Source organism: Arvicanthis niloticus, chromosome 12, assembly GCF_011762505.2.
Source record: "Arvicanthis niloticus isolate mArvNil1 chromosome 12, mArvNil1.pat.X, whole genome shotgun sequence".
Taxonomy (NCBI): domain Eukaryota; kingdom Metazoa; phylum Chordata; class Mammalia; order Rodentia; family Muridae; genus Arvicanthis; species Arvicanthis niloticus.
In genome coordinates, this window is record NC_047669.1 from 23,071,498 (window position 1) to 23,193,393 (window position 121,896).

General features: G+C 42.5%; 2 protein-coding genes across 3 annotated transcripts; one reads left to right on the forward strand and one right to left on the reverse strand.

Moving 5' to 3' along the window:
• The first annotated feature begins 42,233 nt into the window (after positions 1 to 42,233).
• On the forward strand, positions 42,234 to 42,803 carry LOC117718129 (large ribosomal subunit protein eL29). The gene has a single exon (XM_034515644.2). It carries the CDS (start codon positions 42,291 to 42,293, stop codon positions 42,759 to 42,761), a length of 471 nt encoding a protein of 156 aa, XP_034371535.1. The 5' UTR covers positions 42,234 to 42,290; the 3' UTR covers positions 42,762 to 42,803.
• A 16,502-nt stretch (positions 42,804 to 59,305) lies between these two features.
• On the reverse strand, positions 59,306 to 121,263 carry Cd86 (CD86 molecule). 2 transcript variants are annotated; one of them, XM_076942893.1, is made up of 9 exons: positions 121,122 to 121,252; positions 97,237 to 97,341; positions 83,984 to 84,054; positions 75,756 to 76,091; positions 73,409 to 73,705; positions 70,365 to 70,509; positions 62,636 to 62,738; positions 62,116 to 62,156; positions 60,754 to 60,889 (listed from the first exon to the last, which is right to left on the reverse strand). In XM_076942893.1, exons 2-8 carry the CDS (start codon positions 97,263 to 97,265, stop codon positions 62,139 to 62,141), a joined length of 999 nt encoding a protein of 332 aa, XP_076799008.1. In that variant the 5' UTR covers positions 97,266 to 97,341; positions 121,122 to 121,252; the 3' UTR covers positions 60,754 to 60,889; positions 62,116 to 62,138. The 2 variants fall into 2 exon arrangements, with proteins under 2 accessions (XP_034371484.2, XP_076799008.1); XM_034515593.2 differs by lacking the exon at positions 97,237 to 97,341 and having other exon boundaries at positions 59,306 to 60,889; positions 121,122 to 121,263.
• Between the last annotated feature and the right edge of the window lie 633 nt (positions 121,264 to 121,896).

Genomic DNA, 121,896 nt, shown 5'->3' on the forward strand with positions numbered 1-121,896 from the left:
CTCACAGAAACACTGTCCCTAGTTTTAAATGAATGAACTTGGGGGAGACTCAGAGAGGTGAAGAGACTCAGGCTGGGCACACTAATGACGCTAGAGAAAGGGTTTTAAACCAGATGCTGCTGCACTCAGGAGTCTTGACAGGCACAGTGGAGAGTTTTGCGAATATCATTTTTATCACTTTCTTTCCTGGCAGTAGATCCTCAAGATTCTGCATCTTTAATACTAAAAGACCATTGAGTTTGGATTTTCAAGTCTGAGGAATTCTGAACCTTCTGAGCCTCTGTAGGTCTCCCCTTCACCCCATTGTGAACCATCCAAGTGAAGACTATGGGCAGTGAGGACTGGGAAGCTGGGCTATGGGGGCCTGAACTGAGATGTGCGAGGATATGACCTTAAGGGGGTCGGGGTAGGAAGGATTGTCCATCTTGTCCATGATCGAATCCTCATTACAGGTCTAGAATTTAGGAGGGCGTCAATAAATAGTCACTGAGTGAATAAACTGATTCTTCACATTTCTGGCTCTTTTTAAAAAAGTTTTTTTTAAAAAATTACATTTATTTATTGTGTGTACACGCATGGGTATATGTGTTACAAAGTACGTGTAGAGGTCAGGGGACAACTTGCTAGAGTTATTCTCTCCTCTTCTACTGTGTGAGTCCTGGGGGTTGAACTGAGGTCATCAGTCTTAGCAGCTAGTGCCTCTTCCCATGGAACCACAGCCCCAGCTCCCCCCTCCCCCACCAACGCTTACTTCTGACAGATCCTGTAGGTGGAGTCTCTTAAGTAACCCATGAGTCTTTGCACTTCTTTCTAGTGTCACCATAGCACGTAGGTTAAAGCACCATCAGCCCATGAGTCCCGCCTTGGCACTGGTAGCCTCAAGGTAGCCTCGTACAGCCATACAGCCACCACCTGCTCCCCTCCTCAGTTCCCCTCAACCCATTCTTCTCACAGTGGTACCGCTTTTGAATACAGGCAGCTGTATTCAAATCACCGCAATGGTTTCCTTCTGCTCTAAGGGTTCAGAGCCCAGCAGTAGTAGAGATCCTTACACTTCTGGCTGGCTGAGTTCCCCGCGCCCAGCCTCCTCTCTTTGCCTCCTCCCCTCATTCTGCTTCAGATGCTACTATGTCTCACTTCTGTTACTATGTCTCAAGGGCTTGGTACTGGTTCTTCTATTTAGAATCTGCTTTACCTCGCTCTTTGCTCATTCTTTGAATCAATGAACTAAGAAAACCTGCCCAAGTCCTCCATGTCTTTTCTCCATCCACCCACACAAAATTGGTCTGTACAACTACATGTCCTTACAGGATGGTAATATCCCTTCATTAGCTCAGAGGAAGTTCTGTTTGCACACAGAATTTTTCTCTATGGTTCTGTATCCTTCATTAGACAGGATTCTCTATAGGATGAGGTAAAGTCTTTTTGACTGTTCTATTTATAATTCATGACAGAATCCTTGGCATATATATATATATATATATATATATATATATATATATATATCAATAAATATATGGCCAACAAGTGGATAACATCAAGACAGCCTGAAGACTGAGACTGATGGCTCAACAAGGCAGGGCATAGGTGGGGAGGAAGTGAATGACAACTTTGGGTCAAGCACATACACCAACACATATTAAATAAATTTTAATGTATCAGATTTTCTTTTTCTTTGAGACAGGGTTTATTGCAACCTAGACTGGCCTCGGGTTCACTCTGCAGCTGAAGATAACCCCAAACTTCTGATTCTCATTCTTTCAAATACCAGGATTCCAGTCATGTGGCACCATGCTTGGTTTATGCAGGCTGGAGATTGAAGCCAGGCTTTCAGTCGTGTGTGCTAGGTAACTCTACCAACTGAGCTGGATCCCCCAGCTCCTTCGTCAGAGTCTTCAACAGTCTAGTGTATATTGTAAAATCTCCAAGGGACTCTAGCAAGCAGAGCAGAGAGTTAACAAGAAAAGCAAGTGCCATCCTGTTATGCCCTCCCTCCCCCCTTTTTCGTATTCTTCTCAAAGAGCTCTTTCCATGTGCCAGGTTGTACCAAGTCCCTGAAACTTAATTCTTTCAACCATCATTAGAATGGTTCTGTTACTACCACCATTTTAAATAACTATGTGTATAGATGTGTTGTATACATGTGTCAGTGCATATATGTACATATGTATGCAGAAGCCAGAGGTCAATGTCAGTATCTTCTTCAAATGGTTTCCAGATTATTATTATTATTATTATTATTATTATTATTATTATTATTATTATTATTTTATCGAGACGGGTTCTCTGAGTGAACTGGAGCTCACTGATTTGGCTAGACCAAAGTTCTCAACCTGTGGGTCGTGACCCCTTTGGGGGTTGAATGACCCTTTCACAGGGGGTCACCTAAGACTTTCAGAAAACAGTAGCAAAATTACATTTATAGTAGCAACAAAATATTATTTATGGTTGGGGGTCAGCACAACATGAGGAACTGTACTGAAGTTTGCAGCATCAGAAAGGCTGAGAACCACCATGCTAAATTGCACTGGCTGGCCAGGGAGCCCCATGGAGCCTCCTGTCTCTGCCTCTCTGGCACGAGGATGACAGCTACATGCTGCTATGCCTGGCTTTTTAAAAATGAAAATTCTGGGCATCTAAGTGCAGTTCCTCATGTTTTCAAGGTAAGCACTTTACCAACTGAGCCATTGCCTCACGCCCAGAATTGCTAAGGTTGTTAATCCTTCATCCCTTTATTAAACATTTTGGAAATAACACAACTTCCATGTTTCAGATTCTACTCTCCTGTGATATCTATATCTATAACTAGATATCATTTTAATATATATTAATATATATTTTAATATATTAATATATATACTTTAATATATTAATATATATACTTTAAACATTGAATTAAACATATATAATTTTAAAAATTGAAGACAAAAACACAAGCATGCAAATCAGTTCTTCCTACACAGCCCAAGTGAAACTTAGACCCCTAATCTGCCTGCTGTTGCCTCCTGAGTGGCTGGTACGGGCACTTGCCACCAAGCCAGGCTCAGGATCAATGTCTGGATGAATTTCTAATCCTCAAAGATCTCCCAGGAAAAATAGGAAACTGACTCAGTCCTTCCAACATCCCAAAGCGGACACTCCAGGTGGGACCCATTCACTTAGAAGGCTGTAGAGAGCCAGAAATGGTAGGTGGTCCTTCCTACTCACACTGTATTTACCAGCCTATTCTTACCCCTTCCTGTCCACACTTCAGTACTGGGAGTACACTGGATAAACCAATGGTCAGGTCAAGGGCAAAGCAACCCGCACAGAACAGAAAGGGAGAGGACAGCCCCACCCAGCCAGGCTTCAACGACCCACCGACTGATTGTGTCTGTGGACTGTGTGCCCATAAAGAAACAAGATTAATTTGACAAATATGCTTAAAAAATGGAACCTGGCATTTGTATAGTGCGTGACAGTTTGCAAAAGAGCTTTCATGCCCTGACCTAATTTGACTCTCATAACAGGTTATGAAAAGCGGACATTATGAACATCCCATTAGCGATGTGTAAACAGCAGGGGCTCTGTGGGAGGGAGGGGCCTGACAGAAGCCACAGCCCTCAAGTAACTCAGCTCTGGCTCGATTCCAGAGGTTGTGGACCCCAAGGCTTCTAACACATGTCCTTCACAAAGAGTCTCTCTGAGGGCAGTGCTCATTGGTCACTTCCGACATGGGTCCCCTCATGACAGTGTCTGAGCTATCCAAGAAAACCAATTATGCCTGACTTGGCACTAAAAGCTTGGGCCAAGCTTAATCATTACCCATCCACCAGACCTAAATGCCTCCCGGCAACCCTGGACTATTTCGAAAATTCAAATCCTCTCCACAGAGTAAAAGCTTTGCCCAGAGCAATTATTTGAAAAAAAAAAAGGGGGGGGGATGTATAGAATAACATCCAGCAAATATTAGCGATGGGTCTCACCTGCTTCAAAAAAAAAAAAAAAAAAAAAAAAAAAAAAAAAAAAAAGCCTTTGAGTTTTGTTCTTTTCTTCATGATTGTATGCTTTATTCAGCCTGAGTTATTTCAATAGAAAGTTTTTTCTTTTTCTTTCTTTTTTTGTTGTTTTTTGTTTGTTTGGGGTTTTTTTTTTTTGAGACAGGGTCTTACGTTGTTGCTCTGGCTAGCCTAGAATTCACTATGTAGACCAGACTGGCCTCCATCACACAAAGATCCATCTGCCTCTGCATCCTGAGTGCTGGAATTAAAGGTGTGCTCTGACACACCCAGAAGAAAGATTACTTAAAGGAAAATGTTGAAACCAGAAGCACCAGAGTACTAAGAGCAGACAATTGTGAGTGGAGGACATAGATGACAGTCGCTTTCTTTTTTCTTTGCTCGGACACCGGAAGATCTTTTGAACTCTGTCCATGCGACATAGGGTAAGGGAGAAACTCAAGGGCTCTCTCTGCAAAGGAAGCTGCACTCATTTGTCATGTTGGCTTAAAGCAGCTCTCATCCACCTATGCTCCTGGCTCACTCCTGAAGTCAGAGAGTGCACACAGGGCGTCACTTCCCCAACTGTGCAGGTGCCATCTCATTATTAACCTGTTGTAGCTTAAATCTTGAGTGTCTCCCAAAGGCCCATAGGAAAAGATTGTCTGTGGCACTATCAGGAAATGGTGGAGCATGAAGGTGCCTTTAGGTCATTGGAGATGTATCTTACCCCAGGCCTTTCTTTCTCTTTGTTGCTTCCTAGTGGTTTGTTCTGTCACATATTCCTACCACTGAGTGCTGCCTCTCACTGGGTCTAAAGTGTCAGGGTCAGTTTATTATGAATGAGAACCTCCAAAGTCATGAGCAAAAGAACCAAAACACCAGGCACATCATTCTTTAGACACTGAGATATGCCATGCCATGTATAAAGTTTATACTCAAGAACCATCCAGTCAGGTCTCTCTCTCTCTCTCTCTTTCTCTCTCTCTCTCTCTCTCTCTCTCTCTCTCTCTCTCTCTCTCTCTGTGTGTGTGTGTGTCTGTTTCTCTCACTCCCTCACTCACATGTACAATCATACATGCACATACACAGTCTCACACATACAAAGACACTCACACATACGAACACTCACACTCAGGCAATGCATTCTCAGACACATACACACACTCATACACACACTTGTCAGGAAAGATATAGATTTTGCAGGAGGGGGAGGAAATAAGAAGGAAGATGCCATCGAAGTACATTAAATGAATGTGTAATTAATGTTGTAAGAGAATAAATTTCTTTAAATAAAAACATCCAGCATTTCAAGTAAGTTTATGATGTTGTGTTGGACCTCACTCTTAGCTATCTTCAGATGTTTGAGGCCTATGGGCCATAGGTTGGGTATGCCTGCACCATGGAAGCAGATGGAGGACCATTTGAGCATATGGTAGATCCAAGAAAGGGCATTATTTGGGAGGGTGATGGGGGCAAATACAAGGGAGCTAAGGAAGCTCACTGGCTTCTATGACTAATTAAAAAATAATAAATATTAGCACCCGATATAGACATAAACTCTACCTCTTTGTAAACTGATGTTCCCCGGTGTGTTGTCATAGTTACCAAAAGCTGATTAATAGGCCATCCAAGATGCTTGAGTCGGCCAGATAATAGCAACGAAGACAAAGATAAACCTATTCTCCCACATACCAGTCCAGAAAACTCTAGTTATAGCTTAAGCCTATTACTTTTCTTCCATCCCCTGAAGTACCAGTCCAGAAAACTCTAGCTGTCGAGTGTGTGGCTTTAGTCTCTTGGTGAGCCATTTCACACAAGTTAATAAATGACCAGAGAAAGCAAGTCATTTATCATGGACTTTGTGTGACCCTAAGTCCAGTCAATGAAAAACAATACTGTGTTCTGTGAGCTTTCAAACAGGAATTTGCTTCACTATTACACCGCCACGTGTCCAGTCAGAGGACACAAACTATTCTTAGTAGCTTTATCCCATGGTCTTCTTTGCAGAACCTCAAGATTTATTTGACTGAATTCTTGTTATTAGAGCTTCTACATGGGCTGTGTATAAAGTGAGCAGTAACAGAATCCATCTGTATGGTAGTGATACTTTTCCCTGGGGTCAGAGTTGGGACTTAGTTACATTCAATTTGGATGTTACATCCACCACAGATTCCACCAGCTCCCTGAACCTTGTTAACATTTGCATTAAGAGAGGCTGTGATTCTTTTTGTCTTTATCCTCTTGTCTAAGCCCTGAGCCATACAAATATATGTTTGCATGTGTGTTATGTATATGAATATGAATTTGTATATGATATCTATTTATTATCTATTTATCATCTATCTATTATCATCTACTTATCTATCTATCTATTCATCTAGCTAATCTGTGTGCTTGTTCTGATGAAAGCTTTTTATTATTGCTGATAAAAGGTATCACAGATAAGAAGCTTTAATAATAAATTAAGCGTCTCCATTAATAAATCTTTAAATGGATACGGGAAACAGAGTCATAAAGTAGAATCAAACCTAAGTGGACAGAGCATTAGAGTCTGGTACATGGAGCAGAATGAAGGGCCAGAAAAGCAGAATAAAACAATAACAAAAATCCCAGCCCTTTCCAAGAAAACAGGCCTCAGGACCAAGTGTTGAGCTCATGGTTCAGAACAAGGCATTGATGGGAGCTCCAGAAATAGGCCAGCCCTGGTCAGGGAAGAAACAAGAAGGACTTTGCTTCTTAGAACCAACCCTAGGGTGGAGCCAGCCTGCATCTGAGCAGTTATTCCAGGTTACCCATCACTCCTTCCTGCTGTGATCACAAAAATATCTGATAGAAATGAGCTCTTATTTCAGCATTCCAAGCACGTTTAATCAACTGTAGCTAAATTGCAAGAAAATAGATAGTAAGGCCTGGAATGGTTATAGGTCTTATGTGAGCCACTGGGTCAGGGGACCACAGAAGAAGTGTGTTATTCCAAAAGACCTGGAGGACCAAGATCTACAGCATGGTCAGGCTTAGCCCAGATTGCATGTGAGGATTTGTAACACTTAAGTATTGTCTTCGAGAGAGGAGTCGGGCAAACAGGACAAAGAAAGCTCAGAAATGACATCAGCAGAAGAGATCCATTGTAGAGCCAACCTACCCATTTGCCTGGAGAAAAGAGCTGTGCTATTGCATCCCTGGAGGCTTCAGGATGCTGGCGGAGGCTTTGGTTCTTTTCTAGGTGAGTATGGACAGCATTGCCAACTAGAAGCCGGCTGTGGTGATGCAGGCCTGGAATCATGGCTACCCAACAGGAGGGCTCAGAAGAATTAGGAATTTGAGACCAGTTCAGGCTGCCTGGGTCTGCATAGTAAGACCCTGTCAAAAGCAGCAACAGAAACAAAAGGCAGAACTTTCAGGATGATAGATTCTGTTGTGGTGGGAAGAGAACTCTTCCAACCATCAACACTGTCCAAGAGTGCCCATATGTACATGTACAGATGCAACAGTAATAATTTTAGAAGGAGAGGTCATGAATTTGAAAGGGGGTTGGGATCATGGGAGGAGTTGAAGCCGGGAAAACAAGAGATAGAAGTGATATAAATACAGGAACTACATATCAAATTCTCAAAAGAATTGTTTGAAATGTCCATTAATGCACAAGGTTTCAAATACAGCATGAGAGAAATTCCTAGGACAATCATTAAGAGCAGGCACACGGGGATGTAGTCATGTTCACACGGAGGCTGGGTGATTGGGTGTGAGGGCGGTTGGAGGCAGCTGCCTGGGTAAAGTATAAATTTACCTGTCCCAGAGAAGAATCTGCAGCTCCAAGGATTCTACTGAATCTGCGTTATACTTTTCTTTATTAAAATTAAAGCATTTTTACCTCTAGTGGGTCAGTGCATCAGAGAACAATAAAACAACTTGTTTAAGAACTGTCTGTATTAAATATGGGATCAGATTCTTCCTATAGCTGTTATTTTAATTGGTTTCTACATCTTTATGTATGAAGACACTTGAATCTTTCCAGTGACAGACCAACCTAAATGAAGGGCAAATGCCTCAAATTTTCTAAGTGGGCAGATTTAAATGTCTTCATATAAGGTCACAAACACAAGCTGTCCTAATGACAAATACATAGAAAGAGAAATGAACATCGTTATTTTGTCAAGTCCCCGATGCTTGCTGTTTTGGCATAGCTGGTACCTGTGCAGGTCACCTGTATAGTTCTCTCCAGCCCTGGCATGTGTGCTAACTGCCAAAGCCAGAGGTAGCATTCAGGTATTCAGATCTCTGAGAGTGAGGCAGCCCTCGTCAGAGAGAGCTCCCTCTGGTAGGTATTAAGGGAGAGTGGAGAATAGCATGCCCTTCCTATGTTCTACTATTGTTTGCTCACTTTACTGCTGGATGAAAGACCCTTGTCCCATCTGTAGAGTCAGGCTTTGGCTCTCCTTGGTGCAGGGGGTGCTGCTCTCCATGTACTGTGGCAATGGTTCCTTTCCCCTATGACCTTCCCTAAGCCTTAACCCAACTCCCTGACTCCACATCAAAGTGTCTCTGGCAAGCACTGTGGCTCCTGGAATAAGTGACTTTAGGCCCCTTGTCTTAGTCAGGGTTTCTAGTCCTGCACAAAACATCATGACCAAGAAGCAAGTTGGGGAGGAAAGGGTTTACTCAGCTTATACTTCCACATTGCTGTTCATCACCAAAGGAAATCAGGATTGGAACTCAAGCAGGTTAGGAAGCAGGAGCTGATGCAGAGGCCAAGGAGGGATGCTACTTACTGGCTTGCTTTTCCTGGCTTGCTCAGCTTGCTTCCTTATAGAACCCAAGACTACCAGCCCAGGGATGGCACCACCCACAATGGGCTCTCCCACCCTTGACCACTAGTTGAGAAAATGCTGGATCTCATGGAGGCATTTCCTCAACTGAGGCTCCTTTCTTTGTGATAACTGCAGCTTGTGTCACGTTGATACACAAAACCAGCCAGTACACCCCTCTAGTTCACAGTACCTCTCTTTAAGAACTTGAAGAACAAATCTAGTCAATCCCCTTAAGGGGGAGCTTGTCTTTGACTTGCTGGGGTGTATGTGTCTGGCACGCCCAGCACTTCGTGTTTTTCTTAACAGAGGACCATCTCTGTATGGGAGGAATCCTTACAGTATTACTTCATCCCACCCTCCCCTTCCCAGGGGTCACACAGGTCCCCCTGGCATTCTTCTCTTGCGGACTGTGGTGGAACGTAGACTGGATAGTCAGCCCTCCTGATGCCTTGGCTTCTCCAGGTTGCCTTTATATTTCTCATGTGTTTATTCCACTATCCTACCTTCTTCTCCTGGAGTTTATTGGCCCCTTCTTTCCTCTACCATACTAGATGGTCACCTGTCATCCTGCAAGGGCAGGACTTATGGTCACTCTGTGTAACACTCCCCTTCTTTCTCAGTCACTGGAATAATTTTGGTTCCTTGACTCTAAACCACACACCTCAGCAATTCTCTAAGGAGAAAGCAACTGGACAATGTCTTTCAAAGGGTGGTACCAAAGTCTCACAGCATGGGAATCATCTGGAACTTCTCTTTAAAAATATTTATCTGAGCATGTCTGTGCACCATGTTCACAGTGTCTGCAGAGTCCAGAAGAGGGCTTGGATCCTTAAGAACTGCAGTTACAGACAGTCGTGAGCTACCCTACATGGGTTCTGGGAACTGAACCTGAGTCTTCTAGAAGGGCTGCCAGTGATTTAACTATTAAACTATCTAGCTCCTGGAACTCACTAGAAACAACGGTTTTCTTCAGATTTTCTAAATCAAACTCTAGGGCAAGGCTTAACAACACAAACTTTGACAACTCCCTGAACTGAAATACTACATCATTAGGAGGTGTTTGGAGCTACTGAGAACTACCAAGTCCTGCTCTTAGAGTTTTTGAGGAAAATGCATTTACCGAGAGTATTAACTGGCTTCCAAACCAAAATGCCAAACTCTAGTGACAGAAAGCCCTTTCTCTCCACTATTTTAGCCTAGTCCGTTTAGAGGTCATACATAATGTAGTCCCCCTTTCCCAAGGTTAATTTGAGGTTCCCTCTTTCCAATCAAGCATGAGAAAGGCATGCTCCCAGTTTCCTGTTCCTCAGCACTAGAAGCAGAGGAGCAGAGAGAATGAACTCTGCACATGTTCTAGGCCTTTCTGTTGTCTAAGATACCTGCTCTCAGGGCAGAAACCCATTTTGACAACATTTTAAGTCCACTCATGGTAGCACTTTTGCAAGCTAGGAGCTTAGCAGGCTATCTTAATGTCTGTGAAGTGTCTATGCTAAACAATGTTGAACTTTCAAAAGCCTTCCCTTTAAAATCAGGAACAAGAAAAGCGTGCTCACAGCTCTTTAATATTTGCCCTCTGAGGTTTTAGTCAGTTTAGTAATATACCAGTGATCTCAGAAGTGCCATGTAGAAAAAAAGTGATCATTATTATAGACAAAAAAATAGTCTTAGAATTAAATAAGTAGAATTAATAAGAGAATTCAGATAAGTTGCTAGGTATATAGAATATTTAAAAATCACCTAAATTTTTATTAATCACCAGTAACAAAAATATGTTCTTCGAAAGATACTGTTTATAATAGTAACAAAAGTAAATATCCCTGGGTACGAGAGAAATGAAAGAACTGTAAGAATTTAATGGAGAAAAATTCAGGTGTGGACAGATAGGACAGAAGTCTAAATAAATGGAGTGATTACCTGGGTTGAGGAACCATTAGAATCAACATGGATAGGGTCCCAGCTCCCCACAATTCAGCTATAATGTATCTAATTTCTAATAAGAAATCTTGACAGGTGTGTGTGTTATGTGTTCCTCTCTGTGTGTAAGCGTACAACTTAACTACTTGAGTTTTAAATCAACATGGATAGGGTCCCAGCTCCCCACAATTCAGCTATAATGTATATAATTTCTAATAAGAAATCTTGACAGGTGTGTGTGTTATGTGTGCCTCTCTGTGTGTAAGCGTACAACTTAACTACTTGAGTTTTAAGTTATTTTTAAAATTATGGTATGTGCATCCATGTTAGAAAAATACAGGTGGCCTCAAAGGCTGGAGAATTTGGTTTCTCTAAAACTGTGAGCAACTGTGAGCTACCCAATATGGGTGCTGGGAACTGAACTCAGGTCTTCTACAAGAAGAGCAGATGCTCTTTACTGCTCAGCCATCTCCCAGAGCCAACTACTTGATTTTCAAAAGCTATATGAACGAGCAGAGGGCTGAGAATAGTCAATATTCCTGGAGAAAAGGCTTGCCCTCCCTGTTTCCAAAATTTAGCTCTTAGGTGGAATAACTGAGATGGTAATAATGACAGAGGAAACAAACAGCACAGACAGGCAGATAGCATAGACAGACAGGCAGACAGCACAGATAGACAGGCAGGCACAGACAGGCAGGCAGCACAGACAGACAGGCAGGCAGCACAGACAGACAGGCAGGCAGGCAACACAGACAGACAGACAGGCAGCACAGACAGGCAGGCAGCACAGATAGACAGGCAGGCAGCACAGACAGACAGGCAGGCAGCACAGATGGGCAGACAGCACAGGCAGTCTGTTTGCATACACAGAATCTTAGCATTTGACAGATGATGCTTAGTGCTGGTGGCACATGCAAAATAAAGTATTTCCTGAAGAGCTATATTTGTATCTCAAAAGATAACTTCTTAGAAGTTTCTAGAAGGTTGAGGAAGCTGCCTCCAGGATGAAGTGATGGAAGAACAAGACAGATTATATGCTAAAAGCACCTTCAGAACAGAACCATGGTGAGAAGCTAAAGGGATGGGCTTCTCTACTGAGAGGACGGCTTGCTTGCGAGTCTCAGCTGTGTGCCTGCACCAGCTGCACTTCCTTCTCGGTGGCTCAGCACATTTATGTGCTGAAAAACATCTCTAACAACAGTGGCGTCTATGTGTGTCAACCAAGCCCCTCCTTTGCCAATTGCGTATGAATTAATGTTCATAACAGTAGCATAAGCTGTGGCCTATGGAACACAACACGTAGATGTCACATGACTCCAAAAAACCGGGGGGGGGGGGGTGAGAAATTCAGGAGGGGCTGGCTACCTCTTCCTAGGAAGAAACAGGAAGACTTGATTGAGAAACCCAAATGTCCAATTTTGTTGTTTTTCTTTAGAGTAGACAGATAGACGACAGAAATAAATAGCTTATTTCATGGTAAAAACTCAAGCAAAGTGAGTATTTTCACAGCAAAAAAGTTAAGAAGATATAAAAGGATGATTGAAAATTAAACTTAGCTAAGTAATTTACTGAGAAAGAAAACTAGGATATTTTGAATTAAAAATGATCTTAAGAGAAAAATATACAATAGTGCAGAAATAAAGAGAGAGGTCAAAAGGTCAAATCTTAAAAGATTATCATGAAGAGACCTTATTTCGATGACTCTACTTGCACACATGACCATACAGAGCTTGGATCATATTATGCATCCCAGACAATAAAAATTTTTCATTTCACAATTAATGTGTATTTATTATTACTGCATAATGGTCATATTTAATGACTCCACAGTGGGTCCCAGTAGGCATGACTAGAAATCCAACAAGCATTTGTCTACTTGGGGAATTTAAATTTTCATTGTTACAGTTATACAGACATTTCAGTCAGCCTATATTCAAATTTGTCTTTGAGACCATCTCACTGTGCAGCTCAGGATGATCTCAAACTCCCAATCCTCCTGCTTCAGCCTCTCAAGTGCCAGGAGTACAGGCATGCACTACAATTCTGGCTTCAAATACGTCTCTAATGCTAGGATTCACTCTAAGAGTTGAAAAAACTGTGTCATAAATTCATTGAGGGTTGGGGGTGGTGGTGTTAGAGACAACATATAACTCTCATAGAAATAATGTTTCTTTTAAACCACACTTTGTTTTGTGAAGAACTACTGATCTGTTTCTTGTTTTCCGAGGCTAGCCCACTCTTCCTGAGGTTAGCCCACCCCTCCTGTGACTGATTGCACTCTAAAGAAGATTATCTTCAAACATTCTACCCCACCCTCGGGGGACTGAGTGGTGAGGCTTGTTATAAAGAGATGGGGGGTGGGGTGCACTTTAGGAAAGTATCAATCAACGGCTTAAATGGCTGGGCAGAGGATTGCTGAGGGAGAATCAGAGAGGAGGCACAGGAGTGGGCTTTCTAGATACAGACATGGGAGAAGTGAGATCAATGAAGGAAGCCATCATAGACAGGTTCAAAGTGAAGAGAGAAGAAGGTAAAGCTGGAGAAAGAGTGGAGGACGGGGTACTTCCCAAAGACCTCCCTAGAGCTGGAGGAAAAAGAGCTGGTACGTTGGTGGAGATTCAGAGTCAAGGACATGAGGTGGCTGGAAAGTGACAGAGCACAGGGACAACAGGGCAAAACTAATACAAGCCTTTATTAGGAAAACAAGGGCTCTAAGGACACAGAGGAACTGGCATCCGATGTCTAGGTATGAGCTTGGTTGGCTGTGGGAGCATCATGGGTGTAAAATGGGAGGCCAGGTGAATAGGAACAGTGTACGAAGACCTACATGAGCTGTGCTCTCTCCCTGCTCTCCCTGCTCTCCCTCCTTCCCTCCCTCCCTCCTTTCTTCCCTCCCTCTCTCCCTCCCTCTCTTCCTTCCTTTCTTTCTTTCAGTGTCTTTTGTTGTTTGTTGTTACAAGCTCTTGATGTATATCCTGGGCTGGCCCGGAGCTTATTTTCATCGTAGCCCAGGCTGGCTGTAAACTAAGCTCTCACTTCAGCCTCCTGACTGTATGCTACCATGACTGTTTTAAAATTTGTAATTAAGAGCGTGGAATGTTCCCCCCCACCCACCCCCACTGGGAATAGAAAAATAGCCACTGCTCGAGAGAAAAGATGAGGCCTCCTGGGCCAAATCACATCAGGGGGAGGAGGTAGAGCGGACTGTTTAGATCATGAAAAGGATTTTGATCTAGCCAGTGAAGAGCCGCGCAAGGACACACTGCCAGATAAGAGCTTAGCTTTGTGCAAATACTTTCAGCATAAATTATTATTTCCCAAACTCAGCCTGCCAGAACAGCAGCAAAGAGAACCTACAAGGCGGTAGAATTGATGTTTCAAAATGATTATGAGAATGACCAAGAAGGAGTTCCATATCCAGAAGGAAGGGTACTGCATTACACACTTCCGGTGTAAGATGGGGATTGAAAGAAAGGAAGAGTTCTCCCCGTGACGCGGTGGAACAACAGGGCACATACCAACCAACAAAACAGGGCTGGACGCAGGGAGGGGCTAACCAAGGACAAACTTGGGGTTTTTTTCTGTCTTGTTTGCACCAAGATAGGGGTGGATGGGAGGAAAGGAGGGAGAAGAGCGAGTGAGGGCTGAGGGTGAAGGGAGAATCGAGAAGCCCCCCCCCCATGGCTCCTCCAAGGGGACCTGCAGATGCTGGAGTTGTAGATGAACCCTGCCTCGGAGCAGCCTGAATCCAGTTATGAAAACAGAGTCCCTCATCATGAAAAACACACGCGTGATGAATTGCCATGTAGGAAAAACAGTGCAGCTGGAGCAGGGTGTGCAGGTGTTGCTCCAACAACTTCCTGGTGGAAGGTGGTCTGTGAGGCCTCTGGACAAATGGTGCTGTGAGCCGAGGTTCCAGACAGTGAATGAGGTAGGAGGGGAGGAGCCAGGTTGGGAAGGCTTGCAGAGTGCAGATGTGGAGACATGGCCACCCCTGAAACAGGAAGGACAGAAGAGCAGGAGCTTGGGCTCTGGGGCCAGGAGGACATGTGACCTTTGAAACCGCACAGGGGATGCACCAGAATCCCAGCCTCTCACCTTAACTCCTCTCCTTCAAGGCAGTTCAGGGGATGAACAGAATAAACTGAAAAACAGTACCCAATATGTCATAAGTGCCTGGAACCTAAGTTATTATATTATTATATTATTATATATTATTATAGCACTCCTACTCTTAGTTCTGAAGGCACTGGCTAGAAATTGGAGGACAAAAAAAATGAGAACCCCGAAAAATTTAAAATGTCAGGGATGAAAATATTAAAATAAACAAGGGACAGTGTTAGAACCACTAAAAGACAAGACAGAGCAAGATTGTGAGTGGGTGGTAGACGGACCAGCGTCACCAGCTGTGAGCCATAGGAACGACAGACATGTGACCCTACCCAGGCTGCTTCAATCAGCGTTTCTAGGTGTAGAAACCAGCAGTCTACTTGTTATAATAACCCCGCCCATGTCACCTAAAAATTAGAAAGTACTGGGGGAGAGGATTCATAAAGTTTCTTGGTACAGAGATTAATCTCAAATAGATAATCTCCACGAATCTGTGACTGCAAAATCCGCCTTCACACCTGTGCGAGAAGAGTCGTCGATTTACGAAAGCTTTGGGGATTCTCCATGTAACAGCACGAGAAAGAATCACAGTTGATTCCAGATCCGGAGTCTAGCCACAGGGAGTGGAATCCGTACATTTGTGCAAGTCCCATCGATTCGGGGGGGGGGGGGGGGGGCCTAAGTCACAAAACATTCTTTACGTTTTTAGAGCTTTGAGAATTTGAAGTTGTGGGCTTAGGTTGATCCATTAAGCTTAAATAGCAACCCCACACAATGAATATGCTTGGCATGCCCATGTTATAAGGAAAATGGAGTCTATAGAGAGAGATCGCCATGGCTACAGGGTAATTCGAGTCAGAGGCTGACACCAGAATCGATGACGTCAGTTGCTTGTTAATGCTCTTTTGTACCCACTATAACATAGCCATAGCATCATCTGGGGGAGCATAGGTTACCGGCAGTGTTTCCCTTTCAGATAACACCCTGTGGGGAGAACTTCCAGTCATAAGTCGAAGGAAAATTCTGATAATTTCTCTGTGATAGAGGCTCAGAAATGAAAGCCTTGGTCAAAAGTGATGAATAGTTTTGAGATTTTTGTTACTATATCTTGACTATACATAATAATGGATTTCATTATAATTCCATACATGTGCATCATGTATTTTGATTATACCCACCCTTTATTTCTTTTTTTGTTACCCTCCCTATTGCTGATACCCTATCCAATTAAAAAAATGTATATGAGAGGACGTTTACCTGCATGTCTGGTTTATGTGGTACTGGAGATCAAACCCAGGGCTTTGTGCATGGAGGCAAGTCCTCTGTCAACTGAGCTACATCCTCAGCCCACACATTACAAAAGTTTAATCTTATTTTCCCTTAAAAAAAAAAACAACTTACTATTTGTAAGTAGTTAAAATATTTATGTAATATTTAGTTTACTTGATAAGCTGAAATATATCAATATTTCCCTTCAAAATTCTGTGATTTCCTTCTGGGAACTTCATCTTGATACAGTGTCTGTTGTTCTTCTCTCTAGAAGGTAGTAACTTTCCAAACAATCAAATTCTCTTTTTAATTTAGATCAGCAACTTGGGTATATTTACAGCAGGAAGCTTATGTCTTCAATGCTGCAGAAATACCCTTCTTGAACGTGAATATTCTTTGTGTTCTGCCAAATTTGTAAAAGATGAAGAGGCAACCGGGTGTGAGGAGGCAGACACTAGGATGGCATGGAGCTAGGTTTTGGCATGCTATCCCACCTCCCAGAGCCCTGGTGTAAAATGTAAAATGAAGATGATGGTATCTTTTTTATCAGTCTCCCAGAACGCTGATGTTCTGTTGCTCAGTGAGTTGACAGAACACTATTGTCACCGTCCTGACATCTCAACATAAAAGTCTACATATCTAGATTTAGTCATCCACAAGTTAGACATCCACTTGCTCTCTGATTAACTGATTCCTCTGGCTCCTCCAGCTAGAGCTTCAGTGCCGAGTAAGAGTCTTAAGAACCAATGTCCTGGGTAAAAACTAATAAACTTGGTTTAGAGGAGAGAAAAATGGGCGCAGAGAAAAACAAGTACTGTGGAGCTTGCTAGGATCCCAGGCAGTCTTGTTCCAGAGTCCAGGGGTTTTACCTGCTCTAGGACACTGCCTTTTAAAAGAGGACAAAACTGGCTGCTTGCATGAAACAGAAAAAGTTTTGGAATGCAGGTGACTTTTAGAAAGAAAGCCACCTGGGTCGGCTTGTCACCACTTTTTCTCTCATCCACAAATAGCACCAAATAGCTTCCAGGGCAGTGGTCTGGGGTGTAGGCAGCCCTAGTCCCAGACACTGATTGGGAAGAGTTCTCAATCTTGCGGACTTGGGGTGGAGAACCTAACGCTGTGACTCTGGACCACGGAACGGGGTTTCCTTACCCTGCCCTTGCTTTTCCAGAGCCGCAAGTCTCTGCCTCTGTGCAGGCAGCGCCAACTCTGTGTCTGACGCAAAGAAAAGATGAACTAAGCTACGAGCTTATGTTACAGAGCATTAAGGAGAACCATGTGACAAGTCAAAATCCTTCCAACCACTAGGTTTCAGTAAGAAGAGGAAAATGCTTTCCTAAGGGCAAATAGGTCACTGAGGCGGGGTGGGGCACTACAATCTCCTTGCATCTGAGTGCTTTTTCTCTTTGTGTGAGAAACACTAAAAGCACCAGGGAACATGGGTCGCACCAAGAGTTACGAGCAGACAACATGGAAGCAAGAAGTCAAATGACTTTATTTTCCTCTTTGGTGGCGATTTTGCTTAGTGTGTGAAAGACATGTTGACAGAAGAGTAGCTAAAATTAGTCTCCTCTCTGCAGGTATCGGGTTGCCTTTGCTTCCATCATTCCTGATAAGGACTGGAGGAAAACAGGTTTCTACCCAGGTTCCCGGGAGTGAGGATGGGGGTCAATTGTAGATTTGAGACACATAAGGGAAAGTTAATTCAGGTTATTTAACTTAGAAATCTTCACTCACTCTACTTTTTCAATGAAAAGAAAGTCATGAATGAAAAGCCCAGGTGAGGCTAAGGGGATGGGCCAGGTAAGCACTTAGCCATAGGTAGTGCTTCGAGCCCTTTCTGTGTGTATAGCTTACTACAGTCTCAGGGCCAGGAAGACGGCCTCATGGGTGAAAGAGCTTATAGCATAAACCTGGGGACCCAAGTTCCATCCCAGAGTGCGCGTCAAAAGCTGGATGTTGTAGTACCTCCTTCATTCCAGAGTTTCTATAGTAAGATGGGAGTCAGAAGTGGAAGACAGGGAATTTCCTGAAGTTAGCAGACCAGCTGACCTGAAGCACGCAGAGCAGCAGCAGCTGAGACAGATTCTGCTGTAGCTATGTAGAAGTTGAGATTGAACCCCAGAAAGTGAAAACCTTCATACATGTGCTGTGATACACATATGACCAATCTCCCTCCCCACCTCTTTCTCTCTCTCTCTCTCTCTCTCTCTCTCTCTCTCTCTCTCTCTCTCTCTCTCTCACACACACACACACACACACACACACACACACACAGAGTAAAGTACATATTTTTAAAAATTTATAAAATCATATATCTAGCCTTTGAAGACAACATTAACCTGGCACTTTAGATACCAAAAGGATGTCACCAGTACAGACAGGGTCAGTTAGGTTAATATTTTACCAAGGTAAAAGCATGTCACTACACATCCCAGGCTGGCATTGAACTCATGATCTACTACACCCCATAAAATAGATTTTCTGGGGAGTGATGCTACACTGGGAACAGAACCCAGCATACCATAAGAACTCTACTACTGAGTTCCACCTCCAGCCTGGAAAGTCTACTTTTATCCTAGAACATCCATAGCAGAGGCTGGCTGGGGTTTTTTGTTGTTGTTTGGGGTTTTGTTTTTGTTTTTTCTTATTTCCATTTAACCTCCTCCCTCAGTTGGCTCTGCCTGATTGCAATGTTTACTCATTTCTGAGGCTCTATCTATCTATCTATCTATCTATCTATCTATCTATCTATCTATCATCTTTCACTGAAGCCCAGATTGGCTTCTGACAAGTGACAATCCTTTTGTTGCGGCTTCCCAAGTGCTGGGATTGCAGGTGAGAGCACCACACTCAGCTTCTCACTGGCTTAAACAAGCTCATGTCAATATCTCAGCCGGTGCTTGTCAGATTGTGGGGTCACTTAAGAAAAAAGGGGGTTGGGGATGTGGCGCACACCTTTAATCCCAGCACTCAGGAAGCAGAGGTAGGCACAGCTCTATGAGTCTGAGGCCAGCCTGGTCTGCATGCACAGTGAGTTCCAGGATAATCGGCGCTATGTAGAGAGACCCTGTCTCATTAAAATAAAAATAATTAATTAAAAATAAGGAAAGAAGACAAAAAGGAGAAGAAAAGTCAGTCAGATTGTTGGGTGAGTGTGAGAACACTTTAGAACACTGAGGGCTATGTGTGCTTCATGGCAATGAGCAGTCAGTGAACTCAAATGTTCACTCACCTGAGCTAAAGCCAGGGGTGAGGGAGGGGAGGAGATTATATTTATTAGGGATCAGAAGGCCTTCTTGATCTTATTTTATTTAAGATTCACTTTCATCTTATGTATATGTATGAGTGCCTATCTGTGTAACATGTGCATGTCTGCTGCCTCAGGGGCCAGGAGAGAGCACTGGATGCCCCGGAAGTGGAGTTACAGGCAGTTGTGAGCCTCTGTGTGGATGCTAGGGATGGAATTCTGGTCCTCTGCAAGAGCAGCAAGTACTCTTAACTACCGAGCTATCTCTCCAGCCCTGCAATACGTTGGCACAGACATTGTCACATCTTCTGAGTTAGACAGGCAGCTTTTGGGGACCCAGCCAAGGAATTCTCTGATATAAGCACTGCCCAGATTCCTGACTTCCAGTCCTTCCTGATGACTGCATCCCCTTTGTTTAAGGCAAGATCACTTGGATGGCAGAGCAGGGTGGGAGTTATCCTCTCTCCCTCAGCTTCCCCTTGCAATGAGTCACTGAGTACTGAGCCTAAGTCTGCATGGAAGAGGCATTTGCCTATTTATTTCTCAACGCTACTGCCACAGCCCCTATAGTTTGGGATATGGTGATTATGATCAGAGTGGCTTTGATATCTTTAAACGAAATCATCTAAATCCCTATGTAAGCATCTCACTTAGAACCATTTACAAATCATAGAGTTTGACACGCCATTGCAGACCGCGGGCTTTGTAAACAATGGGTTTTGTTTTCCCGAAGGACTCTCACCCTCTAATACCTTCTCCTCTTTCTTTAACTGGTAGCCTACCTCATCCTTCAAGATTCAACTCAAGTGGAGCCTCTTTACGAAGTGAACCTTCTTTCTTGGTTGGTAGAACTAACCACGTTCTTCCCTTGTGCCTGCTCATGATCCCTCCACCTGGCAAAGAGAATACTCTCTGTGTTCTGTCCCTAAGAGGAGGGATGGACTTCTTACAGGCTGAAACTGTGGCTTTCTAATTCATCTAGCCCACAATGGTTAGCATAGTCCTGTGCACTTAGAAAGTTTACTGCAGACAATGTTCAACGAATGAAAATCAGTGTTTGACTACCATGAAGCACATTGCTTTCTAGAGTATCTGCGCTGTGACCTTACATTGTGAGATTTTTATTCATTTACAGCACCACTGAAATTGTTAATATATTACAATATATTTGTCTTTACTAAAAGTCTGATGATGAAAATTTATCATAACTAAAACACTAAATCTTTAAATACCCCCACTCTTCTGAAAAAAAAAAAAATACAAGCAGGGGTTGTGGCTCAGGGCAGAGTTGGAGCTTTGAGTGTACAAGGCTAGGAATTAGTTTCCAGGGTGTGTGTGTGTGTGTGTGTGTGTGTGTGTGTGTGTGTGTAGAGGAGATACATCCTTCCAATGAAAGCAATAGCTAGGGATAGAGGGTCGATATTTGCAAGTCCACCTGCCACAGCTATGTTTACCTGGGATGCTATTCGGTGATAACACCAAACTGTCACCACAGAAGCAGCATAAGCCTCATCTCCGTATTTACCTTCTCAGCGAGAAAGTGGATGATTCACAGTTATACGGTGGTATACATTTTATGGTACATAATAAAATGAAATCATAAGAATTAAGTTAATCTGGACATTTAATTTAAAAGCAAGGATTATAGCAGTGGAAAACCACGGCCAACAGACAACACATCCAGCCTATGATGACAAGACACTCTTTCCCCGCATGCCGGTAACACCAACAGCACGTGGGCACACGTCAAGTGACAAAGGCTCCACAACAGACAGTCTGTTTGGTGACCAGCAGCCAAATAGTATTCCTAACTGAAACAGTCTGACTTCTCCTCAAAAATCAAATTTCTTCAACATCCTGATCACCCTAGAACCTGAGTAGTGGTGACCTTTGTTTGAGAAAGCCTTCCCAGGTCTCACAGTCTCGTTTATGTACACCTGCAGAGGACTTTGTGTCCTTCCCTCAGAGGGTTTATTTTAGCTTGCAATTACATAGTCAATAATCATTTTACTGACAGCTGCCCTCCCCCAAGCATCTGTAAACACCAGGAGGGCAGGGGCCTTGTCTGGTCTTATTTACCACCTTGCTCCCAGGAAGTAGTGTGTAGCTAGGCTCTACAAACACGTTAAGTGAATACTGATGTTTTCACATTTTTATCCACCCGTGTTTCTGTCTGTAAGTCATGCACTACACCTCATCAGCCTTGCCCTTGCACCCAGCCCGATGCATTCTCTAGTTACAACATCATCCTTAGGTCTGTAGACGAGGGAACAGCTGAACTTTGAGGAATCCAGTTCAAGATGGCGGCGCAAGAAGAAAAAAAATGAAGAAAACAAGGGATGCTGGTGTAGATTGAGATTACTTTAAACAGTTTACACAGTTTTTAAAGAACCTCTCAAATCAGTGAAAAATAAGACCAATTACTCTGTATTAGCCTACAAAAATGGTTTGATTTGTTGATCCCGGAAAAGAGTTGGTGACGTGAGTTGTCAGCATGAAGACCACATGTGCATGGTTCCCTTAGCAAACTCCTCAGGGTCAGCTCCTGAATAACAGGGACTGGCCCGGGATCCCTCTGCTCTCAAAGAGGTTGATCAGCTGCTCCCTCACTGTTTCCTGATCTCCTTGATTTCTTCCTTTGTGTCTTCTCTTTCCCCTGCCTACCACAAAGCCTTGTTCTTGCCTATTCACAAGGCCAATTTAGAGCTTTCTTTTTGAGGTCCTCCAGAGAAAAAAAACCCCAAGCATGCACATTTTGGAGGCCTGGAGTCCAGATGAGATGGGGAATGAATTCTGGGCTGCAGAGAGTTTGGGGAGACACCTCTCTTTAGCTTTCCTCAACAGTGTACTGCCCTGCTTTACTGCACTGAGAAATCCCTGGGTGGGAAATTGTTAGGGGCTCTTCCCCAACATGACTCTTTCCCAGTCTCATGAAGACAAGGAAATCAGTCTTCCCCTGAGCTGGCTCCCTTTGCCTCAGTATTCTGAGGAAGAATACTAAAGATGGAAGAAGGTGGGGGATGGGGAAACTGAGGGAGGCAGGTGGACATCATGCTTTTCTGCTATGTCTCTTGGGCAGGAAGGACGGAAATTAAAGAATCAGGATGGAACAGAGCAAGCACAATGAGTAAGCTCATGTTAGAAAGGAAACTGGTCTCTAGACATGCATTGGTGTTATTATTTTCTAGTTTAAAGTACATATTATCAATTGAAAACTACGTCAAAGTAATAATTCCATCAATGTACTCTTTTATTTTTACCTCCAAGGAATATGAAGGGTGGTAACCAGACACCCTAATTTGGTGCCACTGAGGTAAGCACCTTGGTAGGGCAGTTGGTAGATAGCTGATATCACACACACACACACACACACACACACACACACACACACACACACACCAGAAAGCTACCTCTCTCCTTTACTCTGGGAAAAGTTCTCTTTGACTGTCACAGGGATAAATGAAACGGAGGCACAAGACACACCCCACAACCTTGTTTTAGTGTAAACTCTATTCATCCTTGCAGGCATCGGATCCCGTTGTCCCTGAAGACCAGCATTCAGAGCTCCCAGGTCTGAGCTACTACTGCTCGCTGCCACACACACCCCCCACCCCCCCAGACCTCACCAAAGCCCCCTCTGCTACCCGTTGTGGCTGCCCTTCTGGTGTCCCCAAGTCCTACCTGGAGATCTTGTCCTGGTTCCTTCCACAGGAACACCTGCTGGCCCTGTCTCCCCAGGACCAGCTGGATGCTGAGCTCAGGACCAGTCCGCCCCGACTTGCTTGCGGCTTGCGACGTCAAGTTAAATTGTTTGAGTGGCGTGCTACCATCTGAAGTTCCCTGCTCGCCTTGGGTCAAGCCACTGTCACCTAGCAGACCCTCTGCCGGCCACCGTGGTCCGGCCTGGGGCCCCGCCCCTTGTCTGCTCCGGCCTGCGTGCTTCCTGGGGTCTCCGGCCCCCAAATCCCTCCAAATACACTTATGTCCGTGCCCTAGCCTGCCTGGAGCCTCCCAGGCTCCCTCGATCTCTCAAGTCAGCCTTTGAGCTGCGCGCTCCAGAGCTGGGCGCTGCGGGCGCGACGTCCCTCCCCCTAGGCCACCCGTCGGGTTTGGTACCTGGAAGTCTGAGGTCCAACGCTGGAGTTCTTTCTGCGATGAGGCTCTAGCCATTCCCAGGCTTCTGCTTCTGCTCCTGCTGTTGATCGGGAAGACGACCCCCCTCCCCACCCCACACACACACTTCCCGCTCCTCCCTAAAGATGGAAAGGGAATCACAAGGCAACTGTGCCAAAGGATGGGGCACTTTTTCCTAATAAAGATCCAGAACTCACAGTATAATAAACACTCTTAGGTGTTCTGCTAGACTCCAGCGTTGCTTCAGCGGGCTATGTACAAACGGCTCCCTCCCTCCACTGTCCCAGAGATCTGGTAAGCCTTGCCCCAGCATCAGGGTGTGCTTCTTGAAGGCAAGAGAGCCCAGCCTGGCTCAGAGTTGTTCTCAGGCTCTGACACAGCGCCTGCCACTCATCATGATACTTGAATGAAGTGGAAAATCAATTCATTTGGTAGAAACCCAGCATTTGCTTTTCAGCCCTAAAGCCTATTAACTCCTTACTGTAGGCAATTTGATAGCCAACACACACACACACACACACACACACGAACACAACTAACTAAACAAACAGCCAAAACAATTTTTTGCAGTTATTTGTAGTAACTCCCAGAATACAATAACACTTAGATGCAAACAACACCAAACCTACCAATAGGAAATAGGTTAAAGAAGTTAAGGTAGTGTAGCTTAATGGTATACTACACAACCATTATAACACAGACATGGAGACTTTGGTGCCCACCAGTCTTAGAACAGATAGTGTTTATTCCTATGAACCACAACAATGAGTGTCTCAGCAAGGCATCCACAGTGGTGCAATAATGGTACTTTTATCATGGGGGATAAACATCAATTGTCTAAGTGAACTTAAGACTCCCTTGATAGGGATGAATTAACGCCTGGCACTGTAAATCTAACTACGGGTGCTTAGAGAGTTCATAGACTTGAGAGGAGAACTCATGGCTGACATGTTTCTACAGATGAGTGTAGTTCTAAAAAAAAGAAGAAGAAAATGAAGAAGAAGAAGAAGAAGAAGAAGAAGAAGAAGAAGAAGAAGAAGAAGAAGAAGAAGAAGAAAGAAAGAAAGAAAGAAGAAGAAGAAGACGGGTTTTTTTGGTTTTTGTTTTCAACAGATAGAGACTATTTATTACAAGACACAGAAAGATAAGGGACTATGGGGCACCCTACCCCTAACTGATACATCTGCAACCCAACCACTGCACCTAAGCCACATGGGAAGTCATGAAAGTTGGGGAAGGAAGAGTCAGGGGCCCGTGATGCTTGGTATGAAATAGTGTTTCCTAGACACGAAAGGAAAAAATCGCCCACGGAATCTCAACAATATGGTTGCTTGAACCAGACAGCATAATTCAACCTAGTGGCCGAGAGAGACCCAACGATCAGGTTGTACCAATATTCTTCAATAATGTTTGAATTGGGGTTTGGCCTTTAAGTGTCACCCCCAGGAGCAATTGCTATTCCCACTTTACGGGTGAGACTGGAGCATGTGGAGGTGACCGTACAGAGTATGGAAGAGCTAGGAAGCTGTAGATTGAGGCTTATCCTCAGTCAGTGAGAACATGTGTGGGGCGTGGCCACCTGCATGAATGAATATGCATCTTCCACAGGGCTTGGATTTTGAGTAGCTCGTGGACTGTGAGGCAAGGAACAGTGTCTTTCTTACCAGTAAGAGAAGCTGCGTCTTTTCTAATTCTCCTGTTTCTGTGGACTAGGTGGAGGAGGGAGGATGCTTTCTGTGTTATTTATCTTTGCACCTCCTTAACATTTGCTAATCTTTTGTTTTAACAACAGAGCTTGCCTTCGCTAGGCAACAGCTCCTAAGTAAAATTTAATATCAGCACTTTTTCTTCCATCTTATTTCTTAGGTGGTTAATTTTGAGCTAAATTTACATAAGTAGGAGAAGGAGTCATTGAAATGGCCTATGGAAAGGACCACTGATACTGGAAATTTGGAAAAAATTAAGCCCAGTATACAGAAGCTACACAGTATACTGAGTATACTGAAGCTGCCATAATGAATGGTATTTTCTAACAATCAGAATTGCCAGGAAGATGCTGAAGGGCACAGGTGCACAGGAGCTTGTGCACGTGCATGTTCGTTCTCTCTCTCTCTCTCTCTCTCTCTCTCTCTCTCTCTCTCTCTCTCTCTCTCTTCCAGTTGACTTTTGTTAGTTGTTTTATTATTTTTTTTATTTTTTTTTCTGAGACAGAGTTTCCCTGGCTGTCCTGGAACTCACTCGCCCTGTAGACCAGGCTGGCCTCAAACTAACAGAAATCCACCTGCCTCTGCCTCCTGAGATGCTGGGATTAAAGGCGTGCACGACCACCACTTGGCTGTACCACATACTCTTTACTCCAGAAGATTTGAAGCAGAGATTTCCAACGCTGCCCAATAATGCTCTGTGGGGAGAATTTACATGACAGGTAGAGGTTTTAGGTTCCTGCCAGCCAGGAGAACCTGAGACTTAGCAGTAGGGCTATCCAGGAACCTGGCTCTAGAAAGATAGACTTCAGAGTCACTTATGTTAGCTCCCTTCAAGGACAAAGCTGTAAGGAAGTTCCCAGAAATCTGAGTGCCTGCAGCTGCAGTAGCACACAGTGTGACCGCTGCATAGAAAACAGAGTGCCCGCAGGTGCTTTCCAAGGTAATTGTTTGGAAAGAACATTTGGCAGGACTTAGAAATCTTGGGGTGCTTGGTTGTATTCCAATCATTTAGCCCCTAATTATACCCTGTTCTATGCACTCCTATTTACAACCACCTCATAGGAAACCCAGGACTGGCATCTCCTTCCTTTCACACAGTCACATCTGTGGTCTTCAGGCTGCACTTTGGGAGGCTTCTGTTGTCTCTAAGGTAGCTGCCTCTGCTGTTCTGTTAATCTTTGGATCCTCTATGTGCAATTTATAAAATAAAAAAAAAAAAAAGGTGCATAGGATTTTCAGCACTCTAAGTAGGTATAAGATATTTCCAGTACAACAGATGGGTTTGAAAACTCATGAGGTACACTGTAATTGCCCGTTGGTTCTGTGTGCTTTGATGCCTGGGCAGCCTGAACATCACCTGGCCTCTTATTTAGGATCTATTTCTGCTTTGCAACCACAATTCCTGGCTTGTAATTCCTTCCTCAAGTCAGGTCATAAAAAATTCTAATATTTTCCTAGCTTTAACTGACTACAAGGAAACTTTCTAACTTCTTTTCTTTCATCTGAAAATAAGAATCTGGACAGGCCTTGCTGGTCCCCACCCAGTCAGTTAGCAATCCCGCTAACTCCATGGGAAGCTGAAATGTCAGAGTTCAGAGACCCGCTGGGTAAAGGTTTCTCAATGGAAGAGACTGTATACCTAGAAAGGACATAGGAAGAAAGAGGCCCTTCTCTCACAACTCACCCACACATCTGCCACAGCTCACCCATGTATCTCTTTGTCTGGAATCTGTAATAGCCTTTGTTACACACTGGTAAACATAATTCTTCCTTGAGTTCGTGAGCTGCTCTGGCAAGTTAATTGAATGAAGGGAGCAGATTATAAACCTTGATTTATAACAGTGCCGTCAGCAGTGAAAGGAAGACTACCTAGGATGTAAGACTGACACCTAAAGTGAGGTTAAACTTTGGGGACATAGTCCTGTGGGGTCCGATGTTATCTCTGTGTAGATTGAACCTGTGCTGGTTAGTTTTGGTCAACTTAACACAAACCATGGGAAGAGAGAATCTTTTTTTGGTTTTTTTTTGTTTGTTTGGCTGGTTGGTTTTTGTTTATTTTATTTATTTTTATTTTTTTTAAATTTTTTTGTGGGGAAGAGAGAATCTTAACTGAGGAATTGCTTCTATCTGATTGGTCTGTAGGCATCTCGGTAGAGGACATTTACTTAATTGCCCCAGCGCACTGTGGGTGGTGGCATCTCAGGGCAGGTTAGCCTGAGCTGTATAAGAACGGAGAAAGCCAGTAAGCAGCATCCCTCCATAACCTTGCTTTAGTTCCTGCCTCAGTTTCCCTCAATGATAGATGGTTAAACCTTTAAGCCAAATTAACTCTTTCCTCCTCAAGTTACTCTTTTGGTCAGTGTTTTATCACTACAGAGAACTAGAACCATATCAGAACTGAATTGAGTTAGAGGATGCCCAGCTGGAATCTGTCGAAGAATGCTTGCTTACTAAGGAGAGAGATCCTCACACCTTTTGGAGTCAGAGAAATTTCTTTGTGGATTATTTCTTTGAGGAGGGCAAAAGAGAAAGAGACTTTATTTTTGCTAAACACATCTACCAACTGCCAAAAATTGTTCCCGTAGGAGCTTATTTGGCAGGTGAGTGGACAGAACATTTCCACAGCCCATGGAAGGGCTTGCAGCTTCCTTCCACTGGCAGGGATTAGCTCCATCCAAGGAAAATGTGCCCAGCTGTCAGGAAACTCTCCCGGTTAGAAATGCCTTTCCAGAGTCAGGCTGTGGAGATGACTCAGTGGACAAAGTTGCTTGGCACACAAGCATGACAATCTGAGTTTAAATTTCTAGAGCCCGTGTAAAGCTGAGCATAGCAGCACCTCTGGAACGAACACCAGTGTCTCTACTGTGGGATAGGATGTAAGACAGAAGAATTCCCTGAAGCTTGTGGACCAGCTAACCTGATGTGTGAGGTAGAAAAGCAAGTGACCGCATCTCAACCAAGGTTGAGGGTTGGGGGGTGAGGACCGACACCCGAAGTTGTCTCTGAGTCCCACAGACCTTGGCACATTCATACACGAACATGTACACACATGTATACTCCTCATACACCAAGTTAGCTATTCCTTCCCCAAGACCGGTTATAGCTGACCTTCTGAGTGCTCTACAGACGACTCGGAGGCCAGTGCCAATGAGTATAAATGTAAGAAACAGTCAATATTTTATCCTTTATCCCAGTGTATCCAGGTCCCGGAGGATGATGGGACACTTCTAAAAGGATCCTACAGTTCCCCCATTCTCTTGATTAGAGAGGCCATGCAACCTAAGAAGCTGCCCTTCAACCAATGTGCATTCTTCAAAGAGGAAAATGTCCTCAGCTATTCCAGAGGAAGCCATGCATCTACAAGATACTGACCCATCTCTACAGATAGCACATCTGGTAAAGGAAAATCCAGAGGCACCATGGGCCTGGGCCTCCTAAGTCAGTAAGTCTCCCCTAGGGTGTGTCTCAACTGACCTTAACAGCAAAACTATAGGGTTAGATTTGGTCACCTGCATGGTCTTCAACACCCAGCAGGAAGGTATAGAAAAGAGTAAAACAATGAAATGAGTAGACGAGAATGAGACACAACAAAATGGCTGGACTATGGTTTTTAAAAAGGACAAAATCGGTTCAGTTCTTACATGTATCCCTACTAACCTCCATTAACGGACATGCCAGGCAGGCCAGTCTTAGCTGGTCTGGCTACAATCCGGTTAAAAACTTTTCCTAACCATGAACAATGATTTCGCCTCAGAGAGCCATTAGTCCTTAATCTGTAAATTCTTCTGTAATGGTCGTTTTAATTCCTTGCTGTCACCTTGGCCTCCCAAGATCTCTTTAAAATGATAATGGCCCTTCTTTCATTTCCTGAATCGCTCAATCTATATTTAAATCCCTGGGAATTAGATGTCATCTTGAGGCCCAGGCCTCAAGAATGTTAAAACTTACTGTAACCAGACCCTAAAATTTTCCACTAAAAGCTTAACCAGGAGGCTCATTTCACCCGAAAGGCAATGTTACCAGTAGCCTCCCTTAGGTCACAAGGTCCCCCCTCAGTAGGTCAGTCTCAGACTCAAACATAGTCCTCACACCTTGGGCCCATCACCTCAGACTTGGGCACACTCTCAATACCCTGTCATGAGCAGAAGTTACCATTTCTACTGTAGCTCGATTTATCCACCTTTTCTTCGATGCTCACTCTGTTTTTCTGCTTAAGAAACCTTTGCCTTTGTAAGTCAGGAATATTTTCTCTTTTATCGTATCCCAGGAACCTGTTGTTTTGCCTTTAAGATCTGTGATACACCTGAAATTGATTTTTGAAGGAGCAACTTCCATTTTTTTTTTTCCCACAAGAGAATATCCAATGGACTCAGTACCAGTTCCGGAGGATGCTGTTTCCCTACTGTTCTGTGTCACTTCTCTTATGAAACACCCATAGCCACGTGTTTTCTATTGGTTTTTGGTCTATTGCCTGTTTGTTTGGTTTTTTTTTTTAACAACAATATCATACTCTTCTCTCTTTTCTTCTTTTTGTTTTGTTTTGTGGTTTTATAGTGAATCTTGAAATCTAATGTAACAAATTTTCTTATTTTATTCTTCTTTGGGATCATCTTGGATTCCCTTGGCCAGGCTCATACCCACAGGCATGCCCAGAGGTTCTTCTCCCAGGTAACTCTTGATCTCATCAAATTGGCAATTGAGAGTAACTGCCACAGTGACATTATCATCCCAAAGCTCAAATTTGCATACTTTTTATTTAATAACCTCTAAGAATGTCTAAAATACTTCAACCATAGGAACATCTTTCTGTGAGGTATTTTATAGAGAACTTTTCTTGAACAGAGAGAAATGGGGCTCCTATTCCTGCCAATAGCAGTAGAAACCCATTGATTAATATTTATCAAAGATTCAAAACTTCCATACCTTTTGACATAGTAGATGCCTTGCTGCTGATCTATTGTGTTAAAAATACCCTAATGATGATAAAAAGGCTTCTTACCTAGAAATGTTCTGCGGTCGTTCTCCTTATTAGCAAAACACATGAATTTTTCAAAGAGTCTAATGTAAATGTCTACTAAACAGTGGGAAATCTGTCCAATAGACGGTCACCATAACACAGAGGCTGTATTTAGGAAGATAATGCATCATTCTTTGGGGCTCATTCTTTGAAATGTCACCGAGTGGATTACCACCGATGGGTATTGTCACATATCTAGTGAGAAAATGCTTGTTGAACTCAAATGGCCACCACTTGGAAAGCCCCTGTCCATAAAAAGACACCAAGGCTGCCTGTTCAGATCTGCTTGTTCCCCATTCTCTGTCTCCTGGTGTAGGGTGTGGGGCCACCCTGCTCACTGGTCAGCTCCTCTCAGTCAGCCTGTGCTGCAGACCCCTTCTCTGTTCATCCCTGGCTTCTGCTATTTCTCTCAGCATCTGCAGATGGTTCTGCCTTCTTCTCTATCTCTCTTCACAGAGACCATCATTCTTGCCTCTTCTCTAAGATGTAAGGAACACAAGATGGTCACGCCCATAATCCCATGAGGCATAGCAACATTTTACTGAAGAACATACCACATATATGTCTGTGAACCCATAAGATTATAACAGAGCTGAAAAATTCCCGTCACCAATGGTTTTTGCTGTGCATTTCCTATGTTTGGATACACAAATAGTTATTACTGCTTTACAATTGCCTATGCCCAGGACAATATCATCTACATAGATCTGCAGCCTGGAGCAACAGGTTATGAGCCTAAGGGTATGTGTAGCAGGCTATACTGTCTAGGTTTGTGTAAACATAATATACTCTGCTTTATTTACACATTGACAAAATCATCCATTCACATGCTTCCCAGACCATCGGCCATCATTGATCATGTGACTGTACTAAATTCTTATGGTGCATTTAGGAGGGTGCAGGGCACCGGGGAGTGGAGGATTAAAAGGGCCTTGAAATGAAGGTATGCTACTGTTGATCAAACTGTTGCCTTCTCTCAGTGGGATGCTGGTGCCAACTGTGAAGAAAGTAAGGTGGTGTTCCTATTTCAGTGAAAAAAAGCATATCCATCTTCAGACTGAAGAAATGAATTAGCCATTTAAGTCTCTGTCCACCATCATGGGAGGTACTGCCAAGAGCTTTGGTCTTTGAGGTTAGGCCTAGTTTTAGGGGATAGATTCCTGCTGTCTGCTGTGTCCAGAAGAGTCTCAGGTTGAGCCATCTTAGTCAGATCAGAGTTAACATTGTGCAGCTGATTGGTGGCTGTGTGTTGAGTCCATTGCCACAGGTAAGACAGGAAATCAGACCCCCCAGCCTCAACTTCACTCTGTCTGTGTCCACATTAGGAGAGATGAAATAGAACTGTGTGCTTTCCTGAGACATAGTTGCCCTCACATCCAGATGGTGGAAGAAGAATGACTCATGTGGCTCTGTGCCCTGGTCAGCCATGTCCACAGGCTGTAGCCAGCACTCAGGAGAGGGCAGGAAGTGACCCCAAGCTGCCCACCACCGTTGGCTTTGGAGGAAGAGCAGCAATGTCTCCAGGGTATCTGAGGGTGCAATCTTATTAAGCCTCTGTTAATAAGCACAGCTTCCTTATTTATCAGAGTAATGTATTCTGGGTTTAGAGAGAGAAAGTGGCTCTTATTTTCCAGGACTATTTTTATAAACTATGCTTTTCCATCTGGCCTCACAGCTGTGAACCCAGGATTAACCACCTTACTGTCACACGCCTGACCTTGACTGAGTAATGAGCTCCTATCCGGGTGGGCATTGGACCCAGCCCTTGGTTTTTAAAGTTGTTTCTGAATGATTGCTAAGAAAATTGTAATTGGAAATAGCAGACTCCCTTCCTAAACAACCGCCAAGATACTCTGGAAAAGAAACATTTCAACTTTGTCTTCATTTCTGAGCAACTCTCCTTGGGTTTTATAGATGAACTGTTAATTGAAGCCACCAAAACATTTTATTTCATTTTTTTTTTTTTCTAGAATGAACTTTATCCCTCTCAGGTAGAAAAGCATGTAGGATTTACTTGTCTAAGAATCCCTTGTTATTCTGCTCCCTGGCCTGTTGAGGGGTGAGTGTATGTAGCTCAGGCAGAGTCCCTCTCTAACACTGGTGCCAGTCTTCCCTAGCAGTGTGCTACATCATTTTAGCATCGATACTAAGGTCACCACTGAATACCCAGGGAAGGGTTCAGGGGTGGTGCCACACACATCAAACAGTTCCTAGTTTGGTGTTTTGTACCTAGGGGAGAGAAAGCAGACTGGCAAATAGAGAAGAGTCAAACTATTAGAGTGAACTCACATCCTCCAGTTCGCAGGACAGATCCCTGGGTTTGAGTGTGAAGTCTGGCCATGTTGGGGGAAAACCTGAGCCAGGTAATCTTCCGTGTCCAGAGCTGGGTGATGAAATATCAGCAGCCTAATGGCCGGGTTGAGCTTTTCTTCTCTTTTTCCGAAGCCTGACTGAGGAGGCAGACGTTCAAATCTTACCATTGCTTTATATTTAGTTAGTTTAATTATCAATATTCTGTTTTCTCATTACTTAGAAGGTGGAAGATGAGATTTCCTTTCCACTCAGGTTCCTGCAAGTTCAAGACTGAAGACTGTGGAACATATCTCAGGCTTCTGGGAGCCTCTGTGAGGTTGCAGAGAGCAGCTACATATGCACTGGGGAGTTGTGCCCTCAGTACTTGAGGAAGCCCCCAGTAACAAACGCATAGCTAATCAAAGAATCAAGCCTTTACTGGCCATTTACACTTGTGCCAGGCAATAAGCCAGGTGCCAAAAGTTAGTACAATAACACATATAGTGTGTTAAGCTGTCAAACAGAGTCAAGACCATGGTATTACCTCTGTCTCATGTGGAGAAACAGGTAGAGCAAGTGAGGTTAAACAGCCTCTCAAGGCAGCATGAGGAAAATGTGGGAGAGCCTGCACTTGAACTTTAGACTTGCTTCTAGGGTCATGAATCTTGTAGCAGATGATGACTTGCCCTTCGTAAAACAGAAGGGAAAGTGTGGATTCATAGATTCTGTGTTTGGCTTCTCTGAGAACTCAGACATTTAGGTTTTGTTTTGTAACAAGGTCACCATTACTACTATAAGGAGTTTCTGAAGGCATTTTCATGTCACTGTTCCTTGCTGCAGTCAAAATGCACTTTTATTTACTTCGTTATCTGTTTGTTCATCTGGCGCCCAGTGTTTTATCTGGATCAGGTTCATCTGACAAGTCCGGAGTGCTTTTTTTTCCACCCCTACGTGTTCCAAATCCCTTACGCCAGGAGTTTGCTGTTTCTGTCATCTGGTCCTCGGCTTAGTTTCTCAGAACTTGGTTTCTCTCTGCAAAAGTGACTCACGCTGTGCTTAGTCAGCAAGCCACCCTGGGAGAAAGGAGTGCAGTCAAGCCTGGAGAGCCTATCCTGTCAGGCATGATGGCTCTGAAGACAAGCAGTATGTTGGTGGCTACCATTTCAAAGCAAAAGAGCTCAGTCTAGGAGGAAAATGTAGAACAGAGAGCGTTCTCACAGAGGTAGCCATTCGTCAGTCTCTCAGATGGTACTCTGGCCTTTCTCATGCTTGTTGCAGAGTCAGGGATATACACGCTTGTGTTGGGAATACACATGTTTGATGTATTTCAGTAGACTCATTTCAATAGACTCCATGAGTCCAGGAACACAGGGCCTGGTCTCTTTCACAGGCTACTGTGTCTCCACAAATGCACACAGTACTGGGTCTCACACAGAAACGTGTACAATAAATGTTAATTGAATAAATAAACAAATGCCAACTATTTCTTCCTGGAAGGAATCAAGGATTGCATTTTACAAGCTGTGGGAGAGAGATTCAGCTTGAGAATTATAGGCAAAGGCAGCCCTTGGATGACTTGTGAACACAGTATAGCGCATTCATGACTTTTAGAGAAAACCTTTTCCAATTAGATACTGAAAGAATGCACCTTAATTACTTTTCTATTCCAGGCATAAGATATAATGACCAAAGAAACTTATAAATGGAAGAGTTTATTATGGCTGTGGTTTCAGAGATCTAGAGTCCATGACCATAATGGCAGCAGGCCAGCAGGCATGGCACTGGAGCAGGAGCTTAGAGTTCACATCCTGAGACACAACCATGAAACAGAGAGAAAGACAGAGACACAGAGAGAAGCAGGGGAGGAGGCAGAGAAGGAAGAAGAGAGGGAGACTGAGAATATGAGTCTTTTGAAACTTCAAAGCCCATACTTAGTAACACACCTCCTCCAACAAGACCACACATCTTTTTAAAACTTTATTCTCTCACACATTGCATCCTGACCACAGTTTCCCCTCCCTCTATTCCTCCCAGTCCCTCTCTCTACCTCCCCTCTCTTCTTTAGTTCCCTTAGAAAAAAAGAAAATGAAAAAAAAAAAAAAAAAGGAAGGAAGGGAGGGAGGAAGAGAGCAGGTCTCCTAGGGATATCCATCAAACACGGCATAACAAGATACAATAAGACTAGGCACAAATTCTCATATCAGCTGGACATGGCAACCTAGTGGGAGAAAAAGAGTCCCAAACACAGGCAGAAGAATCAAAAACATCCCCCACTCCCATTGTTGGGTGTCCTGCCAGAACACCAAGCTGTTGTACAAAACTATCAGGTGTATGCAGAGGACCTAGGTCAGACCCGTGCACGGTCCACCATGTTTGTCGATTCAGTTGCTGTGAAGGCCTCTGAGCCCTGCTTAGTGATTCTGTGGCCCATGTTCTCAGGGTGTCCTCTGCCCCTCTTGCTCCTACAATCTTTCCTTTCCTCTTCTGTGGGGTTTCCCTAAAGCCACACCTCTTAATCCTTCCTAAACAGTTCTACTAACTAGGGACCAAGTAAGTGTTCAAACACATGAGCCTATGGGAGCCATTCTCACTCAAACCACCACACTAGGTAAGAGAAACATGGATAAATTTGACAACGTTAGAAATGGAAACTTAAAATCTCTACATGCAACTTTTTTCCTCCAGTAATTGGCTCCTTTTCCTTTTTAAAGTTTGTTTTTTAGGAGTGGAAACACAGCTGCTGGATACAAGCTGTTTCCTTGGGGGCCAAGACCATGTCAACAGCATTGGCACTGTTCTGTGGTCTACATCATGCTATTGTAGATAAAATCTCTACATTTCATTAAAGATTTAAAAAAAATGAGAGGATGTTACACAGTTCCATAAACACAGCTAAAAGGCAACCATGTGAAAGCACGTGTAACCGGCAGATGATTTACAGCATATATGAATAAGAATAATTCTTACAAGTCAGTAAGGGAATTGACTGGGGAAAATGGGAGGTAGAAGGAACATCTGGGTTCTCTGACATGAGAATGGAGCTGGAATTCACCAGCTATCAGGGACACTCACGGTCAGACAACATCGATTTCCATCCAGTGCGCTGTAAATGGTGGATAGTGGCTAGCTGCTGGGGGCCTGAGAGGAGCGCTGCTGTCATATACTACTCAGAGGAGTGTTAGTTGGACTCGCCAAAGGCCTACATGGGGAGATGGAGGCTTTAAGAGGTGAGGCGTAGTTGGAGGCTTGTGATCACGGTGGGGATGTTCCTAAAGGCGTTAGTGGGACTCCACGCCCTCCTCCGACTCTCTGTTTCATTTCCTGGCCATGAGGGGAGCAGTGTGGCTCCTCCACATTTTCTTATGCTATCCTGACTCACCACAGGCCCGGCATCATAGGGACAAGCAGCTGTGGACTGAATCTCTGAAAACATGATCTTGGAATAAACATTTCTTCTCCTTAGGTTGACTATTTCAGGTATTTTGTTACAAGTATACACAGCTGACTAACATAGAAGGTAATCTGGCAATGCTCATTAAAAACCCTATTAAGTCTCATCTAGTAATTCTCCTTGTCAACAGGGTAGAGAAAAACAGGTAGAGAAAAACTTGCATGTGTGCCAGAGAGGCATACAATGACAGCCATTAACAGTATTTTCAATGTATTTCAATAATTTGTTTCAAGTCTTTGTGTATTTTTAATATGGAAATATAAAATGAATAGTAAAATCAAATTTATCTCATCATTTGGACCATACGATAGAAAATAGGAATGCTTCTGTAGACCAATGAACAATGTGGATGCCTAAGGCATGCCTTGGCCTCTATGGAAACACTGGTTTTCAACAAGTGTCTTTCCATTCCTCAAAACCATACTTTAAAAGGTAGGTTGAGGTGACTTCTAAAAATATGTGGGAGAGTCTAATCCCCAAAATGTGTTGACTCAGCCCAATCCAGAAAATGATGCTTGTAAGCATAATTAAGGGGTGAAATCTTCAGGAGAAGAGATAATTCTGCATTATTGTGGGTAACATAAGACCAACAACAAGAGTCTTAGCAAGTGACAGAAGGGAAGAAGTCAGATGTAGTAAGGGTTTGGTTTCTTTAAAAACTCAGTTATGTTAAGTGAATATGTTTCTGTTTTAATCCCAGGTATGAGATAAGAGGCTGCTTCACAGAAGGTGACTATGATTTGCCTCAGGCACTAGCAGGGGCATGATTTTCCTCCCCAGCTGCAGATAGTTTAGTTTCAAGGACTCTGGAGAGGGTATAAATGAGAGAGCCTCAGAGGGCCTGTGGCGGCTGCCGCTCCCACTCCTGCTGGTGGTTCATCTTGCTGCTGTGTTTGCTGTTGCTGGTTTGTTGGTTTGCTGGTTTTGTTGGCATTCTGACAACAAAGATTGGACTTTCCCCTAGAAACACGACATTTCTAATCAGCAGGACATCATCTATAGAGGTCTATGCCCCCTTTACTCTCTAACCTTCTTTCTCTCTAGTGTTGGGGGGTTAGAAGGGATTAGGGTGGAATAAGGCTTGGAAGGGAGGTGGAGGTATAAGAACCCAATTATATATATATATATATATTATATTATATATATATAATATTATATATTATATATATTATATATAATATATAATATTATATATTATAATATATAATTATATATATTATATATTATATTATATATATAATTATATATACAATTATATATATATATATATATATATATATATATATATACTCTATCAAACACTGTCCCGGAGACATTACCTTTTAAGAGACAGATAGTCTGGTGGATGAGAATACTTAGTTACTTCTTCAGTTTACTTAAATTTTAACAGAAAGACAAACAATAACTCAGGGGGAAATGTGCTGGTAAAAATTTGAGTATTATCTCCACGTAGAAAAGAAGACCCAGAAATAACTCAGCCCAGTGGCGCTAAAGCTGGAGTTCCCATCCCCGTGTCAGCCATGTACGTCTATACTGAATCTTGATCTGGGTGTAGATGCTCTCCACTCCAGAAGAAGGAATTTTCATTCTAAACTATAAGTATTTCAAAATGATGGGCCCACAAAGTCAAAGACAGCCATGTGCAAAGAGGAAGTAAGATTCACAGACTTATTTACCTGGATTTTGGACATCTGTCACTGTCTTATAAAGCAGCTATGTGTGAACACTTTGACTTTTGTGCCGTTCCCATTCATAAATTGAGAATCTATCTCTAGTGCAGCAATATTTAAAGGGGACTTTGGAAGGTGACTGTGTTATGGAGAAAGAGCCCACATGAGGAAGATTTCATGTCCTTACAAATGGAAGCTTAGAGAAATCTCTTGTTCCTCCCTCTGTGGTGACTGAGAAGTTGGTCATCTATGAACCAGGAGGAGGCTGACATCAAATGTTGAATGGAGACCTTGCTCTTGGGTCTCCTAGGTTCCAGAAATGTGAAGGATATACCTCTGTTGTTTGTCAGTCATCTTGTTTATAGCTGTCTTAGTTAGGATTTCTATTACTGTGTAGAGACACCATGACCAAGGCAATTCTCATAAAGGCTAACATTTAATTGGGGGCCAGCTTACAGTTTCAGAGGTTTAGTCTATTATCATCATGGTGGGAAGCATGGCAGTGTGCAGACAGACATGATGCTGGAGAAGGAGCTGAGGGTTCTGCATCTTAATCTGAAGACAGCAGAAGGAGACTGTGTGCCACACTGGGCATAGCTTGAGCATAGGAGACCTCAAAGCCTGCTTCTACAGTGACACACTTCCTCCAACAAGGCCACACCCATCCCAACAAAGCCACACTCATTCCAACAAGGCCACACCTCCTAATAATGCCACTCTCAATGGGCCAAGCATTCAAACACATGAATCTATGGGGGGCAAACCTATTCAAACTACCACAATGGCATTTTGTTATAGTATATTAAATGGACTAAGAAACATCAACAGGAACAGGAAGCACACACGCATGCATCCGTGCATGCATGCACACACAACAGATACATCTTTAAAATTTATAAAGGAAGATAACATGGAAAGTTCTAAATCATTTTAAACTGCTTTAGTATAAAGAGAAATAATATCCAAGAGACACAGAAAATTTCTTACTGAAAAATAAAAAAAATAAAAAAGTGATACTATATATTGACTCAAGAAGATGAATAAACTGTGTATATAATAAAAAAGGGAAATCTACACAGAGATATATAATATTGAAAAGTTTAGGACTCTAAAGACGAAGAAGAGATTTGAAATGAAGCCAGAGAGAAACAGCAATGATCTGTCAGTTGAGTTCCAGATTCACGGGAAGCTGGAAGACAGTGGAATGTCTTTAATACAGGGAAAATAATTACCAGCATGAACTTTTATTATCTACAGACAAGGTTAAATGCATTAAAATAGAGGGTATTTTCCTATAGCTGGACTTCATCAAACAGAATTCTCCTGCTTATGTTTCAGACAAAAGTGACATCAGAGAAAAGCTTACAGTACAGAAAGGAATAGAGTGGCTAAGTCCAAAGGTGAGGACAGTCTAAAATAATAACATTCATGTGTTAAAAACTGAAATATATGGCAAAAGGAGAGAATGGTGTAAATAGTATTAAACTGTTCTTTGGGCTGTGAGCTTTATTAAAAAGACATAGTCGTTAACTGAAGATATTTAAAGCTTAACTTTGCATGTTTTAATGTGCACAGCAGCCTTTAATAGAGACAGAATGTCTTATTTTACACATAATAAAGGACAAAAAAAAATCTGGAAGCCTGGAAAGCAATCTAAAAGAAGGCAAGAAGGAAAAGAAAAATATGTGTATAACAGGTGGGACAAAAAGTTCTAAATAAAATGATAGATTTAACCAGAAATACACTAGTAATTACAATGATTATAGTAAAATTGATCATTAAATTTATAAAAACCAAGATTAAGTGTTAGACCTATCTAAAACATACAGATACTGTAAGTTAAAGTAAAAATCTAAAAAATAAAAAGGACACAGCATCCAAATGCTTTTTAATTAAAAAACAAATTTACATAATATATTTTGATCACATTATTTCCCCTCTTCCAGATCCTCTCTACCTCAGTATCCACCCAACTTCATGTTCACTCACTCTCTCCTCCCTGAAACAAAACTAAAATCCAAACAAGAAAAAACACCAAAAAACAATCCCCCAAACAAGAAATCAAACAAGAAATAAAAATCAAAACAAAAAACAATATGACAAAAAAAAAGTTTATGAAACTGTTTTGTGTTGGTCAAGTACTTCTGGACAGGGACCGGCCCTGGAGTGTGATAGATATGCCCAGAGACACTCCCTTGAAGACAAGTAATTTTCCTTTGCTCAGAAGGTATCAATTGCTGATAGCTTCTTGATCAAGGGTGGGATTTTGTTTCCTCTTCCCCTACTTGGTGCTGGTATTTTTGTCTACAGCATACAAACACTATCCAATTAAAGATGTAGCATTAATTAGCATCACAAAGTAAGATTAAAGGCACAAGATTACTGGTTGTACTGAGGATTACTCCATAACAGCAAAAGGCTCAATTCACCAGGAAAGTATAAGTCAGAATTTAAATGTACCTAGTTGCATTTTCTCAATATATACAAAGCCAGAAATTGATGTAATTGCAATGATGAAGAGATCCATAGTTTAGGACCACAATTTATAGTAGATTAAAAAACTTCTCTCAGAGAAATAAAAATGGTTAAAAAATATTTCCAAAAAAAATGTTCATTGTTCTAGCATTTAGGAAAATGAAAATAAAAACAACTTTGAGATTTCATCTTACCCTACTCAGAATGACAAAGATCAACAAAACAACTAACAGAAAACACCGGAGAAGATTCAGGGAAGACGGGAACCCTTATTATCTCAAGGGGAATTACAAACTGGTACAGCCACTGTGGAGATCAGTATGAAGAACCATCAAAAGGCTAAAAACTAATCTACCATACCACTCCTTGGCATATGCCCAAGGGACTCGACATCCTACTCCACAGATCCTTGCTCAGCCATGTTCACTGCCACTGCATTCACAATAGCTACAGCCTAAATGTCCTTCAACTGACAAATGGAGAAGAAAAAATGTGGCATATATGCACTATGGAATACTATTTAGCGTCATGAAAAATGAAATCATAGAATTTGCAGGTAAATGGATGGGACTAGAAAATATCAAACTGAATGAGGTAACCCAGAGCCAGAAAGACAAATCTCTCTCTCCCTGAGAACCAGCATTCATGACACCTTGAGGTGACACACACGCTGCCAAGGGAAGAAGCAACTAATACGTATGCCCAGTTATGATGCTTATGAACCGAGGTAACCAGCACAGTATGGCATCCCTAAGGGTGCAATAGTGGTGCACATAGTTTGGTTGTAGCCAACAGCTCTCTAATTGGACTTACTGCTTGTTTAACAAGAGGGAGATCATATCTGGTATCAGAAAATTTAGCCAAGTATTCAGGACTAGTGAAATCATAGATCTTGGAGGAAAACATACAAACACACGTTACTAAAACAGCACAATTCCCAACTATATTGTAAATATGTATTTTCTTTGAAGTTACACTTTTAGAGGGTTAGAGACTGCCCTTTTTAAGATTTATTTATTTATGGATTTTATGGATATGAGCACCCTGTCTTCATGCATATGAGAAGAGGGAATCCGGTCTCATAGATGACTTTGGGGCCACCATGTGGTTGCTGGGACTTGAACTCCGGACTGATGGAAAGAGCACTCAAGTGCTCTTAACCACTGAGCCATCTCTCCAGCCCCCTAAATATTTATTCTTATTACCTACAGATAAAAGAAATGCCCCTTTGTAACAGACAGAGACCATTTAGAGAAAACCACAGTGGATCAGAATGGAAGAGAACAGGTGATCTTGTGGTAAGCAGCCCCCATTGATTTATCTGTGACACAGTATCTAAGGCTCAGGAGTCAGAAAGGAAGAGGGTGGAGAGACTGTAACAACCACGGGAACAGGAAGTCTGCTGTGAGATTGTATCTCCGGGAAATGACAGGGAATATCTCCCCATGGTACCTTAACAATATGGCTGCCTAAGCAAGACCTGAAGAAGCTCAACACTAGTAAATATGTTTACAGGGAAGGGGAAATCTCATGGAGCCCTATCCATAGAAAAAGAACTACACAAAGCTAAAAAAATAATGAGTGGGAAAAATAGTCTTCCTCAAGGCAGAGCCCTCAGATTGGTTACTAATACCTGAAATCACATATACGTGTGTGTGTGTGTGTGTGTGTGTGTGTGTGTGTGTGTGTGTGTAAATTGGGAAGATGACGTTTAAGTTTAAAAAGAGACTCCAGGATATCAGAGATGCCAGGACCATTGGACATCTGCTGCAGAAAGTTATAGGCAAGGAGCAGAGCTAGCCTAACATATATATATGTGTGTGTGTGTGTGTGTGTATGTATGTAATATATAATATATATGTATATACATATATGTTAACATTATATGGACAGAGCAAATTATATTCATATATTCAGGAGTGTGTGTGTGTATGTAATATATAATATATATGTATATACATATATGTTAACATTATATGGACAGAGCAAATTATATTCATATATTCAGGAGTGTGTGTGTGTGTGTGTAGCAACAGTTAAAGAAACAAAGGTTATGAATTTGACAGAGAGCAGCGGGTGAGGTACAGAAGAAGGGTTGTAAGAGGGAAAAGGAAGGGAGAAAATGATGTAAATATATTTTAATTAAAAATATTCTGTATTGCTCTTTCTCTTCCGGTCCCAGGCGCTGCGGAAGCCGCAGCTTACTGTGCAGACATGGCCAAGTCCAAGAACCACACCACACACAACCAGTCCCGCAAATGGCACAGAAATGGCATCAAGAAACCCCGGTCACAAAGATACGAATCTCTTAAGGGGGTTGACCCAAAGTTCCTGAAGAACATGCGCTTTGCCAAGAAGCACAACAAGAAAGGCCTGAAGAAGATGCAGGCCAACAATGCAAAGGCAGTGAGTGCACGCGCAGAAGCCATCAAGGCCCTTGTGAAGCCTCGGGCCATCAAGCCCAAGATGCCAAAGGGCCCCAGCCGCAAACTCAGCTGCCTGGCTTTCATCGCTCACCCCAAGCTTGGGAAGCGGATTCGAAGCTACATGGCCAAGGGTCGTAGGCTCTGCCAACCAAAGCCCAAGGTTCAAACCAAAGCAGAGGCCAAGGCTCCAGCTAAGGCCCAGGCCAAAGCTCCAGCCCAGGCTCCTAAAGGTGCCCAGGCCCCTGTGAAGGCCCCATAGAAAAGGCTCCTGCCAACATGAAGACAGATGGATTGCTGTGACACACCTACCCACACACTATTTGCAGATGACCAGTGTCCTAGGCTGTTTTTACAAATAAACTCGAGGCAAGATCTGTTAAAAAAAAATACTCTGTATTAAGGAAACTTCTCTTAGATTGTATAAAATAACAATATCAAATCCCAGTAATAATACAGCCACTTCACTGATATAATTACTGTATGCCATATGGACACATGGAGAACACACTTTCCATGCTGTAGTGTGCATTTCCCTTTCAAGCCCATAAAGCATAATGAAAAATTTTGATCATATGTTGAATCATAAAGAAGTCAGAACAAAACCAAAGGCTGGATCTCATGCAAATCTCGTCTCTGATCACAAGGTAAAGGTTAAGCTAGACCTTGGAAAACTAAACACAACAGTTTGAAATCTCTAAATGTTTACATGACACAAAATATAACTATAAAAATCCCGTAGTTTATACAGGAAATCCCAAAGAACTATAGGAAAATATTTTGAAGTGAATAACAATGAAAGAGACACACCTTTTAGATACAGTTAAGGCAGTTTTAAGGGAGGAAATGATAGCCTTAAGTAGAGCAGTAAAGAGTGTCTGAAAACAGATTCATCAATCTAAATAGTTAGAACGGCAGTGGTGGCACACACCTCTAATCCCTGCACTCAGGAGGCAGAGGCAGGTGGTTCACTGCCAGCCTTGTCTACAGAGTGAGTTCCAGGATAGCCCAGAGCTACACAGAGAAACCCTGTCTCAGAAACCAACGCCCCTCCAAGCGTTTTTTTTTTACAAAGAGAGTAACTATGTAAGCAAGAGAAAACAGAAGGCAATACAATAGAATTGTTACTAAGTAGTGCTGCTGTTGCTTGTTGCTGCGACAGACCTGTGGATCTTAGGCTTTTGAAAATGGTGGAGTAGCTTGGAATTTCAGCCAGAAAAGATCAATTCATAGAGAAAATGCCTGAAAGAGAGGTCCAGCACATGAGGTTTCAGAGAGGAACAAGGGGCCATTGGCTAGATGAAATTCATGGTATTTTATGGCAGAGACTCTGGTTGCATTCTGCCTGTGTCCTAAGGAGTGGGCTGATTAGTTTGGAAGAGGAAATATCTAGACAGAACGACACTAAGGCTGTGTCATGGTTTCTGCTTACTACTCTTAGTTTATAGTGAGAAGAGGAATGGATGGAGGAGAAAGAGGAAAAATAAAGTTTGTGGGCTGAGGGGAGTGAGTTTAAAGTTCCAGATAATACAGGAACTGAGAAAGAAGCTGCAATTGCTCAAGAAATGGGCCCTGGGGAACAGAAAGGTCTCACTTTGAACTGGGGCAGTAGAAAAGAGGCCTTGAGGTCAAGATCCCACCCATTAAAGTTTCCATCTCGTGAAGCTTCAAGTGCTTTAGAAAGGAAGAGTTTAAAGAAACAGTGCTGTTGGAGGGGGTTCCTCCAAAACCCTCTAAGAAACAATAAACTTGGTAAATATTCTTTGGGGGCCTGCACACAAAAGCAACATAGTCCCAAGGGGTCAAACTAGATCTCAAGCTGGCAGCAGAACTTGAAAATATTGAACACATCTTCCTAGTTTCACAGTCATGAAAGATTTAAAGATGAGGGGGTCACAGTAGTTTGTACCAAAGTTCCTGAAGGTCACCAGGGCCAGGCAATGTTTGTCGGCTTCAGAACCTCTATAAAGGGACTCTGAGGGAATACTGTGTAAGGTTGGAAAGATGAGATTTAAGTTTAAATAGAGACCCCAGGATGTCGGAGATGCCAGGCCCGTGGGACATCTGCTGCAGAAAGCTGTTGGCATGCGGCAGAGCTAACCCAAGAGAGAGATTATGTGTGGTGCAGGAGTCAGAGCTAGAAAGGCAGGTCTCCTCAAACCCTTTGGTTTCCAGATAATTCCATTGCAAGCCCCAGATGACAAACATGGACCTGCAAGATTTGGTGTTTGTCATGCTGGGTTTGGGGCTGACCTTTTCTTGCTTTGCCCCTATTTTTTATTTTTTTATATTTTGGAATTGGGGTTTTATCCATTGGCATGGTATATTGGAAGTATGTAGCTTATTTCTTACTTCATAGGACATTTCAGTTAAAGGGTTGCCTTGAGTCTCGGATCAGACTTGGACTTTGAACTGTTAAACATTGTTGGAACTGGTGAAGGTTATGGGAACTTTTGAAGTTGGAGTTGAATACGTGTTTGCATTATGAGATGGCTGTAAGCCTATAAGGGATGAGGGGTAGACGGTCATGGTTTAAAAGTGATATGTTTGAGCATCAGGTAGGTGATTGATCTGTGATGGTTAGTGTTGACTGTCAGCTTGACAAGATCTAGTATCGCTTAGGTGACAAATTTCTATGTACATCCATGAGAAAGTTTCTAAATTGGATCAATTGATCCATTCTAAATGGGTGAGACCATCCCATGGGTTAGAGTTCCTGACTGAGTAAGAAAAAGAAGGTAAACTGAGCACCAGAGTCCATCACTCTCTGCTTCTTGACTACAGATGCAATGCAACCAGTGGGGGCATGTTCCTGCTGCTGTGCCTGTCCTGTAACTACAGACTACACCCTCAAATGTGAGCAGAATAGACCATCCTTCTCTTCCTCCCTCCCTGCTTCCCTTCCTCCCTTCCTTCCTCCCTTCCTCCCTTCCTCCCTTCCTTCCATTTTTCCTTCCTTTGTTCTCTCCTTCATTCTTTCCTTTCTTCTTTTCTTCCTTCCTTTTTTCTTTCCTTCCTTCCTTTGTTCTTTCCTTCGTTCATTCTTTCCTTTCTTCCTTCTCTTCCTTCTTGAGTTGCCTTGTGAGGTATTTTTTCACAGTGATGAGAAAGTCTACAATACAGAAAGAAATAATAAACACACAAGCAGACATTAATGAAGTGGGAAACAGATATGTAATGGAGAGAGATCAACAAAACCAAAAGTTTATAGTTTGAAAAGACCAATACATTGAGAAAGTTTTGTTGGGATTAAGGACATACATAAGAGAAAGATTAGGGAAGAGAAGAAAAGAAGGTAAAAATAATGTTGTGCATAAAAAATGAGCTATTACAACATGTGTTGCATGCATCAATGTGATGACAAGTTGTAAGAACAATTTTAAGTCAATATACATGAAAATTCAGCTAAAATAGAAAAATTCTTAAAAAAGAAACCACAACAACTAAAAAATGATTCAAAGAGAGGAAAAAATTTGAATAACCTTATGCTACAAAAGAATTGAATCAATATTCAAAAACTCTCTTCACAAGAAAACCCAAGTAGAGGGGGCTTCATCAGAGGTGTGACAACTATTCAATGCAAAATCCGGAATGACTCAAACTTTTCCTGAAAGTACAAGGAGATGTCAGTGTTCACAACTCACTAACAGAAGCACATGCACATTGATACAAAAACTGGACTGAAACAATACAGAAGAAGTACCCAATAATGTCTCTTGAAATGGATGCAAAAACCTGAAACCTGAAACTAAACTCCAAAACACAGAAAAAGAATAAAGATTAAGTTGACTTTATCTCAAGAAGTTAAAGAACTTCAGGAACACAGTATGATTTATTACATTTTCAGAATAATACAGAAAAATCATATTTAGAAATGCAAAAAAACTATGCTCTCATTTAAATCCATTTATAATAACCACACAAAAAAACTAGAATAAATGTAAGGTAAATAGCATCTTAAGGATCTCTACACCGTACATGATGGTGAACGTTGCAAGCATTTCTTTTGAAACAAAAAGAAACTAATGCTTCCTGTTGTGTCGAATCAGCACTGTAGTGGAAATCCTAGACAATGCCCTGAGCAAGGATTGGGAAAGAAGACGTAAAGGGATCACTATCTTTAACTGCATGCACACACACACACAGCCATTCACACACAGACCTATCTCACACATAATAAAATAAAATAAAGTAAAAACAAAACACAAATTAAAAAAAAATAGTTAAACCAGAAGCAGACCTTTCTTAGTATGGGTCCATTAGCAATTGTGTCAGATAGTTATACAAAGGTCTGGTGTGCATGGATACATTTTGAAGATGCTGGAAATGAATGTGTCTTGTAACATTAATCTTCTTTAGTCTGTGTGGAAATGGGAAAACATATGATCTGATTCTGTTCATATAAAACTGGAAACTGGGCAGATTAAACTACAGTTCAGGGCAGATGCTCAGGCTTTAAGACAAAAGTATCACAAAAACAAGACAGCGGTAACTTGGGGGGCTTCCTCGAGGCCACCTTGGTTTTCTTTGCTCCTATTCTTGCCCCCAACTCCCATGATTATATATTTTAAGCAGGACCCTGATGGCTGCCCATTTCCTTCCCCATAGAAACATGGTGTTCTGTAGGACTAAAGCTTCTTGGCTGCTGTTCAAAGTTGTTGATGATCTCACTGGTGCTCAGTTGCTGCTTCTGCCCCGAGTATCCCAGGATCTTGTTATTCCCATCGACATTAAAAAGAGCCACCTATCAACCATGCCTTAAAGGAACAGAAATTCCTGGCCTCAAAACAATTCTTATTCTCTGCTCCCTGCCCCCAGCTTATTTCTTATCAGTTTGGATAGTGACTCGTCTTTTCTCTAATAAGCCATTGTAGCGTTCCCGAATTCCAATCCCTCTAATCCTCTTTTACTGAGTTCACTGTACCACTCTGGCACCTCTAACTCACTTACTATGGCCAGCCTTCTATTTTAGGCCTCCAAGAGTTATGCCAACACTGTACTGGAATTGTTCTTTAGGTCAATTTGCCAGGGCAAATTCCTCATTCGGACATTCCCTGTCCTGCTTCTGATCCAGCAGCCTCGGGACTCCCTTCCAGGCATGCTTTTCTAGTCCCTTACCTGTGAGTGTGAGCAGAACCTGAAACTCTTTTGACATGTTTCCTTAGCAACTTTCATATTTCCGCAATCAGATTCTTCTGACAATGACCTCAACAAAGCACCAGTCAGGAGCTAGGGGAAACCCCTGAGGAAGGTAAGCATACAAAGTCGCCAGATCCAGCAAATAAAAATGCAGTATATAAAAGACTAGGGCACTAGAATTTAATTATTGTTTACTATGTATCTAGAATTAAAATTTAACTGGGTGTTCTGTTCTGTATTTTATCTGGCTAATGTATTGGCTTGTTGTAGTAATTATTTTAAAAGGCCACTACCGTGGTGTGTCTTACTCTTTTCCTGCTGCTACAATGAAACACCTTAGAACAGGCAAGGATAGAGACTCGTTGCTTACAGTTCAAGAAAAAGGGACACTGCAGGTCTAGTGAATGCTTGCTCTCTTTTTTCTAATACAGTGCTTTCTGGCTATGTCCCCACATGGGAGAAGGCAGAAAGACAAAGGAAGAACAGCACTGCCTTCAACCTCCTTTCTAGAGCACTGACCCTGTACCTGATAGAGAACACCCACAGTGTGATCGTGTCTCCCAAATCCCCACCTCAGACAGAGTTACTACAGATGGTAGGTTTCAACATATGTGTTTTGGGAGGACATGTATGTTCAAGGCATATAGTATCCAGAGAACAACATCTGGTTGTTCTGCCATCTAGCTCAATAGCCAGTGACAACATTCTCCCCTTAGCATCTCTTTTATAAAAATCCTCATGGTCCCAGCTTTCTTAGGTAGGCTTTCCTAGAAGCAGAGCCTATGGGGATACTATCCCAGTGACTTCTGCTGAGTGATCTAAAGAAGAAGGAGTAAGGGGGCAGCCATAATGCAGGGATAAAACTCATCAAGAATGTGATCCCAGCTGGAGACCAGTGTTAGAGCCTCACTTGGGGGTGGAGAGCTACCTCACAGCAATTCCACCCGAGTCAGGCCTATCTTGAGGCAGAGGGGGTGACTTTTTGTACCCCTGCATTAGTTAATCCTTGTCAGTAGTCTGCCCTCAGAGGTGTGATGGGTCCGGGAGCAGAGCTTCTTACCAGGCCTGGGCCTAAGGTGAGGAGAACAGCATACAATTTGAGTGAGTTCTCCAAACCCCAGAAATGGAGATGATGTTATTTTAAAAGCAATATTTTAAATTAATCAAATAAATCCAAAAAATTGTGATGAGCAAAATCAAATTTTAAAGCTGGACTAAAGGCCTAAGGGAGAAGCTTCCTGTTTGGCTAAGGCCAGTTCTCAGAGAGGAGGGAGTTGTGGGTTATTTGTGAACACTCAGCCTCGGCGAGGGGTGAAGGGGTTGGTGTGGGGAGATGGCTGTGTTGGTCCAGTGAAGCGAGTCTAGGTGAGAACCAGCAACGTTTCATTTTAGTACTGTCCCCCAATTCCATATAAATTTGGTTTGACCCCATTCCCCTAGGATTCATTGGAGATAACTGGGAAGAACAACACCTCAGCTGTTTAATTATGTTAAAATCTCTGAATCTGGAGACTGCTTCTAAACCTTGTAATCCAAGCAGCCTCAAACAGCCCTCTCTGAAGGAGAGCTGTGTTGGAGCAAACATACACACACACACACACACACACACAGAGAGAGAGAGAGAGAGAGAGAGAGAGAGAGAGAGAGAGAGAGAGAGAGGGGCAGAGACAGAGAGACAGAGAGACAGAGAGACAGAGAGACAGAGAGACAGAGAGACAGAGAGAAACAGATGCTGGGGTTCTGGAGTCATCTTTCCCAGCTGAATGACAGCTGTTAATTTTTTCTAAAAGTCCACTCCTCTTGACAATAGCTCCTGATTCCTAAGTCACCTATACACAATCCTCCCTTCCTTTAGGATGAATTCTTTCCAAGCCCTCTCTGGTTTCCACACTTTTCTGACACCACGTCTATGGTGGCTAGTTTTGTGTCAACTTGCTACAAGCTAGAGTCATCTAAAAGGAAGGAAATTTGATTGAGGAAAAACTCCTGAGATCCCACTGTAGGGAATTTTCCTAAGTAGGGATTGGTGGGGAAGGGCACAGCCCGTTGCAGGTGAGGTCACCCCTGGACTAGTAGCCCTGGGTTCTATAAGAAAGCAGACTGAGCAAGCCGTGGGGAGCAAGCCAGTAAGCAACACTCGTCCATGGTCTCTGCATCAGCTCCTGCCTCCAGGTTCCTGCCCTGCTTGAGTTCCTGCCCTCACTGCTTTTAATGATGAATGGTTATATGGACCTTTGATCTAAATAAGGCCTTTTCCCCTAAGTTGCTTCCAGTCGTGATGTTTTATCACACTCTAACCAGGACAACATCTCACATCATAATCACTTCAACTCTTTTAATAGAGAGTTCTGTGGAGCCAATTGGTCTTCCTCATTCTGCCCAGACAACAAATACAACAGACATTGCCCCTGTGTTCTACCACACTCAGAAGTTTCCTTCTGCTCTTAGATAAAATAAAAGAAAAGCCCTTTCAGGGTAGCGTCAGATTTAGGAGTTAATATAAGCCAGCCAACAAGGTTTCATTGAGCCACACTCAACCTTCCTTATGTTTTCTCCTATCTGACGCCTCTTATCGCCCTTCACTTCCCTTGCTTGTGCTGGCTAGTTTTAAGTCAACTTGACACATTTGGGAAGATGAAAGCTCATTTGAAAAAATGCCCCCCTCCAGATTAGCCTGTAGGCAAGTCTGGGTACACTTTCTTGATTGATGGATGACTGAGGGTCTAACTCACTGTAGGCAGTGCCACCCAGCGGTGGTCCTGGATCCTGGATGCTATTAAAAAAAAAAAAAAAAGCAGGCTTCATAAGCTATGAGGAGCAAGCTAGTAAGCAGAATTCTTCTATGGCCTCTGCATCAGCTCTGGCCCTGACTTCCTTCAGTGATGAAGTGTAACCTGAGAGTTATAAAGTGACATAAACCCTTTCCACTCCATTGCTTTTGGTCACAGCAACAGGACCCTGGCTAAGTCACCTACTCTTCTTAAACGATTTTGAAAGATTCTAAAGACTAGCGTAGGCTATCTTCTTTTTTTTTTTTTTTTTTTTTTTTTTACCAAGATGATGTCTACAGATTTGTTTAAGATTTATGTAATTTTATTTGTTTATATGTGTGTATGTAAGCACCACATGTATGCAGGAGCCCATGGAGGCCAGAAGAGGGCATCGACTCCCCAGGAATTGGAGTTACACGTGGTTATGAGCTGCTATATGGGTACTAGAAACAAGCCCAGGTCCTCTGCAAGAGCTGTAAGTGTGGCTAAGGCTAAAAAAACTACCATTTCTCTAGCTTCCCATAAAGCTGTTTCCACACACAGTACCTGTCAGGGGCATCTCTGTCTATACACTGAAGGCCTGGAATTCAGCCATAGGCCTAAGTCAGCCTGCTAAAACAAAGTCTTGGTCTCTGTGGAAAGACACTGAAACAGATGGCTAGAAGCTATTGTAAACAGATAGTTGCCAGGCTCTAGTCATAGACCTTGTAGATAGATGACCTTGGGTAGAAAGTACCAACTTAGATTAGGACAAGTGAATCATAGGCAGAGTCATAGTGGCCTGTCCCTTGAACCTTCACCCAGCTGACACACTGTTCTGGAAGATATCTGTACTCCCCCTGAACACCTCCGCTCCTGCGTCATCCCCTTCCCCACATCCTGCCTTTTTGTATATATAACCCGTGTGTGAAAAAGTAAAAATTGTGATCTGATCAGCCTATAGACAAGTCGCTGTTCTTTGCATCTTTGCCTGTTACCCCCCCACCCCCCCACCCCCCCGCTCTCTTTCAGGTGATCTCCCCGGACCCCTGTTTAATGTCCTGCTGGACAGGACAAGTACCCAGCTCTGTGCTCAGTGGTGCTGATGCTGGCTTTGACGGTGATAGAGACAATGGCCCTCTGCTGTCTCTTGACCCAGATTTGGAAAGATGTGACAAACATTTCCAATGCTTCCTCCCAAAGATCAAGATTTTCATTATCTCTTATGTGTCTTTCCTGCTGCAAACAAATCACATTAATACTTTCTATATACGGATGCTTCCTTGGGGAGATTAAAAAGTCTCAAGACTCATGGATCTGCCCTCTGTTTAATATTTCTTACAACACTCCCTCCCCTGTGACTCTTGCCAACCAGAACCCTTTAAGCCCCGAGGACATTCGTGCCTGTTAATATGCATGGCCAGGTTGGACGGGGATTATTTTTAACATTAAAGGTGGCATTCCTTTTCCTTTTTTTCTTTGTAATTACCTAGGAAAAGTTTGAAATATAACCCTTACACTAAGAGTCCAACAATTACATTGAAGACTGGAGGAAAAAAAAACCGAGTAGATCACTACAAAGTGTGTGAACTCATTTGTTCGGGTCCCCTGCCCCCTTTTCTCTCAGTAGGACAGACTTGGTGGTTTTTCACTAAATGAACACAGTCTGAGTATTCTTGATGAGGTTGGAAGGTCTAAGGCCCGGAGGGCAAATATTTGAAGTGTGTGGTTAAAAAGTGGCAGGTGGACTGGTGGAAACAGCACGGAACTAGTTTGTATAACAGTCAACACAGGGGCATAGCCTGACATGTTCTAATAATAAGCTTCAGAAGTTGGGCCCTATGCCCTGCTCTGTGCTGCGTGTCCAATGGTCCATGCCTGATGCTAACCCCTGCCCTGGTCCTAGGCTGGATCTGTGAATGACAGAAGATCTTTCGCCTTGCGGCTAAACCAGAGAGTATGGTTTCTAACTCTATCTCCAGTTTGTCGACCCCATCTGGATTACGCAGACTTTCCAATATTAAATTTTAGGATTTCATCTTTTCTGCTCTGATTTCATATGGAAAGCTTTGTGGCTCCAGCTCCCATCACCTTCTGTTTACATCAGTTTTGAAGTCCATCCGGTCTCTTCTCTGGCCTGGCAAATGTAGGCACCCAGATCCATGTGTGAGGGTCAAGTGGCTTGCCCTAGTTCATCAGCAGGAATTCTGATCTTGCTAGGCTAGTTGTGCCAGATTTCTTGCTGGTTTCCCTGTCCCCAGACATGGTTTCCCCCTCAGCCAGTGGTTGTCGGCCTCTGGGTTGGCCTAAGACTATAGGAAAGCACAGATATTTACATTTAAAATCACAACAGAACAACTACAGATGAAGTAGCAAAAGAAGTAATTTTATGGTTGGGGGAGAGGGTCACTACAACCTGAGGAACTGTATTAAAGGGTCCCAGCATTAGGAAGGTTGAGAACCACTGCTCTAGACAATGGTCTTCTAAAATCTTGCCTGGGAGCTTCTGTGCTTCAGATCCTTCTCCTTTTTCTTCAGCCTAACCACTTAACTACTAAATATGAATGTGTGGTACCTTTGGTAAGGACAGAGCCTCTTGTCACTTTAACAGAGAAGTAGATCATCTTGGAGGTCAGGGGGGAAGCATGACAAAAGGAAGATAAAGAGATTCTGGGAAGGTGGCCTCAGTGCAGGGGGTAGGGAAGCCCGAAGTGATCAGTAAGTGTATGAGTCCTGTCTGGTTGAGGGGCTGAGCAGACAAACCTACCTTGAGACTGATGTGGGAAAGATTGTAGGAATATTTCTGGCTTTCAAAGGGATGTTCAGACCTTCTGGGCTTTGAGTAATATGAATGAATCTGAAGTGTGGGCCGGGCTCTTCTCCTTTGATGGTACCGATGCTCATCCACCACCCCCAGCCCCACCCTGCAGAAACAAATGACCTAACTGCTCCTTGCGGGGATCTTTCTGTTTTGCTTTCTCTCTCCTCCCTTTGCTTTCTTTTCTCCCTACTTGAATCATAGTCATCATTTTTTTAAAAATTGTTGTTCCACAGCAGTCCTGGAGATCAAATCCAGGCCCTTGCACATGCTAAGAAATCCCTCTGCTACCTAGTGAACTGACCATTACATCTTTAGGACTTACCTTTGATTTCAGGAGGTAAGCCAGCGTTATTGACTCTGTTTTACAAATAAGGAACCAGAGTCAGAGAGCTGAAGTTCACAGCCAGGTCACATGACACTGCCATGTCTGGCTGAAAGGCCATGCCCTTGCTAGATTAGATGTGTCTGTGTTGATGTTCACTCTAGCTCTCCTAGATAATATGAAGCATGGAGGGTCAAATACAGTAGGGTGTAAATTCCCTACAAAGATAAAAATGGAGTCTGCCTCACGTCTTTCTTTGCTATCTGGTGATCACTTTGTAGCCTTTGTTTCTTAAACAGGATGGCTGCTTCTTAAAATAGAATGGCTGTCCGGATACTCTGCACATTTCTTCTATTTGTGAGAGACTGTGGGAACAACTTAATGCTTTTTATTTTCTCTCTCTCAATTCTGGCACTGAGGAGCCTCGTGAATTCACAGTGTGTAATCATGGGATCAATGGCACATACACAATCAAACCGTAAGAGGAGAAATCACAGCCACATTCCAGCCAGCAGCACGGCTAGGGTAGAGGGCCATGTTCTAAACCAAGATCATGTCTATTTTTTAAAGGAATGTTTTCATAATAATAACATAATAATTTTATGCATGTTTATAAAAATACTCCATTTGTTTGTGTGTATATAAATAGGGAAGATGGGGGTGGTTCTGAAATGAGAAGTTTTGTTTATCCTGGAAACATCATTAGTAGACACAGTGTCTATGGTTGCCTCAGTCTTAGCATTCTGAATTAGATACTTCATGTAGAGAGTCTTAAGAATACTAGAAGGTGCCAGGCAGTGGCACACGCCTTTAATCCAGCACTTGGGAGGCAGAGGCAGGCGGATTTCTGAGTTTGAGGCAAGCCTGGTCTACAGAGTGAGTTCCAGGACAGCCAGGGCTACACAGAGAAACCCTGTCTCAAAAAACAAAACAAAACAAAACAAAAAAAAACAAAAAACAAAAACAAACAAAGAATACTATAAGGTGTATCGAGTGTGAGTTTTCACAGATGCTAGTAAGAATTTATCGTTTACTGTAATTGAAACTGTCGATGAATAGGAAACACTTTGAAAAGTGGGAATTCTTAAGTATTGATTTGTAATATGCAAAATCTACTGGTTTGGCTCTCTCTGCTGTCTCCATGCTTTGCCCCTGTTATCTTTGATGCACCGATCACAAGAAAATACCTTCTTAAAACTTCACAGGAAACATTCAGAAATGACTGTCTTTACAAGGAGCTGCAAACCAGTCCAGTCAAGTCCAGAAATCTTGCTGTAAAGAGGTGGTTTTCCTTTTCTGTTTCATCCTTGCCAAACCACACATATCCTCGTGCATGTCTGTCTCTGAATATTTGTTTTTGTGTCTTTTCTCTCTAGACTCTGCTTCTCAATCCCTGTAGTGCCTCTCCAACATCTCCTGAGAAAACAAAGCACAGAGACTCTCCTTTTGGTCTCCTAAAAATATATGGCACCATAATATGGAAGTCTTTTTTTTTCTTTAGTTAACATTTTACCAAAATGGCGTGGTAGATGCACAGTAGTTTTTCCTCCTGAGTAGAGGGTTATCTACTCTATTTTCCTGGGAAGAGCAGGACTGGTGTGAATACTGATGTGACTACTCATCCTCCTGAGATGACTGCCCTGTTTGATCAGAGCAGGTTTTTCGGGGTCATAAATCCAGGTCACAGTTAGGTGGCCCTGGGCTATAGAGGAAAGGCAGCTGGATGCAAACAGCATCTCTCTGTGTTCTCTGCTTTAGTTCCTGCCCCCAGGTTCCTGTGTTGAGTTCGTACCTTCACTTCCCTTGTGGATAAACCGTAGGCTATAAGTCAAATAAACCCTTTTGGTCAGGGTTTTATTATAGTCACAGAAAGCAAATGAGGACAGAAATCAAGGAGGAGCTAGTGACCAGGTTCAAGTGATACAGAAAGCAGAGGTCAGAAGCCAAGATGGCAGAAGAAAGGTTAGAATGTAGAATATGAGGCTCCCCAGATCAGGAGCTTTAGGGTAGCTTCTGTGCCCTACACAATTTGCTCGCTTGTTCAGGGTTCTTGTGCATCCTCAGAAGTGTAAAGCTCTTCTAAATATCGGCGATGGACAGAGTCAAGAATCCAAGTGGGAAAGGTGGGCACTGAGACTGAAACTGAACACTCTTGGTGGAGACTGTCTGTGATTCAGGGACCCGGTATCAACTACACACAGTCTTGCCGGTAGTGTAGTATGTGATCTGATAGAATTTGTTGTGTGCAAGCTTTGTTTTAAAAATGAGCAAAACAGAAGGCTAGAAAGATATCTCAGTAGATAAATGTTTGCTGTGTAGCTTAAAGGCCTGAGTTTGGATCCCCAGAACCTACATACAAAAGTAGTAGGACAGTCCCAGCAGCTAGATGCTTATAATCTCAGTACGGATAAGTGGAGACAGGAGGATCCTGGGGCTCTCCAGACACCCAGCTTAGCCAAATGAATGAACCTCAACTCCTAATGAGAGACACTGTCTGAACATATACACTCACGTATACACACACACGCACATGCACACGCACACGCACACCTACACACACACACACAAGCATGCATACACTCACATGTGCACACACCACAAGTGAATAAGACTGTAATGAACAGACACAGATGGTAAGAAGTATATCAGACAAAGGGGTAACGTAGGTAGTTGATAGTTCAGATAATATAAGCCAATTAAATCTAGTAGCATCATAGTTTCCTAATAGAATGAGAAGGGAAAATGGGATTGGTTAAAAAAAATTAGATTTAAAGTCATAATGTTTATGACATTGGATATAAGACTGAAGGCTTAGAAATGTGTCTAGGGATCGTGGGAGTCCACATTTTTTATCTCCTGGGGTGAAAAGGTCAACACTGAAAAAACCCAAGGAGCTTCACTTAAAATTCTAACTGTTCTAGTTTCATTTGTGTTGCTGTGATAAAAATACTCTGACACAAAGGAATTGATGGGAGAAGGGAATTATTTTAGCTTACAACTCTAAGTTATAGCTCATCACTGTAGAGAAGTCAAGATAGAGGCTTAAAACAGTCAGATCACATAGTCAAGAGCAGGGGGAAATGAATCCATGCATGCTTACCTGCCTGATGGTTTGCTTTCACTCAACTAGGCTTCTCCACTCTTACACAGTGCAGAAGTTTCTGCCTAGGGACTAGTGCTGCCCACGGTGGTATAGGTCTTCACATAGCAATTAACTTAAGACAGTCTTCCACAGACACACCCATAGGCCACCCCAAAAATGTGGACAATTTTTTATTCAGACTTTTCCCAGGTGACTCTAGGACACATTAAGTTGGTAGCTAAAGCTAAGCATTACACTAACAATATTGGTAAAATTGAACATAGATACAATAAAGATGTACAGGGTTTTGCCATTATTCCATTTTATAGATGAATAAGTTAAGTAATTTATCCAGGATGATTTAGATTCAAACCCAGATCTGTTTGAATCAGGGAATTATATTATCTTGGTAATTTTTGTTGTCATTGGTTTTTTTATTTTATTTGCTTATACATTTTTTTTAACACACCGAGTCTAATGTTCCTTATATACACATGGGTGTGGAATCATCCACTGGGACATGGGAAACCTACCAATGGCCAGCCTTAACAAAGAAAAGCAACTTTTCCTCCTCCAGCAGCCGCCAACAGCCAGTAGCTTCTCAACTAGGTCCTCCTCATACATACTGAAATTTTGTACAGGCCACCACACCAAAGCTTCTGTCAGGTCACATGTGAGACTGATCCTTTTCTTAATCATCTTGGCAAGAATGATCTGCCCGAATAAAGGCCGCACATGTGTGAATGGATAGATAGATAGATAGATAGATAGATAGATAGATAGATAGATAGGTATGTCAGTACATAAATAGGTATATTGATACATAGGTGAGTAGGTAAATAGATACATACATAAATACATACATACATAGGTAAGTAGATAGATACATAGGTAAGTAGATGGATAGATAGATAAATGATGGATGGATAGATAGGTGGGTGGGTGGGTGGATGGATGGATGAATGGATAGATAGATAGATAGATACATAGATACATAGATAGATACATAGATAGATACATAGATACATAGATAGGTATGTCAGTATATAAATAGGTATATTGATACATAGGTGAGTAGGTAAATAGATACATACATAAATACATAAATACATACATACATACATACATACATACATAGGTAAGTAGATAGATACATAGGTAAGTAGATCGATAGATAGATAAATGATAGATAGATAGATAGATAAAGTTTGAGTGTTTCTATGGAAATGTTTGTAACATCAGAGTGACATGTCTAGGGGAAAAGGAATGAGAGGCATAACTCCATTTCTTTGGTCATTTTGGTTAGAGTACAGTGAGAGAGGAAGATTGATCAGTTGGAATGAGTAGACAGGGGCGGGGCCCATGCTGGAGGGGTGCTTTCCCCAAATGAGCTGGAAGGAGGGTAGGTCTTGAACTAGGTTCTAAGAGAATGTCAGAGGGTCGGTGTCAAAGACAACTCTTGGCTTTCAGGCTTAGATTAGAAAATGTGAGGACAGGGAATGGATGAAACTGTCTCAGAAGGCACAGGGGGAGAAAAGAGGGTCTCAAATGGAGGACAACAAATGGCAGACAGAAGGCGCAGCAGGAAGCTGTCAGTATCAGTAATGAGTACAATGATGTGCTGACTCCTCTTTGTTTCACTTTTCCCATGACTGAATCTCCTCATACTCATCTCCTCTCGTGCCTCCTTAGCCACAGCCTCTGACTTCCACAGTCACCACCTCTGAGACTGGGAGTGGGTAGCACAGGATGTGAACTAAAGCAGCCAACCTGGGCCAGCAAAATGCTGCTTTTTCTATGCCCAGAGAGAACTGAAAGTGGAGTGTCTGTGCATGGGGCCGGGGGGTGGGGTGTGGGGGTGGGGTGTGGGGGTGGGTGGGAACTAAACGAGAGGGTTCACAATAGAAACCAAATTCCTCTGACATCTCTCTGCTTAGATTTATCCATGAGCAAAATGGGCACAATGCTTCATGAGCTACAACTCAGTCACTGGGAGGACTGGGTAGAACAGTAATATCAAAGAGAGGAGCCCGTGACAAACAGGCAGTGTTAGCTAGTGTGCCACCTGATGGCCTGTTGCACCTCTCTTTTGCTTTTCTTAGCCCTCAGACTTAAAGCCCAAGATGTCTAGAAAATTTAATATGCAAAGGAGGAGATATTTTCACTGAAGGGCATGTTAATGTTTCATCCATCTTCAAACAAATGTATTTTGAGGCACCAACTTCAGTACCTGGTGAAGAACTTAAACACAGTTCTGTCCCCCATAGTCCAGACAGGTTCCCTGTTCCAGAATATTGTTGGATTTTCTCACCTTATTTTTGCGTGACATATATGTTTAGATTATTAACTTACCAAAGGTGCAATCATTTCAGGCAATCATTTTACATTAAGCTTCTCATACATATATGTACATAATTTTTAAAAAAATGTTCAACTTGAAAAGTAACAAGCTGAAAGGTATTGTTTCCTTATTCTCAGGGTTCCTACTAGCACTCAGAAAATAAATCTTACTCAACGTTTAGAGATGTCTCATTATTGGACATCTTTAATTTCTTATAGAGTAGATAGAGAAGAAGGAAAGAAAGGGGGATTTGGCAGGAGTCAGAGACTTTTAGCCACAGAGATATGAGAGATAAGTAGGCACATTATCCAGTAAATTTACTACTGACATGAAAAAAAAAGTGTACTTGAAAAAATTTCAAGAAAACTTTATTGAAATCCACTCTGTACAGAACATGTTAGTAACTGGCCAAACCCTAAGATTCTGCACATGCATACATGCATACATGTCAAGATGCATACATGGAAACATTACAAGCGTGAGCCCTACCGGCAGAACAGTCTACAGCCCTCCAGGGCCCTTTACACTAAATGTAAAGAAGAATGTCTCGCTGCTCAGACCTGCCAACGTTCTCTTTAAGTTTGGGTGGTGACTACTCCATGCCTTATAGACACACTTATGTGCTTTCGGCATCAGTTGGTCTTTGTCCTTCTTTGAAGGGCCAAGCCACACCCACTCAGGTATCTGCAGACTAAGGTAGTCTCAGAGTGTTGTGATTTCTGCTTTTCCTCAAAAACCATGAGCTGAAGGAGTCCTAGCCTTCCTTCCTGCCTTTCATCAACGTGACTGCTCTCTCCCTAGCTCTATGTCCCAGATGAATTTGAACCACAGAGATCATAAAATAGCTGTTGAGCAGCACCGCGGCTGACGTCTGCGTCCACTGAGACACACCCGTCTATCTCCGGCTTCTTGACTTTTCAAAGGACTGAACAGATCAGTCCTTCCATGAACATTTGTTGTTTGGATTCTATTGATATCTCCTGGTTCTGAAGGTTTGGCTGGTCCGTGCACAGCTGTCTCCAGAGCATCCTCAGTATCCCATCTTATCAAGAGGAGAGATAAGACTCAGGGCATATAGTGCGTCTTGCTTTCTTCAGCGCTGCCTGCTAAAGCCTGTGACTTGCTGGGCAGGTGGATTCTCCCAGTATCTGTGGCAGCCCAGGTAGGAGTGGCTCCTGCATTCAGAGATGGTTCCATATCTGTATTTCTCCATTCCCTGGCACTGAGAACTCTGTGCTGTCGCCTGTATTTCACCTAGGTCATCGTATCCATTACTGACACTGACGGAGGGGCAAGTTTTTCCTTATAAGTGCTGGGTCTTTCTCTTGTTGTAGTTGTGCTACTACAGTACTCACGCTGCTATTTTAAGATATTAACATGAATACATGAAATCATATTGGAAAATACACCACTCCCATCCTGACTGAAGAGGTAGTTGTCCAGGTACAGGTATACAAGTATGCTTGTATATGCAAGTATACAGGACAGATGAAAGCCAGTATTCCTACAACAAGGAGCTTCATATAAAAACACACTATGCAAAATTAAGAGAGGAATCTGATCGAAAGTAGGAGAGATTGAACCAAAATGTTATTCCTGAAAAAGAAGCCATTTCAGTACACTTGACCTATGAGTCTGTACTGAGTTAAACAAGCAAGACAGAATTAGTGTCTGCTCCTAGGATAGGGGACAGAGCTGGCATTATAGGGGACTGTTTTACCTTGAGGGAGTCTCAGAGCATCATCTGACCTAATAATTATATTCTCTTGTCTTCTGGGAAATCAAAGAGGTTGTCCAAAAACTTGGAAAGAAAACAGGATAAAATATGTGGATTTTGTTCTTTAATTAATCAAGTGTAGCGTTCCACTCATCTGAGGATGTTTTCAGATCTCAAACAACGCTGGGCTTCTTATTTCAAACACACAGATTTTAACTCTGGAAAAAAAAAAACCCAAAGAGGAAGAGAGATTGGGTAAGATTTCACAAAAGGGTGGCTTTCTTTTGGTAGATTTCAAAGATGAGACACAAGTAAAAAGACCACAGTGATGTTGATAAACAGAAACAAAGTATTGCAGGACAGGAAGAGAAAGCTGAAGAAAGCCAGCCAGACTAAACTGTTACCCAAACTTCCCTCAACAACTACCCTTCGCTTTGACCTGGTGCTGGTCCTCTGCCATTGTGCTGACTCCTCTCTGCCTTCCCAGATCATTTCTGAACCCAGTCTTACAGCATCCGTAGCACCTCAACACTGTGGCTCTCTGTGCAAAATTCTGGAGTGAGTCTTGTTGCTAGTGCCTGGTAAGTGCCCAGCTCTTGATGGCCCCCGCCTCCTAGAATTATAACCTGTCCCTTCAGTCAGGCTCTTGACTGTAGGTAGTTCCTATCCCATAACCAGATGGTCAATGTCTTGGTGTTCTCGAGCTCCCAGCTCCTCAGTGAGGCTGGAGGAACAAACAACCCAATTGTGTCATGCTGTCAGAAGTCTGGTCACCAGAAACCTGTGATATACCCAGCACTGTAATGACTTCTGGGGTCTGCAGCACAACAGTGCTTTCAGCTGCTGTGGTTTCTGCCAACTATAGAGTGCAGTGAGTAATAGTGTTTCCTAAGATGATTGCAGGTAAGTAAGCAAGGATCCACAGATTACTGTAGCAGGTGGTCATGAGTAAGTTTTAGGGAAAGGTGCTAACTGCTAAAAAGAGTGAGAGCCAAAGAAAAGGCAGGGGTGGGGTGGGGGTGGGGAGGTAGAGGATGATTCCAGGTGATGGGCACAGCAGGTGCAAAGGCACTGGGGCTGAAGGGAGCATGTTGTCACTTCCCGCTTCTTCGTTTTATTCATTCTATATATGCCAGGGGCTCTGTAGTTCAGTCACTTTTAGGTGCTGAAGTTGCTATGGTGAATGGGACACAGGCTATACTTGCCATATCACAACCCTGCTCATTCCTTGACCTTGGCTGACCCGGCATGCCCTTGTGCACTGTGCAGCGGACACTGCCACCTGTTTACAGCCACTTTTCTCCCTGCTCTCCCTTGCTTTCACCCCCGTCCCCACTAGCTTTATTGTAAGTCCTGCCACATCTCAGGTTAAAGCCTATGCAAGTCACAGGCATTGGGGGGTGAGGATCAAACTTGTTTCAACAGAGATGCAGTCAAGACTCACCTTTCCTCAGTCTCTCGCTGTCTTCACTCTGCATGTGGTTCCTGAAAGAGAGCAAAAGCAACTTCAGAAGCCAGGGAAGCCCTCAGACAGGGAAAGAGGATGTGACGAGGCATTAGACTCTTGGGTCTCGGAGAGAAATTACAAGTGCGGGCTGGGAAGGAGTTCTTCACACCCCCGGGATAAAAATATTCTTTTGATGACTGTATCTTAAGTTCTAATGTCGGATATAATCCAACCCTCATATAGTGGTATCCTTTCTGAAATAGAGAGGCAGGAGGGTAATGCATTCAGTTTTACCAGTCATTTAATGACCAGGAAAGAGTTTCCTTTTGAAAAAAAAAAATCTAAGTGGGTTTAGAAGGTAGAGGAGAGGAAATCAATCCCAAGGCTGATGCCTAGTTGGGTTAGACAGATGATGCTACCAAATACTATCATGTTTTGGTTGCACAGACAGGCTGAAGTTGGGAACCTCGGGCCAGCCAGCTCTCAGAAGGCCGAGTTGCCCTTTGAATGAACTTACTGCTGATGCAATTTGGGGTTCAAATTCCTGCAGGTTAATTGACTCTTGTCCAGCACTACTGCCCCGCTCCAATACTCCAACGCTCCTGGTTGTTCTCCTGGGTCTGCAATGAAAACATAGAAACCACTCAACAATACCTAATAGTTTTGTGATGCAGCCTCTACCAAATAGCGTCTTCCAGAACACTTCCTGACACTGGTGTTCTCGTCTATGGGCAGGCATATTTAAGAATGACCATCCTCACGGAGGTATAGCCATGGAAGAGATTTGATAAGTTTAACAAGTGATTAGGGTATATAACCCTGGCACAATCAAAACAGAAAGCATTATGTAGGTTTCTTTCTGCATCTGATCAACCAATACCTTTATCCCACCCTGTTGTTCCTGATCATTGATTTCTTTAGCTTTTCTTTATCTCGGACTTCATGTGAATAGGATCACACAAGGCACTGTCTTGCCTTCCTTCATTCAGCATACAGCTTTTGGAATTCGTTTCTATGTCTAGGTGGTTTTTCACTACATGACTGTACCTTGTTTTTTTGCAGATGGATTGTCTCTGATTAGTAACATGTAAGTGTATATTCTCTCTATATACATATATTTTCTTTGTCAAATGTCTATTTTAGAAATGTTTATATTTTCTCCAAATTTGTGACTTTGTGTTTTCTTGACAAAGTCCATGGACAAACATTTCAATTTGATGAAGTTTACTATATCTGTCTACACTTTTCTTTTTTCACTGAGTCCTAGTGAAAAATACTTGCTTAACCTAAAGATACAAAGATAGTTTTTCCCTCAGAAATGTTGGACTTTAGCTCCTTTATTTAGTCTATAATTTATCTTATTTTGTGTAAATCATATTTTCCCTTCTAAATTCTAATTATTCCAATACTAATAGTTGAAAATATTTCCCTTTCAGCATGGAATTATCTGGTTATTTTTATCAAAAGCAATGAACATTTGATTTTTATTTTCCTTTTTGCTCTTCTTTTTTCTCATTGACTGATATCTCTGCCCTTTTATCAATGTCACGTGGTCTATGACCATTCTCTCGGAACTGTTCACTTTGTTTCTTTTTTTTGAGAGACAGGTCTTACCATATAGGCCAGGCTGACTTTAAACTCAGTCTTCCTGATTCCATCTCCTAACTGCGAGGATTATAGCCTTCTATCACCACTCCTGACTCCACTTTTGTTCTTAATTTTCAAAGTCATTTACCAGCTCTGGGTTATTTGCATTCCTCCCTATCTTTGTAGAGTCAGACTCTTTAATTTTTACTAATGAGCTTCCTTTGATCAGATCTACTTCAATTTCTGTCCATAGTAATGTTTTACAGTTCCAGTTTTGTTTTGTTTTGTTTTGTTTTTTGTCAAATGTATAGCCAAACTTTATTATTGTTTGATGATCCTAGAAGCTATATTTAAACTTTTTTCTGGCCCGGTAGAGATGGTGGCAGTGAATGCCTATAATCCCAGCAGGTGGGAAGCAGAGGCAGGCAAAGCTCTCTGAGTTCAGGACAGCCTTTCTTGAAAAACAAACAAACAAACAAACAAACAAAACCTCATTTCCTCAGTGTTTGTTTGTTGTTAGTATATAGAGTATACTTGACCTTGATTTTTTTTTACCTTGCACCGTAAGACTCTGTTCCTGACTTATTCTTTCTAATAGCTGCTCAATAGTTTTTAAAGGCTTTTCTACAAACATGGTCATATTACTTGCCTCAAAGATAGAGATATTTCCCCACTTTCCTTTCCAATTTGTAGGCCTTTCTTTGAGTCTTATCACACTGGCTAGAACTTTCCAGCTCAACACTGAATGAAAGCAGTAATCATGCATCCTTCTTGGTCTTCCCGGTCTTAGGGCAAGACCAATTTTCCTTTACCACTACCATGCTATCAGAATGATTCTGGTAGATGTCCTTTGTTAGTTTGAGAAATTCCTGCCTTGAATTCCTAGTTCATTAGTATTTTTCTTTTTTCTTTAAAATTATGAATGGGTATCAATTTTCTCAAAAGCCTGTCCCATATCCATTGACAGGACCATATTGGGTTTCTTTCAGTCTGCTTGTATGACTGTCAATCCTTGGGGTTTTGAGTGTTCAATTCTCTTATCTTCCTAGAATATGCTGTATTTTACAAGGTATAGCATACTTGTAATATATTACTAAATTAATTTCTAATTTTGTTAAGAATTTTGGCATCTGTGTTCTGTGCATCATATGGGATTTTTATAGGATTCCTTTCTTGTTATGTTTTCTTAACTTGGGTTATCAGGAATCCCCATCCCTTTAGAGCAGGGTGAGTGGCCATTGACTATAGTCTGTATGCTGTGACCAGTCATAACGTTACTATTTCTCTGCTCCTAGTTACATTTATGTCTTTCTGTTGCTGGTGTCCAATGTCAGGAAACAATAGTTTCACTCATCTTTTGTCCGGTTTTAGATACTTCATGAAAGAGGTGAGAGAAAACAAAGGTTTGTTTCAAGACACACAACTTCAAGAGAGCATTAGTAGTTAGACAGGCTGCTTTTATGTCTATATTTTATCATCTCTCATTCTCTCATTTTGGGCTCCAATTTTGAGTGTGATCTTTGTAGCTGTAGGTAACTACTCCCTCCAATATTTGAGATCAGGCTCTCCCTCTTCCTTAGGTCTTTTCTTTGGTTGAGCATTCTTTGGTTATTTGATGCCCTGTTTTCAATGTGGTCTAGCCCCTAAGGTTAGACCTTCATATACTTTGAAGTACATTGTTGGGTCAAGGACAAGTTGAGTAACCTTTAAAGGTGGGTCCTGGTTGGAGGAAATTTGGTCATGGGGGCCACACTTGGGAGAATTAATATGCACCTCATGGGAGTGAGTTAGGTCTCAGGGACTAGAACTGTAGAAGCAGGTTGTTATAAAGTCCCCCTCCTCACCTTGGTATCTCTTCTGCACATACATACATCCACACACACACTGTTCTTACTCTACCATCTCATTGTCACAATGCAGCACAACATAGCTGCCTGACCCTGGTCTGAGCCAAACCATAAACCATGATAAACTTTCCTTTAAAGTATCCAGCCTTTGGTGTCTTGTTTTAGCCATACAAAGGAACAGCATTTGAGCTGTTTCTTATTTGAGCTCCTAGATTCTTTATAAATCTGATGAGATTTTATAATTGCCCAAATTCCTCTTTAAAAGTATGGTGCTTTATAGCTAGCTATGGTGTCCCAGATAAATATAGAACAGAAAATAATCAAATGATCTTTTCATACCCGTGGCAAAGGCAGCATAATTACAAGAAGCCTCAGTTTAAAAATGAAAGCAGACAGAAGATACAAAGTGTGACACACACTTTTGGAATCAATGTTAACTTCAATACTTTGAAGTAAAAATACAATGAGATCCACAGCTTTCAGTTTTTAAACTCTGTGGAGGTTTCTGTTTAAATGAAAATGAGTCACTTTGGAAAGGACACTTGTTCTTTAAAAAATTTTAACTATCCAGATATGGTAGCACAAACCTTTAGCGTTAGCACTCAAGAGGCAGAGGCAAGAGATACAGATGAAGCAGTCAGGAGTGAGTGACACAGATATCTGTGAGTCCAAGCATAGCCTGGCCTACATAGCATACAGGGCATGGTGATGCACGCCTTTAATCCCAGCACTTGGGAGGCAGAGGCAAGTGGATCCCTGTGACTTTGATGCCAGTCTGGTCTATATATTGAGTTCAACTGGTACTAGCAAAAACAACAAACAAAAAAACAACAAAACCCCAAACCAATCAACAACAAGAAACCCAGGTATACACCTAACTCAGAGGGTGAAGGACCTCAAAATGAGAACACAAAGCACTGAAGAGAAAAAGAACCGAAAGGAGGTACTAGAACAAGGAGAGACTTCCGTGCTCGCAGGCAGGCTGGGAAATGGATATATTGCCAAAGCATTGTACAGATTTTATTCCATCTCACTAAACTCCAATGACATCTTCATATAAATAGGAAGAAATTCATAAAATTGATATAGAAAAGACCCCACATAGCTGAAACGCATCAACATATCTGATCTCAAGTCATATTGTGTAGGCACAGTTACAGAACCAGCGTGATACTGGCACAAAACCAGACAGATAGGCCAATGGGATAGAGTAAAGGTCTCAGAAATTGGCCCATGCAGTTGGCTAATTTCTAACTATAGGCTAATTTTTTTATTTAAACAAATGTGCCGAAAACATAGATTAGAAGAAAATAAATGATGCCCAGAGAACTAGATATCCACATACTGACCACAGCTAGATCTCTATTTTGCACCTTGTAAAGAAAACTCTATTTAAAATGGGTGAAGATCTTAATTAAAACAAACTGCCTTCTTGGACACTTTAGGGGAAAACATAGAATAAACACTCAGACAGGGCCAGGCAAGGACTTTTGGAAAGGACTCTCCTAACTCAGGAAATAACAACATGATGTGACAAATGGAACTGCACAAAAGTAAATGGCTGCTGAAGAGTGAAGCCAATGACAGGGTGGAGAGATAGTCTACTGCCTGGAGAAAATCCTTACCAACTGCTCATGGATCAGGACAGTTACATAGAAAATACACAAAGACCCACACACCCCCACACACCCACATACACCCATACACACACACACACCCATCCCCACACACCCCATCCACCACCCACCCACACACACCCATCCCCACACACCCCATCCACCACCCACCCACACACACCCACACACACACACACATACAACCACCCCCATCCCCACACACCCCACCCACCACCCACCCACACCCATACACACACACACACCCACACACACCCCTACACCCACACACACCCACACACACCCACACACACCCACACAACCCCCCACACACCCACATACCCCCCACACCCTACACACACACAAACACACACCCATACACACACACACCCATACACACACACACCCCCATCCACCACCCACCCCCATCCACCACCCACCCCCATCCACCACCCACCCCCATCCACCACCCACCCCGTGTTTTGTTTTTGTTTTTGGTGTTTCTTTTTCTTTCAGGAACACAGGCTTCACAGTCACCTGAACTAAGTAGGGAAATTTGGCTCCCCCTGAACATTGCTAACACCTCCATTGAAAGAGAAAGGTGACTTGAACAACAACAGTAACAACAATTTTTTAAAAAAGAGAGAAAAAGAAAAAAAAGAAGGAAACAAAGCAGGAGGGCGTGTCGATCAACAGACCACTTTGCATATGTAAGACCCACTCAATACAGAAAAAAAAAGCAACGTGTGCGAGCACATGTGCGCACGCACAGACATACACAGACATAAAACAACCAAACCTAAGACTACGCATCTTATTCCCAAATCCCAAACCCCTAATCCCCTAGTAGATGATATGCCTCTAATGCAAACAGCCTAAAGAACTTCCACACAGAGAAGTCCAGTGATTATAGCTATGTTCAGACAAGTTACAGAGGGTGTGAATAAACTTTAGGAGAGAAAAAAAAAAAGAGCAAAGGGCTGAATGAAATAAAGAACTGTGTCAGAGAGGCCCAAGAACATCCAAAACATTACAGGTCATTGCTGTTACTCACAGTTGCTCATCCAAACTGGATACTAAGATTCTAGTGCTGAAGACACAACATTCTGTGGTTTCAAGTCACAGAGAAATTAATGAACTGCCCAGGACACGCCCTGCCTCTAGACAGCTTTCACAGTGCTAGAAGGTGCTGGAAAGTCTGCTCAGAGAGAAAAGCCATGAATGGTCTTATCTAGTACTGGTCCCTGCATGTTACAAAACCCACTTTCCAGACTAAATATGCCCACTAGCACAAACTGTAACAAGACTTTATGGAGATTACCAACTGGCCTATCAATGGGATTTGAGGTCTGTTTCTGCAAGGGTAACTTCATATCTAGTACTGTGAACTGGATGGAGGAAGTCACAGACCCTAGGAGGGAATCTACTGATCTGTTCTATTAAACGGTTATATTTATATCCATAGACTTATATTGCTCCCAACGTTGGCCACAGACATTTGTTATTGGAGTGGGTAGTGACTAGTGAAGGGACACACTGTTATTCAAAGTGCTGGAAATAAGTGGCTTTGTTTAGCCATCAATGAGACGTCTGTATCTACCACCACATCCCTACTCCAAGGCTCAGGGACCTTCACAGAAAATGGGGCAAAGAATGTAAGAGCCAGGGGATTGAGAAAAGTGTTGCAAAATTCTGTCTTCTGGACGCGGCATGGCTGTTGTACATACAGATCACAGCAGCTGTGATGACCTACACAAGAACTATACGAGGTCAAACCAGTCAAAATTGCCATCACTGATGGGGGAGGGGCTTGGGAGTCCACAGCACACCTCTACTTGAGAAGCTATTGGCACTTGGTGCTGCTGGGAAGGAAGAGTTATTTATTTTTAGAAACATGGCACTGCAGAATCGTCCATGTGCCAGTGGATGACACATGGCTCTGTGTATATGAGCAACTTTAATTGGACTCCGTGGGTTAAATAAGTAAATGCATGTTTAAAAGGACAGACCTTTGTGAGGCTGATGAGAGGAGGCTGGGAGAATGGAAGTTAGGGTCTGAAGAGTGAATATGATTAAGAAACATTGTGTTGTATCCATGTAGGAGATTTTCAAAAACAATAAATAAAAATTTAAAAATCTAACCCCAAAAGAAACCCCCAAAGCACCCAATTAACAAATGAATCGGACAGTAATTTTTCAAAGGACTAATAACCAATAAATAAATACTCCCTACACTACTTAACATGTTTTACCATTAAGGAAATATAGGTCAAAACTACAACACACTACTATGGCACCTCAGTCAACAATGGCTGTCATTAGAGGGAAAAATGACAGAAAAGATACAAGAAAAAGAAAGTTTTTACACTGTGGAAATGCATATTAGGGTGCCTACTGGTATGGAGGTTACTCAAAAGCCTAAAAATAGAGCTGCCATATGACACAGCTATACTGTCCCTGTGCCTATAACTAAAGAATTCTAAATCTGCATACCACAAAGATATTGACACATAGACCATGTTTATTATGTCACTATTCACAGTAGCCAAAATACAGAACTATTAACAGATAAATGAGTAAAAAGAACCTGAGATACATACATACATACATACATACATACATACATACATACATACATACATGTGTACTATACAGTTTCATTGAGTCATTGTTCAGAACATAATTATGTCACCTTTAAGTAAATGAATAGAGATGACCATGCTAAATAAACTAATCCAGACTCAGAAAGACAACTGTTACGTGTTTTCTGTCATGCAGAATCTAGACCTAGCAATCATCTCCTGAGAGTAGAAGAGTTATCAAGAAGACCAAGGGTAACTTGTCTGTTTGTCTGTCTGTCTGTCTGTCTGTCTGTCTGTCTGTCTGTCTCTCTCTCTCTCTCTCTCTCTCTCTCTCTCTCTGTGTGTGTGTGTGTGTGTGTGTGTGTGTGTGTGTGTGTTGGGGGAGACAAGAGGTGACAATGAGAAGCTGAATGTATGCAAAGTACAGCATTTACACGTGTGAGTGTCACAACAAAACCCATTGTTTTATATTCTCATGTAAAAACATTTTCTTCAGTGTTGGAGACTGAACTTGGCTTGTACATGCTGCGTGACACCGAGCTACCCCCTCATCTGGTATGCTCATTGAAAACACATTTTACATGGTGATCTTCAGACAGGACAAAGACACTCATTACCTGCTCCGCTGGTTCCGCTGGTTCCGCTTCTTGTAATATATTTTTGTTGCCACCATGGAGGCCACTGAGATAAAGACGACCACAATAATGATAGAAGCTCCAATCTCAATAGGATTCTTCTGAAAAGGTTGGGGCTCTGGAAGAGCTAGAAATGACCACAAGTTTTCCATTAGTAAGAAACTCATTTATGAAAGGGTTAAATTTACAGCTTGCCTGCCTTCCCTCCCTCCCTCCCTCCCTCCCTTCCTTTCTTTCTTCTTTCCTTTCCTTCCTGTCTTCATCATTCCTCCCTCCCTTCTTCTATCCTTCCTTCCTTCTTCCCTCCCTCCCTCCTTCTGACTCCCTCTCCCTTCTTCTCTCCCCCCTCACCGGGTTCTAGGGCCATTAAAAAACTGAAGTCAACAACAGGAAATCTAGAGAAACTTTGGTAATGGTTCCTCCATCCGCCACCATCTTGAAATCACTTTCTAGATCACCTCTCATTTGGGCAAACAGAACAACTACTTCAAAGTATTTGATTATTATTTTTACTGAAGTATCTCCAGGCTTCCTTGCCCTGCCTTTCAGTATGCCTCCTCTGTTAGGAAAATTTTGCTATTTCTTCATTCCCTGAAGAACCAGATCCCTGAAGGCCAGCAATTACTTCCTAGAATAAGAAAGCTTAAACTGCAGTCTCAGAAATTAATGGAAAATTGAGTAGTTCAGTTCATAGACATTTAAAGAAACAGTCTTTCTGTTTAATCCTAAATTATAAGAAAATTAGGATCAAAATATTCCATAGTTTATATACAATTTTTAGGCATGCATCCTCTTAGAATAGTAAGGAAAACGATTATTGGCACTGTGGACCATACTTAATACCTTTTGAGTGTGTCCTTGTTTGTCTCACTTAAATCTATTTGGTATTTCCAATAAAGGGGGTTATGGATCTTACATGGAGACTTCTGCCTTTTGATACACAAAAAGAGTCAGTAACTATGGTGGTTTGAATAGTAATGATTTCCATAGATTCATGTGTTCGAATGTTTGACCATAAAGAGTGGCACTGTTTATGGTCTTGTTGGAGTAGGTGCCACCTTGTTGAAGGAAGTGTGTCACTGGTGAGGCAAGTTTTGAGGTTTCCTATGCTTAAGCCATGTCCTGTGTGGCACACAGTCTCCTTCTGCTGCCTGTGGATCAAGATGTAGAACTCTCAGCTCCTTCTTCAGCACCGTGTCTGCCTGCACACCACTATATTTCTTGCCATGGTGATAATAGACTAACCCTCTGAAACTGTAAGCCAGCCCCAATTAAATGTTTTCCTTTATAAGAATTGCTGTGGTCATAGTGTTTCTTCACAGCAATAAAACTTTAAGTAAGAAAGTAGCTAACCTATCTCTGGCCAGGGCATAAATTTAGGGATACAGGTATGCAAGCCCTTTGGATGAGATACCCAGGGCTGAAGTATTTCTGAAGGTAGTACCTGGGCAAGTTCTAACATAGTTAGCTAGTAGAGATGAGTCATGATGAGCTTATGGTGTTACCTGCTCACTTGTAGACAAGGGTGGGGAGATTGAAGCTGGTGGTTACCTGAAGGTAATTACCTTTAGGTACTGCTTAGAGTGTCTTCTATGTTTCTAGGAAATGGTGCAGTAGAAGCAACTAGGACAGCTGGGTGACCACATCTCTTACTAGATTCTCAGTGGCTGAGATATCTGAGCAAAAGGGAATCAGTCTGGGGAGAGTGGGTAGGTTCAGTTGTAAATCTAGTCATGGGAATGTTTCTCGGAATGTATCCAAGTTACTGGGGGAGGCACCAGCATCAAGGATGAGGCAAAGCCAGGGGAAGCAGAAAGAGATGGATGGGTGCCATCAGAAGAAGCAAATCATAGTTAAAGGGCTGGAGAAGGGGCCATAGAAGCAGAAGGCAGGTGGCTGAGGGTTTGTGGGTAGGATGGGGGAGGGGATGAGCCTCAGAATAAACATCGACGAGTGATGAGCACCAAACGAGAGCAGAGTGTCCTCCTCATTCTAGGAGGAATGGTTGCTTGTCACAAGTGAGGTACACGTTAGCTCTCTCTGGGGCAAAGCTGGCACTGAGGTTCAAACTCTTCTTTCATCACCATGGAAGCACAGCAAGAAGATGCTGCCTTTACTGAGTCTGTCTTGAACATATTTCCTGCTCCTTTTGGGTACAGCTCTCTGTACCGGTGTATCAGTGTGGCTCTCTCACTGGCTGAGCATGCATGAAGTCACTGCAAACATGAGGGGTTTGCATAGGGAACTCTATCTCCCCCCCTCCCTTCTATTTTTATTTACCAAGTCCGATAGTCTGTTTTACAGTAGGATAAGGCCCCAGTGCCTTTAGGAAGACTTACCTGACTTTCAAAGATCTTGCCTACCTCTGAATGCTCACAGAACTGATTATCAGCTGGTTTTAAATTTAGGAAATTGTTTCCATGAGCTATAATTTAGACTTGACTTTTACTTTTAAAAAAAAAAAAAAACTAAGTTTGTCATATATGTACATCATGGATTTCTGGGAGAGTCTCAAGAACGAGAAGATATGTTCTGAGTTTTTAGAGAGAAGATATCTTCTATCTGAGTTTTCAGCTTTAGAGTCAACAATGACTACAGTGAGTCCATATGCATAATAAGTACATATATAATACAAATATTATATAATAATAATAATATTTGGAGGCAGGTGTATATACAAATATTATATGTGCACTTGTGCACATGTGTGTATTTTAGTCAGCTGAAAGCTTCTTGCTAGGAGATATCTTCTATTTTGTGTCCACAGCATCTCATTGTCCTCCATCCAAGGGTAACTCCAAAGACTCGGGTCAGTTTCAGGGCTAAGACCATGTTTCTTCAAGTAAAGCTCAGTTTCATAGACTCTTGGACCTTAGGTCATGCAAATGTAAAAAGAACCTTCTATTCGCCTCCTTCCTAGTGGCCTACTGGAAGGTTTTTCAGCCAGCAGTGAACACTGGATAATTGGGATAAAAGATTTGCATATAGCACCTTGTGAAATAAATAATCTTAGGAAGCATCCTTACCTATATTGTAAGGTTTGGAGGAAATAGTTATTGACTCTGTTTCCAGAAAACACTCGACGGTCATATTGTACACACCATCCGGGAATGAATGAGATAGGCTGATGGAAACACTGAACAGTTCTGTGACGTTGTCTTGTGATATCTGCATGTTATCGCCATACTTATTAGTTGAATTGGTTATCAGAAAATACATCTTCTTAGGTTTTGGGTAACCTTGTTTAGATGAGCAGGTCAAATTTATGCCAGAATTTCTTGTTATATTCTGAGCCGGTTCTATTTCAGGTTTACTGAAGTTGGCTGGAAGCAGAAAGGGTTGGAAACAGTCAACCTAAATGTAGACATGGATACAAAGAAACAGCAAGTGACTGATATCCAGTTCCCTGATTGGAGTAGACCTGGCCATCTCAAGGTGTATACGGTGTGGGCCTCAGCCCATAGTGAGGACTACATAGTAAGCCTGCATTTATCTTTCAGTATGTCTGCTTGCTCCCCTAGAGAGTGCTCTCTGAGAGAAAGGCTAGCTAAAATTATCTTACCGAAGTCTACAGTGAAGCCAGTACTCTAAAAACTGGGGACTCAATGGAGACTTGCTCTAACGACCTGGCCTACATTCCCATAGGAAAACATTCCACCTCGCCACAGAGGAATGAGATAGATTTCCATCAAGAACTCACAGGGTTTATAGTCCTTGCATCACTGGGTCTCATCTTTAAGAACCTACGTGTAAGGGTAATAAGGGATGTCTTTGTGTTTACAAACTCAGAATGTTGGTTTTTGACATGATTACCAGAGTCTAACTTTATGCACTGTAACAGTGGTGGTTCTCAACCCATGGGTTGCGACCCCTTTGGGGTGTTCATTAGATATTCTGCATATCAGATGTTTACATTATGATTCATAACAGTAGCAAAATTACCATTATGAAGTAGAAATTAAATAATTGTATGGTTTGAGGTCACCACAACATAAGGAAGTAGATTAAAAGGTCACAGAATTAGGAAGGTTGAGGACTACTGTGCTGAAAGAAATTCATTCATACAAGGGCAAGTTCAAAACCCTCTCCGCTTTGTTTTCTACTGGTGTTTTTAGGATGGAAGTGCACTGTCACAAAGATCCTGGATCTGGCACATGTGTACATTCTACATATTAATTGATAACTGAGTGTGAAACTGGAGAGAGGACTCAGCCACTAAAGGCTAGACTCATAACCAAAACGATAGTACCATGCATTCTTCCTAACAATGGAAGTCATTTGTATGCCATCCATTTTTGATTTTTGCAACATTGTTAATGTTCCTTGAACATTCTGCTGATGCTTGGTGAGAAATTCTAGATTCTACTCAGCTTTATCAACAATGTCTTTTGCAGTCATGAGTTAAGTTGTAGTACAAATACACATTATAATAAAGAGGCAATTTGTTTTAAAGGCTGCTCTGTGCCTCTCTTAAAACACACTGTTTCTCCAGAGGTGCCTGCCACACACGGAGAACACCGACTTAGCACCTTGTTAAATGGAAGCCCTGTAGCCACATTTGAATCAAGTCATGCTCAAGGAGAGTAGCACTCCATGCTGGGTCTGGTTTTGCCTGTTTCATCCTGTAGTTTTAGAAAAAGGTTCATTCTAGAATTGTTTCTCATCAGTCTGCCTTTTCCAAGTTCATAAAGAATTCATGTGGGTCCAGCAACATTATGCCTCGGAATGAATCTACACTAGAGAAATGCAAACTTACGTTCACACAGAGGCTGACACTTGTATGGCAGCTCGGTTTGTCTCAGCTTCAAACTGGAAACAACCCAGTGTCTTTCAGTGATTGACAGTATAATGTAATTCATCAGTTAAAAAAAAAAGCAAGTTCCAAATTTTTGATAGGCTCAACTTAGATGAAACACAAAAGGCATTGTGCTGAATAAAAGAAGTTCATCTTTAAGGTTAAACACTCGTGTCCGGCTCCCTTTATATGCTGTTCTCAGAATGACAGAACCATAAGAACTAAAAGCAAGAGCCCCAGACTACTGTGGGTGAAAACAAAATCTTAGACTAAAAGGAGAAAATAGAAGCAGTGGCCACATTGATTGTTGTTTTAATCTGACCCCGTTGCTTTTGTTCAGCTAGCTCTAGCTTGTCTCCAAAAATTCTCACTGATCTTCAAGAAACAAACCGTCCAAATACAAAGGGCTTTCAGTTTCCCACTCTCGGACCCCACATTCCCTCCAAACAGACTTCCTAGAAGTGTCTCTCTTCTGCCTTCTTTTCCAGTCTGTTTAAACAACCACCCTCAGTGTTTCCTTGCCCATTTCTAGTCTCATCCAAGCAGTCGACAATGTAAACACAGCACTGACCACATACCGATCACTGAGAGCTCTGTTTCTGTCTGCTGGAGGATGATTGATCCTGTGGGTGGTTTTCGTTGTATAAAACAATCATACGAGCCCATGTCCTTGATCTGAACATTGTGAAGTCGTAGAGCCCAGGTTTCTCTGTCAAAGCTCGTGCGACCCAGGTACTTGGAATTCACATTATCAGGTTTCTCTGTGCCCAGATAATGCTCATACAGAACCAACTTGTTCTGGTCCTGCCAAAATACTACCAGCTCACTCAGGCTTATGTTTTGAGCCTTTGTATTTGGGCATGGCAGGTATGCAGTCCTATTGAAGTAAGCTTGCCTCTTCATGGAAGCAGTGGCTGAAATAGAAAACCTGAGAATTAGGAAAGAGGAAACAAAAAGGGGAAGCTCCGTTGCTCTGACACAGCACCCAGCCTCCACCTTGCCAGGCAGTGATAGACATGCCTGGAGAGGTGGATGCTAGGATCTGGAACCGGGCATCCATGCTGGACATCTGGAACTTAGACCTTTGTTTTTGCTCCACTGTTCATGTGTGCAGGCTGCAACCTTTTCGAATCTCAGCTTTCTCAGCCGATTAAGGAGGTGGATTGAAGTAAAATGTTCTAGGAATCTTTCTGGTACTATGCTTCTGTGAATTTCTAAACCAGACCAGTGACTACCATCACCACGGTTGCTACAGCCTCTATAATTGCTACACCATCTCCCTAAACCCTGCCTGCCCCCGTGCAATCCCCTTATTCTTCGGTCTGCTATGGTTAAAAAAAAAAAAAAACAGATTGTTGCTGATGGTCACACACCTTTTATTAGTCTTCATTTACGTTAGGAGCTCCATTGAGTCACCTCTTTGACATTCATCCAGTTCCTGCTACCATGACTGCTATTCCCAGAGTGAGGAAAGAGGTTTTGAAGTGACTCAAGTGTCAAACAACAATGACCTCTCTAGGATCTTTCAGGGACCAGAAAGGAAGCTGGGAAATGCAATGGCTCTTGGGAGATATAGTGGTCAAGATATTTAAGGAATGTGAGTTAGCTGCTGGGAGGGAGCTATAGGTAGGAAGGTGAGAATGTGCCTTGTCACGTTACAGAAACCTCAGAGAAACCAATGGATACTCCCAAGCTGCACTGCCCTGGAAACTTTCAGAACCAGAAAGGATTATGATGGAAAAGTTCAGAGAAAGGACACACTGGCGTAAGCCAACTTGTGGGACTTTTTCTAGGCCACAGAACTGCTGGAGACTCAGAAAAGAAAATCAATAGAGGGAGATGAGAGGTGAGAGGTGAGAGGTGAAAGGTGAAAGGTGAGATGGACATGCCTTTTTTGGTTCATATGAAGCTAGATCCTGCCATGGGGAGAAGATTGGAATAGAGTCTTCATAAAAAAAACCATTTGTTCTTCAGGACTTCAGGAAGGAAGGAAGAAAAAGGAGGGCCAGTGGTGGGTGAGGGAGATGAGAGAGGAGTCTCACTCAATGTGGTGGTGGGTCAGGAGAAGTTGAATTGATCTGACCAGTTGGCTTCCCTTTAAACAGGAAATAGGCAGGTAGGATGGTGTGTACTTGGCAAAGCTCAACTGCCTGCAGACCACCCCATGAGAACCTATGATCAAGAGGTTGCCTATGGTCCTGGAGGAGACTCCAGGCATCCGTGAAGTACAGCATGGAAGTCTGCATTGGAGGGAAGAGGGAGATCACTAAGTTCCCACAAGAGCGAAAATGGGACCTAAGGAAAATGTATTGTATTTGGCTTCTGTTACATCGCTGCTAATCTCTTAAGTGAAAGGCAAGAGTGCCACCTGCTGTAAATGTTCGCAGTTCAGTGAGAGCTGACGGACTCTGTGGAGGGCAGGACATATTCTGGTTTGGGTCTAACTTCCTGTGATTCTGGGCAGATGATCTGACGGAGAAGCAAGCAGGCTGCTGAAGTGTTGGCCAGCTATTGGTTTCTGTGACGTTATTGCTATGCTATTAGTTGTACTTTCTGGTTCTAGAAGTGAACTCACTCTGAGTTTCTTATGTCTGTTTGACACACAGAGTTTCTTTTTCTTCTGTGGAAACCCAGAGTACCTAATTTCCTTTCCATTCACTCCCTGTCCAACTTCTCTGATCCAGCCCCCCACCCCCACCCCGTCCCAAATATAACAGGAACTTCATCTTCTCTCGGCTTCCTCTTTACCTACCAATAAAAAGTTGACCAAAGCCTTTGGCCTTACCTAGGGGCTGGTCAGAAACATAGACTTTCTGGTTCCACACAAGAGCTGAATCAGACCCTTCATTTTTACCAAAAACTCTTATTTGGGAAGCTGAGGGGATCAGAGTTAATCACCACCCATATTCACTTCTATCCTTTCTAACCCCCTTCTCCTCCCCACTGGGCAGAAACTACTCTGTAGGCATCCTGAGTGGAACTGAAAGTATTTCGCAGTTTACATGCTTTGGCCTGTCATCAGACCCTGGTTGTCGTGATGTCACTCTGAACCAGGCAGACACATCTTAACTATGACCATATGGGGAAAATGTGACTCAACGTCTGTTCTTTCCCAGTGGCTTCAGGCCTCCACTTTTATGGTCCCCAGAACTTGGGGCCTCAAAGCAAGTGAACTCCCTGAAATTCCATTGGTGGAAAGCACTAAGAAATCCTCCCTCTTTTAGCAGTTGGACCAGAGAAATGGTTTAGATTTAGCTGTGACTGAGATTATACAGCCAGAAGCCAAGCACACAGGAATTCAGGCATGTATCTCCCCAGTCAGGAATCAGTGGTCAAGAATACTAAAGGACCTCTGCAGAAAGAAACCACCAGAGTGTCCCATGGAGCCCAAAGGCTGAGCATCATGTGAGCCTATGACCCCACCAGAATGTCAGTCTTCCCTGGTCAGTACCCAAAACTCATCATCTCTTCTGCCCTGCTCCATCGTACTAGATCCCACTATAGCTGACCCTCTTCAATAAAAATGTTACCCTAAACATCCTTTCCATGGACTCTAGTTCTACCCAAATGACTCCACATGGCCCACAAGACACTCCTGGCTTCCTCAGCAAGGGTCTTGAGCAGCCCCTCTCCACTCAAAAGGTGTCTCCCATCTCATAGTTATGAACTACTAATTATTGGTCACTATGTCTTCATTCAAGGAAGATTTCGGCATTATATTCAAGGCTGTTCTTTCTAACCAATTCTCAAATTGATTAGCTAACATAATCTAACAATTTATTCATCAATAACGAATCTGCCAACAACCTTGTGTCAAAGTTCCTTGACTTCATCCACCACAGAGGCCTTCACCGGAAGACCTGGTCATCGCCCTCCATTTCTCATGGCACGATCCTGAACAGTCTCCCAGGAGGCTTAAAGCCTCAGATCTTGCCCATGGCTTATGATGCCCTCCAGTTTTCACTCTCATTTTCTTTCTAGCTGTTCTTCAACTTCATTGAGATGTTAGCTCTCTTAGACCCGAGTCTTTGATCTCACAGTGTATTATTCCTCCGAAAGAATTCTTTGAGGAGAGAGAATTCTTATCTGGTTTTGAACAATGTGAATCTCGACAAGTAGTAAGTATGACCAAGAAACTAGAGCGTCTTTTACAGTGCTGGATAAATTGAATTGTTTCCTCTCATGTAATCGCATTTAATTAAAGCTTAATGAGTCACATATGGATACTGGCTATTACATTGGACAACACAAAAAAATAATACAGCCTTGTAACTTTTTCTCACAAGTAAAAAGCTAGTAAATATGCCTCTTAGCCCTGGTAGAAGTTATACTAAAGAAACTGCTTTTGCATCTACAGATCTGATCTTACAACTGGGTGTGGCTAAGCACCCTTACAGGAAATATTTTTATTGAATAGGTAAGTGACATTTGACATTTGTGATGTCCTACTTCTCTGAGCATGGCCTCTAGTCTCATCATCCTGTCACAAACAGGTCTCTTCTGTCCTTACTTTTCTTTTCTGTTAGATTCCCCAGTGAGCAGAGACAGCTTTCTCCCCTCTACATGGCTCACTCCTGTCTCTCCTGAAGCTTTTCTGACAAAAGGTGTTACCAGCTTCCGTCAGGGCAGCTCTGTGCTCTTTCTGATGTCACCCCATCTGGCCATTGCATCAAAAGTAGCACGGCTTTGAACTCCAGCTTACTTGGAATTAACTTCCTCAGTCTGACTTCCTGGTTCATGTGTCTGTCCACTCTGGAATTTATTCTGTATGCCCATTGATTGAACACTCAAGGATAAGCTAGTGTATCTCCAGTCCACAGCCTTCAGTGGAGTTCCAGACACCACAGCAGATAGCTTGTTGGATATTTTCATATAGATAACAAGGGATGCACTCTACTTCTTATATCTGAAAAGGCCCTAAGACAGCGACTCTTTAGGTAGATTAAGTTTGAATTGTTAGTTTACCCCAGGTACCAGTTACCCCAGGTTAGTGATGCTAGACAATGACAAGAGATAGAGCTGAAAGGCAACAAAAATGCTATTTTCATCCAACCAACCAAGCCAAAATCTATAGAATTTGAGGGAAGACAGTCAACCTTGCCACAGAACATGAACTGAGAGTCTGAAGCTGTTTTGTGTACATCTTTAAGTGAAGAAAGTCTCTCCTACTCCAGGGTTATTGTTGACCAGTGTTGGTCAGGTGAAGTGAGCACCCTAGAACTGGAGAAGCCTCATACAAGAAGAGAGCAACTGCCAAGTGTCCAACCCAACTAGACATGGTAAATGCACCTGTCATCATAGCTACTTGAAGGCCAGGCTAGAGGATCCCCAGAGGGAAGGGCCCATGAGATGTCCCAGAAGGATGCTGTACAAGCCTGATAACCTGCATCCAACCCTCGGGACCCACACAAATGTGGAAGAAGAGAACTGAGCCCACAAAGTTCTCCTTTGTCTGCCACACTTGGAGCAATTGATCAGGGGCATCAATAAAGGTATACAATTTCCAGACAAAACATGTGAGAGGTGTAGGGGGCCAGGAAGAACTATTTCTCTCTATGTCTTATGTATTGTCATAAGTTATCAGCCTTGCAATCCCCCCCCCCCCGTGGATTATTATTGCCAATTGTGTCTCCTTTTCTCTTTGCATGCCTGCCCTTGGGTAGGTGCCTATTAAATAGCTCAGGAAGAGATAGATTTGTCTCAAATAGATTTTCTTCTATGTTTAAAAATGGTTGGCTTTTAATTTAATAATACACTCTAAGTCCATTTAGTGTTGTTCATAAGCACACCTGTGTGGGTCATCTCCTGGGCATAGATACCAATGTCCCTACCCCAAGAAAAGTGTCTCTCCCTCAGTAGCCAGCAACTGCTATTAGCTCTTCGGCTAGGGATTGGGAACAGCCCTTCTTCCTTATTTCCTGCTGGGACCTTTAATTCTCTTAATCTTATGGTTGTCTTGTGCAGATAACCATAGCTTCTAAAAATTCACGTGTGAAACAGCCATGTCTTGTCCAGTGGTCAGTGGTCAGAGAACTCCTCCTCATCCTCTGACTCTTAGATTCTTTCTACCCATCTTGTCTCCAGTAATGTTTGCTGAGCCTCTGGGATTGGGGCTCCATGTATGTGCATTCAAAGTTGAGAGGCAGATGGGAGGTGTTTTGGGGAGGACTGAGAGATTGGAGGGAAGGAATGGGATAGACATAACCAAGATACATTTGTATGCATGTTTGAAATTTAAAAAAACTAAAGAAGTATATTTATCAATGATTATGATAGTAAAAAATGATGAGAGGTTGGAAATGGATGCTGACTGTTTCATCACTGAGTTTATTGGTGAGTGAAGTATTGGCAAGTTCATTTTCTAGCGGTTGATGCCAATTGCCTCTATTGGTCCCCAGCTATATCCTCTTCCCATATATCCTCCCCTGGCTAGAATGAAACCTAATCAGTTATCACTCAAGATTTTTTTTTTCTTATGGTTTCAATATCATCAACCCCCTTTTTTAGGAGCTAGGAGTTTCCACACGGTTTCAGAGCAGGTCAAAATAGAAGTGACACCTGTCCTTGGTTTTGATGGGTTTCTCAGCTTTACCTACTCACTTTCAAAGGGCTGAGCCCAAAAGTTTGGGGACGGGAAAGATGTCTCAGTTAAGCTGTTACTGAATATTTGTTCCCGGGGCATTTCTCTCCCAGATCCTAAAAGCTAAGCTTGCCATTCTGGCTGCCAGTGCTAAGGCCTAAGATTCGGGGACAGCTGGGGTGTGGCTTCGGATAGAAGCAGGAAGCAAAGGAGGAAGAACCAAGCTGAAGCAATATCATCCGCCAAAGCTATCTGACTCACCCAAAACCAGAGCTTGCCACTTGAAATGACCTCAGGAGCAAGAGTTAGAAATAGCCTGATATCTCACACCAGTGTCGTTCAGCCTGTACTGCTGGGCACGGAGCTGGCCTCTCTCATTGGGAGCTATGTTGAGCTTGAGTCAATTACTTAGCTGTCTCTGCACTTAAGGGACCTTGTCTTAAAATAAGGAATAATGGCAAGACCTAATGCAGCAAGTTACTGTGGTTTTTAAATGAATTACTATTTATAAAGTACTCAGAACAGTACCTGAACTAAACACACACACACACATACACACACATACACACACACAGACACAAACATCCATGAACACACATGTATACACCACACACATACACACAGAGAGACATATACACAAAGGCACACATAGGCAACCGTGCATGCACACAAGTGTACACATGACACACAAACACCACACACACACAGAGATACACAGAGACATGCATGCATGTGCATACATTGAGACGTGTACAGATACATAAACACACACACACAGAGGGAGAGAGAGAGAGGCATGCGCGCACACACACACACACACACACACACACACACACATACAAATTATCTTTTTCTCCCTTACCTCTGATATTTGTGTGTGTACACATCTCCCCAGGAGCTGAGACTCCAGGTCATTGACCCTGGCAAGTGAAAGGTGCCATTCTCACCTACATTGATGATAGCTAGGTGAGTACCTGTAGATGTCACACTGGTGCCCTCAGCAAGCCTCCAGTGCTAAGCAGAAAATACAAATCACAGAAGACCTGTCTCTATCTACTGAGATCTAAGGGAATATCTCTTTACAATACTCAACTCCTCCTCTGTAACCTGCCAGGGCTAGGGTCAGTGGCCAAGGGACTGTTGTGTGACAATTATGGAGGAGGTGGTTTTGTGGCTGAGCTGATTAGTCAGAGGCCAGGTGGTCAGGGGTGGCCTGCAGCTGCTACAGGCACACCACAAGCTCACCTACCCTGTCTGCAGGTCACCAAGACTGAGATGGTTTCCCTGTCAGCGCTGAGGTGGAGAAAGTGAATACAGGAAAGTGTGGGCCAGCAGTAACAAAATGGCATTCAGTCGCAGGATGCATAGTAGGGTCTCCAGCCAGCTGCTTATAGGTGCATCCCAGAGAGCAGTGAGCCAGGAAGGGCTGAATTCTGGGAGGCCTCACACTTCTAAACTGTAGGGAGCTTTTTAAGGAAAAAAAAAAAAAACAACACACAATTCAAATGCAAAATGTCACCCAGCAGGAGACTGTAATAAGGGGAGGGAAAGGAAATCTTAATTAATTGTGGTTATCTGATCTAAATCTTACCAAGTCATAAGATATGTAATATAGTGCTGGGGACCTCCTGGGGTCTTTAGGGGTTAGAAAGGGGGAGCCTGTGCAAGGGGAAACCCTAAAGCATTAGCTTAGTTAGCTTTAGGGTAAATTGACTGGCATGATTAACTGGAAGTCCAGAGTCACAAAGCTTGAGGAGTCTGAACTAAGGAACACCAGGCTAAGGAAGAAGGGTGTGGTGGTGAACCAGTACTACAAGGAGCCTTTGAAAGCCCATCAGCTGTTTCCTAAGGGCTTGAGAATATTGAAAATGGGGACTGAAAAGACCAGATGTGTATTTGTGGAGTCAAGTCAGAGGCTATACTGTCACGGCCTTCTTTACCCTTCTAAGAGTCCTGGACAGGACACTCGCCTTGTGCTGTGTGTTGAGATCCTGGGGGTTTGGCTGCCAACCCCCAGAGGAAGAAGATGCCCAGACTGGAGATACCTGGTCATGGTTCTGATCCTTCCATACTCTCTAGGAAAGCTCTTTGCTATGGAGTCTTAGGCAAGGCTAGTGAAACATGAGCAAACCATAGCAACAACTCTCAAGACTGGGCTTGCAGTGGTCTGACTCACTGGAATACAGCAGAAGGACTCCAGGACTTAACACAGAAAAGGGTTCTTACCTGTGAACACAATCGATGTCACAAAAAGAAGGAGATGTGGACATCTTATGGACATCCTCAAGTCCATGGTGCTGGAATTTAAAAAGACAAGATAAAACTTAGTTAGAAAGTGAGACTGAAAACAGTTGTTCACTGAAACATGACTTAGAAATAGTATTTAAAATTCATGTAGGTTCTCACATTCACTGAAGTCATCCCCCAACCCCTTAGCTCCATACACAGGCCATATTTCCCAGCCTCCTTTGCAGTGAGGCAAGCCATATTACAGAGGGCAGAAAAGATGGCTGCTGCTTCTAAACATGGAAACAGATTCCTCCTCTCTCCTTCCTTTTCCCTCCTCCCTCCTCCCTCCTCCCTCCCCACTCCTTTCTCCTTTTCCTTCCCAGACTCAGGAAAAAGTCCCAGACTCAGGAAATCCTAAAGAAAAGTCCAAGGGCCAATAAGATGTCCACATCTCATGTGTCACTTTCCAGACTGAAGTAGTATAAAACACTGCTCTCCAACCCTCCACAGCCTTCCCACAGCTGATGGAGACTGTGACATTAGCCAGATGTACTTGATGTTAGGCGACAAGGCTGTGGGACATTCTGCTGTAGAGCAAAGCATTACTTTTTTCTCAGCCAACGCAGGAAATACAAGAGAACACATAGACACTTGAGTAAAATCAAACTTCCTTTGATTTTCCTGTGGTTTTCAAAGTTTAGCATATGTGGAAGTCACCGGGAGAGCATGTGAAACAATTTCCTGGGCCTTGTGCACAGAGAATCTGGCCATAAGTTGAGATGAAGCTTATATCTAGCAATTGCCAGGGCCACACTTTGAGAATAACTGCCTGACATACTCACTTCAGCTGTAAGGTGTACTAAAGAAAAATGTCAGACAAGGCTTTATAACATCTAGCCTCTTCTTCCTCTCCCTTTCTGTCTGCTTCTCTACTCAACCACTCAGTATAGACCAAAAAGATGCTAGAGCTTACTGGAAGCACAGAATGAGGACCAACACTGGACTGGTGGGGAAACAAACCAAGTTTGGAGCAGATTCCAAGACAAGGCCAATGCTAGCTGCTTACCATAGGAATAAAACCACCTGGTACTGGGTGGCACTCAAATTGGCTTGTAGCTTAATGGCTAATGTGAAAGAGGAAAGCTAGCAGGTGGATTACTACCCAGATTTGTGTATAAAAGGAAAGTGATGCTTTGGGGAGACACATAAGTATTCAATAGCAGAAATTCTTCCTTGGAGGGTTGACTGTCTACAGCTGCTCTCCATCTTTCAGGCTGTGTCTGTATCCTTCCTTCTGCTCTTACAGTATTTGTGTGGGGCAATGGGCTAAAATGTAGTGTGTGTGTGTGTGTGTGTGTGTGTGTGTGTGTGTGTGTGTGTGTTTTAATCCTTCGAGACGGTAATTTCTTTAATTAAGAATTTTTAGAGATTATATCTGTACATAACATGAAAATATTAAAGTAAAACTGAGTCTTAAACATGGTAGCACATACATTTTAATCCCAGCACTTGGGAGGCAGAGGTAAATATCCATCTATCTCAGTGAGTCCTAGACCAGGCTGGTCTACCGAGTGAGCTTTAGGCCAACCTTGGTACATAGTGAGACCTTGTCTTGTTTTGTTTTGTTTTGTTTTGTTTTGTTTTGTTTTGTTTTGTTTTGTTTTAAAAAAGTAGAGAAGTATTAGTTAATTCTCCTGGTTTTGCAACAAAATATCTGATAAAAGCAACAGGAATGGAGGGTTTGTTTTGGCTTACACGTTTGGGTGTGGTCATAGCAGGGAAGTCATGGGGCAGGAACATGAGGCACCCGGTCTCATTGTCCCCTCAGTCCGAAAGCAGAGAGGAATGCTGGCATTTATCGTGCCTTTTCCATTTTACCCAGCCTGAGACCCCAGCCCATGCAATGGTTCAAGCTGCAGTTAAGATGGCTTGCCTTGCTTGAATGAACCCAGTCTAGAAACCCCCTTAAAGACATCCCAGGATTCTAGATTGGTGATTCAAGGTGGCAACCATTATTAGCTATCAGAGTGACAAATAGTTGAAAGCAAGGGTCCCTATGAACTCTGGTCCCTGGCCGTCTAACTTTCTTCCAAAGGTGTGCCTGGAATGACCAGCTACCTACTTCAATTTCTTGTCTTCGATTAGAGTTATTTTCAACAAAATAAAACAAAGTAATAACTCAGATCCACATGTATCCTTATTTTATTTTAAAACACAAATAGAAGCATTCAATAATACTTTTACATGTATACTACCAGCTTGGGATTATTTTATATCCATAATAACTAGCGCTATCGTATTAGAAATTGCATACTATTCTACCATAATCTACTTGATGCAAATAGTCAGATAAGTTTTTCCTAATCTTTTGTTGTAAAGAAAAACCCATGTTATATTTCACCCCATACTTGAAGGAGCTGGCTACTTCTCAGAAGGAGAATCACTTGACCAAGGGCTAAAGAGTAATAGAATTTTAGTTTTCACAGATATAGAAAGATTTTCCTCCACAATTATACATTAAAACTTCCACCAACGGGAGACTACTTACTTTCACATACTATTTTTGAGAATGTTTTCTAATTTGTAAATTTTTTATCTGTACCATTTAAAGGTTAAAATGATGCTTCATTATACATTTTTGACAGTGCTTGGAATTGAACCCAGGGCCTTGTGCTTGCCAGGCAAGTACCCCACTAACTGAATTCCTCAGCCCTCTCATAATATTTTTTTAAATGTGGTAAAATACATACAATATTTACTAGAGTGATCATTTCCAAACATGCATCAGCACATAAAAAATTTGCATTGTGCAACCATCAACATCACCATATCCCAAAGTCTTTTCATTTTGCAAGAGGAAACTCTGGACTCAGTAAATAGTAATCGTTGCTTCTTCTTCCCTCATGCCTCTGTCTCAGAAACCACCTTCTGTCTCCATGGACCTGACTTCTTTAGATGGAAATGGAAGCTTACAGTATTTAGCTTTCTGTGGTGGGTTTGCTTCACTTAGTGTGGTGCCTTCGGGGCCCATCCATATTGCAGCACCTCCTGGAATTTCCGTACTTCTGAAGATGCTTGCACTGGGTTCAGCGTCTGCGTCCATCTACAGATGGCTGCTTGAATTATGTACATCCTTTTAATGCCATGAAGAATGCCGCTGTGAACATAAGGCATACGAATTTCTCCCCAGTTTTCTGCTTTCACTTCTTTTAGATACAAACTGAGAAGTGGAAGAGTGGGTCATACGGAGATTCTATTTTAAACCCTCTGAGGAACCTCGGTCCAACAGTACTTCACATTCCCATCAAAGGCACCCAATAACTGATATTTTCATATCCTTGGCGACATTTTTCTGATTTGTTTTTCAAAGTCTAAGCCACGTCTGTTAGGTGGTTTCCACTATTACTTCAAAACAAATTTCTCTTATGAATCGGAGTATCCCGCCAAATGATTAAGGTGTTCATATTTCTTACGCCAGGTATTTGTCACGCAGCCCTTCCCCCGACCCCTTCCCGCATCCTGTTTTGAAGCTGACTTTCTCTTGTTAAACTGTAGAAGTTTGTTTCCCTCATATAGAAAATTAGCAGTTTGTGATAATCTTACAAGTAAGTTTAGCTGCCAAAATATTAAATGTTCAATGTATAAACCAAATATCTGGTTCTCGGTAGCTTTCTCTCTCTCTCCCAGTAACTGTAATGAATGTTAGGATTTAGCATTGTCTGTTCAGCTGTAGCCAACGTGGCATGCGGGTTGAACCTGAGGACCCTTGCCCATCTTTTCACACTAAGTCATTACAGTATCCTATTTGTCATGGATCTGAAAGGCTGGGACCTCTTTAGGTCCGAATTCCTACCTAAATATAGGAGTCTGTACAATACCTAAAAAATCAACACACTGAATCTAATCAGTGAACTTTTTCCCACCTGACGTGTCAAACACACCTATGCTATAAACTTAACTGATCAGTTTAACTGAGGTAATCATGTGGAACCATTATGGCAGGGGCTCTCAAACTGTGGGTTGTAACCCCTTTATGAGGCAAATGACTCTTTCACAGGGCTGCTTAAGACCATCAGAAATATCAGATTTTTACGATTCATTATAGTGCCAAAATTACAGTTATGAAGTAGCAATGAAAATAATTTTATGGTTGAGGGTCCCCACAGCATGAGGAACTGTATTATGAAGTCACAGCATTAGGAAGGTTGAGAACCCCTTCTGAAATTTAGAACAAATGGTCCCTGTAACTCGCTGGGCGTGGCAAAGCACTGGCTCTGCCCAGGAAGTCTGTGCTGTTGCAAACTTCTCTGGAAACTTGATTAGAAGCAGCAGCCTCCTTTCCTTCTTTGCATTGACTGATACCAGCTTTGTGAGTGTTTTGCTTTGTTTTTTTTTTCAGGGTGAGGATTTGAGAGAGGGTCTTGCTCTATAGCTCAGGTTTGTCTCAAATGCATGATCCCCCTGCCTCAGCCTCCAAGTAATAGGTTTATAGACTTGCACAACCACACCCAGCTCAGTACTGGTTTTAGTCTCTGAAACTACCCACAGTAAGTATGCCCAGGCTTCAGCAAAAGCCATTTAGGGGCTTGAGGACAGTAATCTTCTACATCTCACACCCTGGCCTTGCCAAACAGTCCAGCTTCTCCTCAAGCATCACTATTGTTCACATGGAGACTGCACACCAGCCTGAAAGACACTACAGACCCCCTCAGTGTCCATTCCTAAAACATGGACACAACCTTCCTTTAGGAAGGGTTTTGTGTGTGTGTGTGTGTGTGTGTGTGTGTGTGTGTGTGTGTGTGTGAGTGCGTGTGCACATGTGTCTACTTTAGGAAGCCAGTTTCTCTACTCTTGTTGGCCCAGAACAGAGATGTCACTTTTCCAGGAATGAACTGTCCCCCAAACTCCAAACACAGGCAAGGCTTTTACCAGGTGGCCCAAGAAATGGAAACTGTTACTATCAGAGGGAGCGTTCAGCAGAGGCAGTGGGAGAGGAAAGAACCTAAGAATTTAGGGGGGGATTCTCTGACAGATTTCTGTCACTAGAAGCAGAATCAGATCTGAGAGGTGGGTGAGCAAGTGAAAAGCCTGAAAAGGAATACCATTCACACAAGAAAAGTTACAGTCTAAAAACAAAGTGCCCGAGAATACCGGCTTTGCTCACTTTATAACCTGGCCCTCACATGAGTGAGAGTGGTGGAGGGAATGACCAAGCACCCTGGTTTTTCATGGCTAGATGAGATGGTTCACCCCCATAATACAGATGAAGAACCAGTCTCAAAGGGTGAAGATATGTTCGAGGCCATGAACCTAGTAACAGAAGAACTGAGATTCAAACTAATCCAACTTTACCGATTTTTCTTTAACACAATGTGGTAGCAAGCAAAAAAAAATTCTGAATCTGCCTACTGACAGGGTAAGTATGAAGTGACAGCACACTACCAGAACATACCCTAAAATCATTAGGGGATCCTTGGGAGACCCTGAGATGGGGTAGAATGGGGTCAAAGTCTCCATTTGCATCATGGGAGCTTTTGTCTTAGTCCTAGTTGGCAAATCATTCCACAGATGCTACTTGAGCACCTACTGTGTGCCAGGTTGAGAACCCTACACTGCTCCACCCCTCACAAGCAACAGGCTGTAGCACAAGCACTGGGATCTAGTTGAGGCAGAAGAGGGGAGATAAGATAACACAAAGGACCATGCTTTTCTTTAAGAGGAAGTGGGAGAAAGATTCCCTGAGAGAAATCTGGAAACCAGCAATGGAAAAGACTTTGGAGCCTCTGAACTTAGTGGTAATCAGGTACTAGAAAAATGTTACTAAGAGGGGCATTGTCTCAGCTAGGTTGCTCATTCACTGTCTTAAAGGCAAATGTTTATCGAATATTTTCACCATTAAAGTTCTTCTAAAGGTTTAGGGAGATGTAAAGATATGTAGGCCTGGGTCCCTCATATAGCATTAAAAAGAAAGGCAGAGTGTCCAGGAATAAGACAAACTGAAAAACACTGCAGAGAGTGGAAGTATTTAGCTCCTCCAGGAGTGTACAACGTTCTTGCTACAAGCAAAACAGTGGATGGCACAGCCACTAGAGGAAGGACCAGATCGGATAACACAAGCACACTAGGACCTCACCACTGTTCTACGCCCATGTACACTTATGGCTGAACAAGCCAACTGTGGGTGGGTGGATCCATCTGCTGGTGGAAGGACCCAGATCCCAAGAACACACATTGCTGGAGCCTCTGTTTGCCTCTACTGTGTCATAATATACTGAGGTTCTTCAGAGTCCCAAAAGCTAAAGCCGCATGCTTACAGCAGCTAGTGTTATCGTTGAGACTCTGAGAGGAATAGGGTGGAGTTATTTCCTTTCATTTGAAGTTTCTGAACTGTAAAGAATGGACGTTGCTTTGGATCCCGTGCTTCTGTCCGTTAACAAGGCTCCGGCACAGCGACAAGTTTGAGAACTGTGTGCAATCACTACCATCAAGATTTGGGTGGTTCTGTGTCATTCACGCTTCATTGAGCCAGGCACTGTGCTCAGTGCTGGGGACAGAGTGATGAGCAAAGTCAGGAATGGCTTTTCTTAGTACAGTTGCTCAGTTTGCCAAAGTGGCAAGATAATTGTCAACTAAACATAAACAAATATAAAATTTTTTCTCTGAGAAGTGCTACAAAAGAGATGTTCGTGGTGCTGAAGAAAGTTTTCATACGACTCGCCTAAAGTGCTATTTGGAGGATGAAGTGGTAGATTCAGTACTACCACCTGTGTTCTGATACCCTCCCACAAAGAGGTGGAGTCTACCCACTTCTCAGGACTCCAAGGTTGGCCCATAGTTGACTTGTTTGACTATTAGGTTGAAGCATTAAGAAGGAACTTCTGAAACCAGGTCACGAAAAGCCTTTCTGCAATACGGTGTCTTTTAAAAATGTATTGTCTAAGAATTGAGTCCACCATGCAAGATCTACCCTGACATCACAGTACCAGGTCGCCCATGTGTAAGTTTAGGTCAAAAGTCCTAGCTCAGTATAGCCTTCCAGCTGCTTCTGCTAAGCTACCAAATAAATGCATGAAATGCCATCCACTCACTCCCATCAGAGGAGGGAATGGGAGAATCTCCCTGAGGCTGAATCCTGACCCCCAGAACTGTAAGAGTGAAATAGTCCAGCTGTACCTCTAGGAAAGTTTGTAATGGACATCTACAGGAAACAGAACCAGAGGTACTAACTAGGTGAGGAGCTGGGAGGAGTGGCAAGCTACAAAGTGTTCTGAGCCAAAGTGACATCACATACAAAGGCACTGGGGCAGGGGGGAGAATGGAGAGTGTCTGTGGTTGAAGTGCAGGCAGGTGGGAGGCAAGGCAGAAGAGCTCAGCTTGGGCCAGAACACACTTGCCTTGTGTGTTAGTTAAAGATTTTGTTCTTTATTATGACTAACAAAGTTATAGCAGAGTGAAATAATCAAAATTCTACGTCAAAAAAGATTTTTTATATATATAACAAATGAATAACGGAGAAGCCAGAAAATGCCAGAGGCCTGTCTCTCGGTGATTATTCAAATGAAAAGTGATGGCTAATCGGTCTGAGATGGAAAAATAAGTAGAAGTGGATTGGATCAATCAAGAGATAGGACTACAATCAATGGGCTATGCTGATGGATTAACATTGTAATGGCCAAGGGTTGGCTCATTCATTTATTCATTCATTCCATTCATTCATTGAATGTGGTATCATTCTTAGCATATCTGTCTGGGTGTCCTAGTTCACTGCTGTGATAAAAAGCACAAGCAAAAGTAACTCAAGGAGGAGAGGGTTCATTTGGTTTACATGTCACAGTCACAGGCCGTCGTGGAGGGAAGTAAGGGCAGAAACAGGAACCACCCCTACCCCCCACCACCCCCCACCCCCAAGTGAGGCAAACCTGAGGCAGGGGCATGGGAGGACACTGCTTCCTGGCTTGCTCACATTTCTTACTCCCCAGCACTACCTCCCACAATTGGCTGGGCCCTCCCATGCCAATCATTAGTCTAGAAAGTGCTCCCACAGACTTGCATACAGGCCAATATGATCCACCCATTTCCTCAATTGAGGGAGCCTTGTCTCAGATGACCCAGCTTGTGTCAAGTTGACAAAAAAAAAAAAAAAAAACTAACAAGTGCTCTGGGCGCTATGAGACACTCTAATTTTTGTTGTTTTAGGTTCACACATTTATTAAAACTGTGAATGAAGGCAATAGAAAGCACCATTCATTTCAAATATGCAAATGACATCATAATTAACTGAAAGTCAGTCAGCCGAATATTCATAAAATCTAAGAAGAAAGAGACAGGAGTACAACCAGCCCTGTAAAGGTTGGCTTGGCAATCTAAATGTGGGTTTTAAGAGAACGACTGTTTAAGCGGAGTGACAGGAACTAGAAAAATACTTTATGCACAGGGTAGTATACCGTGTCAGTGTGACATAGTAATTGACATTAATTGGGTCCTTTTCATTGGAGGCAGAGGATGATGGAGACGGCACTCAGGGCCTGAGGCAAGCTAGTCAAGTGTCCCACCACTGAGCCACACCCCAAGCCACATTAATTTCGTAACTCGACATCTGTCCACCATTATCTGTAATGATCAGACCACATCATTGTGGCATCTTGTACAGCAAGGTGAGGGTCGTACTTGGTGACAGTGACAGAAGTGGATCCTATCAAGGGAAAGGACACCAGGGAATACTGGGAAATCTCAAATGAGGAACAATGAAAAGACCCAGGTAAACAAACCTGAAAAAGAGAGGGCTGCAGATCTCTGACAGCCAAGGGCAAACAGCCACAACCAGAGTCTGGACTTTCTTCTGAGGTATGTGCGCCCCATCAGCAGAACAGCTCAAGTAAAACATAGGCTGATGATACAGAATAGACATTTTAAGGGGATTCTTGAATTGCTGTGTGGTTGAGCCCCATAACTTTAAAATCCCACAACCAAGCATCTCATCACATTTCTGGGAAAAGCAAAAATAAAAGATGGCCCCTGGCATCCCGTCTCCCTCTATCCCACCTGAGCCTTTTTCTTTTAGTTTAACACAGTGGGCAGTATGGTGTCCTCTGAGGATGTTCCCAACTACAGAGAGACCGTGAGCTGACTACCAGTGATCTTCCAGAAGACCTGAGCAAACACTCCTACCGATAGCTCCTGTCCCCCGACCACAAATGAGAGACAGTGGTGGTTTTAGAACTGGGTCAGGACAGTGGCTGGTCTCAGAGCCAAGCAACTGAATGGCTGCTGGAGCCAGTCTCTGTTAGGGCAGATGAAACCCTCCACACATAGTGTTGACTCTGGTCACTCATTCTGAGGCTTTTGCCCATAAAGGTTTCAGGCTGAGCTACAGCACTGTTGAAGAATTCTCCTCTGAGAGATCTCCTTGTTTACCACCAACAACTGTTAATCTCCAGGAACTTGATGTGGCTGGCACCCACTTTGTCTGTGAAAGGCTCTGCAAGCTTCCAGTATCTCTTTCCTCCAAGACGTTCTATGCAACAGTCCTGTGCTAGACACCCTACGCATCTGCCTAGCGTAAGTCAAAGAAGCTCCGTCAGCAAGCCACTTTTAAATGCTGATGACTTCACACAACTAAGCATTACAATTACAGTCTTGGTGCACACACACACACACACACACACACACACACACGTACAAGTAATCCTGAGTTCTATGATCAATGTATTTTTTATTGGTATGTTATTCTTTGAGAATTTTTTTTTCTCAAATGGCTCTCAAATTTCTGCAGTGCTGGGGATGGACCCTAGGGCTTGTACAGCAAGCTAACATGGAGGGACACTTCCAGCTCAATCTCTCATTGTTAATTGGTATATAATAGCTGTACATACTTTACAATGTGTATGCTGTAAATACAATGTGATATTTTAAAACATTTATACAAAAAGTAATGATCAGATCCTGATTAGTAGTGTGACTATCACCTCGAATCTTTGTAATTTCTCCATCTTGGGAACATTTATGTTTAATGCTATATTGCTTTCATAAGGTTCTGAGATACAAACAAATAAAATTACCTTAGAATTTTTTTTATATTTATTTTCTATATAGGTGTTTTACCTGATAGAAGCCTGTGCAACACATGTATGCAGTACTCTCAAAAGCCAGAAGAGGGCATCAGAGTACCCCAAAACGTAGTTACAGGCAGTTGTTAGCCACCATGTTGGTGCTGGAAACGGAACTAGGGTACTCTAGAAGAGCAGACAGTGCTCTTAATCCCTGAGCCCCACAATTAATCCTTTCAGCCCTTAGAATAACCTTTAAGGACATTTGGAAATGAAGAGGTGACCAAATCCTTCATAGCAAGTATTTTGTTGTTGTGTTTGTTTGTTTGTTTGTTTGTTTGCTTGTTTAGCTGACTGGACTAAGGGAAAGACTAGACAAATAATGGGACATTATTTCTGTAAATAGTACAGGAGAGCTTATCAAGGCTGGAAAGTCAGATAAGGAATTCCCATCTGGTTCAATAAACTGGAAGTTTGGGATTAATGTCTTGGAAAGGAAAAACAAACAACAACCACAAAAACCAATGCATAAAGCGTAAGATAATAACACATCTGCGGCCTGGTAAGAGTGAGCGGTGCTATCAGGATGACTAGTGACCCATGAGGCCAATATTAAAAGGCTCAGGGACCCGAGTGAGGAGGGAAGGAAACCAGAGAAGAAGTGGGGGCCTTTGGTAGGAGCTAAGTACACAGGGTGCTCACCCAGACTCAAACTCTTCCTGGTGTCTGGAGGGCACTGGAGATGAAGACATTTGGCTATAACCAACTGTCACTCAGTCTGAGGTCTGCTTCCTCTCACCCCACCCCACCCCCAGTCATGTCTCCTACCCTAGGCCAAGTCATCTTTGGGACTCTCATATCCCCTTGGAGCAAATCCCCTTTGGCCTCTTCTCTTGCCTACATTTTGTTTTCTGTTCTTTAGCTGTTGTTTTCTGCAGTCATTCGGGAACAGCGTACACCCATACACTAGGAACATTAGTGGGTTCACAAATAGCAAAAGGATGCTTTCATTCCCTTCTGATATAACCAAGCTACTAAAATGTAGGTGACTTCCCCTTCCCTGACTCAGGAGGAGCACGGCAACATCATTTAGCTTTTCCTGTCCCCTAATAGTAAATTTGGGTATAAGACAGATACTCAGTTCTCTTACCTATACCTACAATCATGCTTCTTTGAGTTGAAGATTATTCTCTTTTTAAAGTATTAATGGGTTTTCAAAGCCAGTTTTTCCTTTTTACTAAAAAGTACCCAAAGGTGAACTCATGACACAGGTCTCTCCCTAGGTCTCTGCCCTGCCACTCACGAGCTGACAGGAATAAGAGCCACACGATTTACCCAAAGTCAACTGCCCATCCTGGTGCCCAGGGGAGCCCCCTTTCTCTTTATCTCAGAACTCAAACCAATAGAAAACCAATGTTGTCAGGGCATAATCTATGGGACAGCCCCTTCTCTCTTTACTGTGCACCATGATATTCTCCAGTGTAGTCCAGTTTTGGGATTCCCTATTAATCATGCCTTGCACCAAGGCAGTTTTTGAAAGCCCCCAATGCAAGTGCTGAGTGGAAGAGAAAAAAAAACAAATCTGCTTTTAGCTCTCAGGAATTATATTCACGTTAGTTTATCTAAATGGAACATGAAACTCAGAATGGAATTGCATGGTGTGACAGATAAGGAGTGGAAGGGACACTTGGAGTGACTCAAGTCTCAAGACCTTGGCAGGGAGATAGGATGCACTCAAAGCACACTATGTCTTCCTCTTCTTATGTCAAAAATGGCATCTCTTTCCCAGCCTCATTCTAAAAGTACCCAACACGCCATTCAGAAACAACGTTTTACAAGAGAGTGGAGAGGAGATCGCCGGTCTGCTGCAAAGCTGTGTGCCAACACTTGCCAATCACCTTTCAGATTTGCCCAAGTCTTCCTAGGAGCCTCCCTCTCCTGCAGGCCTGTGTCAGACATTTTTCATACTCCTGTGTGTTTTTAGTTAAAATTCTGCCCCAGAGATCCCTCCCCTTAACTTCCACTTCCACCTCATTTTGGAACTGGATGGCCCCGGAACCTTTGATTCTTCTATTGAAAAGTCCAGTGTATTTTAACAGTTTACCTTTCACGATTTTCCCCTCTCCCCATCCATGTCAAATTCATACAATAAGATCCTCTCCACCCAGGGGTGAGAATCAGTAGACACAGTTTCAGTCAGTAGTCACACAGAGCCATTTCCTCCCTACCTAAGTGTCCCTGTGATTAATATTACCTTCCCCATTAGAAGCTGCAGGAATATAATTTCCCTTCATGCCTTTGATACTCCTTTGTCCCTAGGACATATTAAGAAGCCAGCAAACATATACTAAATGCATAAATAAGCTGATATTTCATACAGATTTTACTTAAGCCTTGTTGAGTCACACCCACAGCGTGTATGGCAGCAGCAGTGCAGAGCCACCAGATCTGAGCATAGACACGTACTCATGTTAGTCCTGAGATGAAAATTCCATCTAAGGAGAACAGGCCAACTCCTTAATTATTATAATTTGAGGAGTGGGAAGTTCCCTTGGCCAAAAGTTGTTTTTCACCTCTCTCTCCAGAAGCTTACACTGCTATTAATGGAAGCAATATTTTAAGCCTATTTGCAAATGCAAATGTGTACACAGCATGAAGAGCACATCAAACCACTGCCTGGACTCCTTTTTGACCTAAGAGCATTTTTTCCCCAAATGAGTTAATTGTAATGTTGAGATGAGGCAGTTGGATATGAAGGGAGAAGACAAAGAATGTCTGGGCCTGGCATAGAAAAGTCACACAGGCAATCAGAGGCCACTACAGAGAAAACTGTGGGAAGGTTCCTTTTCTATAATGGCCCGGTATAGGAGCAATGGGATTGCCAGTGTCCACTGAAAGCTTTTCCTGTAGCAGAACTTCTGGGAACTCCCACCACCCCAAAACCAAGAGCAGCTACCAACTATTTGGTAAGTGACAGCTTCTATTTCCTGCTTGACCTGTCTCTTGGCTCCATTACAGCACATATCTAGATGGAGGAGAGTCATTTCTGTAATGCCCCACATCTGATGTGGACAGTTAGAAACTCAAGTGGTGATCGGTAAAAGGTTTAAGCACGTGCCCTCTGCCCTCTCCCCGCTCCCTCTCCAGCTGACTGCCCACCTCTGCACATCTGTCCCAGCTGCAGCTCCTATCTCCCATGCTCACCAGGTTGCACATGTCTTGACGACATACATGTCACCAGTGCCTCTCCACCGCAGTGCTCAGGGACCATACACACAAATACAGTAGCATTCCCGAAGATCACAGGAACTTGAAGAAAAAAGTAGAAGGTTAAAAGAAAAAAGAAGAAGAAAGGTAAAAGGAGCCTTGTCCGCTCCACGGCTCTCCTGGGCGTCCTTATACAGAGAGAAATAATCTGAGTACTGGAGAAGAACTCAGATACAGAAAGGGGAACTGACTAGAGAGGCTGACACCACAGACAGGGCTTGTGTCGTGCTTGGTTCCAGATAATTTCTGCTGGTAGGTGGGCATTTCCACTGACGAGAATGACTAAAAGTGTGCCCCTGGTCAGCCAGCAAGTGTAAAGCCCTGAGGAAAACCCCAAAGACAGCCCCTTCCACAAGCACAACAGACACATCCCCATGCACCAAGAGTCCCAGGAGTAAAATCTGTGAAGTCTGTGGCTAACAATTATGCTCTGTGCACTCCCAACCAGAAAGCCAAGGAGTCCTCCATGAAGGACATTTCCATAGATCCTTCTAGAAGCCAGTTTGCACTACGGACAACACTCACCTAATCCTAACTGTCCAACTCTAGAATGTTTCTGTTCTGTCCACCATGCCTGAGCAAGAGGGGAGTGATTCCTCTGAGCTAGGAGGGAAGTCACATGCAGAAGTGTGAGGTCCTGTGAGTGCAAAGTGTGCTCTCTGAAAGCCAGATCTGGGTCTTCCATAGAGTTTACACATCTGGGTATATGACTCTTTCTCAGGTACTTGGATCTTTTTCCTGCCAGGCTCTGGTCCTCTAGCCAGCTGAGTTGGATGAGGCATTTATACATCTGTGAGGGAACTCAGGACAGAGGTAGCCCCATAGAACACGCCTCACCAGCTTTCTTAGAGGCTAGCTCTGGCCCCTTGAAGGGCTGCAGAAACTATCCAGGTTGTTTGTTATCTTCTGGTTGACAGACACATTGCAGGGCAAGGAGTGTGGTTATGGTTTGGGGTGGGTGGTCCCCCGATGGTCCCCCTACTAAAGCCTGGCTTGACTGCTGGACTCTGGACAAATCATTAGATATCCTGGCATCTGATCTCTGGCCTATGGAATGCAATGCATAATAGAAGTCCTTGCTGCATGGCCATGAAAAGCAAAGGAGTTTGATGGTAAAACTTGCAGGTAATTCACCTGGTGAACCACAAATTTAATTAGTCTTCATTATTGCTCTCCCATTTCCTTCTGAGTATTTTCCAATCCTTTGACCTTTCCACAAAGGTCCTCATTCTGTGAACAGAGCTCACTGTGGTTCTTCCCCAACGGTTACCTTTGGTCGGTCCAGGGCTGTTCAAATCCATGGGTTCCTGCTGGGTCGTGGGTCATCATTCCCCATCCCCACCCAGTGACTCTGCATACTTATTTTAGAAACATCCTTTATTGGACGAACTGCCCTCTGAATTTTACAAACGTACTTTTTGTATTTATTTTAAAAGGTCCATAGTGGGTTTTTTTTGTTGTTGGAGCATATTAAAAAAAAACAAAAAACATGCACTTATCACAGTATAGGGGAATTTTTAATATGTCATTTAGTTTTTAAGTATTCTTTTTTTCCATGAACTCACCAGTCAAAATACGTGAGGGGGGCTGGAGAGAAGGCTCAATGGTCAAAGGCATTTAGTGCTCTGTTGGAGAACTGGAGTTTGGACCTCAGCACTCATGTCAAGCAGCCCACAAATGCTTGCAACTCCAACTCCAAAGGATCTGACACTTCCTTCTGGCCTTTATGGGCATCTAGATACATAGACACAGATACACAGGCACAAACATACAGACACACTGATATGCACGCATACACACACACACACACACACACACACATACACACAAAATAAATCTTTAAAATATATATTAAAATACAAGGTAAGTTAAATTTAATATGCTGCTGTCAAATTTTCCCACCGGGGATCAACTCCAGGGCCTTGTACATGCTAGACCATTACCTGTCATACAAGAAAAGGTAACACCTGTTAAGAGAGCTAGATGTATATGTCATTTTGAAAACACTCCCAAGTCTAGCATTCTTCAGCCCTGGATGGACTCATAAGTACCATTTAGATACTCATCCTTGTCATTCTTCCCAGCGTCACCAGAATATATTATTGGATATATTTTAGATTAGCTGAAAGCAGATACAAAATCCCTCAGCAGTTCTGCTTCTCAGTCAGTAACCAGAATTTTGACCCAATCACTCCCCACTGGTTATGGTCTTTACGGCCCTAATCGACAGCCTCTTTCCAACCAGCACCCTCTCCCAGGGTGAGTGACACACATTCTAACAGGGTGAACTCAGAGGTGTAGAATCGGCATCATCGTGAGTCAAAGCTCATGTCATCTTAAAACTATGGCAGGGAGTGGGCGTAATATAATTTTCTTTTAACACATTGGGTTAAGTCTCTGCCTCCTCTCTGTTCTCATCACTGTGTCGGTGTTTAGGGCCAGCTCTCAGTCAATCAAAAATCCTCTCTGACTTCCATCTGCTCTCGGTCAGTCAAAAGTCCTCTCTGACTCTCATCCGTGTCATCAGAGGTGAGGGCAAACAGGGTGCCACAGAGATGGTGGTTAGCTGTGCTGAATACTGATAGAGTGAAATGATAGGTTCCTTGCACTTGACAAGGAGGAAGTTACTGGAACCTTGGGAAACTGCTTTCTGCCCACTCATTCCCAGACGTTCTCAGCTCAGGCCAAAGCTACAGTGAAAGCAGGGGAGGGAGAGGAAGTAGAGATAGCATTGGGCATGCACAGGGAGCATGCCTTCCTGAAGCCACACCCAATCATTGCCCAAGAGGTGACCTCTAAGGGTACCTACTTGAGACAGATATTCTGCCTGACAGAGTCAGAAACCCAAAGACATTTAGAACACCCAAACAAATGTCTAGGTCCATTTTCCCTTTATAACCACGTGTTTGCTAAGTGGCACTCTGTAGCCTGTGATGGAAAATAGTCTAAAAGGATTCTTGACGGAGGTAGAAATGGTTTCGATACAGAACAAAGAGGCTCCCATAAATACTTATAAGGGAATTATTTATTGCAGTGTTTGTTTTCTGAGTACTCTTGATACAGAGATGTGTGCTGGGACAAAGGGACATGAGAGATGAACACCCATGGTATACGTGATTCTTGTAAGTGCCCCTGCATCTCTAGAATCTTTCCTCCCTTTGAACTGCAAGAGAAAGAGGAGATAAGGGAGACATGTGTTGGTCGTAGGGGCAGTGGACACCCAAGCACCCTTCCCTTTGTGTTCCCTAGGTAGTGATTTCCTAAGGGCTGGATGACTCACACCTAGAGAGGCGCTAGCTTCAGCTCAGGCTTGCAGTCTCAACAGCTATTCCTACCCTCAGTATGTAAGAAGGTAGGGAGCTGCCAGACTCATCAGCGAAGGATGGGCTCTGCTAGTGCAGTTCTCATACCCCCATAGCAACCAGCACAAACAAGGATGCAAGGCCTTTTGTCAGACACCAGCTAAACTTCTCGAATTTTCAAACAAGGGAAGGAATCGCTTAGGTGACCAGCAGAATGGAATCTGCTATCCTAGGGGCATGTGATAATCTGTATATGCTTGGCCCAGGGAGTGGCACTATTAGCAGGTGTAGCCTCATTGGAGTAAGTGTGTCAATGTGGGCATGGGCTTGGATACCCTCTTCCTAGCTGCCTAGAAGTCAGCCTTTTCCTGTTTACCTTCAGAACAAGATGTAGAACTCCCAGCTCCTCCTGCATCTTGCCTGCCTGGATGCTTCCATACTCCTGCCTTGATGATAATGGACTGAACCTTTGAACCTATAAACCAGCCCCAATTAAAAATTGTCCTTATAAGAATTGCTTTGGTCATGGTGTCTGTTCACAGCAGTAAAACCCTATCTAAGACAGGGTAGAATGCTAATTCAATAGTATGATTACACTGGTTTAAAATAAACATAGGAACTGGGCTCCCTATACTTCGGAGGCAGGAAGATATCAGGTTCAAGGTCTGCCTGGGCTACAGAATGAGTTCAAGACCAGCATGGGTGACATAGTAATACCATCTCAAAGCAAAAAGTGAAAATAAAGTTGAGAATGTAGTATACTTATGAAATAACTGCACAGTAAAACACTGGGTTCAATCCCAGTACCTACCCCTAACCCCTGCAAACACACACACCCACATACCTACCGCGCACACATACTCACACACTGCAGAAGGAAAGTGTTTTGTGTGTGCTTATATTCCTAAACAGTTTAAGCCCTGAACAGAATATCACCCATTCAAGGTCAATGAAATGTGTTTGTGAACATAATTCCTGAACTGTTCTTTTTTTTTTTAAGATTTTTTTTCTATGCATGTTGAGTGTTTTCCCTGAGTGTGTGTCTGAGCACCATGTACGCAGTGCCTGCAGAAGACAGAAGGCAGTGGAGCTTCCCCTGGGACTGGAGTTTTAAAAGATAGTTGTGAGCCACCAGGGTTCTAGAAATTGAATCTGGGTCCTCTGAAAGAGCAGCCAGTGCTCTTAAGTGCTGAGCCATCTCTCTAGTCCCTTCTCTCAATTGAGAATTAATACAGTCCAGAGCTGATCATTTCTCTAGCTCTCAGCCCTGCTACACAAGTTCTAATAAATCAGGATAGCTGTCACCATTCCTAGGACCTAACTCTGCACTTTTAATGAACCTCTGATGGGTCTACACTTCCCTCCTATCCTCTGCGACAACCCACAAAAGATTCACAGTGAATTTTCCTTTTATTGTTACTGTAAAACTGCAAATGCAGAATCCTTCCTCCTTAAGGCATACACACACTCTATTAAGAGGGAAAAATATAAGCCACAGACTGGGAGGAAAATATTTGCAAAACACCTAATATGATGAAAAGGCTCTGATCCAAAATATGCAAAGAATGCTTAAGATAAAGTGACAATGGGCTGGAGAGATGGCTCAGTGGTTAAGAGCACTGGTTGCACTTCCAGAGGTCTTGAGTTCAATTCCCAGCAACCATCTGGTAGCTCACAACCATCTGGGATCTGATGCTGTCTTCTGTCATGCAGGCACACATGCAAATAGAGCACTCATATACATGAATAAATTTTTTAAATATGTTTAAAATATAATGACAAGAAAACAAACATTCCATGATGAAAATGGGCAAAAGATCTGATTTCATATCTGGCTGAAGAAAGGATACAGGAAACAAATAATGCATGCAAAGAAGACCAGCACCATGCCACCACAGAGTTGCCGGTCAAAACGATGACAAGACAAATACCAGAGAATATCAGATGCTGGCAAACATGTGGAGAAACAGGAGCACCCACTCATTCACATCTGGAAAACAAATGATACAAATGGCTGGAAGACCATTTAGAAGTTCTTAAAAACTGCACATATTTTTACTGCATGAGACAGCAATCACACTTCAGAGCACATTGGCTCAGTTGAGTTAAAAAACACCCACACAAACACCTACTCACAAATATGTATGCCAGATTTGTTTATAATTGCTTAAAAGCTGGGAACAAGAGGACCCACGTGATTCCCAACACTGGTGTCAGCAGTTCACAACTGTCCATAGCTCCAGCTTCGGGAGGCTCTGACATTTCTGTTCTCTGCTGGCACCTGCATTCATGTGCATACACACACACACACACACACACACACACATGCACACACGCATGCACACAGTTACACGCATACAATTAAAAGTTAAAATAAATCTTAAAATTAAAAAAAAAATGCCTATGTAGACTTACTCAAAGAAGATATTCAAGTGATCAACATTAAAAAAAAAAAAAAGGTGCCTTTCAACAGGTGCATGGACAACTTCTACATTATACATCCATGCAATGATGTAATAACTAATGATTAAAGGAAAAGAAGCCACCAGGGTATGAAATACATGAAGAAAACTTAAATGTTTTCAACTTGAGTAGAGAAGTCAATCTGAACAGCCTACATACTGTACAATTCCAATAGCATGATATCCTGAAAAAGAAAACACATAGAAACAGTAAAATGAGATTGGTAGTTGCCAGAACAACCATCAAGTTAGGACAAGGGTTGGGGGATAAACAGATGGCACACATCATCATATATGATAGTGTCATGGCTGTCATGGCAGGATGCATTTGATAAAACCATGCAAAGCATAAGAAAGAAACTTGGTCTTCTAAAACATGAGCTTGGTCAACTCCAACGGGTTAATACCTGTTGATTGGTCCTAACAACTACGCTACCCGCTGAAGATGGTAACAGTAGAGGAGGAAGCTGGGTGCCTGGTAGATACAGAGATGTGGGAATTCTCTGTACTATCTGCTCAATTTAAAAAAAAAAAAATCTAAAATGTTCTAAAAATAAAAGCTATTAGTTTAAAGACACACACACACACACTAACCACACACACTGATTCCTGGCAAAGTAACTAAATCAATGATGTGACATTTGAGCTCATGCACTGGTGGGAAAATGAATTAGCATTCGAAGGTTCACTTCCCCATGTTCCACGCTGGTCATCAAAATGCCATGCATACAGAGGCCTGAGAAAAATCTCCAATGTTGTATTTATAGCTGCTCTTGATAATTTATGCATATTTCTGATGCAGAACCATAGGTTTTTATGTCAATTTCTTAAGTAAGTGAAAGAAAAAAAAAAATGCACCATTTTTTATGGGCCAGATAAATTTAAGAAAAAAATAAAAGTTACCAGTATCTACCTTTCTTTCTTTCTTTCTTTCTTTCTTTCTTTCTTTCTTTCTTTCTTTCTTCTTCTTTCCTTCCTTCCTTTCTCTAGAGGTACATTCTTAGAAATGTGGTAGTTTTCTTTTCTCTTTGAGAGGGGATGCTATCTTGGTCTATCCCATAAGCACATCTTAGCACATCTTATGTAGTTAAAAGCATTCGGCCGGTCAGTGGTGGCGCACGCCTTTAATCCCAGCACTTGGGAGACAGAGGCAGGTGGATTTCTGAGTTCGAAGCTAGCCTGGTCTACAGAGTGAGTTCCAGGACAGCCAGAGCTACACAGAGAAACCCTGTCTCAAAAAACAAAACAACAAACAAACAAACAAACAAATAAAAGCATTTGAGGTTTCCATTTTTTCTTTTCTGATTTTTTCAGCCTTTATTTTTGTTGTACAAGTGAGTCGCTGACATAGGAAGAGACCCTCTTTCTCACAAGCTCCAAAAGACACCCCCCCACCCCCCACCCCACTCCCACCCCGCCCCACACTGGCTTCTCTGTTTCCTCAGCTGCCCTGGGCTGTCCTTTATTCACTTTCTTGTGATGCAAATTTACACCCTACACTCCTATGAGCTAAAAAAGAGCCAAAGTGAATTGTCTCTCAGTTGCAGTCTATCAGTTTCTGAACATAGAACCTGCAACCCAGGGACACACTTCACCTGGATGTTCTCAAGGGAGAAAGAAAAGGCAACTGGCCTGGGGTATTTGCAGGGAGTTTTCAATTTAGTGCAAAGACTTTCTTTTCTTCTCCCCACACATGATAGCTTCAAAAACTATCAACTTTAACAGCAGCCTACAATTAGGTGAAGCGAAGACATCGTTCACTGTATTAAAGGGGGCTTATCTGAAAACATTGTTGAGTAGATAAAAGTTATTGTGTGGGTGTGTATACTCCAGACAAGGTGCTGCTGAACTAGGACTCGGAGGTTCTGCAGCGATGTAGTTATGTTAATATTATAGGCAGGAGAGAATATGAGAAAAGGTTGGCTGGGTGGACCTCAGGCTAGTGACTACAGCTGCAGCAGATGAGTTGCGTGATCCCAACATCCAGGGTCTGAGGGAGGAAGGACTGCAGTCTGGTGACGACACAGCAGAATGGAATGGGGGCTTCTGGGAAGTGTGTGGAAAGCACACCACTGGTTCATAGGAAACTAGATAGACCATAGGTCAGGGGAGCAAGGTGGAGAAGGACCACATGGGGAGCAATGGGGAAATCACCAGGGACACTGGAGAACGACCACAGTATCCAAGAAGACATTCAGGGGACTTTTCCTATCTTGTCTGCCTTACTGGGCACCCAGACACCTCATGGAAGGAGCTATGCAGGAACTGGGGTTAACTGCAGACTCTAGAGACACACAGAGGCACACACAGGCCTGATTTCTCTTTATTCCTTTGTATTACTGCAATATTTCCTGTCTCCCAACAATACATGAAATTAAAGATGTCATTACATCGTTGGAGATCTCTGGCCTTGGGCTCAAGGAGAGCTGGAGAAGAATAGCCCCTGCTGTCTTGGGGCCTGGAGTTGAATGCAGGAAACCTGTACCCATCCAGCAAGGTCAGGTGTCTGAAAGACCACCAGGTGTGTGTGAATGTACCTGGGAACTAAGAAAACTCAGTTTCTGCATATCAAGTGCCCTGCTGGCTTATGCATTCTGAGAAATTGCCCATTTCCCTCAGACCTTCTTTTTGAAAACTCAGAATGAGGTAACATTCTAAATGTCAAAGTTGCTGGAAGACATCGGTCCATGTTTTTTCTGTCTTTATAGAGGAGGGCAGAGCATACATAACAAAAGTAACACATTTTTTTTAAATGACAGTATATTTCAAATTTGAGGAAGCCAAGGATTTTTGAAAGTACCTTATGCAAAAATATCTGGGCAGGGGTCTAAATAAGATGCGCATGGCAAAGTAAAATAAAGTAGGTAGGGGCACATAGAACACAGCCTGTATAAATGACTAATTTTGTTTTTCTTTTTCTTAAAAAAAAAAAAAAAGCTAATTTTTTGTAAGCTTCCATTTCACCACAGGTGTGGGAGAATGACCTCTGCAGACCCAAAAATCTCACTTCTGCATGACATCTTTAAAACCAGAAGCAATGCATGGGACATTGGTGAACCCTTGGAATGTGCATTCACACACCTGGATTTAGTTTTCAAGTTAGCAAACGGTTCAGGGACACTGAGGTGTTATTTATTTATTAAGTAACTAATTAATTGATAATTAATTCATTTTTGCAGCCTCCTTTCTACTCCCTTCACACCCTTCTATCTAGAAGATTTTAATGGATGATGCTACTTAGAAGACATTTTCTTGATAAAATCAACAGTCACTCACCCTGATCCTCACTTTTGAAAAGGGCTTCCGTTTGGGCTGTCTTCAGACTGAAAACAATCTGAAATAAGCCTTACACTGAATGGTGCTATTATAATGGGAAAAGTGGAAATTCTAAACCAACACGACCTTTGTGTGTATTGGCCTGCAGACAAATACTGCATCTAAGTGGCTTTCACTTGCCTGGCCTATTTGCATACAAACAAAAGAGGTTATTTTTAAAAATAGGTGTCCTCTTGTTTTTGTTTTGGTCCCCAGGGATGGCAGCGGTCATTTTCATGCAGTGGCTCCAGTGTGAGCTTCTGTTTATGTCACTTTCCCTTGCCTTTCTTACTCATCATTGACTTCTGGTTCACCAGTTTTGGAGTTCTTGTCACCTGTTGCTGGACTATGACATATCAGTCTCCTGACTATGAAACTTCCTGGCTTAAAAGACTCGTTCCTTGTTCCTCACAAGCTAGGTCTCACTTCTGAGCAATGCTGTTCACTATCTAAATCCAATTTTACTTTTTGATTTTTATCACTCATCCTGTACAAATTACCTGCTGGTTATAACCCACAGTTACTCTTTTATGACCTCCAGGCTCTTTGAAGACTATTTGCTTCCATGAATAACCCATAAGCTGTTCCTCATGCCTGGGACCCCTTCTCTTGCCTTCTCAATGGCAAGTCTCTATGTGCCTCAAAATAAAGGATATTTTACCATTAACACCATCCTGTGACCTTTACCTGTTTCTTTCAGGATGACTGTATCTTCCTCACAGTCAGACAACAGTATTTATTCATCCCCACAACGGCTTCTCATTGTGTTCAATTTTCTTGGCTTAAAAGCCTTAGTGTTGCAGGATATTTAATCACACTGCAACCCCCGAGATTGAATTGTTTACTGGAAAAAATCTGTTTCTAGTTGTGGTGTGGCTCAGCTGTAGCACAACCCCTCTGGCTGGAATACAGACATGCCCTTAGTACACACCTTTGATCCCAAACAATGACGGTAAAGTTACTTTGAAGAAGGAAGCATCCATGTTTGGAAGTGATGTCTAATTGAGTGGCAGACAAAGTGATGAATCAGAGAAGGATTTGACAGAATAGGATGTGCTCAACTGTGATGAGAAGAGAGAGGTAAGGGAAGGTAGTTAAGAGAGAGCAGCACACAGACAGAAGAGTCCATTTTACTGCGACATTTGTACAGAGACAGGTTGCAGAGAGAGAGAGAACAAGCTAGACACAGGTGAAGACAGAATAAGCTAGAGAATGAGAAGGAGCCAGAAGATTAGAACACATTGCCAAAGTTAGTATGAGGTCAAGCAGAGCAATTCAGTCAGAAATTGAGAGAAGCCAAATTGCATTAGTCAGCTTGGAGAGGAGTTTGAGCCAGAAGAGCTGAAATGAATCAGCCAGCCAGAGAGGAGAAAGAACTAGGAAGGGGTGAGTTTATTCAGCAGTAAGTCTTAGAGGCTGAAAACATGTTAGACCTAGATAAGATTATACAGAGGCTAGAAGCTTCCAGGACTAGGCCTAGGTTAGCAGTCTGAGGTAGTAAGTCTTAGAGATGATAATTATATTAGGTAAATAAAAATTACATTTACACCTTAGGGTGGGGCCATATTTCTCTCCCTTTGGCATTTATTCTACTTGATACCTAGTTGTAGGTCCAGCCTGTGACTCAGTGTATCTGTTAGTATTCTGTCTAAACTCCACCTCCATAGTTACCTGGCAACTGCCAGGTAGGCCTGGCCCACTATAAAAGGGGCTGCTTGCCCCTCCTCACTCTCTTAATCTCTTACTCTCTTACCCTCTCTCTCTCTTACTCTCTTGCCTCTCTGTCCCCTCTCCCCTCTTCCTCTCTCTCCACATGGTCATGGCCAGCCTCTACTTCTCTATGCCTGCTTCTCTGCTTCTCTCTCTCTCTCTCTCTCTCTCTCTCTCTCTCTCCCTGCCTCTACTACCCTCCTGGCTCCCCTCCCCATGCCCTCAATAAACTCTATTCTATACTATACCAGTGTGTGGCTGGTCCCTCACGGGAAGAGATGCCTCTACATGGGCCCGCTAAGACATCCCCTTCCCCATACCTCTCCAAACACCCACAGAACATACTCTCTTTATCTATCTCTTTATCTTTTTATAAACACTTCATCTACTAAGTCAGGATCTGCCAAGCAATGAGGTAGGCTCCTTGCTGTTACTGTATGCCTGCAGTCCTTCATTTAATCTTCACAATGTATGGAAAATGTTTGACATATGAGGAAACGGAGTTCCAAGGATGACACAACCTAGGTACCCTTCAGTAAGGTATAGAATTGAATCTATTTTGTTTCATGACTATTGTCAGAGGGACAGATGGATTCTTATTATTATTATTATTATTATTATTATTATTATTACTATTACTATTACTATTACTATCATTACCTGAATGCCGAGTGAGTCCCTCTATTCTGCTTACTCTCTGTGCAACCTTGAGCTGGCGGCTGAACCAGTTTTTCATTCTTTTCCATTGGTGGAAAATCTCTAATCCACTTGGCCCCTGCCAGGGTTTGGAATGGCAGCTATAGGAAGTTCTCAGCATGGACCCTGGCCATCACAGAAACTCCATGCTTTATCCCACTCTGCTCCATGTTTGATATTTCTCCTCTTGTTAACTTACTTCTTAACCCTGGAAAGTCTGAATCATTCAATTTTCTAATGGACAAAGAAACTAGAGCTCTGTGATATTACCGACCTATGCAAAGTCCCTTTAATCTGAGAAAATATTCTTCATGAGGCCCCGTAGAACTGAACAAGACCCTCAGAATAGCCAAATAAATAAAGGGACCATGATGTAAGCTCATACACAAATACATGTGTAAGCACTTAAGAGGCTGAGTTTGGCCGCCCCACCCCACTCCTTTCTGACTTTTCTTTTCCCTGACAGTCATGATCATTGAAGCCAGAGAATCCTGGAAACAGAAGCAGTGATTGGCCAACGGATGAGCAAGCTCACTTTTGTGATCTCTGCTTTCTGAACTGTCCATTCATTGATTTCTCAATCTAGTTCCCTTCTGCCTGAGAGAAGCTTCCTTCCAGGGCAGAGATCTCAGGTGAGAGAGGCCTGGCTTCCCTGAGGAGGTGGGCTGACAGGATCCTCACTTGCATTTGCACAGGGCTGTCTCTGACACACTTCCTGCTTGCTTTGCCCTGGTAAGTGGTCATTCCTGCTCTCAACATGAAGGCTCTTAAACTCAGGTCTGGAAAGTCTAAGCAAGGTCATATTCTTAAGTGAAGGCAGCCAAAATGGAGACCAGCCTCTGCTGACTAGCTTAATTTTCCATGGGGAATGTGGCCTCCTGCTAATAGGCACTGTAATTCTTCAGAATCTAGGTTTATGCAGATTCTCCAGATGTATATGTATATATGTGTATGTGTATATGTATGTATGCAATTAATCTTGATGAAGCTTTTGTTTTGTTATTTATTTATTTATTTATTTTGATTTACTCTGCTATTTCGATGACTGGGGACCACTTTTAGGTTATGACCTTTAATTTCCCTGCTTCCTCTGTACTTTGGTTTCTGTTCAAGGCTCTCTCCCAGCTCCTGCCTTTATCGCTTAGTCACCAGAGCATGTTTTGCACTACTGTCTCTGGTGTGAGTATGTGAGTACATGAGCACTCGTGTTTGTGTGCACATGAATGTGAGTGCATATGGAAGCCAGAGGTCCATCTCCTGTGTCTTCCTCAATTGTTCTGCACAGACATTTTTGAGACAGTGTCTCTTCCTGAACCTGGAAGTCACTGACTCCACTAGACTGATGGTCACAGAACCCATCCAGCTGTCCTTGCCTTCCCAGCTCTAAGATTTCCAGTGTGTAACATATACTTTACAAAGCCATTGGGGATCAAATCTAGGTCCTCAGGCTTATTCAGCAGGAATTTTACCCATTAAGCCATTTCCTGAGCCCCAAGTTCGAATCTCCACACATAAACACAATCTTTTGTGCTGCTAAAAGTACCTTTCCCCAGTACACACACAGATATACACACAGACACACAAGGAAACACTCACATGCACATGCACAGAGACATACATGCACACACACAAATCTTCTATGACATATAAGTAGATAGTTGTTCAGAGCTAGAGCTAAGGTCTAATATGAGACTGGCTCTGATACCAGCTTTGTGATGTTCAAGATGCATTTTTTTACTTGTGAAGATTTGAGAATAACACCATCTGCAGGTATGAAGTTTAAATTAGACAACAGGATATAATATTGTGTAATTCTTGCCAGATAATAAGAGTTGTCTGCTGTGGTGATTTGCCCTCCCTATAGTGGCAGCAGCTTCTACACAGGAGCCCTGTCTGGTCCATCTATACTTCTCCAATATCACTGGGTAAATTAAGAAAACAGTCCCCTCCTCTTCCTTGCTGCCCCTGGCTTAGCACATCCTGGCCCCATTGTAGTATCTTCCTAAACCTTCTACTCACATTTGCCTCAATCTCCTGTGAATTCCTGCTGCTCTGACAGAGGTCAAAGGTCAAGGTAAAACATTGACCAAACAAAGCCCTTCCAGACACTGAGCCATTACACAAAATAGGCATTTCACTAAATGTTTACAAAGTTTACCTTTCTGACTCTTTGAAATACAAGGCCAGGGTGTCCGGCTTTGTCCTGATGCCCAGGACAACAGTGTGGAAACTGGTGAGTTCAATTAGTTTCCACTATCCATACCCCATGCACTAGACAGAAACCACACACCCAAATCTTTCACTTCTAGCATCTCAGGGTCTCTAATGGTCAGTCCTCTTTAGAAGCTCAACTTGAGAAGCTTCAACCACAAGAGTACTTTACACTTAAAATTTTACTTTACCTTATATATATATATGGGTGTGTTGCCCACATGTCTGCGTACCATGTGTGCCCGGTGGCTGAGGAGGTCAGAAAAGGGTATTTAATTTTTTAGAGCTGCAGTTATGTGTGACTAGAAGCCACCCTTAAGATCTGGAAATGAAATCCAAGCACTGAGGAAGAGAAGCACATGGTGCACTTAACTGATGAACCAACTCTCTGGTCTGGCCACAAGACTGCTTTATACACTGAGTTTGCAGGATGATGTAAATTTACTGTGGATTTGGCAATTGCTTTCAAAGAACCTCTTTTCCTAACTGCACAATCTAGAAGGAGCCATGCTTGCTGCTTCTGGCTGTATATAATTTTCTTTAAAATCACATGGTATTGTGTCATAGTCTTGTTATTAAAATGTTACTTTCAGTTTCATGATTAATTCACTGATCCATCTACGGACTATTAAACACCATTAACCATTTAGGCTGATTTTTAGTTTTCATTATATTAAATAATGACGTGATATTAGTTTCTGTGCAAAAATCTTTGCCCCCGTGGAGGTAAAATTAACAAGATATATAAGTATTTTTATAGCAAATAAAATGGTCATTTATATATCTTCTAGAATTAGAAGTACAACCGTGAATTTAGTCATTCGTAGAAACTAATGTTCAAAAAAAAAAAAAAAAAGTCATTACAACCTAGAAATAGAGAGTTGAGCACAGTGGCACACACCTGCAAGCATAGTATCAGATACTTAAGGCAGGAAAATCACAAGTTCAAGATTTATCTGGATTACTAGTGAGTTAGAGGCCAGCCTGGGCAACTTAGCAGGACTTTATCTCAAAATTTATAAAAGGGGCTAGAGTTGTTAGCTTGACAGCAGAGTGATTACCCAGCATGCACCAAGCCATGGGGGGTGGGGGTGGGGGACCTTAGAAGTGGATGTAAATATCTAAAGTCTAAAAGGTTAAGAGCAGATTTTCATAAGCAGTTCTTGAAGATACAGGGTTGCCAGTCACAGGGCAGGATTTTATAGCAGTGTTTTAGGTATTCTACCTTACATAAAATGAAGTTAGGTAGCTCTGTTAGAAGGTCAACTGTCCTATCTTCTAGGTCACAGGTAAGATTTCCTAAAATTCATCAGAAAAGATAAAGCCCTGTGCTAGGGAAATGGATCTATTGTTAAAAACTCTTCCTGCTCTTCTAGAGGACCAGTATCTCCTGGCCTCCTCAGTGGTTTGATCAATTTACTACTACTGAGTTTTGTTTTGTTACATTTTGTTTTTTTAAAGAAAGAAACATATTTATTTGTTCATCTTTAGTGTCTTTTCAGTGTGGACTAAAGTCCCTGGAACCATAGGGCTGTGTCTTGGTCACTGTTCTATTCCTGTGAAGATGCACAATGACCAAAGCAAGAATTTAATTGGGGCTGGTTTACAGTTTCAGAGGTTTAGTCAATTATCCTCATGGCAGGGAGCATAGTGGCAGGCAGACAGAGCGCTGGAGCAGTAGCTGAGAAATATTTCCTGATCTTCAAGTGCAATGAGAGGAGCTGGACTAGGCATGGGCTTTTGAAATTTCTAATCCCACCCCCAGTGGCACACTGGCTACATCTTCTAATCCTTCTAATCCTTTCAAACAGTTCCATTCCCTGATGACTAAGCATTTAAATATATGAGGTTATGAGGACCATTCTTATTCAAACTACTACAGGCTTAATGAATTTTTAAAAGCTAATATGAACAAGAGAAGCAGGCAGTGACCAGGCAGATACCCTCTGGTGCAAGTGATCATTGGAGAATTTGAATACATGTTGACATGTATCTCTCCTGTCCTTGGGGAAGATACCCATTCATAGTTCCACAACCAGAGGCACAGGAGAATACTGCTAATGTGTGCTCATTTGCTTTCAGACTCCTGCAAACTCCACAGATTGATAATTCAATAAATGAAGATTATTTGGGAAGGGGTTGGATTTGTCATGTGTGAAGATGAGCATTTTCAGTTTTTAAAAATTACTTTTTAGAACCCTTTTTAAAAACTTTCAAATAATTATAGATTCAAAGGAAGCTAGAAAAAATATACAGAGAAATCTTGAATACTCTTCTACCAGTTTTTTCTAATGGTAGTGTCTTGTGTAACTGTTTTAGAATGTCAAAGTCAGGGACTCAACAATGAATAGTCCACAAACTCTATTCCAATTTCACCAGTGTTTCATGCTCTCATCTTTCTCTGTGTGAAGTTCTACAAAATTCTATCAACTCTGTAGGTCCATATGATATGTGCCACTACCAAGATAGAGAACACAGAGCTGAAGAGATGGAGCAGTGGACAAGGTGTATATTGTTCTTTCAGGGGATCTGAGTTAGGTTCCCAATGTCCATGTCAGGAGGCTTACAACTGCCTGTAACTCCAGCTCTAGGGGATCCAACTCTATCTTCTCGCCTCCTTGGGTGCCTACAAGCATGTCCATGTCCAAAGACACACACACACACACACACACACACACACACACACACACACACAGTAGACTGATGGTATTCCCAGGGGTACCCTGTGCTTATTTTTGGTAATTGTGTCTTCCAGTAGCCCCTAACTTCTATCTTTCACCTCACCATACCCATGACAACTACCAATCTAGTCCCTATCTCTGTTACAATGGCAGGTAAGTAGAAGAAGCAACTTATAACTTTTGGGGTCTAGCATTTCATGCAGGGTAATTCCTTAGCAATTAATTCATCAGAGGTTTTGTGTGTACAAATAGCTCGTCTCTATTGCTATTCCAAAGCTTGTTTAACTACTTACACTAAAAGACATTTCTTTTTTTTAATCTGACTAATATAAATAAAGCTGTTGCAAATATTTATGTACTAGTTTTGTATGAACATGGGTTTTCATTTCTCTGGGGTAAATGGCAACTATTGGAATCACACAGTTATACAGTAAGTGTAGCAGGATATTTCCTGCTACATTGTATTGCAATGGAGCTCGGTGATTGGGCAGTAGAAGAGGTAAGCGGAGTGAGGAGTTGGGAAGAGAAGGAGGGGAAGGAGAAAGGAGGAAGGAAAGAGGAGGAGCTAGCAACCATGGAGGAAGATGGATGGGTCGAAAGCAGTCCTAGGTAACAATTTATATCTAAAGGTTAGATATTGGGAAACAATTTTAATTGTGTGGGCATCTTGTTAATTGAGTATTTCCAAATATATAAATCTATTGGATGATCTTTAAGTTTTAAGAGTCTTCATTCTACCGGTACCTCAAGCATGGCTGATATTATCTGGGACTCAGCTGAGCTTTGTGGGGGTGGTGTGGTTGTACTGTTGGAGCCAGCCACCATGCTGGCGTCTGATGGGTCTAACTGCTTCTAGTGCCGAATATGGTGGCGGGAGCTAAGCAGAGCCTCTCTGCTCATTAGATAGCTGGCCTGTGCCTCGGCTTTTCTAAATTCTACCGTTACAGGTAAGAACATGTTTATCTTTGTAAGAAACCACAAAAGATTTTTCCTGAGGACCTGTACCATTTTAACACTTCTCAAAAGAGAATGACCCTGTTTCTCTGAATCCTACCAGAACTGGTGGAAACATTATTAATTTTTAAATATTCTTATAGGGACATGGTAATAGTTCACTTTGATATCAACAATATTTAATGACGCTGATCACCCTCTAATGTGGTAATTTGTCATTTATACCCTGTTTTGGAGAAATATCCTTTTACATGTTTTTCCTGTTTCTCATTGGATTATTTATTTTTCTGTTCTGGCTGACAAGTGAAAATATGTTCATAGCATTTGATTGCTAGTCATTTAATATTTGAGAAGATGAACTTTTTACCATTTGTATTTATTTTTTAAAAATGAGTGAGGCATAGTAGAGAGAGCCTTTGTGAGTCAGGCCTAAAGTCTAGCCCTTGAGAGGTAGAGGTAGGAGGATCTCAGTCTGGGGTCCCCTGTCTAAATACAGAGAGAGAGAGAGAGAAAGAGAAAGAGAGAGAGAGAGAGAGAGAGAGAGAGAGAGAGAGAGAGAGAGAGAAACAGAGAGAGAGAAACAGAGAGTGAAACAGAAAAACAGAGAAACAGAGAGACAGAAACAGAGACAGAGAGATAGAGAGAGATAGAGACAGAGAAAGACAGAGACAAAGAGATAAAAGGGAGGAGAGAGAGAGAGATTGTCTTCTGAATAATTAACCACATTGGGTTTCCTTAACTATTTTATGAGCATTGTTTCCATTCCAAACCACACTATAAAATAACACAACATCCATTTAAATCATCAGCGTTCCTTCTGGTCCTTTCATATTCCCATAGTCTCAGATTCTCCATGAACACTTGTTTAGTTGGTTAAAAATTACTGTAAGATAGGGGTGGCAAATTAATAGGGACAATTAGGTTTACTTTCTGGTTAGTTAAGTATTTTAGATTTCCCCAATCTTACCAGTTTTAGGCTGTCGTTTACTAACTAGTTAACATAAAGTAAATGTTCACTCATTTACATTTGTTACTAGATTTCTTCTCTCAATAAATCTGGTAGCTTTGAATCTGAACAACACGGATTTATGATAATCGGGTTGCTTACACTATGACTTCCTATAGTACAGACTCCTCCCTTTTAAAAGATTTATTTATATGGATGAGTGTCTGTATCTGCCTGTCACCAGGTGTATGCAAGTACTTTTAAGGAGGCCAGAGAAAGGTGTTACTTTCCCTGGAGCTGGAGTTACAGATAGTTATAAGCTCCCTGGTGTAGGGGCTGGGGATGAACTTGGTTCCTACAGAAGAAAATCTAGACTTTTAACCCCATAGCCACCTCTCCATCCCAAATTTTGGAGTTTTGTTGAAATGGTCTCTCTGTGTAGCCCTGGTTGGCCTAGAACTCACCAATGTACAACTGAGTGTCCAGTAACTCACAGAGATACCCCTGCCTCTGCCTTATAAGTGCTGGGGTTGAAAACCTAGACTACCATGCCTGGCTGTGGATTCTTCTTGACTCAAAAATTTTCAAGCAAACATTTTTATACTTCTATCTTCCAGTTCTATTGAGTTATATTGTGAGTTTTTCCGTCTGCTTATTGATGTAAAGTATGAATGTTCCCTGAGATTCTAGTTATGTTTGTTTGACCCACCCTAATCCTTCTCCAAGAAACCTTGGCTAAGCAAGTTTCTCTAAACTCCACAATGCAGACTGGAATCCACGTTGGTGCGAAATCCACAATGTGAAATGGTAGCTGAACAATGTTTTGTTTGTTTCTGAAATCCTTTTTAAACAAGTTTTGGTTGAAAAAGAAATATCAACTTCTCTCTTTGCTTAGCTTGTAAATGTGGGGAGCGGGTCCTCCAAGTCCAGCTGACTTCATTTATTGTCATTTCCATAGAGATCCATTTTACATCGTCTTTATTTGTGTGTGGCTATGCGTGCATGAGTACTCAGGGCCAGAGGTATTAGATCTCACTGGAGTTGGAGTTACAGGTGTTGTAAGCTGCCCGTTGTGGGTGCTGGAAAGGTTGTCTGCAAGTATGTGCTCTTAGCTGCTCAGCCATCTCTCCAGTTCCCAACTCTGTGTCATTTTAAACAGCAGAAGAGAGTAGATGTGGGAGTTGGGGTGGGGGTCGGGTGTTATTTTGTTTCAAACTTTCTTAAGAAGGTGTCCCTCTGGGCTGCCTCCCTGTTCTTGGCTCTCTGAGGCCAGTTCCCTCTGTTCAACTGAGAGCGTTGGAAAGGCCGCTGAGAGTCTCTGGATAGTTTTGGTCACCGTACTTAACCTTTCTGTAAAATTGGACACCATGACTACCTTCTCCCTTGCGAAACATTTTTGTTCTCTTAGATGACCTAATCTCTTCTCGGTTTCTTTTGAGTCTCTCAGATGTGCTTGCTTGGTTTCTCTCATTCTTCACTCTCACAGACTTTTGCTGACTAGGGCTGTGGAAACCGAGGACCAAAGATCAAATGAAGAAACAGTACAGCCCTTTCTCCCCATTTCTTTCTTTTCTGGAAGCCAAATGTACCAGATGAAGGTTATCAACTGTGTTGGTCCCTTCTGAGAACTATCGGGGAGGACTCTGCTCCCAGCCTCTCTTCTTACCTCATAAATGGTTTTGTTTTTTTGTTTTTTTTCTTCTTCCTCTACAAATGTTTCTCCACCTAGATTTTCCTAATCTTGTTTACAAGCTTAGATTAAGACACACTCTAGTGATCCCATCTTTATCTTATCTTTGTAAAAAGCCCTGTCTCTAAATATGGTCCCATTCTGAGATAATGACAGGATATATATCAACATATGATGTGGGAGGTGGGAGAAGGGCCCTTAACACAATTGTTTATCCACTTTTCTCATTATGTATCATGGACATATATCTCAATGCAGAACTTTGGTAGTATGCTTTGTTCCTCCATGAATATGTCCTTATTTTCTTACATTTGGTTTCCACGATAACACTTGTGTCCTGTCCAGCCTGTCTTTCCTGTTCATTCTAGATTGCTCTTCCTCGCCGAGGTTTTCCAGGTTCCCTGGACTTCTCAATCCACTGCTCCCTGCGAACTCACCCACATGAGAATTTTAACTACCAGACTCTGAGGACACTCAGTGTCCGCCCTGCTCCAAGCCTTTCTTGGGCTTGGCACTGCCTTGTGTTCTATCTATGTAGGCATCTCCATCTACCTCTTAAGTCCCCTGAGAGCAAATGAACTCACCACCTGTTCCCTCTCTCCATTTGCCCCAAATTCATTCTAGTTCCAATGCCCTTCACTATGAAAGATGACACCCCACACTTAGGTCTTCTCGCATCTCCAGTCTCCACACAGGTAAGAAAGTAAAACAAAACAAAATAAATCTCAGCATGGTAGCATATGCTTTTAGTCTCAGGAGGCAGAGGCAGACAGATCTCTGTGAGTCTACACAGTCAGTTCCAGGACAGCAAGGTTAGAGAGACCCTATCTCAAAAAAATAAAGAAAAACAAAAAGCCCACAACCCCCACCCCCACCCCCAAAAAACAACAACAACAGCAAAACTAAAAACAAGCAAAGGCTGTGGATTCTAGTGTTTATGCATCCTTTCCTCTCTGATGCAACCATGGTCTCTGAGCCATTCTCTGTCCTCCATTAACCCTTTGCTCATGCTTTCTCCCTGCGCCCAGTCTCCTTCATTTCACCATTTTGCCCCCAGTGTTTAGCTCCCCACTGGATCCAGCCATGCAATGGAGGCTGCTCTTCTCCTTGGGCAGTTTGTTTCAGGTCAGCCCTCTAGGAATGTAGCCTGGGATCCTTCTACCAGGGCCAGTGAGCATATCAGGGAGGGAAGACAGGACACAGGACATTAAGCTTCCTGGATTCTAGTCCTAAGAATGTCATTGTATAGCTATTTAATTTTTAATAAACAGTTCCCCTCTGTCTTTTAACCACAAAACAGTAATAATAAAATGTTTAATAATAGTATTTATTAAGTCCTTACTAGAGGAAAATTCTAGGCACTTAATAGAAATGATCACGTTAACACCTCACAACCACATGTTACCACACTGTCAGCCACATTTGACAGGCAGGAGACTGAAGATTCGACCGGCCCAGCAGCTTGTTTAAGGCCCACACCTAGAAGATGTGTCTATGTGGGGTCTGGTATTCAAATACATAGCAACTGCCAAACCCAAAAAGCATAATTCAAAACAAAACAAGGCTGAAGCCCTTGCAGAGGGCTCCTATAGAGTCTGATGATCACAGGCACAGGAAAGTCAGTGGAGTTGCTGGTATCTTTTTTTCTTTTATGTTTTTTAAAAATCTACTTTTAATTTTTTTTTCCCCTACAGAAATGGTTCAGGGCCAAAAGCCTTGTGAGGAGTAGAAGCCTTCCCACGTCTGGTGAACGTTGTGTACGTGCACATAGCATTTACAAAAGGGATAGTACCACGCCTTCCACTTTTTCCATAAACTAAGCATATTAGAGACTGCTCTTTGGTTGAGTTTCTCTTTCTAAAATCATTTCATAATATTCCATCATGGGTGTTTCATAAATAGCTAGTCATCTATTTTTAAACAATTGTTTCTAAATTTTCCACACTATAAAAAAAAAAAAAGTGACAAGAAAAAAAAATCCATGTCATCAAACTTTTACTAAGATATATCATTGTATATTAAAAGATGAACTGTTTTTGTTAAACAGCACATAACCTCGAGGACAGCTAGTGTATTTCAGCAGAATTTTGCTCAGAAGAAGTACATAACCATCAAGGGGCAATATAAGTATATATCCTCCTCTCCTTAGTGGCATGGGACATTGTTGTTTGCTTTTGAAATTTAGCATTTGTCATTTCGACAAAAAAAAAATGACAATTTACTGTTATGATCTGCATCACTTTTATCTCTAAGATTCAACATTGTTTATTGCTACTTACTGCTCGTAACTGGCTTGGGACCTCAAAGAACATCTTAAACAAGCACCGTATGGACAGCGGTCTGAGATCCTATAGCACGGCCAGCACAATTCAGTACTATGGCTTCTACATTCTACAGCTCCATGAAAGCTTTAAGTTCTGAATTTTTTTGTATATATATATATGAAATTTTAAAATTATGCTAGAGAGGAAAGAAAAATTTTTAACTTGGAAATTAATCTGTAATCTTTTGAGATAAAAGTAGCAAAGGCACGTCTCAAACCAGTTGGCGCTGGGTAGAAGAGAGAATCCCAGAGTGCACGCCTCCAGCTGCCTAAGCAGAAGAAGGGCAGGCTTGGCTGCCTCCAGGAAGCCTGTGCCCTGGGACCTGCCACAGAAAATAGGGTTCAAAGGATTCCACTTCCATCTTCAGGAGCCCGGGAGCCTTGAGTGATCTCCACTCCTCTTGTCTCAGCCATTAATTGATTCAGTGATACTGCCTGTCCGGACACCACTGCGAAGTGTGACATTAATGCAGCAACGCCAGCGAAATGCACAGCGCACCAGGCGCTCCACAGACACTGGGTAACTGAATTACTCCCATTGCTTATTTGTGTCTTAGTTTGTTGTTTGTTGTTTGTTGTTGTTGTTTTCTTGCGTACAGTCAGTCATCCCTGAGAATCTGCAAAAATATCAAACTCTTGGGTGCTCACGTTGCTAGTATAAAGTAAAGTAGTAATTTGCATATTCCCATGTACTTTAAATTATCCCTAGATTACATACAATGCACACACAATTACATGTAATTACATATACAATGTAAGTGAATAACAAGAAGAGCCCCGTGCCTGTTCAGTATAGACACAATTGTAAGCGAGCTACATTTCTATCTTAAATGGGAAGTTGATCACAGGTGGCCCTCTGAGTCCATGGATGTGGAACCCGTGCACTAAAGAACTGCCTGTGCCCGTTCTCTGCATTTCCTCTGGCCTTTCTTCTGTTCCCTACTCTCTAATTGACTTCTTCACCTTTGAATCAAACTTTTTAAAAAAGTGCCTCCTCTCATTTCTCATACTCAAAGTCATTTAAAAAACCCATTCCAGACTTAAAAATCAACGACTGTAGATAGTCAATATCTGAAACACAAATCAATCACCTTTGGAAAAAAATTACAACTATCAGCTGTTTTTGGTACCTCAGATAAGTCTTACCCCCATAAAGCAAAGAAAGTCATTGTAGAAAAAAAAAGAAAAGGAAAGGAGACAGGGAGAGGGAGATGGGGTGGGGGAAAGAGGGGAGAGAGAGAGAGAGAGAGAGAGAGAGAGAGAGAGAGAGAGAGAGAGAGAGAGAGAGAAGGAGGAGGAAAGAAAGAAAAGCTTCCTGATGTGGGAGCCAGTTGCCCATTTCACATAAATAGCACATTCTCTTCTCGGCGCTCTCACTTTGGGTCATTAAATAGACACAGCGCACATGAAAGCGGTCTAGGGCAGCTGGCCCGAAGGACAGCACTGAGAGCGTGCTCTCCAGTCTCAGCCTTCCGCTGAGGTCCTCAGTCATAAGCCACACTGCAAAGAGCAGAAAAGAAGTAACCACTCACCGTCTGGGATCAGTCTGGGATCAATCGTAGGCGATTTTGTAAGTTCTGGAACACGTCTACAGCGAGTCTGGTTGTTCAAGTACGTGCTGCCCACCAGGAGCCACTCGTATGGTCTGCTTGCTTCTCTGTCTTCCTCAGCAATGACTGTGTACCCCGTTGACTTTTTCTTAAGAGTTGTTCCTCTTTTCTTAGACTTGAGGAAGATAACTTTAACCCTTTCTTTGCTTTGCAGATTATTCGAGTTCGGTTTAAATCGCGAGGTTTGTTTGGTTGTTTGTTTGCTTGTTTTAAATAATTCAGTGCCTTGAGTTTCCCCACGATGTTCAAAAGAAACCAAAAAGCCCAAGACAAGCAATGTTGTGAAATGAACTGACCAACTTTGTCTAGATAAGAGTCCACTACACAGAGCTACCATAGTCCCTAGACATAACCTGGTGAACAGGGAAGCCTGGTAAGGCTGAGAATTGCTTAGGTGACTGTTTCCTTCAGACAACCCCTAGATCAGATGAGAGGTTTAGGTATGCGGAAATTGACTTGCTAAAAGTGACTTGTATAACAATAAAGAGGCTTCTGCAAAGTAGTTCTGGAGCCCAGTCTATCAGAGCTGCTCCACCCTACTGTGGAGAAGCCTATTACACCCTGCAGGGCCCTCCTAGCATAACTAAGAACACCGACAGTCTCTTTCCATTCATCTTATGTGGTTTCTGCTTTTTTTCCTATACATCTATTGATTTCACAGCGTTGCTTGTCTTGGGCTTCTTAGTTTCGTTCGGAA

Coding starts and splice junctions, on each gene's coding strand:
- LOC117718129 (XM_034515644.2), top strand. CDS start 42,291: ATGGCCAAGTCCAAGAACCACACCACACACAACCAGTCCCGCAAATGG.
- Cd86 (XM_076942893.1), bottom strand. CDS start 97,265: ATGTATGTCGTCAAGACATGTGCAACCTG. Junction 73,706..75,755: donor AACAGAGCTCTCAGTGATCG/GTATGTGGTCAG, acceptor TTCTGCTTCCAG/CCAACTTCAGTAAACCTGAA. Junction 70,510..73,408: donor CTCCAAACCTTACAATATAG/GTAAGGATGCTT, acceptor GGTCATTTCTAG/CTCTTCCAGAGCCCCAACCT.